At 43.0% G+C, this 144,179-nt stretch overlaps 1 protein-coding gene and 1 long non-coding RNA gene across 3 annotated transcripts; both read right to left on the bottom strand.

Moving 5' to 3' along the window:
- Positions 1 to 75,781: 75,781 nt before the first annotated feature.
- TOMM20 (translocase of outer mitochondrial membrane 20) lies at positions 75,782 to 132,021 on the bottom strand. Of its 2 annotated transcripts, none has more exons than XM_089668532.1 (5): positions 131,792 to 132,017; positions 108,596 to 108,642; positions 105,130 to 105,211; positions 91,798 to 91,940; positions 75,782 to 75,985 (listed from the first exon to the last, which is right to left on the bottom strand). In XM_089668532.1, the coding sequence occupies exons 1-5, from the start codon at positions 131,916 to 131,918 to the stop codon at positions 75,941 to 75,943; spliced, it is 444 nt and encodes a 147-aa protein (XP_089524658.1). In that variant the 5' UTR covers positions 131,919 to 132,017; the 3' UTR covers positions 75,782 to 75,940. The 2 variants fall into 2 exon arrangements, with proteins under 2 accessions (XP_089524658.1, XP_089524657.1); XM_089668531.1 differs by lacking the exon at positions 75,782 to 75,985 and adding an exon at positions 76,080 to 76,194 and having other exon boundaries at positions 131,792 to 132,021.
- LOC149469767 (uncharacterized) lies at positions 118,739 to 120,937 on the bottom strand. The gene is made up of 2 exons (XR_016311498.1): positions 120,838 to 120,937; positions 118,739 to 120,210 (listed from the first exon to the last, which is right to left on the bottom strand). It is a non-coding gene; the product is annotated as an uncharacterized LOC149469767 (long non-coding RNA).
- Positions 132,022 to 144,179: the final 12,158 nt, after the last annotated feature.

Below are 144,179 nucleotides of genomic sequence, written 5' to 3'. Positions count from 1 at the left end.
AGAAAGAGAGGGGGCAGGGGGAGAGAGAGGCAGGGCAGGGAGAGCGAGAGCTGGAGGGCAGGGGGAGAGCGAGAGGGCAGGAAGGGAGAGAGAGAGGGCAGAGAGAGAGGGAAGGAGGGAGAGAGAGGGCAGGGAGAGAGAGAGGGCAGAGAGAGAGGGAAGGGGGGAGAGAGAGGACAGGGAGAGAGAGAGGTCAGGGAGGGAGGGAGAGAGAGGGAGAGAGGGGGAGAGAGGGATGGGCGGAAGAGAGAGAGGGCAGGGAGAGAGGGAGCAAGGGCAGGGAGAGAGAGAGGGAGGGGGGGGAGATAGAGGGCAGGGGTGGAGAGAGAGGACAGGGAGGGAGAAAAAGAGAGAGAGGACAGGGAGGGAGAAAAAGAGAGAGAGAGGGGGAAGAGAGAAAGAGATAGAGAGGGCAGAGGGAGAAAGAGAGAGGGCAGAGAGAGAGAGAAAGAGAGGGAGGGCAGGGAGAGAGAAAGAGGGCAGGGAGAGAAAGGGAGGGCAGGGAGAAAGAGGGCAGGAAGAGAGAGGGAGGGCAGGTCTCCGGCACTAAGTCAATGGGGACCACAACTGGAAGCAAAACATTTGACAAAAACTTCTCCCTCACCTCGATCGTTGGAGGATCTTCAGTGCAAAGTTCAGGAACTTGAGTGCAGGCTTCTCCCTCATGAGAGCCGCCGCTCAGACTTGCTCGATCCAGCACCGGTACAACAGGAAGCCGTGGGATTTACTTGCAGTGATGGACACTGCTTAAGGACAGCAGGAGGCAATGCAGCCTGTGGGCTATAGGCTGTACCGCCCCAATGCCTCCTCAGCTAATGGGTTGCTAAGTCCCGCCCAACATCACTGACAATTATCCAAGTCCTGGCAGCATGTTTTCTTCACAAGGTGTAGGAGACTAATTGTGGAGAAAAGCTGTGTGACTCCTGCAGCAGTTAGTCCCACCTAGCTGCTGCTGTATTAACACATGCTCTGGGGGGGTTGCCCCCCCCCCCTTATCTACGCCTCTATCTGTAACCGGCAGTTCTCAGTGACCAAAAATGCAGGGAGCATTTTTTCCACTGACTCAGGGATTTAATAATTTAAAACTGGTGATCCCTGTAATCAGTAAGTTATTTCAAGGGTTCCTTCTTGTTTAAAAGTTCAGAATGGTGACTGTAGACTCTAAGGGGTTTATTTACTAAAGCTGGAGAGTGCAAAACCAGACTCACTTCTGCATAGAAACCAATCAGCTTCCAGGTTTCATTGCCAAAGCTTCATTGAACAAGCTGAGGTTAGAAGCTGATTGGTTTCTATGCAGAAGGGAGTCTGAGTTTGGACTCTCCAGCTTTAGTAAATAAACCCCTAAGAGACTGGAGTTTCAGTCAGGGACTGTTAGTTTCAGTTAGGGACTGCCTGCATATTTGATCTCTAGTCCAGACACCAAGATGCCAAGGGGAAGAGTAAGGAAGACTGAAGGTCAACAAGAGAAAGAGAGGCAATGTAAAGGCCAACCCCTCAGTACCCCACAAGTCCCTATATGGGAAGGAGAACAAAGTGCTGAGACTATTATGGAAAAATCCACTAACCCAGAGGGTTCAGAGTGCTTCAGCAAGGATTTACAAAAGTTAGGCTCAGAGGATCTGAAAATACATACTGCTAAGGCACATAATATGTAGGGGCAGGTTTCATGTGGCCCTTCTACAAATCTCCTGCACTTTTGGCCACCCAAGGTGATGCTAATGACAAGTCTATGGGCATGGCATTCATCGAAAAGAAGATGAATAAGTTGTTCCTTAGATGTCTCGTCTGTGTCCCACGCAGGTAGCCAGAGTGCCCTATGCATTTGTATATACATAAGACGTGTGTGGGAAAAAAGGTCAGGGGCTTGTAATGAACCTGTCACAGGTAAAGGCACAGGACTCCAGACATATGCTTCAACCTCTCCATAACAAGGGAACTACAACAAAGATTCTAAGGAGTTTAATCCATTCTGACATGGTTTGACAAATCAGAATTACCACCAACATAGGACAGAGAGCAAAACTATTTAAATCAAAGTAAGGAATTCAACTTCCTATCAGTGAAGTCCTAAATTGTAAATTTACTGTATACATAACCCTTCTAGTAGTATCTCTGTTAACGTGGGTCACAGGAGCATCTGCAATGGGCATGAACCATCTATTAGAGAAAAACTCTGCTATAGACTAAAAAGAGGCCCAGGACCCTACTGAATGTTTCCAGGCTTCATAGGAGTCCTTAAACAGCTTGTGTAACGGGAATGTGTTAACAGCCATAGGAGCTCCAAAAGACCCAAGGCCTATAACAGCAAGCTGATCCACCAAATGCAGGCTGATATGCACTGCATCAATAAGGTTTACAACAACCCTTTGTTCATGCACGTCAACTGCAGGAGACTGCAGTGTTTCAAAAACAGCCTCTTCCACCTGATAACAGTAACTGCAGCCTCTGCAGACCTGGTTGGACTCACAGTATCAGAAAAGCAGAGACTGACTCCACCAGGGATGGTACCAGACTGTTCTTACAACCCCTATGGACAGAATGGTCCAGTAGCTGGGCACAAACCACTAGGAAGTCTTCACTGAACACAGGAGTCCACATGGACATGTCAGAGGTCTTGGCCTCATCCAACAGATCCATAATAGATTCTGCAGATGAAGACCAAATAATGATAGAGGTCCCAGGTTCCAGAATACAGGTGTATATTCCATCTGGGGACACTGGGTAAATAGCAGCTGAACCAATACAGGCGTATTTGCTTGAGATCATCAGTAGCAGCGGGATTGTCCCCTTTATGTCAGACATGTTGTTCCACAAGGTGGCAGACAACTAGGTAAAATGTGAGGAGAGGCCCTTAAATGCTCACAAACCCCTGCAGCTGGTGCTGAAGAAAGCACCAGATGACTGATCACTGTAAGAGGAAAGGAGGAACTTCCACTTGCTTGTTAAGGAGTAGTAGAAGGATGGTGCTTTCTCCAGGCTGAATGATGGGAAAAAGAGCATGGAGTACGAAAATGAATCACTCCACCTAGTGGATGGCATCAGTGTTTAATCCTTCAGCCTTAACCTTTAGCATGGCGAAAATGTCATGAATTTTAATATGGCTCCCAACGGTACCAGCTGTGAGGTACTGTAGCTCTTAGTGCTTCAGCTGTTTGCCTCACTCACTAAGTGAGCTTTCAGACACAGTTGTGCCACAGTTCCAGCCTTGGACAGCGCTCTGTGGCTACCACAGTACAAAAAGTTCTGGAAAGTGCCACAATGTCCAGTGCCCCAAGGTAACATTCCAGGCTGGCTCTGCCATCCCCCAGTCCAGCAGAGTCTAGGTATGGCCCCCACAGCTTTTGCTGAGGATACACTGATCTGTATAGGTGCTATGAAGAAACTAGCTCAAATAGCATTTATTTCTAATATCTTCAATGAAAACAAAAGATAAGAATAGAAATATAGAAGCTACAGTAGTTAGACTTTTTCTCAGTAGAGCTGAGGAAACAGCATCTAACGTGGCCTTCAAAATTTTTCGTCTTTTCCAGTTTCCAAACCTTCTGTAGGTGGTAGTATAATCCAGATGTGTCAGGATTTCTGAACTCCTGTGTCCCTCAATGTACAACAAAGAAAAGCTGTTTTTTTGATAGATAGATCTATAGATGGATAGGTACAAAATGATCAATGCTTAAATGTAGATAAAATAAAAAACAGAATAATCAGCACCAGGGACATAAGTTACAGTCAGTAGGATGTGCCCCTTGTGCTGATATCTCTTCTGTTAGTAGAAATCCATGAACCCCACCCCTGCCACCATAACCTTCCAGTGCAGTGGGGGTTAATGGTACTAAGGGGATCTCACCGGTTCTCATCAAGAAAACTGGACTATACCTATTCTTTCTAACCAACTGCTCCATTTATAGAAGCCATTACTACAGATGAATAAAACATGATCTGTGAATAGAGGGGGCAGACCTATTAATAATCTACCAGTCTTCTATTCTTAGATACTGTTTAAATCATAGAAGGTGTACTATGAATTCTATGATTGGAGCAGCTGGGTGAAAAGAATAGTTGGGCTTCCTCAACAACAGCCTGTGACAGCAACTTAGTTGTATTAACCCCCACCACACAAGAAGATTGCAGGGGCTAGGGTAGAGGGTGCATGGACAGAGAAAGATTTCTACTAACAGAAGATGAATCGGCACAATGAACATATCCTACTGACTGTAACTTATGTCCTTTGTTCAGATTTTTCCGTTTTTTTAATTTTAGCTACATTTAGGCTTTAAGGTTGTTATTTCTTTCTGAGGTGAGGCCCCCATCCCCTCAAGTTTTGAATGGCAGTGTTGAAAGAAAGTGAGATGAAATTTCCAACAGGAACAAGGTCTGCCATAGAAACTATAGATCATTCTAGAATTTAACATTCTGCTAGAAGGATAGTCTTTTTTTACAGCTGTTGTGTTTACATTGGATATTTCCCTTCGCTTCCTGTATTAGTGATGTTGTAATCAAGACAAAAGGTAAAAGAAAATCTGTCCAGTAAAACCTCAGATAAGAATAAAACATTGCTAGAGCTTCTTGCCTTACTTCACTCATACTCATACAGTATATAATAGTTCTAGATGCACCAACTTGTGAAACCTACAAATATAAAACAGACAATCATCTTTAGTGCACCCACATGAACTGAAACTAATCCACAAAATTTATAAACCATCATTTTACACTAAACAGTGTATGTAGGGCTACATGTTAACCAATTCATCTTGTATAACTTCTGCATGCTCCCTTGCTTGTGCTCTTCTGGTTATGGCATAGCTTGGATTCCATGGATCTCAAAGGATAAGTTTACCTTTGGAACATGTTAAATGTTCCACTCGTTTTTTATGGTGGAACATGTAACATGTTCCCATAGCTGCAGCTGCGCTGCCGCCTCCCCCCCTCCCTCTGACAGATAATATGGGTAGAAGTTTCCCTGTACTATCTGGAAGATTGGAAAACAGTGCAGCCGTGTCACGGATTTTCATGAATGAATGAATTGCAAGTCCCAACAGCGTTAGCGGCCGTGGGCTTGTAGCTTTCAATTAACTACCATGGTGCTGTGGAGCACCGTGATAGTTCATTGAAGCTTCCTGTCAGTATATCTGTTTGCTCATACATTGCTGTATGGCAAGGAGTTATTCTGACAGGTCTTCAGGAGACCTGCATGGCATCAACGATCTACTGACCGCTGGTGTAATGCTTTCCACGCTCCTTTGGACAAAAATAATAAATGCATATTTTTTTTAACTGCAAAAAAAGTGCATTTATTATTTTTTTCCAAAAGGAAACCTTATCCTTTAAACCTCTAGTTGTTATCTCAATGAGTTGATAAATTACACCACTATATATGACATTGAAACCATTGCTCCCTCTCTGTCCCTCTCCTCATTTGAAGTTCACTGTATTCGTCTGTTCTCTCCAGTTTCTTGAAGAATTGCTGTGATCTATCGTTCTCCTGGACTGGTATCTAGCTTCCTTGATGACTTCTCTGTCTGGCTGCCTTACTTTCTCTCTTCTGAAATTCCCACTATCATTCTGGGTGACTTCAACATCCCTGTTAATCTTAACACTCCTGCTACCTCTAAACTTTTGAGCCTAACCACTTTGTTTGACCTATGGACACATGCTTCTACTCACTCGAATGGTAACTGCCTCGACCTTGTATTTTCCTACCTATGCACCCCTTGCAACCTCACCAACTTTCCTCTTCCTCTCTCTGATCACTCCCTTATTAGCTTCACTGTCTCCTTGGCTTCCTTCTCCTTGTCTTCCAACTACCAAACAGTTACCCATAGAAACCTTCGTTATGTTAACCCTTCTCTTCTTTTTTCGGCAACAGATTGTCTCTATGACAAAAACACAGTCCTGTCCTGCCCCAACCTGGCCACTTCTGTCTACAATAGTTCACTGTCATCCACCCTGGACACATTGGCCCCCTCACTACACACAGAATTAGGCCCGACTGCTACAGCCCTGGCAGACAATACCAGATGCCTCAAAACACATAGCTGTGCTCTTGAGCGTTTGTGGCATAAGACTAAGACCCAGCAAGACTTCGACCAATATACAGTCAGGTCCATAAATATTGGAACATCGACACAATTCTAACATTTTTGGCTCTATACACCATCTCAATGGATTTGAAATGAAACAAACAAGATGTGCTTTAACTGCAGACTGTCAGCTTTAATTTGAGGGTATTTACATCCAAATCAGGTGAACGGTGTAGGAATTACAACAGTTTGCATATGTGCCTCCCACTTGTTAAGGGACCAAAAGTAATGGGACAGAATAATAATCATAAATCAAACTTTCACTTTTTAATACTTGGTTGCAAATCCTTTGCAGTGAATTACAGCCTGAAGTCTGGAACCCATAGACATCACCAGACGCTGGGTTTCATACCTGGCGATGCTCTGCCAGGCCTCTACTGCAACTGTCTTCAGTTCCTGCTTGTTTTTGGGGCATTTTCCCTTCAGTTTTGTCTTCAGCAAGTGAAATGCATGCTCAATCGGATTCAGGTCAGGTGATTGACTTGGCCATTGCATAACATTCCACTTCTTTCCCTTAAAAAACTCTTTGGTTGCTTTTGCAGTATGCTTTGGGTCATCGTCCATCTGCACTGTGAAGCGGCATCCAATGAGTTCTGAAGCATTTGGCTGAATATGAGCAGATAATATTGCCCGAAACACTTCAGAATTCATCCTGCTGCTTTTGCAGCAGTCACATCATCAATAAATACAAGAGAACCAGTTCGATTGGCAGCCATACATGCCCACGCCATGACACTACCACCACCATGCTTCACTGATGAGGTAGTATGCTTAGGATCATGAGCAGTTCCTTTCCTTCTCCATACTCTTCTCTTCCCATCACTCTGGTACAAGTTGATCTTGGTCTCATCTGTCCATAGGATGTTGTTCCAGAACTGTGAAGGCTTTTTTAGATGTCGTTTGGCAAACTCTAATCTGGCCTTCCTGTTTTTGAGGCTCACCAATGGTTTACATCTTGTGGTGAACCCTCTGTATTCACTCTGGTGAAGTCTTCTCTTGATTGTTGACTTTGACACACATACACCTACCTCCTGGACAGTGTTCATGATCTGGCCAACTGTTGTGAAGGCTGTTTTCTTCACCAGGGAAAGAATTCTTCGGTCATCCACCACAGTTGTTTTTCGTGGTCTTCCGGGGCTTTTGGTGTTGCTGAGCTCACCGATGCGTTCCTTCTTTTTAAGAATGTTCCAAACAGTTGTTTTGGCCATGCCTAATGTTTTTGCTATCTCTCTGATGGGTTTGTTTGTTTTTTTCAGCCTAATGATGGCTTGCTTTACTGATAGTGACAGCTCTTTGGATCTCATCTTGAGAATTGACAACAACAGATTCCAAATGCAAATAGCACACTTGAAATGAACTCTGGACCTTTTATCTGCTCATTGTAATTGGGATAATGAGGGAATAACACACACCTGGCCATGGAACAGCTGAGAAGCCAATTGTCCCATTACTTTTGGTCCCTTAACAAGTGGGAGGCACATATGCAAACTGTTGTAATTCCTACACCGTTCACCTGATTTGGATGTAAATATCCTCAAATTAAAGCTGACAGTCTGCAGTTAAAGCACATCTTGTTTGTTTCATTTCAAATCCATTGTGGTGATGTATAGAGCCAAAAATGTTAGAATTGTGTCGATGTTCCACTATTTATGGACCTGACTGTAATTCTGCCCTTCAAAAATACAATTCCTTTCTCCACACTGCCAAACAGACCTATTTTATCACTCTCATTAACACCCTCTCACGCAATCCCCATCAACTCTTTTCTACCTTTAACTCTCTACTTCATCCTTCTCTACCTCCACCCACTAACTCACTGCCCAGGAGATTGCTAATCTCTTCAAAAATAAGATTGGTACAATTCGTGACGAGATCGCCACTGTACAGATATCTCCTTCACCCTACACTCCTTGTTCACCTACACAATCTATACTTCCCTTGTTTAACCCAGCTACTATAGAGGAGGTTGGTAAACTGTTTTCTAAAGCCCACCTAACCATCTGCCCCCTGGGCCCTGTTCCCTCGCAAATACTACAGTCACTCTCTGGCTCTATCCTTCATTCTTTAACTCATATCTTCAAACTCTCCCTTTCTACTGGCATCTTCCCCAACTCTCTAAAACATGCTCTAGTCACTCCCATAGTTAAAAAAAAAAAAAGCTTTACTGGTCTTGGCAACCTAAGACCCATCTTCTTACTCTCTTTTGCCTCCAAACTCCTTGAATGTCTAGTTCAACCGGCTGAGCTGCCACCTTATTGAAAATAACCTTCTCGATCCCGTTCAGTCTGGATTTCACCCACAACACTCTACAGAAACTGCTCTCCTAAAACTCACAAATGACTTACTAACCGGTAAAACCAATGGTCATTATTCCCTCCCTTGCTCTTGGACCTCTTGACACAGTGCCTTTGACACAGTTGACCACCCCCTCCTCCTCAAAAAACTCTATTTACTTGGTCTCCGTGACTATACTCTCCGTTGGTTTGAATCTTACCTATCTCACCGAACCTTCAGCGTCACTTACAACTCTACTTCCTCCTCTTCTACTCCTCTTACTGTCGGGGTCCCCCAAGGTTCTGTCCTTGGACCTCTCCTATTCTCGATCTACACTTCTTCCTTGGGTCAGCTGATAGATTCCCATGGTTTCCAATACCATTTCTATGCTGATGACACACAAATCCATCTCTCTACTCCTCAGCTCACCCCATCAGTTTCCACACGTATCACCAATTTACTAACAGACATATCAGACTGGATGTCATTCCACTTCCTAAAACTCAATCTATCCAAATATTTCCTCCCCCATGCGCCTCTTCCCCTGATTTCTCAGTCAGGATCAATAGCACCACTATCAACCCATCCCTGCATGCCAAGGTGCTAGGTGTAACCCTGGATTCTGAACTATCCTTTCAGGCCCACATCCAATTCCTGTCCAAATCATGCCGCCTCAACCTCCGCAACATCTTCAGAATACGCCCCTTTTTAACCAATGATACCACAAAGCTCCTAATTCACTCCCTGGTAATCCCTCGACTTGACTACTGAACTCCCTCCTCATTGGCTTACCTTTACATAGGCTATCCCCCCTCCAGTCCATCATGAATACTGCTGCCAGGCTTATCCACCTTACCAACCATTCAGTGTCTGCTACCCCTCTCTGTTAATCCCTCCACTGGCTTCCACTCGCTCAACGAATAAAATTCAAAATACTAACAACTTACAAAGCCATCCACAACTCTGCCCCCAGCTACATCACCAACCTGGTCTCAAAATATCAACCAAACCGCTCTCTTCGATCCTCCCAAGACCTTCTCCTCTCTAGTTCCCGTGTTACCTCCTCCCATGCTCGCCTCCAGGACTTCTCCCGAGCTTCTCCCATCCTATGGGATTCTCTACCCCAATCTTTCCGGCTGTCTCCTAGTTTATCCACCTTTAGACGATTCCTGAAAACCTTTCTCTTTAAAGAAGTCTATCCTGCTTCTGCCTAGTAAACCGCCATTTATTTCCTCCATCAGCTCATCCCCCCACAGCTATTACCTTTTGTATCACTCAACCCTTTCTACTAGATTGTAAGCTCTAACGAGCAGGGCCCTCTGTTGCCTCTTGTACCAAATTGTATTGTAACTGTAATGTCTACCTTCATTTTGTAAAGCGCTGCACAAACTGCTGGCACTTTTGCACTTTTATGTACAGCAGCCTTACTCAATCTAAGCTTTTTGACCTTGAAAAATGTTAAGGTCTTGGAGAACCACTGAAATAATTTTACTACTACTTTCATTCTATTTTATTCTCAGTTATACCAACCCTAGCTACTTCAATACACATTAAGACTTCTAAATATACTGTAATTTTACTTATTGGTGAACAGGAGAGTTTATTTAGCTGCTTGGTAAAGCGCGTTCCAGCCGTTTCAGTGTTTATTAAAAGTCAGCAGCTACAAAAACTGTAGCTGTTGACTTTTAATAAACATACACTTACCTGTCCCAGAGTCCAGCGATGTTCTCACCTGCGCCATCCCTTCTCCCCTCCATGGCGCTGGCATCTCAACTGTGGGCACCAGGCTCTGACAGCTTGTGGCTTCACAGTCTGGTGCTCACTGCGCATGCGTGAGTCTCACTGCGCCTCCTAATTGGTCCGGCAGTCTCCTGGGACCTTTGAAAGTTCCCAGGAGATTGCGGGAGGGAGGAGGGGGCCAAATTTCTGGATCACTTTGTTGCAGCGAACTGAGCTGGAAGTGGGAGCGGGTACCTGTCAAAAACAGATATCTGCTCCTCCCCAAAAGGTGCCAAATATGGCAGTGGGCAAATAAGTGGAGCTTCCGCGTTTGAATGAAACTCTGCTTTACGCTGTACACATGCCACAGATTAACATGTAGGCAGACAATAGAAAGCAAAGCTATACCTTGTACCAGTTTAAAGTTGGCCATCTTAATTCTATTGTTCCACTTTCAGGGACAAAACCATTTCTATGAAGGGGAATAAATTAGGGGGATACATTCTATTAAGTGGTATAAAGTATCTTTCAGAGAGTAGAAAGATACAGGATGGATTTTTTCTTTCTTCTGTCTTTAACTTTTAACAAACAAAAACATATCTAATCCCAAGAACAAAAATTAAATCTTTTGCAGCCCTTAGATGTGGAGAATTAGTTTTTTCTATTTTAATTTTTTTTTTATTTTTACCTGATCATCCTGGACTGTCAGTCCCAGGGTGACACTCACTCTCTGTACTGTATACATAGAGGAGCAGCTTTGTCGCCTTAAAGTGTGTCAAGTTCCACAGAACACCCCCTCAACTTATCTTCATAATTTAAAGGTTCATGCTGGTTAACTGAGTAGAGCTGAAAACATTGTTTGAGATTTTAGTGCAGCAATGTGCGTTCACTGGATATCTGACAGGATCAACAGGTATGTTTCATTTATCAGACTGAATACAGGTACCAAAGTCACAATATGAGTATGCTCTTTTAAATATTCAGTGGCACCAAAACTATCACTGCCTTTGGATGCTGTCACCACCTTTCACTGGCAGCAATCACAGACACCACTTGCTGCTGCAGTTAACCACTTCCCGACCGGCCGTTGTATATAAACGGCCAGACGGTGGCACTGCAGGGTCGGGTGCCCGTCTATAAACGGCCTCCCCACACCCTGCTTGTGCGCGCTCCCTGGGAGCGCGCAGCACCGCGATCCGGTGCCCGCTGTGTCCTCCGGACACAGTGAAACACCGATCGTTGGACGGGACCTCTGTACGAGGTCCCGATCATGTGATCACTGATTGGCCAATCAGTGATCACATGCAAAGTAGTAAGCAAGATGTCACTTCTGACATCATTGCTTACTATGTGTGAAATCTGTGAATGATCACAGAGGTCACATGGTACAAGGCTATTCACAAAAGCCTTGTACCATGTGACAAGCTGTGACCAATCACAGCTCACTCAGTTCTTCTCAATGAGTGCAAGAATGCACACAGAGAGAAAGAGAAATGATTGCTTTTACATCCTATATGGGTGTAAAAGCAATCAGTGTAAAAAAAAAAAAAATCTTCATCACCCCTCACAAGAAGTACAGTGTCACCATGGTGACACTGTACTGCTAGGGTGACAGTATGTAAAAAATAAATAAATAAATAAAAAATAATAATATAAAAAAATAAAAATGTAAAAAAAATGTTTAAAAATTATAATTTTTGCTTATAAACTAATTTGGATTTTTTTTTTTTTACTAAAAAGATAACGGAATAAATTTTGGCTAAGATTTATGATGAAATATTATTTATTTGCAAAATTGTATAAAAAAAACACTTTTTTTCAAATTTTTTGGACATTTCATTTACATAGCAAAAAAAATACAAATCCCAGTGGTGAATAAATACCACCAAAATAAAGCTTTATCTATCTCAAAAAAATGGTAAAAAATTCATTTGGGTACAGTGTTGCATGACCGCGCAATTGTCATTCAAAGTGTGATAGCGCTAAAAGCTGAAAATTGCCCTGGTCAGGAAGGGGGTAAAAGTGTCCGGTCTGGAAGTGGTTAAAGCAAAAGAAGAGGCTGCACTGGTGTGCTGTGCATATGAAGTATTTTTGTAAGCAACCGTTAAAGTTATTTCTAATATAAGTCTGAAAATTGGTAACGGTGTGAGCAAAAAGAAAAAGAAGATTGTTCAAGTGTTTGTGTAGATATATACACTACAGTATACAGCAAAAGTGCACCGTACAGAAAATATTATATAAGTGACATTGCTGGTTTGTAAAATCAACATAGATGATGTCATTGGAACACTTTGATGAGAAAGTAGAAAAACAAGTCTCTGTGTATTAATCCTGTTTGCAACCCCAAAGGCAATAGAAGGCAGCCAAAACTATGAATTCTGGGTAACCATGTAAGATGTCAAACAAGCTTTGCCGCCAACATTAGGGACTGACATCTTTGTTCTCTGAAACTTGGATGCCTGCCAAAGGCCTCAATTCAGCTCTGCAGAATGATTACAGTGGACATTTGCCAGTTGAGCTCTCTAAGTTCCTTTTCTTCTTTCAGAGCATTTCACTAAACATACAATGGTTTCTATGGTAGCAGAAAAGAATAAAAAAAAAGTTAAAAAAAAGCCCACCCTTCCCCAGATGCACAACATCTGCTGACAAAATATCTCATATTATACAACATTAGGTATTAAAAAGTACAAGGTAAACAAAGCCTACATCATAAAATGTAATACTTCCAATTAACATGAACACCTTCATTGAATTGCATTTAAGCATATAGATTTAGTCAGGTAAGTGTATACATATGGTTGATTTAAAAGGTTCTTTGCTATTAAACATTTGTTTTTAATCAAATATACACAAAAAATGGAAACTGATTTTTGGGTGTGCTAGAAATAATTAGATATTTTTTTCTCGGTGTGATTTTGTTAAAATGTTTACAATGTTTACAATGTAGGAAATAGAGTAAGAGAAGGTAACACCTCAGGGAGCAAGGAGGTGAATGCGTGTAGTTGAGCATAGCTCCCAACTTTATGACATAAAAAAGAGAGAACTGAGTGTGGGGATGACATACGGCTCTTGTAGTGTGCTGTGATAAAAAAATATAGATGTGGCTATGTTGCCTGCAGTATACACTGTCAACCTATGGCACAGGCTCTATACCTCCACAATACTTTGCCACAAGCAAAAGATTTACAAACATGCATAATGCGCAACATAAAAAATAATTTTGTTAAAAACAAAAATTCTTCTACTATAAGTGCTTAGAGCTAATAATTTGTCTTAGTCTACCTTAACCAGTTCCCACCCAGCCAATAGCAAAATGATGGCTGAGCTGGACTTTTGTCAATCTAAGTGGATTTTAGCTGACATCCTCCCGGATCGCCACTACGCAAGATCTGTCACCAGCTGTGTCCCTCAGATACAGCCGATGACAGATCTGTGTACCGCTCCGTTGCCAGTACCATGTGACCACTACGACCAATCACAGTAGGTCACATGACATTTGTGAACAATGGATGGCTTCCTTTCATGCCATCCATTGTATACAATTGTGTTGCTAACTGTGATTGGCCCAGTCTGTACCATGTGACCATGGTGACCAATCACAGCTAATTAAAAAAAAAACAATTAATCGATTTCATTCAGTTAAATGCTTGCCTATAGCAGTGAAATTCACTGCTATAGACAATTATAATCTAAAATACTGATCATAAATCATATATAAAACTATTGATCACTTCCCCAGAGTAGTACAATGTTGCTAGGGTAACATTATATTACTCTGGTCACAGTGTTTTATAAAAACATTTGTTAAAAAATAGAAAAAAAAATAATAAATTGAAAAAAATTGGAAAACAAAAAACATTTTTTTTCATACTAAACAAAACTAAATTAAACTCCTGCACCACCTAGTGAATAAATAAATATGTGACTAATAGTGAAATGGAGAAGCTGCTGCTAGCATTAAATTGTGTTCCCACAACTAAACCATAACATAATCAATGCTGCGCTGCACATACATAAAACAAATAAACAAAATGAATAAACAAAATGTGAATAAGAGTGTTGTGATACAAATCAATATGATAAATAAATGTCCATGAACCAAGTCCATAGTATGTGAAATAATCAGTGTATAACAGACAATCCAACTCTTCACAGTTCATTTGCTTTTTCATGTGCTCAAACCCACACCATCAGATCAGTGCTATAAACATGCTATAAACATGCAGATGGGGTCACCTCAGTGCTCACAGAACTCTCACCTCCGAGCAATCAAATTGCGCTTTGTAATGCCAAATGAGTAAGGATTCCTTCACTCTCCCGATCATTAACCATGTAGAAGTGATACAGAATCTTTTAACACAACATCAAGCCAGATATGGGATCCGGTCCCTTTAAGAGGGGATTCCCTGTGAAGAAATCACGTGGGCATGATGTAAGGCGTAAGGGCGTGGCCGTGGGCAGACATAATTGAGTTCAACAGGACTTGGAAGTGCAGCCTTGATCCATTGTTGATCTGGTGATGTTTAACTGCATTTTTATTCATTTGTACATGTGAGTGCAATACCTTTTAACATAATAAATATACAATTGTTAGTACATACTGCACCAGGCGTCTCCTTTTGTCTCCACCATTAACCCCCCAGGTGGTATTCCCGAGTGTAGCTCGGGGTTACGTTTCAGTACCAGAAGCGGTAACCCCAAGCTACACTCGGGATTACCCTGCAGTGTTGCTCAGGGATTCCCTCCAGAACTTACCTTGTCCTGTGCTCCAGCGATGTCCCCATTGCAGCGTCCCCAGACATGTCCTCCGGCTGATGCTGGCATCCATCTTCCGGGTTCCATTCCCTGCGAGTGTCGGGATGTATGGGGGACGGAACCGGCGGGAAATTAAAACATTTTTAAAGTGTGACATTCACTAAGTACACTAAAATCTCATAGTATAACATTACAGTATCAAACCATTTCACATACATTTTATCTCTAGTGCTTTGTCCTGTGCCCTGCCTGCATTTTTACTGTTCTTTCTGTCTGGAAACTGAGAAATGTCCATGGCATCCAAAAAGCGTCCCTTTAGGTCAAAAGCAGTTTTAGACCCGCTAGAGAACAGCGATAGTAAATCAGAACCACTTGCATAATTGATTGATAATGATTCGTGGGGAAATTCGTCATCAGACACTGAAAAAGATTTTGCGACTAAGATCAGTGATGTACGAATTTGGCGCTCTATTTCAAATTTCAGTGTTTTTGGTTTGATTACATTATTGAATTAAATTTATTATTTTTATATTATTATTGTTTATGACTATTTATTATATTATAATTTATGATTTATGTTTAAAATTTTATCATACATGGAATGTTTACTAGATTCTTGTTCGGACAGATTTCAGTGACTTATTCCTAAGAATTACAGGCCTACAATTAAAAAAACAACATATTTCCATGCAAAAACATTTACCATTTTGAGCACAGAAATAATGACATAATCAGACCACTAGGGAGTTAAGGGTGATTATCTCAGACCTCAAATCCCCCCCCCCCTCTTTAAGGGCTTGATGGTGCTTTAAAAGTTAAAAGATGCTATATCATTTCTACATGGTTACTGATCGGGAGAGTGAAGGAATCCTTACCGATTTGGCATTACAAAGGACAATTTGATTGCTCGGAGGTGAGAGTTCTGTGAGCACTGAGGTGACACCGTCTGCATGTTTATAGCACTGATCTGATGGTGTGGGTTTGGGGACATGAAGTAGCAAATGAGCTGTGAAGACTTGGATTGTGCGTAATACACTGATTATTTCACATACTATGGACTTGGTTCATGGACATATTCATTTTGTTTATTTGTTTTACATATGTGCATTGATTCTATTTATGTTTTTATTTTATACTGTCATCAGTCAGTGTCTCTAATCACCACCACATCACTTATATGATGATGCTGTACTGCACTGGTGACAGTATGTAAAAAAAACAAAAATATTGAAAATTTTTTCTTTACTTCCAAAAACTTCTGACAAAAAACTTACAACTTCAAAAAACTTGCCATGCCTCTTACCGCAGGTGGTCTACTTTCCAAAAAGGTATAATTTGCGGGGTATTTGTGCTGTCCTGACAGTTTTGGTCCTCAAGAAATGAGATAGGCATCAGTACATCAGGAATAAACGATTTTCAGATATATACTATAGTATGTGGACGCTATAACTTTCCTACAGAGAAAATAATATACACTAATTCGGGTTATTTTCTCCAAAGAGATGTAGCAGTATGCATTTTGGTCTAAATTTTTGAAGAACAATTATTTATTCGCAAAATTTTATAACAGAAATAAAGAAACATTTGTTTTTGGGGTTTTTTTTGGTCTTTTTTCAGTTATTTAAGAAAAAATAAGAAACCCAGTGGTGATTAAATATCACCAAAGGAAAGCTCTAGTTGTGTGAACAAAATGATACAAATTTAGTTTGGGTGTAGTATTGCACGACCGTGCAATTGCCATTCAAACTGTGAGAGCGTTGAAAGCTGAAAATTAGCCTAGGCTGGAAGGGGATAAAAGTGCCCGGTATTGAAGTGGTTAAATACAAACTTAATGTAAACAGTTGTTGAATAGAATCCAGCAACTATTGAGCTAATAACCACCTAGGTAAGGGGTATGTAATGTATGGCATAACATAGAGAGTACAACAAGACATGAGGGCAGAACGCAGCTTACAAAGTCAAATAGAAAAAGGATTCGGAGCTTGCTTAATTCAAAACAAATATACCTGTATATCCTGTAATCATGACAAATAAATGTATATACAGTGCCTTGAAAAAGTATTCATACCCTTGAAATGTTCCACATTTTGTCATGTTACAACCAAAAAGATAAATGTATTTTATTGGTATTTTATGTGATAGATCAACACAAAGTGGTATATAACTGTGAAGTAGAAGGAAAATAATTATGGTTTTCAACATTTCTTACAAATAAATATGTGAAAAGTGTGGTGTGTATTTGTATTCAGCCCCCCTGAGTCAATACTTTGTAGAACCACCTTTAGCTGCAATTACAGCTGTCTTTTTGAGGATTTCTCTACCAGCTTTGCACATCTAGATAGTGACATTTTTGCCCATTCTTCTTCTTGCAAAATAGCTCAAGCTCTGTCAGATTGGATGCAGAGCATCTTTGAACAGCAAGTCTTTCCACAGATTCTCAGTTGGATTTAGGTCTGGACTTTGACTGGGCCATCCTAACACATGAATATACAAAATGTGAAAACTTTTAAGAGGTATGAATCTTTTTCAAGGCTATATATATATATATATATATATAAATACATACATACAGTATCTCACAGAAGTGAGTACACCCCTCACATTTTTGTAAATATTTTATTATATCTTTTCATGTGACAACACTGAAGAAATGACACTTTGCTACAATGTAAAGTAGTGAGTGTACAGCTTGTATAACAGTGTAAATTTGCTGTGTCCTCAAAATAACTCAACGCACAGCCATTAATGTCTAAGCCGCTGGCAACAAAAGTGAGTACACCCCTAAGTGAAAGTGTCCAAACTGGGCCCAAAGTGTCAATATTTTTTTTTTATAACTATTGTTTTTTATTGGTTATTTGATTGTTTACAATTAACAGTATTCATCGCAATAATGTATTACAGATTTGTAAAGGATATAGATAACAGAGTATGAGCATATTCAACATCTTACAAAATTCAGCTCATAAACAATGTGACTTTGTAGTCATTACTGTCATCAATACATTTCTTTTTTTATGAGTATGCATTGTTTGTTTGAAATATTCAGTAAATTAGTTTAGATAAGAAAGGAAGGTTGTGAGAAGTGGAGATTTGAGATGTTGAAGAAGGATATTATACATGAATGAGATACCTCGTTTGTGAGAATCTATTCTTTCGTAAAAGTTGGTCAAAGATCTGAGGAGAGAATCCTCTTGGTATTTTAGGTTGCGTAATGCATGACGAATTCTTAGATATTTGAAAAAGTCCTTATGCGTAATTTTGTATGTTTCAGAAAGTTGTTGAAATGTTTGTAGGGTACCATTGGCATATAGTTGGGCAAGATTTTGAAGGCCTGCTTTTGACCAGAATTTAAGTTCTAGATCAGGTCATCGATGATATGGAGAGTAGAGAAATGAAGTCATTAATTGTAGGGCAATTTCCCTTTGAGGTTCGTAGAATAGACACCCAGGTGCGGAGAGTCACATTGATTGTGTCTTGGCAATATCTTGGGGCTCTATGGGTGAGAGTAAGAGCTCCCAATATGGCTTGAGTGTCACTATGGATAAGGGACTGTTCTATCTGTACCCATCGTTTGTCTATTTGAGGTGACCACCAATGCTGTGCCTGATCCAACACTATTGCTTTATGCTATAATTGTAGATTGGGGGCTCCCATACCTAAATTTGATCGAGAAGTGTATAGTGTCAATTTGTTGACCTGTGCCTTTTTGTGTTCCCAGATGTAAGTGTTTAATAGTGATTGTAGTTTTTGTATGGATGAAGATAGTAATGGTATTGGGATGGCTCGAAAGAAATATAAAATGTGTGGTAAGATAAACATTTTTACAATAGCAATTCGCCCAACCCATGAAATAGTGGTGTTGGAGAACTCTTTACATAGTTCTGTTATTTTAATGAGTAGATTGGAAAAGTTGATCTTAAATGTGTTTGAGTGGGGAGATGTTAATTTTATTGCTAGGTATGTAATTTGTGATGATGTGGCCCATGAGAAGGGGGAGATTGATGAAATTGGTTTATGTAGTTTAGGTTGGATTGCTATCGGCAACATGGAGGATTTGGCTTCATTTACTTTGTACATGGATAATAAGCTAAATTGCGAGATAACCTTTTGCAATGCTATTATTGAGATGATGGGGTCGGTCATAGCAATTATGATGTCGTCAGCGTATAGTCCTATTTTATGTGTTTCGTGACCTATTTTGATACCTCCAATGTCAGGTTGTATACGTATCACTTCTGCCAATGGTTCTATGCATAAAGCAAAGATTAAAGATGATAAGGGACACCCTTGCCTTGTACCATTCGATATCTGGAATGGGTCAGGGAGTATACCAGATGACCATACTCTAGTACTAGGGCATGTATATAAAGCCATAATTGCTTTCTTGAACGAACCTGTTATTCCAACTTTTTCTAGTGCCAGTTGTAGGTATGGTCAGTAGATTCTGTCAAACGCCTTTTCTGCATCTAATGAGATGAGCAGAGATGGTGTTTGTGTGTAATTTTCCCATTGAGCTAAATTTATGAATCTACGTGTGCCGTCTGGTGCTTGACATCCGTTGATGAATTAGTTTTGGTAATAATGATTGAAGTCGATTGGCTAGTAGTTTGGCATAAATCTTCATATCTGTATTTAAAAGTGATATAGGTCTAAAGTTGACTGGTGATGTGGGAGGTTTGCCTGGTTTTGGCAGTGTGTTAATAAGGGCTTCTAATTTTTCTTTTGGGATATTTTCAGAAGTTGTGAATTTATTAACAAATTTATGTAGATATTGGATAAGGGTTGGAGCAAAGGTTTTGTAATATTCATTGGTATAACCGTCAGGTCCTGGTGATTTATGAGAAGGGAGATCATGAATTATTTTATTAATTTCAGAGGTGGTGAAGGGTTGTGATAAGGAGTCTAGTTGTTCTGTGGAGATCCTAGGAATTTGGAGTGATTCCAGAAATGTATTGATTTGGTTATCAGTAGGAGGTGTAATTTCTTGAGAGTTTTTTTTATATTATATAGTGTTGCATAGTATCTACTAAAAGCATTGGCTATATCTAGTGGATTTATAAGTTTTCCCTTAGATGGGTCTTTTAGATATGCAATTTTCGATTTGGATTGATATCGCTTAAATTATTTTGCTAAATGTGGTCCTGCTTTATTTGCCTGCGTGTATGATATAAATTAAATTTTTTTTTATCATAAAGTCATATTGCTCCATGAGTTGAAGTCTTAGTTTCTCTTGTAGAGAGCGTAGCTGAGATAAAATCATTTGGTCTGGGGTTTTTTTGTGTTGTGATTAGAGATGAGCGAAGTATTCAAAAATTTGATTCGACTGATTCGGCAAATTCGCGGAAAAATTTCGATTCGAGTCGAATATATTCGCTGCGAATTTAACTTATAAAAGGGTGTTTCTAGGCTTCAGAGAGCCTTTATATTAGTGCAGAACACTGTACCTTTAATTTAAATGCCCTTGGAGTCTGCTGGGGAAGAGAAATAATATTGACAGTCAGTATGACATGCAGATGAGTGCCGTCGATCTTAGAATCACCGCACACTTCACTCATTTGGGCAGTCACGGGGCCAAAACCAGAGTGTGGAGCCACAGTGTGGCGGTGGAGGCAGCAGCAATGGGAGGCCATACAGCACCCTATGACAAAAATGGAAACCACCAGCAGTGTGAGGAGACCTGAAAGTGGCACATGGCAGAGTGTGGCGATGGAGACAGCAGCAATGGGAAACCGTACAGGGACCCATGACACACTCTGGACCTGGCAGCAGCATGAGGAGGCGGTACAGGGGCCCATGACAGATTACGGGCCTGGCAGCAGCATGAGGAGTCGGTACGGGGGCCCATGACACACTCTGGACCTGGCAGCAGCATGAGGAGGCGGTACAGGGGCGCATGACAGATTACGAGCCTGGCAGCAGCAACTTGGACAGGAGGACGTTCAGCTTCTGCACCGTCGGGTGCGTGCTCGCAAACTGTTGTCTCTTGGAAACGGATTCCAAGAAAGACTGCTGACGGAATCCGTGAAGAGGAGTAGCAGGAGAAGGAGCATCTGAACGAGCGGAATATGCCAACAAGCGACAACAGGGGCCCATGACAGATTACGGGCCTGGCAGCAGCATGAGGAGTCGGTACGGGGGCCCATGGCAGATTAGGGGCCTGGCAGCAGCTATCTGCCTCCATCTCCACAGCATACTGCCACAGTGCGTCTGGGTCCTCTGTCTCCTCCTCCTCCTCCTCTACCAGATGCTCCTGCTCCTCCACTCCTGTCCGCTGAGTGGAAAAACCACCCATTTCACTCAATATTTCCTGAGCACCAATGTCCTCCTCTACCTCCTCCTCTTCTTCCTGTCCTGCCCCCACAGGGGTCATGTGGCGTTGAGATCTGTGCGCCACGTCTACCGCACCCTGACCAGCCATTGTTAACAGCATTTGTTCCAGGACGTGCAACAGAGGAATGACGTCGTTCATCCCATAGTCCTGCCGACTCACGAATAGCGTGGCCTCCTCAAAAGGCCTGAGCAAGCGCAGGTGTCACGCATGAGCTGCCAATGGCTGACATCTAAGTTACACAGGGAGTACCTTTATCCGCTTTTAACATCAGGAAATCTGTGATGGCCTTTCGCTGTTCGTAAAGGCGGTCTAACATATGTAGGGATGAATTCCACCTTGTTGCAACGTCACAGCATGAGGAGTCGGTACGGGGGCCCATGGCAGATTAGGGGCCTGGCAGCAGCAATGGGAGGCCCGTAATCTGCCAGCACCCTATGACAAAAAATGTAACACACCAGCAGTGTGAGGAGATCTGAAAGTGGCACATGGCAGAGTGTGGCGATGGAGACAGCAACAATGGGAGGCCGTACAGGGACCCATGAGAGACTCTGGACCTGGCAGCAGCATGAGGAGGCGGTATAGGGGCCCATGGCAGATTAGGGGCCTGGCAGCAGCTATGGGAGGCCCGTAATCTGCCAGCACCCTATGACAAAAAATGGAACACACCAGCAGTGTGAGGAGACATGAAAGTGGCACATGGCAGAGTGTAACGATGGAGACAGCAGCAATGGGAGGACTTACAGGGACCCATGAGAGACTCTGGACTTGGCAGCAGCATGAGGAGGCGGTATAGGGGCCCATGGCAGATTAGGGGCCTGGCAGCAGCTATAGGAGGCCCGTAATCTGCCAGCACCCTATGACAAAAAATGGAACACACCAGCAGTGTGAGGAGACCTGAAAGTGGCACATGGCATGAGACACTGTGGACCTGGCAGCAGCATGAGGAGGCGGTACAGGGGCCCATGGCAGATTAGGGGCCTGGCAGCAGCTATGGGAGGCCCGTAATCTGCCAGCACCCTATGACAAAAAATGGAACACACCAGCAGTGTGAGGAGACCTGAAAGTGGCACATGGCAGAGTGTGGCGATGGAGACAGCAGCAATGGGAGGCCGTACAGGGACCCATGAGAGACTCTGGACCTGGCAGCAGCATGAGGAGGCGGTATAGGGGCCCATGGCAGATTAGGGGCCTGGCAGCAGCTATAGGAGGCCCGTAATCTGCCAGCACTCTATGACAAAAAATGGAACACACCAGCAGTGTGAGGAGACCTGAAAGTGGCACATGGCATGAGACACTGTGGAACTGGCAGCAGCATGAGGAGGCGGTACAGGGGCCCATGGCAGATTAGGGGCCTGGCAGCAGCTATGGGAGGCCCGTAATCTGCCAGCACCCTATGTCAAAAAATTGAACACACCAGCAGTGTGTGAGGAGACCTGAAAGTGGCACATGGCAGAGTGTGGCGATGGAGACAGCAGCAATGGGAGGCCGTACAGGGACCCATGAGAGACTCTGGACCTGGCAGCAGCATGAGGAGGCGGTACAGGGGCCCATGGCAGATTAGGGGCCTGGCAGCAGCTATGGGAGGCCCGTAATCTGCCAGCACCCTATGTCAAAAAATTGAACACACCAGCAGTGTGTGAGGAGACCTGAAAGTGGCACATGGCAGAGTGTGGCGATGGAGACAGCAGCAATGGGACGCCGTACAGGGACCCATGAGAGACTCTGGACTTGGCAGCAGCATGAGGAGGCGGTATAGGGGCCCATGGCAGATTAGGGGCCTGGCATCAGCTATGGGAGGCCCGTAATCTGCCAGCACCCTATGTCAAAAAATTGAACACACCAGCAGTGTGAGGAGACCTGAAAGTGGCACATGGCATGAGACACTGTGGACCTGGCAGCAGCATGAGGAGGCGGTACAGGGGCCCATGGCAGATTAGGGGCCTGGCAGCAGCTATGGGAGGCCCGTAATCTGCCAGCACCCTATGTCAAAAAATTGAACACACCAGCAGTGTGTGAGGAGACCTGAAAGTGGCACATGGCAGAGTGTGGCGATGGAGACAGCAGCAATGGGAGGCCGTACAGGGACCCATGAGAGACTCTGGACCTGGCAGCAGCATGAGGAGGCGGTATAGGGGCCCATGGCAGATTAGGGGCCTGGCAGCAGCTATGGGAGGCCCGTAATCTGCCAGCACCCTATGTCAAAAAATTGAACACACCAGCAGTGTGTGAGGATACCTGAAAGTGGCACATGGCAGAGTGTGGCGATGGAGACAGCAGCAATGGGACGCCGTACAGGGACCCATGAGAGACTCTGGACTTGGCAGCAGCATGAGGAGGCGGTATAGGGGCCCATGGCAGATTAGGGGCCTGGCAGCAGCTATGGGAGGCCCGTAATCTGCCAGCACCCTATGTCAAAAAATTGAACACACCAGCAGTGTGAGGAGATCTGAAAGTGGCACATGGCATGAGACACTGTGGACCTGGCAGCAGCATGAGGAGGCGGTACAGGGGCCCATGGCAGATTAGGGGCCTGGCAGCAGCTATGGGAGGCCCGTAATCTGCCAGCACCCTATGTCAAAAAATTGAACACACCAGCAGTGTGTGAGGAGACCTGAAAGTGGCACATGGCAGAGTGTGGCGATGGAGACAGCAGCAATGGGAGGCCGTACAGGGACCCATGAGAGACTCTGGACCTGGCAGCAGCATGAGGAGGCGGTATAGGGGCCCATGGCAGATTAGGGGCCTGGCAGCAGCTATGGGAGGCCCGTAATCTGCCAGCACCCTATGACAAAAAATTGAACACACCAGCAGTGTGAGGAGACATGAAAGTGGCACATGGCAGAGTGTGGCGATGGAGACAGCAGCAATGGGAGGCCGTACAGGGGCCCATGAGAGACTCTGGACTTGGCAGCAGCATGAGGAGGCGGTATAGGGGCCCATGGAATATTAGGGGCCTGGCAGCAGCTATAGGAGGCCCGTAATCTGCCAGCACCCTATGACAAAAAATGGAACACACCAGCAGTGTGAGGAGACCTGAAAGTGGCACATGGCATGAGACACTGTGGACCTGGCAGCAGCATGAGGAGGCGGTACAGGGGCCCATGGCAGATTAGGGGCCTGGCAGCAGCTATGGGAGGCCCGTAATCTGCCAGCACCCTATGACAAAAAATGGAACACACCAGCAGTGTGAGGAGACCTGAAAGTGGCACATGGCAGAGTGTGGCGATGGAGACAGCAGCAATGGGAGGCCGTACAGGGACCCATGAGAGACTCTGGACCTGGCAGCAGCATGAGGAGGCGGTATAGGGGCCCATGGCAGATTAGGGGCCTGGCAGCAGCTATAGGAGGCCCGTAATCTGCCAGCACCCTATGACAAAAAATGGAACACACCAGCAGTGTGAGGAGACCTGAAAGTGGCACATGGCATGAGACACTGTGGACCTGGCAGCAGCATGAGGAGGCGGTACAAGGGCCCATGGCAGATTAGGGGCCTGGCAGCAGCTATGGGAGGCCCGTAATCTGCCAGCACCCTATGACAGTGATGGCGAACCTTTTTGAGCCCGAGTGCCCAAACTGCAACCCAAAACCAACTTATTTCTTTCAAAGTGCCAACACTGCAATAAAACCTGAATATCGAGCTTTTGGTTTAGAAAAAACAACTCGTACAGTAGTGCAAACTAATTAACAGTACAGGGATGACCAGAGACTGCGGACACAGTACAGGGATGACCAGAGACTGCGGACACAGTACAGGGATGACCAGAGACTGCGGACACAGTACAGGGATGACCAGAGACTGCGGACACAGTACAGGGATGACCAGAGACTGCGGACACAGTACAGGGATGACCAGAACTGCGGACAGTACAGGGATGACCAGAGACTGCGGACACAGTACAGGGATGACCAGAGACTGCGGACACAGTACAGGGATGACCAGAGACTGCGGACACAGTACAGGGATGACCAGAGACTGCGGACACAGTACAGGGATGACCAGAGACTGCGGACACAGCACAGGGATGACCAGAGACTGCGGACACAGCACAGGGATGACCAGAGACTGCGGACACAGCACAGGGATGACCAGAGACTGGGGACACAGCACAGGAGATGACCAGAGACTGGGGACACAGCACAGGGATGACCAGAGACTGGGGACACAGCACAGGGATGACCAGAGACTGGGGACACAGCACAGGGATGACCAGAGACTGGGGACACAGCACAGGGATGACTGCTGACCTTTGGGGAGGGAGGGGGAGCGGGTACCTGAATTTGACAGGTACCCGCTCTTACTTCCGCAGAGTTTTTTTTTTTTATCTTACCTGTTCCTCGATCCAGCCGCACGCTGTCTTCCCGGCTTCTGTAGTGTGGGCGCTCGTCGGACAGCCGGATGCCCAGTGCGCATGCGCGAGAAGCGCTGCGCTTTGTGATTGGTCCGGCGGCTTCTGGGATCTGTCATGTGTCCCAGGTACCGCCTTACCATTCACAAGGAGCACTGCTTCTTGTGCATGCGCACTTGGGACCCGGCTGTCACGCACACTACAGCCGGGAAGACAGCGCGCCGCTGGATTCTCCTGGCGTGCCCACAGATAAGGCTCGGCGTGCCGGCTGTGGCACGCGTGCCACGGGTTCGCCACCACTGCCCTATGACAAAAAATTGAACACACCAGCAGTGTGTGAGGAGATCTGAAAGTGGCACATGGCAGAGTGTGGCGATGGAGACAGCAGCAATGGGAGGCCGTACAGGGACCCATGAGAGACTCTGGACTTGGCAGCAGCATGAGGAGGCGGTATAGGGGCCCATGGCAGATTAGGGGCCTGGCAGCAGCTATGGGAGGTCCGTAATCTGCCAGCACCCTATGTCAAAAAATTGAACACACCAGCAGTGTGAGGAGACCTGAAAGTGGCACATGGCATGAGACACTGTGGACCTGGCAGCAGCATGAGGAGGCGGTACAAGGGCCCATGGCAGATTAGGGTCCTGGCAGCAGCTATGGGAGGCCCGTAATCTGCCAGCACCCTATGACAAAAAATTGAACACACCAGCAGTGTGTGAGGAGACCTGAAAGTGGCACATGGCAGAGTGTGGCGATGGAGACAGCAGCAATGGGAGGCCGTACAGGGACCCATGAGAGACTCTGGACCTGGCAGCAGCATGAGGAGGCGGTATAGGGGCCCATGGCAGATTAGGGGCCTGGCAGCAGCTATGGGAGGTCCGTAATCTGCCAGCACCCTATGTCAAAAAATTGAACACACCAGCAGTGTGAGGAGACCTGAAAGTGGCACATGGCAGAGTGTGGCGATGGAGACAGCAGCAATGGGACGCCGTACAGGGACCCATGAGAGACTCTGGACTTGGCAGCAGCATGAGGAGGCGGTATAGGGGCCCATGGCAGATTAGGGGCCTGGCAGCAGCTATGGGAGGTCCGTAATCTGCCAGCACCCTATGTCAAAAAATTGAACACACCAGCAGTGTGAGGAGACCTGAAAGTGGCACATGGCATGAGACACTGTGGACCTGGCAGCAGCATGAGGAGGCGGTACAGGGGCCCATGGCAGATTAGGGGCCTGGCAGCAGCTATGGGAGGTCCGTAATCTGCCAGCACCCTATGTCAAAAAATTGAACACACCAGCAGTGTGAGGAGACCTGAAAGTGGCACATGGCATGAGACACTGTGGACCTGGCAGCAGCATGAGGAGGCGGTACAGGGGCCCATGGCAGATTAGGGGCCTGGCAGCAGCTATGGGAGGCCCGTAATCTGCCAGCACCCTATGACAAAAAATTGAACACACCAGCAGTGTGTGAGGAGACCTGAAAGTGGCACATGGCAGAGTGTGGCGATGGAGACAGCAGCAATGGGAGGCCGTACAGGGACCCATGAGAGACTCTGGACTTGGCAGCAGCATGAGGAGGCGGTATAGGGGCCCATGGCAGATTAGGGGCCTGGCAGCAGCTATGGGAGGCCCGTAATCTGCCAGCACCCTATGACAAAAAATGGAACACACCAGCAGTGTGAGGAGACGTGAAAGTGGCACATGGCAGGGGCATGATTCATGGCGGATTTAGTCAGTTGTGTCAGGAACTGGTGGTTTGAAATCCAGACTAATCCACGCCTGATTCATTTTCACAAACGTGAGTCTCTCCACACTTTGGGTGGACAGTCGTGTCCTCCGCGGAGTTACAATACCTCCTGCCGCACTAAACACGCGCTCCGATGCCACGCTACTGGCCGGGCATGACAGCCTTTCACGGGCAAATTCAGCTAGTTGGGGCCAAAGGTCAAGTTTCGTTGCCCAGTAGTCAAGGGGATTGTCTACCTCGGTTGGCAGGGTGCTGTCCAAGTAGGCCCAAGCCTGTTGTTTGAGGTACTGCTCCAGGTCCACCTGATGCTGCTGCTGCTGCGGCTGGTTAGTAGTTTCCTCACTGCGCTGGTGAAGAAAGCTACTCATCATCGACTGCAGACTGAGGCAGCCGCTGCTGGTGGAGCTACCACTGCTCCTACCACCCCACCCCTCCCCTGCTGCCATGGTAGCGGAACGCGAGCGCACAGGGTCCACAGTGTCTGAGGATGGACGTTGGCGCAGAAAGGCAGAGACCAACTGACTACATAGGTGGTTTTTATAGTACGTTATTTTGGCCTCCCTCTCAGCAGGTGTGAAAAAGGCCACCATTTTTGAACGGTAGCGAGGGTCCAACAAGGTGGACAGCCAAAAGTCATCCCTCTGTCTGATGGTTATTATTCGGCTGTCGCTACGCAAGCAAGCGAGCATGCTATGGGCCATTTGTGCCAAGGAATGCGAGGGACTCCCTGCCTCCATCTCCACAGCATACTGCCACGGTGCGTCTGGGTCCTCTGTCTCCTCCTCCTCCTCCTCTACCAGATGCTCCTGCTCCTCCACTCCTGTCCGCTGAGTGGAAAAACCACCCATTTCACTCAATAATTCCTGAGCACAAATGTCCTCCTCTACCTCCTCCTCTTCTTCCTGTCCTGCCCCCACAGGGGTCATGTGGCGTTGAGATCTGTGCGCCACGTCTACCGCACCCTGACCAGCCATTGTTAACAGCATTTGTTCCAGGACGTGCAACAGAGGAATGACGTCGTTCATCCCATAGTCCTGCCGATTCACGAATAGCGTGGCCTCCTCAAAGGGCCTGAGCAAGCGGCAGGTGTCACGCATGAGCTGCCAATGGCTGACATCGAAGTTACACAGGGGAGTACCTTTATCCGCTTGTAACATCAGGAAATCGGTGATGGCCTTTCGCTGTTCGTAAAGGCGGTCTAACATGTGTAGGGTTGAATTCCACCTTGTTGCAACGTCACAGATCAGGCGATGCTGTGGAATTCCGTTCTGCCGCTGCAGCTCAAGGAGGGTGTGCTTTGCGGTGTAGGAATGGCTGAAATGCATGCAAAGTTTACGTGACATTTTAAGGATGTCTTGCAGTGGGATGGTGGATTTTAGGAACCGCTTGACAACCAGATTGAACACGTGAGCCATGCATGGCGCATGGCACAACCTTCCTTGATGCAGAGCAGACACCATGTTCTTTCCGTTGTCGGTCAACATGGTTCCGATTTTCAGTTTGCGCGGAGACAGCCATCTGTCGATTTCTCTGTTCATTACACTGAGAAGTTCCTCCCCTGTGTGACTACGTTCGCCAAGGCATACCAGGTGCAGCACAGCGTGACACCGTTGCGCCCTGCACATGTGATATGCCGGTCGGGTAATGGGACTTGGCACGGGGGTGGCGGCTGAGGACACGAAGGAAGAAGAGGTGGTAGAGGCGGACATCTTTTGTGGACCAAGGACGTGCAAACGTGGAGGCAAAAGTGGCGTGACCTGTCCAAGTTGCTGGTGCGGCTGTGCCGGCACCACGTTCACCCAGGGGGCCGTAAATGACATGTACTGTCCCTGACCGTAGTTACAGCTCCACACGTCGGCGCTGCCGTGAACTTTGGCAGAGACCGACATGCTCAAAGACTGGCCCACCATCTCTTCTACATGTGAATGCAGGGCTGGCACTGCCTTTTTGGCGAAGAAATGACGGCTTGGCACTCTCCACCGCGGCGCGGCACAAGCCATTTCTCGGAAAGGTGCTGAGTCCACCACTTGGAAAGGGAGGGACTGCAGCACCAGCAACTTGGACAGGAGGACGTTCAGTTTTTGCACCGTCGGGTGCGTGCTCGCAAACTGTTGTCTCTTGGAAACGGATTCCAAGAAAGACTGCTGACGGAATCCGTGAAGAGGAGTAGCAGGAGAAGGAGCATCTGAATGAGCGGAAGATGGCAACGAGCGACAACTCCCCTCAGCAGAGGTGTTGGAGCCTTGACTGGCTGATAGAGGGCGATTGACGTCGGGTGACGGAGCAAGTAACGGAGCGGGTGATGGAGCGGGGGCTGGGGCGGGCAGAACCGCCGTATCTTTATCACGGTTTTCCCAGGCCACCAAATGGCGACGCTGCATATGCTGCTGCAACGCTGTAGTCCCAACATGGGTCCCCTGGCCACGCTTGACTTTCTGGCCACATAGTCGACATACGGCTACGTTTACTTCCTCGGGCGGCTTGACAAAAAATTGCCACACCGCCGAGTAGGAAACTTTGCCCCCGATACTCCTCACTGGCTGACTGCTGCTTCCTCCGTGCACACCGGCACCACTACTGGCCGTGGTGGTAGGCTGCAGTGGAGCTGGTGCTGTACTCCGTGGCTGTTTGCCTCCACTGACACTGCTGCGACCCTGCTGCCTCCTGGGCAACCCACCGACTGTTTTGCTCGCTGCCAAGCTGCCACCCTCTTCTCCTGATGATGCGGAAGCAATAGCCTGATGACGACGAGGCTGCCAAGTGCGATCAGCCTCATCATCATCAATTAGGGTCTCCGCCTCACTACTAGCCCCCTCGGCTGCGTGTGGGTCAGGAGACAGACCTGTCTCTAGACCGGCTACCGAGCCACTCTCCTCGCCACTACTTCTTCGCCTGGCTGCTGAAGAGGCGGATGTCTCCCCCCGTTCCTGACCGCCCTCTGTTAGCTCTTCCTCACTGTACAGTGGGGCTGAGCCCACAGCATGCGATACTTCGCTTGGTGAGGGAACACCAAAGGACAAGGGCAGGTAGAGGACACGTGATTTCAGTGGGCTTGCTCCCGGGCCATGCCAACTAACGGTTGTGTCTGACGTACCCACCGACCGTTGGCTGTAGGTGTCAGAGGTGACCTGGGAAGAGGAAGACGACCAAGCCAACCAATCGATGACGGCAGGGTTGTTGGTGGAGACACGACCGCTGGATGACACCGGGAGCACTGGCCTCTGGCTGCGAATAGTGCTGCCTCGACCCCTTCCTCTGCTGCCACGCCTGCTCGCTCCTAAAACATTGCCTCCTCTGCCACTCCTCTGCATGTTGTCTGACATACTCTTTAATTAAACGATTCTGTGTCCCTGAGTAACAATTCTGTGTCTGTCCCTGAGTAACAATTCTGTGTCCCTGAGTAACGTTTCTGTGGCCCTAAGTAACAGTTCTGTGGCCTTCAGTAACAATTCTGTGGCCCTCAGTAACAATTCTGTGTCCCTCAGTAACAATTCTGTGTCCCTGAGTAACAATTCTGTGTCCCTGAGTAACAATTCTGTGTCCCTCAGTAACAATTCTGTGTCCCTCAGTAACAATTCTGTGTCCCTCAGTAACAATTCTGTGTCCCTGAGTAACAATTCTGTGTCTGTCCCTGAGTAACAATTCTGTGTCCCTAAGTAACGTTTCTGTGGCCCTAAGTAACGTTTCTGTGGCCCCAAGTAACGATTCTGTGGCCCTAAGTAACGTTTCTGTGGCCCTAAGTAACGTTTCTGTGGCCCTAAGTAACGTTTCTGTGGCCCTAAGTAACAGTTCTGTGGCCCTCAGTAACAGTTCTGTGGCCCTCAGTAACAATTCTGTGTCCCTCAGTAACAATTCTGTGTCTGTCCCTGAGTAACAATTCTGTGTCCCTAAGTAACGTTTCTGTGTCCCTAAGTAACGTTTCTGTGGCCCTAAGTAACGATTCTGTGGCCCTAAGTAACGATTCTGTGGCCCTAAGTAACGTTTCTGTGGCCCTAAGTAACGTTTCTGTGGCCCTAAGTAACGTTTCTGTAGCCCTAAGTAACGTTTCTGTGGCCCTAAGTAAAGTTTCTGTGGCCCTAAGTAACGGTTCTGTGTCCCTCAGTAACAATTCTGTATCCCTCAGTAACAATTCTGTGTCTGTCCCTGAGTAACAATTCTGTGTCCCTAAGTAACGGTTCTGTGTCCCTAAGTAACGGTTCTGTGGCCCTCAGTAACAATTCTGTGTCCCTCAGTAACAATTCTGTGTCTGTCCCTAAGTAACAATTCTGTGGCCCTAAGTAACGTTTCTGTGGCCCTAAGTAACGTTTCTGTGTCCCTCAGTAACAATTCTGTATCCCTCAGTAACAATTCTGTGTCTGTCCCTGAGTAACAATTCTGTGTCCCTAAGTAACAATTCTGTGGCCCTAAGTAAAGTTTCTGTGGCCCTAAGTAACGTTTCTGTGGCCCTAAGTAACGGTTCTGTGGCCCTAAGTAACGGTTCTGTGGCCCTAAGTAACGGTTCTGTGGCCCTCAGTAACAATTCTGTGTCCCTCAGTAACAATTCTGTGTCTGTCCCTAAGTAACAATTCTGTGGCCCTAAGTAACGTTTCTGTGGCCCTAAGTAACGTTTCTGTGTCCCTCAGTAACAATTCTGTATCCCTCAGTAACAATTCTGTGTCTGTCCCTGAGTAACAATTCTGTGTCCCTAAGTAACGTTTCTGTGGCCCTAAGTAACGGTTCTGTGGCCCTCAGTAACAATTCTGTGTCCCTCAGTAACAATTCTGTGTCTGTCCCTAAGTAACAATTCTGTGGCCCTAAGTAAAGTTTCTGTGGCCCTAAGTAACATTTCTGTGGCCCTAAGTAACGATTCTGTGGCCCTAAGTAACGTTTCTGTGGCCCTAAGTAATGTTTCTGTGGCCCTCAGTAACAAATCTGTGTCCCTCAGTAACAATTCTGTGTCTGTCCCTAAGTAACAATTCTGTGGTCCTAAGTAACGTTTCTGTGGCCCTAAGTAACGGTTCTGTGTCCCTCAGTAACAATTCTGTATCCCTCAGTAACAATTCTGTGTCTGTCCCTGAGTAACAATTCTGTGTCCCTAAGTAACGTTTCTGTGGCCCTAAGTAACGGTTCTGTGGCCCTCAGTAACAATTCTGTGTCCCTCAGTAACAATTCTGTGTCTGTCCCTAAGTAACAATTCTGTGGCCCTAAGTAACGTTTCTGTGGCCCTAAGTAACGATTCTGTGGCCCTAAGTAACGTTTATGTGGCCCTAAGTAACGTTTCTGTGGCCCTCAGTAACAAATCTGTGTCCCTCAGTAACAATTCTGTGTCTGTCCCTAAGTAACAATTCTGTGGCCCTAAGTAACGTTTCTGTGGCCCTAAGTAACGGTTCTGTGGCCCTCAGTAACAATTCTGTGTCCCTCAATAACAATTCTGTGTCTGTCCCTAAGTAACAATTCTGTGGCCCTAAGTAACGTTTCTGTGGCCCTAAGTAACATTTCTGTGGCCCTAAGTAACGATTCTGTGGCCCTCAGTAACAAATCTGTGTCCCTCAGTAACAATTCTGTGTCTGTCCCTAAGTAACAATTCTGTGGCCCTCAGTAACGATTCTGTGGCCCTCAGTAACAAATCTGTGTCCCTCAGTAACAATTCTGTGTCTGTCCCTAAGTAACAATTCTGTGTCTGTCCCTAAGTAACGTTTCTGTGGCCCTAAGTAACGATTCTGTGGCCCTCAGTAACAATTCTGTATCCCTCAGTAACAATTCTGTCTGTCCCTGAGTAACAATTCTGTGTCCCTAAGTAACGTTTCTGTGGCCCTAACGATTCTGTGGCCCTAAGTAACGTTTCTGTGGCCCTAAGTAACGTTTCTGTGGCCCTAAGTAACGATTCTGTGGCCCTAACTAACGTTTCTGTGTCCCTAAGTAACGTTTCTCTGTCCCTAACTCTCTCCCTGAATACAGCCAGGTCTGCCTCTGTTGAATGACTGGAGGCAAATGGAGAATTCTAAAATGGCCGCCATTTATAGCTCGACCATTACACTGTGCTGGCTGGCTGGCTGCTGATTGGCTAATGCGATCACATGTCATGAATGAATGCATTATGGGTCAGCGCGCCTTGTCTGCGCGCCTTCCCAGACATCCCCGCTCCGTCGCCGCACATGTCGCCGCCATTTTAGGAAAAATTTCGATTCGATTTCGATTCGATTAGGAAAAATTTTCCTAATATTCGAAACGAATTCCACTTCGCCTACTTCGATTCGTTCATCTCTAGTTGTGATTCTGGGAGTTTAATTTGCGATAATATGTCTGTAATTTTTTTAGCTTTCCTTTTTTTTCATAAGCCCCTAATTTGATGAGTATTCCTCTCATGTATGCCTTGTGTGCATACCACAGAACAAAATCATTGACCTCTGTATTGTTATTGATATGGAAATAGGAGAGTAATTCCTTCTCTATTTGAGATTTGTAATGTTGGTTTGTAATTAGGGCTGAGTTTAGTCTCCATACAGAGAGGTTGTTTGGGTATGGGGTTCTAAAAATGTCTGATGTGAGCGGGGCATGGTCTGACCATGTGATGGAGCCAATTTCGGTTCTAGATATTTGCTGTAAAGATCTTTTATCAGTTAAAAATAAATTAATCCGTGAGTATGAATTTTGGGAATGAGAAAAGTATGTATAGTCTTTTTCATCACCATGGAGACATCTCCATGTATCATATAGATCTTCTGATTCAACAAATGATGTTAGAGTATGTGATTGTCTGCGTAGTTTGTTAGTGGAGTCTAGGTTTGTAGATATTACCTCATTAAATTCTCCACAAATGATTAAAGCTCCTTGTCTTAGTAGTTTAATTTTGTTTGATAAGCTTTGGAAGAAGGTTTTATGTCCTTTGTGTGGTTCATATACATTTATGTCATTAAGAAATTGTCGATATGTGCAACTAAGATAATATATCTACCTTGTGGGTCTGAGAATATTGATTGAATTTGTATAGCTATTGTGTCTTTTATTGCAATCATTACTCCTTTGTTTTTTTTTATTAGCATTTGCAAAAAAGTTTTGTGTGAATTTCCTATGTTTGCATGTAGGTGGGTTAGTCTTGTTAAAATGTGTTTCTTGTACACACAGTATATCACATCTGGTTTTTAAAGATTCTCTCCATAGAGATGTGCATTTGTAAGGGCTATTAAGTCCTTTAACATTAAAGAATGTTATGATGACCATTTTTGGGTTTTATATAATTGCTCTAAAGTAGCTAGTATTGTAGTTATAAGTTGTAGGTACCAAGCACAGCACTGATCACCCCCCCCCCCATGCTCTGAAGGGTAACTGGTTTTTGAGATGTATCCATCAATAGAAATGTTAGCTGAATATGAAGATAAGGAGAATGTAATAAGCATAGTAAGAATATAAAAGAGTAAGAAAAGTATAAGAAAACATCAACAAAACAAAAACTTGTATGAGTGTGCATAGCAGACTCATTATCTGGTGGAGTATGTAGTATACCTGAGAAGTATAGGGGCTAACTCTTCCCTGCTAATGCGGAAGTAGGCACCGAGACATCCCAATCGGGAAAAGATAAAAGAGACCAAAAGTCCCAGTGTTCAGGTTGTCGGGATTGTAACCCAGTCTGCGGATATTTTGGTGTGCATTTCTTTACGCATATATTGTGGCTCTGGTGGTATAGCGATATTCCATAATGCCAGAATTTTTATCCCATCATTAGGGGTCAGAATTGGGATCAATTTCCCTTGAAAGTTGGCTAAGATGTTTGTGGGATATCCCCACTGATATCTTATTTTATGGGTTATACAGAGCTGATGTGATGCGTTTGAATTCTTTGTGTTTTTGTACGGTATAGGCTGATATGTCTGAAAATATAGCAAATTTTTCATATGGAGCTGGAAGTGTTTTAAGTTTTCTCATAGCTATCATGAGTGCTTCCTTAGCATGAAAAAAAATTATTCTGGCAATAATGTCTCTAGGGACAGTATCTGGCAGATGTTTAAGTTTCCTCAGTCTATGGGCTCTATCAATAATGAGCTCAGATTGTGACATGTTTGGTAGAAGTGTTTTCAGTAGTCTCCCCGGGTAGATGGATAACTTTGGCAGAGTGACTGATTCAGGGATCCCTCTGATTTTAACGTTATTCCTCCTTGGCGGTCTTCCATGTCAGCCATTTTTTCTTTAATTTTTATGATTTCTTGTGATTGTGTCTCATAAGCATCTATCAAGGAATTGTGTGCTACAACACATTCCTGAATTTTCCTTTCTGCTGCATCTGTACGTTCTTCAATTTGGGTGACTTGTTTTTGAATAAAATGTACAGATTTTTGAAGATCAGATTGTATGTCTTTATGAAGGGACAATAGCATCTGTTTCATTGTAATGGCTGTGACAGGAGAGTCTGAAGCTGGCAGCTCTGCCATTAAATGTATTGCTTCAGTCAGATCTGTTGTTTCAGCAGAAGTGTGAATTGTTTTCTTTTTACTTACAGGAACCTTTGTACAGGGTGATAGAGGAGATGAAGCTGGTCTCTTGCTCTTTTCTTTCACTAGTGACAGAAAATCAGCTATGTCTGTGTCAGAGGCTGATGAGTGTAGTGATGTTGCAGTTCCTGTGTGTTAGAGCTGGCGCCATCTTGGATGTCTGCTGTGTGAGGCTGTGAGAAGAACTCTGTGGGTTTCTTCGGTCCCTTGGTGATTTTCTTCCCCTTTGTCATCGCGGGTGGTAAGCGTTACTGGTCTGAGGTCTGTTGCTGTTTATGTCACGGCTATCTCTGATGCCTGACGTCGTTTCAAGTTGCCATTACAGCAGGGTGTGTGAGGAGCTTCTCTCTCAGGCAGCCATATTCCTGTGTGGCTCGGACACGCCCCCCCAAGTGTCAATATTTTGTGCAGCCAACATTATTTTCCAGCACTGCCTTAACCCTCTTGGGCATGGAGTTCACCAGAGCTTCACAGGTTGCCAATGGAGTCCTCTCCATGACAACATCACAGAGCTGGTGGATGTTAGAGACCTTGCGCTCCTCCACTTTCCATCTGAGGTTGCCCCACAGATGCTCAATAGGATTTAGGTCTGGAGACATGCTTGGCCAATCCATCACCTTTACCCTCAGCTTCTTTAGCAAGGCAGTGGTCGTCTTGGAGGTATGTTTGGGATTGTTATGTTGGAATACTGCCCTGCGGCCCAGTCCCGAAGGGAGGGTATCATACTCTGCTTCAGTATGTCACAGTACATGTTGGCATTCATGGTTCCCTCAATGAACTGTAGATCCCCAGTGCCGGCAGCACTCATGCAGCCCCAGACAATGACACTCCCACCATGCTTGACTGTAGGCAAGACACACTTGTCTTTGTACTCCTCACCTGGTTGCCGCCACACACGTTTGACACCATCTGAACCAAATACGTTTATCTTGGTCTCATCAGACCACAGGTCATGGTTCCAGTAATCCATGCACTTAGTCTGCTTGTCTTCAGTAAACTGTTTGTGGGCTTTCTTGTGCATCATCTTTGGAAGAGTCTTCCTTCTGGGACGACAGCCATGCAGACCAATTTTATGCAGTGTGCGACATATGGTCTGAGCACTGACAGGCTAACCCCCTAACCCTTTCAACCTCTGCAGCAATGCTGGCAACACTCATACATCCATTTTCCAAAAGACAACCTCTGGATATGTCGCTGAGCACGTGCACTCAACTTCTTTAGTCGACCATGGCGAGGCCTGTTCTGAGTGGAACCTGTCCTGTTAAACCGCTGTATGGTCTTGGCCACTGTGCTGCAGCTCAGTTTCAGGGTCTTGGAAATCTTCTTATAGCCTAGGCCATCTTTATGTAGAGCAACAATTCTTTTTTTCAGATCCTCAGAGAGTTCTTTGCCATGAGGTGCCACATTGAACTTCCAGTGACCACTATGAGAGAGTGAGAGCAATAACATCAAATTTAACACACCTGTTCCCCATTCACACCTGAGACCTTGTAACACTAACGAGCCACATGACACCGGGGAGGGAAAATGGCTAATCGGGTCCAATTTGGACATTTTCACTTAGAGGTGTACTCACTTTTTGCCAGCAGTTTAGACATTAATGGCTGTGTGTTGAGCTATTTTGAGGGGACAGCAAATTTACACTGTTATACAAGCTGTACACTCACTACTTTACATTGTAGCAAAGTGTCATTTCTTCAGTGTTGTCAAAAGATATAATAAAATATTTACAAAAATGTGAGAGGGATGTACTCACTTCTGTGAGATACTGTATGTGTGTATATATATATATATATATATATATATATATATATATATATATACAGTTACAAGAAAAAGTATGTAAACCCCTTGGGATTACGTGGAGTTTTGCATGAATTGGCCATAAAATGTGCTCTGATCGTCATCTAAGTCACAACAATAGAAGAACACAGTCTGCTACACAAACATTAGATGTTGCCATGGTTTAATTGCACATAACATGTAAACATTCACAGTGCAGGGAGGAAAAAGTGTGTGAACCTTTGGACTTAATAACTGGTTGACCCTCCTTTGGCAGCAATAACCTCAACCAAACGTTTCCTGTAGTTGCAGATCAGGCCTGCACAACGATCTGGAGTAATTTTGGACCACTCCTCTTCACAAAACTGTTTCAGTGTAGCAATATTCTTGGGATGTCTGGTGTGAATCGCTCTCTTAAGGTCATGCCACAGCATTTCAATCGGGTTGAGGACTCTGAATGGGCCACTCCAGAAGGCGTATTCTGTGTTGTTGCAGCCGTTATTTTGTTGAATTACTTGTATGCTTTGGGTCATTGTCCTGTTGCATCACCCATCCTCTGCGGAGCTTCAGTTGGCGGACAGATGGTCGTACGTTTTCCTGCAAAATGTCTTGATAAACTCTGGAATTCATTTTCCCATCAATGACAACAATCCGTCCAGGCCCTGAGGCAGCAAAGCAGCCCCAAACCATGATGCTCCCTCCGCCATGTTTTACAGTGGGGATGAGGTTTTGATGTTGGTGTGCTGTGCCTTTTTTTCTCCACACATAGTGTTGTGTGTTCTTCTCAAACAACTCAATCTTGGTTTCATCTGTCCACAGTATATTTTGCCAGTAGTGCTGTGGAACATCCAGGTGCTCTTTTGCAAACTTCAAACGTGCTGAAATATTCTTTTTGGACAGCAATGGCTTCCTCCGTGGTGTCCTCCCATGTACTCCATTCTTGTTTAATGTTTTCCTTATTGTAGATGTGTCAACAAAAATGTTAGCATGTGCCAGAGATTTCTGTAGGTCTTTAGCTGACACTCTGGGATTCTTCTTTACCTCATGCAGCATTCTGCGCGGTGCTCTTGCAGTCATTTTTACAGGACGACCACGCATAGGGAGAGTAGCAACAGTGCTAAACTTTCTCCATTTGTAGACAGTCTGTCTTACCATGGACACATGAACATCAAGGCTTTTGGAGATACTTTTGTAACCCTTTCCAGCTTCATGCAAGTCAACAATTCTTGATCGTAGGTCTTCTGAGAGCTCTTTTCTGCGAGGCATGGTTCACATCAGACAGTGCTTCTTGAAACCAGTAAACCCAAAACAGGTGTGTATTTTTTAAGGGCAGGACATCTGTCAGTAACACATCCAATATCATCACACTGATTGGAGTCAAGGTTGGCTCACTCCTGGCTCCAATTAGCTCTGGGAGAAGTCATTAAGCTAGGGCCTCACATACTTTTTCCTCCCTGCACTGTGAATGTTTACATGTTATGTGCAATTAAACCATGGCAACATCTAATGTTTGTGTAGTATTTTGTTCAGCAGACTGTGTTCTTCTTTTGTTGTGACTTAGATGACGTTCAGAGCACATTTTATGCCCAATTCCTGCAAAACTCCACGTAATCCCAAGGGGTTCACATACTTTTTCTTGCAACTGTAGATCTGGCTATCCTACGAGTGGCCCCTGCCAAAACAAAAAGTGGTATCTGGTCTTTTTTAGTGAAGAATTAAGTAGGGATGGGAACTGGAGCATTTCTGAAGATACATAAAAAGTTGGGAAGTTCATTTTGATAAGATTAATTCTGCCCACTGGAGACAGGGAAAATGTTTTCCAGATCAGACACTTATGGGTTAGCTGCCATAGGACAGGATACAATTTATCAACCAAATATTGGGACAAGTCCCCCTGAATCTCTATCCCCAAGTTTAGGCACCCAAGTCAAAACCATCAATTGATGAGGGGCAGGAGCCTGCAGAGACAGAGGGGACAGGACTGACTTGTGCCAATTAATCCTGATGCCAGAGAATCCTCCAAAGCGGTCAGTGGACTCTAGGGCTACCCTAAGGGAGTCCATGGCATCAGGTAAATACAACAATGATTCGCGCACATAGAGTGAAATCTGTTCAATTAAAAAGAACCCACTGGGAGCCCTCTAAGCAAGAGGGAAGATAATAGCTAAAGGCTCTTTCACTAGGGCAAAGAGCCTCGGGGAAAGAGGACATCTCTGTCTGGTTCCTCTTTTTAACTGAAATGGCGGTGACAAAATACCATTAGTTCTTACCTGGTCCGTAGGTGCCCTATAGAGGAGCTGAATCCAACATATAAATTTAGGGTCAAAGGCACATTGCCGAAGTACCTGAAACAAAAACTCCCATTCCACAGAGTCAAAAGCTTTTTCCTTGTCGAGGGAGGCCACAACTCCTGCAGTTCCACCACACTGAAGATAAGCTATGTTGGTATACTGTATAGTCGGCGAATGTTTATGTCCGGGACCTTGCTTGGCGAGAACCCCGATTGATCTCAGTCAACCAAAGACAGTATCACCGAATTAAGGTGGTTTGCCAGAATTTTTGTCAAGATTTTAGCATCTACACTAAGAAGCAAAATGTGGCGATAAGAGGCACACAGTTCGGGATCCTTCCCCTGCTTGAGCACAACAACCTCCTCTGACACAGAGGGGGGAAGACAGCCATTGTCTAAAGCAATGTGGAACAACTCAAGTATGGGGGCCACCAAGTCAAGATTGGATTTGTAAAAATTCCGCTGGAAGACCGTCCGGGCCTGGGGTCTTTCCAGCTTGGTGAGAAGTGACAGCAATTTTTATCTCCTTGATCATAATAGGAGCATCTAAGAGTCCACCTGTTTATTCTCCCAGCTCAAAGATCCGCTGGGATTGGGAAAGAATGATCTTCCTACAAGAGGCAACCCTCAGCAACATCAGCTCTCTATATGCCGCCCTCATGTCTCTATCTGTCCCATCAGACCTGTCAGTAACATATGGAGCCTCCAAGGCCTGTGCCCTGCCCTCTGCCTCTTCCAGCTGCAAACAAGATTTCTTACGAATTTTACCTTGTAGGCCATGGAGCAGAATTGGACTCAATGTCGTTGGGCGTAGGGCAGGGGGGAGCCATAAAAGTGTCAATGTCGCAATGGGGGCACAGTTAGGTAGTTCCAAAAGGAGCCAGAGAGGAACATCAGAGGAAGCATGCAACATAGACAGTGGGGCAATCTGGCTTGCCTGGTAATACTTAGCTACATTAGGCATCCCAAGACCTCCCTGCAGTCTATGGACAAAAAGCATATTTCTGGCATTTGGGGCATCTGTCAGCTCAGATAAATCGCATAATCCTCACCTGAATCAACCAGAGGAAATGAGGAGGAACCCGCACTGGTAGGGTGCAAAAATAATACAACAATTTAGGCAGGATAGTCATTTTCACCGCATTAACCCATCCTATCCAGGACAGGTGCAGGAATTGCCAAGAGTGCACAAGAGAGGACACAAAGCGAAGCAATGGATAATAATTTGCAGCAAACAAAGAGCCATAGGTGGGGGTCAGGTGGATGCCCAAGTATTCAAGCGAAGAGGAAGCCCACCTGTAAGGCAAGTGTGACTGTAGACGCAAAACCAAATCTGAGGCCAAAGTAATACTGAGAGCGATAGTCTTATCCAAATTAACACGAAGACCCGAAATCAAGGAGAAACTCACAAGAACCTGTTGCAAGTTTTGGGAGCGTCATCAATGGATTAGTGAGAGTCAAGAGGGCATCATCTGCAAAGAGGTTCAACTCAAATTCCTGTCACGCGTAAGCAACACGCGATACATTACAATTAGCCCGGAGCGCCAAAGCCAGCAGCTAAAGCGCCAGGACAAAGAGCACCGGGGACAGGGGACATCCCTGTCTCGTCTCTCACCAAATAGGAAATGGATCTGAGAAATACCTTGCATACTTAACTGAAGTCAAAGAGGAAAAATACAAGGCCTAAATCCAAGAAAGGATAGAATCCCCAAAGCCCCAGTGGGACACCACGAACCGCAGGTATTCCCAGGATAGGGAATCAAAAGCTTTGTATATACCTAAAGACAGTAAGAATCCTGGAATTTTTCACTGTTGCAGAAGATGTATAAGGTGGACTACTTTACGAACATTATCACTTGCCTGCCTCCCAGGGACGAAACCTTCTTGGTTCCTGTGGACCAGACTATGCAAGTATTTATTGATATGAAGACTGAGAATATTGCCCAATATCTTCAAATCCTCATTAAGACAAGAAATGGGCCAAAAGGCTTGCAGTTCCTGCATGTCTTCCATTGTCTTAGGAATCATTGAGATATGAGCACTAAGACTGCCCATAGAGGGCAGAGAACCCTTTCACAATTCATTGAAGTAATCAGCCAAAAAGGCACCAACAAAGTTGCATATTTCTTGTAATAGAGACCTGAAAAGCCGCCAGGACTCGGGGCCACGGTGGACCATAAAGATTTGATAGCTCCCACCTCACCGACAACAACCTTCTTGACCCTTTACAGTCTGGCTTTTGCTCACTCCACTCCACTGAAACTGCCCTACTAAAACTCACTAATGATCTACTAGCAGCTAAAACCAATGGCCACTACTCCGTACTCTTACTACTTGACCTCTCTGCGACTTTTGATACGGTTGACCATCCCCTCCTCCTCAAAAAACTCCACTCTCTTGGTCTCAGAGACTCTGCTCTCTCCTGGTTCTCCTACCTATCGCAGCGCTCCTTCAGCGTTACCTATAACGCTGCCTCCTCCTCTTCACTCCCTCTTTCTGTAGGAGTCCCTCAAGGTTCTGTCCTTGGACCCCTTCTCTTCTCCATCTACACCTCCTCCCTTGGTCACTTGATAAACTCCCATGGCTTTAAGTACCATCTCTATGCTGATGACACACAAATCTATCTTTCTACCCCTCACCTCACCCCTTCAGTCTCCTCTCCCATTACTAACCTACTAAGCAACATGTCGGCATGGATGTCACTCCACTTCCTCAAACTCAATCTTTCCAAAACTGAGCTCTTAGTATTCCCCCCAGCCCGTACCCCCTCCCCTGACTTCTCCATCAAGATCAATAACACAATCATCATTCTCTCCCCTCATGCAAGGGTGCTAGGTGTAATCCTAGACTTCAATCTGTCCTTTCACCCCCAAATCCAATCACTGTCCAAATCTTGTAGACTTCACCTCTGCAACATCTCCAAGATACGCCCGTTCCTAACCTCGGAAACCACTAAGCAACTTATTCACTCCCTTGTTTTATCTCGCCTTGACTATTGTAACTCCCTCCTCATTGGCCTACCGAATCGCAGGCTATCCCTTCTTCAGTCTATCATGAATGCTGCTGCCAGACTTATCTACCTTACTAACCATTCTGTATCTGCCACCAATGGTTGTTGCAGGAGCTTTCAGGCACTCCTGTACTCATTCTTGAAAATGCACCACCAGCTGGAACAGAGAAGAGTTGCCTGAAAGGTAAGTTAAATGCTTACCACCTAGATTTGTGTCACCCATTTCCAGACAACAGCATTCCTATCTCACCAGTATTAGTGTTCACTTCAGCTAACATATCCCTAAAAATAGCCAGATGTCCTTTGTTAGTTTTATGCTAATGTCAATGTTCTCACTCTGAGCATTCCACTGTTTCCTAGCAAAAACAATGTAGTAATGTGTTGCTTCAAATACAACCCCTGCTGCCTTATTACTGTTCTCAGTGGCTTTTTTTTTAGAATTTTCATATAATCTCCTGGCTATTTGACAATGTAGTTAGACCAGACATGACACACATTTCCCAACAGTAATACAGATCTCAAAACAGTAAATTGGTAAAAGCTGAAGGCCCAAACCCCTATCAGATTGTTCGTTCTGCTTTTTGGACCCACATCATGCATGCTTGTGACAGTTTCTGAAGCCTAGGAAGTGACAGGTTATCTAGCTAACAGATCACCATAGCAGCAAGAAGTACATCAGATTTACAATTTTTTCATGCTCCTCTGCAAACCAAAAATACAACTAACTTGACATTTTCATGAAAGTATAATTAAATACTACTTTTGTTGGTTGGGTAGATTGTTGAAGAATTAGAACCCGATTTAATTGCTGCCTGTGTCACCATTAGTGACCACTGTTTGTCCTGGTGACCATTCTCACCGAAAGTGAAAATGCAAGAAAATGACAAAATTTAGAGTTGGCACCACAACACAAATAGAGGCGATATCTTTCAATGGGGATGCTAGTTCTTATGACCCTTCTGAGAACCTTCGATTTCCATCCTTTGGAGGGAGTTTATCATGTCTCCTGTTGGACACAGATGTCCAAAAAGACACAGACAAGTGACAGGGTTTGTAACCAACCCTTACTCTATTCAAAATGCCTAAAAAAAAAACAGATCAAGCATAATCTAATACTGCCAATGGTTCACAAATTGATAAGCAGGTCAAAACACTCATAACAACTTTATATGATTGGTTTTATATGATTGAGTTTACATTAGTGCTTTACTAGATAATCTCTCCTTTTGTAACATGTTACATGTTACACCCATATCCAGGGTGTAATATGTTACGAAAGGACCGCTCCCCACTCCCCCATTGTGACCGCTAGCAGGGGATGTGGCTGTGAGGGGCTCCACCCACCCAGCCTTTGTGGCTGTCAGCTTGTAGTTCACAATGAACCACCACCGAGTTTTGAGCAGATACACTGACAGTTCTGCAAGTCTAGTTGCAATGCTTTACAGGCTCCCATAACAAAAAATAGCAAATGCACATTTTGTTACCTGCAAAAAAACGTCATTTAATTCTACTGCAAGGTAAAGCAATGCTAAACAGGAGCAGTGAGATGCATTGTGAGACAGAATTTTAACAAGGTTACAGCCTGAGGGACGCATTTCTCTAGAAAATTAGTGACATTATTAGTCAAAAATCAGGCTGACTCTCTTTCAGCAAAGTGTCTGTTACACATGTGTATACCTGTGCATCTGTATTCCTGGGAAGCCAAGCATGACAGCTTGTAAAGCTTAAAGACAGCTTTCTTACTGAAGCTAAGATACTTTATGTTTCCACTACAAATAGATGCATAACTGAGAAGTGATCAGGGTCTAAATCTAACTCAGTTATAAATACTGCTTTGGAGCAGCAAAAGGAGGAATTTGGGACTCTGTAACTATGTGTTATGTAGCATCTCACTGCTCCTACATAGCATTAGCTTGCCTTGCGACAGCATTGATAAGTGTCTTCCTCTGTTATAAATTCTTCCTTTGGTGCCTCTACAGCAGGGATGCTCAACCTGTGACTCGAGAGCCCTCTGATGTGGCCCGCAACCTCTAATCAGGAAGCACATGCCCAAAATCTTTGATGGCGAGTTGGCAAGCCCAGATCACGATCAACCTGTTGTTGACCCGACATCCCAGAGAATCCCAGTGCATGGAACTGGAGCCAGCAGCTGAGGAAGCAAGTGGCTGCAGAGGGAGCAGGAGCTGCATAAGCCAGTGCTTCCTCTGTAGCGTTGGCTCCTGTCTCAGGTGAAGTGATACCATGTGCACTTCACCTGGGACCTCACATACACCGCACTTTTGCAATGGGCATATTATTACTTGTGTTCTACAGTTAAGGGACATTGTCTTAGAAACTTTGAGCATAATGGATTGGTAAATCGAAGATATTTGACCCTTTCTTGTGGTTGAAGCTATAGTTTGATTAAGTATTACTGGTTCAGTAAATGTCCATGGAGAGGCTTTAGATTGTGCAGTAATGGCATGTCTAAGCTGTAGGTACTGGAAAAAGAATTGCTTAGGCAAATCATATTCAAGCTGCAAAGTACAGAAATCCTTCAGTAATTGACCATCAAATAATTGTGGTATATATCTAACTTCCATCATCATCCACCCAGAAAAGCCCTGCAGTTTCTGCAACTCAGAATAATTAACATTATGAAAAATACGAATGAATGAAGTATAACCCAAATAATGGAAGAGACATTTAGCTTTGGACCAAACTCTATCAATCAACACCAAAGTGGGATACTGTGACATAGAAGTTAAAAAATTGAATAAAAAATTATTTGTTTTAAAAAAATACTGTCACCAGTCAGTGTCCCTGATTGCCACTACATCAGTCATATGATGACGGTTGTACTGCACAGTATATAAAAAAAAAAATATTACATTTCTTCATTTTCAAAAAAATTGTGACAAAAAAATTACAACTTAAAAAACTTGCCTTACTAAATATCTAAGACTGTCTACTTTCCAAAGAGGTGTCATTTGGGGGAATTTGTACTGTCCTAGAATTTAAAGACCTCAAGAAATGAGATCTTCAGTACATCAGAACTGATTAATTTTCAAATATATATAACTAAAACAAAAATGTGTAGCACCACTGTGTGTAATTACATAATAATAAATCAAACAGTCTATGTGCAGAAAACAAAACAGTTCATAAAAATAATAAAATGTCCCAATAAAACGTTTTCACAATATAAGAAAAAATGGAGGGAGCATCCGCCACCTTCCAAAAGTTAATTCACTCTTCTTTCAAGTGCTCAAAGACCAACCACCATCTCCCTGTGAAATAAACACTCACCAAAAGGGATGGCTGCCCTTACAACAGCATATATGACCATGACTACTGTCAAAAATCATCAGTGTGTTCACTTGACTTCCCAATACTCTGCATCCAATGGAACAGAGCTAACCAGGAGCCAGAGATAATCCCCAATAGTGTAGTATTTATGGTATATTTAAAAACTGTATCCATAAAAACCGGAGTTACTCAAATAGAAAGCCGTTGCTGACCCAGGATCCTGCAGTGGCGTGATGTCAGCACTAGAAACTCCACCCTGGCACGTTTCATCCAATAGGACATTATCGAGGGGTCCTCCATTGTCAACATCCACCAAAATTTACGTCCTTTTTTTCACACAAATAGAGCTTTCTTTTGGTGGTATTTGATCACCTGTGCGCTTTTTATTTTTTGCGCTATAAACAAAAAAACCACGAAAATTTTGAAAAAAAACAATATTTTCTACTTTCAGCTATAAAAAATATATCGTAAACTCAAAGTTAGTCATAAATTTAAGCCAAAATGTATTCTGCTACATGTTTTTGGTAAAAAAAATCCCAATAAGTGTATATTGATTGCTTTGTGTGAAAGTTATAGCGTCTACAAACTATGGTATAGATACTGTAATTTATGCCTTTCTTTGCTATACAGCGCTGCACTAACTCAAATGATAATTGCGCGGCCATGCAATGCTGCATCCAAACGAAAATTACGTCCTTTTTTTCACACAAATAGAGCTTTCTTTTGGTGGTATTTGATCACCTGTGTGCTTTTTATTTTTTGCGCTATAAACAAAAAAACCACAAAAATTTTGAAAAAAAACAATATTTTCTACTTTCAGCTATAAAAAATATATTGTAACTCAAATGATAATTGCGCGGTCATGCAATGCTGCATCCAAATGAAAATTACGTCCTTTTTTTCACACAAATAGAGCTTTCTTTTGGTGGTATTTGATCACCTGTGCGCTTTTTATTTTTTGCGCTATAAACAAAAAAACCACAAAAATTTTGAAAAAAAACAATATTTTCTACTTTCAGCTATAAAAAATATATCGTAAACTCAAAGTTAGTCATAAATTTAAGCCAAAATGTATTCTGCTACATGTTTTTGGTAAAAAAAATCCCGTGCATTAGCGGGCAAACTGGCGCTATCTAGGAGGGGCACTAACACTATCGGAAGTCACCAGTGACACTAATACAGTGATCAGTAAAAATCTGTTCACTGTAATCAATGACACTGGTGACAGGGCAGTGAAGGGGTTAACTGGGGGGGGGGCGATCAAGGGGTTAAATGGGATTTCTGGTGCACTAGCGGGCAAACTGGCACTATCTGGGAGGGGCGCTAACACTATCGGAAGTCGCCAGCGACACTGATACAGTGATCAGTAAATATTGGTTCACTGATCAGTGACACTGGTGACAGGGCAGTGAAGGGGTTAACTGGAGGGGGGGGGGGTGATCAAGGGGTTAAACGGGATTACTGGTGTACTGGCGGGCAATCTGGCGCTATCTGGGAGGGGCGCTAACACTATCGGAAGTCGCCAGCGACACTGATACAGTGATCAGTAAAAATCGGTTCACTGATCAGTGACACTGGTGACAGGGCAGTGAATGGGTTAACTGGGGGGGGGGGAGATTAAGGGGTTAGATGGGATTACTGGTGTACTAGCGGGCAATCTGGCGCTATCTGGGAGGGGCGCTAACACTATCGGAAGTCGCCAGCGACACTGATACAGTGATCAGTAAAAATTGGTTCACTGATCAGTGACACTGGTGACAGGGCAGTGAAGGGGTTAACTGGGGGGGGGTGATCAAGGGGTTAAACGGGATTACTGGTGTACTGGCAGGCAAACTGGCCCTATCTGGGAGGGGCGCTAACACTATCGGAAGTCGCCAGCGACACTGATACAGTGATCAGTAAAAATTGGTTCACTGATCAGTGACACTGGTGACAGGGCAGTGAAGGGGTTAACTGGGGGGGCGATCAAGGGGTTAAACGGGATTACTGGTGTACTGGCGGGCAAGCTGGCGCTATCTGGGAGGGGCGCTAACTCTATCGGAAGTCACCAGCGACACTGATACAGTGATCAGTAAAAATTGGTTCACTGATCAGTGACACTGGTGACAGGGCAGTGAAGGGGTTAACTGGGGGGGGGGGGCGATCAAGGGGTTAAACGGGATTACTGGTGTACTGGCGGGCAAACTGGCGCTATCTGGGAGGGGTGCTAACTCTATCGGAAGTCGCCAGCGACACTGATACAGAGATCAGTAAAAATTGGTTCACTGATCAGTGACACTGGGTGACAGGGCAGTGAAGGGGGTTAACTGGAGGGGGGGGCGATCAAGGGGTTAAACGGGATTACTGGTGTACTGGCGGGCAATCTGGTGCTATCTGGGAGGGGCGCTAACTCTATCGGAAGTTGCCAGCGACACTGATCAGTAAAAATCGCTTCACTGATCAGTAACACTGGTGACAGGGCAGTGAAGGGTTAACTGGAGGGGGGGGGCGATCAGGGGGTTAAATGTGTCCTAGAGTGTTCTAACTGTAGTGTAGTGCTTGTGTACTCACTTTTTGGATGTCTTCTTCTCTGTCTGGAACGGAATGTGTCCAGGCAGAGAAGAATGACATCATATCCTGCCCTGTGTATGTCAACACAGGACAGGATAGGACAGGGACCGATCATGTGATTTCAGCCAGAAATCACTGGCTGAAATCTAATGATTGATCCCTCCTGGATCAAATAGTGTCACCCGCGGGTCGGCGGGAGCGCGCACGCGCGCCCCCTGCCGGCGAAAGTGTCGGGAGCGCGGAACCCGTTTTAAAACGTGGTTTTGCGCTCCACTGCCGCCCTGCACACGTATATACACAGTGGCAGGGCGGCAAGCGGTTAAACTATATTATCCAATAAGTCTGGCTGAAAAAAGACAAGTCCATCCAGTTCAGCCATAAAAAAAAAAAAAAGTTATAATCCTATACCCACAGTTGATCCAGAGGAAGGCAAAAAAAAAACCCAGCAAAGCATGGTCCAATTTACTCCTACAGGGGAAAAAATTCCTTCCTGATCCCCCGAGAAGCAATATATATAAACTTCCATATATATAAAAAAATTAATATTACAAATAATTATATTTTTTATATAAAACCACCGCTGAGAGAAAACAGTTAAGATCAGGTACTTACAAATACAACATATCCATAAGCAACCAATAAATCTCTAGTTTAAAAACAGTTCATATAGAATTCTACTACTTAATCCAAAAGTACCTATAACCTTTATTGTCCTAACCATTAATAGTAATGCCTAGATACAGTGGATATAAAAAGTCTACACATTCCTGTTAACATGCCAGATTTCTGTGATGTAAAAAAATGAGACAAAGATAAATAATTTCAGAACTTTTTCCACCTTTAATGTGACCTATAAACTGTACAAATCAATTGAAAAACAAACCAAAATCTTTTAGGGGGTAAGGGGCGGGGGGGAGTAAACATGAAAAACATATGTGTGCACACCCTTCAGAATTAAGCAATCACATTCAAAATCATGTTAAATAGGAGTCAGTACACATCAGCCATCATTTAAAGTGCCTCTGATTAACCTCAAATAAAGTTCAGCTGTTCTAGTAGGTCTTTCCTGATATTTTTTTAGTTGCATCCTACAGCAAAAGCCATGGTTTCACAGAGAGCTTCCAAAGCATCGGAGGGATCTCATTGCTAAAAGGTATCAGCCAGGAGAAAAAAAATTCCAAAGCATTAGATATACCATGGAACACAGTGAAGACAGTCATCATCAAGTGGAGAAAATATGGTGCAACAGTGACATTACCAAGAACTGGATGTCCCTCCAAAATTGATGAAAATACAAGAAAAAAACTGGTCTGGGAGGCTGCCAAGAGGCCTACAGCAACATTAACGGAGCTGCAGGAATATCTGGCAAGTACTGGCTGTGTGGTATCTGTCTGGGCTATGGGGTAGAGTGGCAAGACGAAGCCTTTTCTTACAAAGAAAAACATCCAAGCCTGGGTAAATTTGGCAAAAACACATCTGAAGTCTTCCAAAAGCATGTGGGAAAATGTGTTATCGTCTGATGAAACCAAGGCTAAACTTTTGGCCATATTTCAAAAAGATATGTTTGGCGCAAAAACAACACTGCACATCACCAAAAGAACACCATACCCACAGTGAAACATGGTGGTGGCAGCATCATGCTTTGGGGCTGTTTTTCTTCAGCTGGAACTGGTGCCTTAGTCAAGGTAGAGGGAATTATAAACAGTTCCAAACACCAGTCAATATTGGCACAAAACCTTCAGGGTTCTACTAGAAAGCTGAACATGAAGAGGAACTTTAAATCTATCAGCATGACAATGCCCCAAAGCATACATCCAAGTCAACAAAGGAATGGCTTGACCAGAAGAAGATTAAAGTTTTGGAATGGCCCAGCCAGAGCCCAGACCTGAATCCAATCGCAGATCTGTGGGGTGATCTGAAGAGGGCTGTGGACAGGAGATGCCCTCACAGTCTGACAGATTTGGAGTGCTTTTTGCAAGGAAGAGTGGGCAAGTATTGCCAAGTCAAGATGTGCCATGCTGAAAGACTCATACCCAAAAAGACTGAGTCCTGTAATCAAATCAAAAGGTGCTTCAACAAAGTATTAGTTTAAGGGTGAGCACACTTATGCAACCATATTATTTTAGTTTTTTATTTTTACTTCCCTCCACCTAAAAGATTTCAGTTTGTTGTTCAATTGAGTTGTAAAGTTTATAAGTTACATTAAAGGTGGAAAACGTTCTGAAATGATTTATCTTTATCTCATTTTTGTACATCACAGAAACCTGACATTTTAACAGGGGTGTGTAGACTTTTTATATCCACTGTATTTTACATCCCTGATCCTTTTAAAGGAGACCTCCATCTAAAAAAAAACAACTCTAAAAAGCTCTATATGAATTCTCAAATATTAAAAGAAGAGGGAAAGTAACTAAGATAAACATATCTATCCACATTAGCTTAAAACCTATCTCATATTTCAGAGAATTATATCCCATAAAAATTACTATTAAAACCAAGTAAAAGAAAAAAAAAAAGAAAAAGTGTTCTTAACCAGTTGTCGCCCGGTCTATGGCCAGATGACGGCCGGGCAAACACTTCATCCCTCCGGGAGAACGCCATATGCCGTCCTTCCCGGAACGCACATTGCGCATGCCCACGGGGCCGAGCTGTGGCGTGATCTGTTACCAGCCGTGTACCTCGGACACGGCCGATGACAGATCTGTGTACAGGCTCTGTTGCCAATACCACGTGACCTGCTGTGACCAATCACAGCAGGTCACATGACAGCTGTATACAATGGTTGGCTTCCTTTCATGCCATCCATTGTATACAAGTGTGTCTAGCTGTGAATGGTCACAGCGATCACATGCACAGGCTGGGTCAATCACAGCCCATCTGTGTCATGTGATTAACCATGGTCAATCACAGCTAATCACAACAAAAAAAACTGAATTAATCGATTTCATTTAGTTAAATGATTGCTTATAGCAAAAAATTATTTACTATAATCAAATTGTGTAAAAAAAAAAAAAAAAAACCACTGATCACTTCCCCAAAGTTACTACTTTTGGGGAAGTGATCAGTGTTTTGTTTTTTTTTACACAATTTGATTACTATGGTAACATTATACCACTACTACATTATACTACTTTGGAAAAACAAATATGAAAAACAAATCTTACAAAAAGAGAAAACAATGTAATAGAAAAAATTAAAAAATTAAAAAAAAATTTTAATTTTTTTTTGTACTGTCACCAGTCAGTGTCCCTGATCACTGTCACACCAGTTATATGCTGCTGCTGTACTGCACTGGTGACAGTATGTAAAAAAAAAATAAATAGTGAAAACACTTTTTATAATTTCTTCATTTTCCGAAAAATTACAAAAAAATTACAACTTCAAAAAACTCGCCATGCCTCTTATGAAATACGTCAGCCTATCTACTTTGCAAAAAGGGGTCATTTGGGGGATTTCTGTACTGTTCTGACATATTTGGGCCTCAAGAAATTAGATTGGCTGTCAGTACTTCAGGATTGATCAATTTTCAGATATATACCATGGTTTGTGAACTCTATAACTTTCCTACAGACTAAATATTAAACACTGATTTGGCTTATTTTCACCAAAGAAATGTAGCAGAATACATCTTGGCCTAAATTTATGAAGAACAATTATTTATTTGCAAACTTTTATAACAGAAACAAAGAAAAACATGTTTTGTTTTCAAAATTTTCGGTCTTTTTTTGTTAATTTAGCAAAAAGAAAAAAAAAAACCCCAGTGGTGATTAAATACCCCCAAAAGAAAGCTCTAGTTGTGTGAACAAAATGATAAAAATTCAGTTTGGGTACAGTGTTGCATTACCGCGCAATTTTCATTCAAAGTGTGAGAGTGCTGAAACCTGAAAATTGGCCTGGGCAGGAAGGGGGTAAAAGCGCCAGGTGTTGAAGTGGGTAAAGGGAGCCTCATCACAAAAAGTTAGAACCCATAACCATTATTACATGAGGGGACCAGAATATATGTACACATCTGTTTGGTATTTATAAAGCAATTATTATCCCACTCGACATTAAGGCCAAATGGGGCATAGGTTTTAAGCTCAAAAATCCACTTCATTTCTAATTTTGAGATTTCCCAAGTAAGTTTTACAGCCTCTCCAATGCAGTTTAAACTTGTCGATACCTACAAACCTAATTTCACTCGGGTCCCTCCTATAGAACCGCCTAAAATCAACTGAAAGACTGTAATTCTTAAAGCCTCTTTTAATGTTGAAGATGTGTTCTCTTAAGCGATCAAACACTCAGCTTTAAGACAGTTAATTTTTTGAGAGCTGCTCTTCAAGCCTTAGACTGGGAGGAAATATTGGCATTGATGAACACAACACAGAAATGGGAGTTCTTCAAAAATACTGTATGTGAACTCATTGCAAAATATAGTCCCATGGGCAATACGTTTAAATGGCTAAAAATAAAACCTATGTGGCTTACAGCCGAAGTTAAAAAAGCTATAAATAATAAGAAAAGTGCTTTTTATAAAACATAAAAATGAAGGAACGCTATCATAGTTTAAACATTACAAGGAATATAACAGTATGTAAAAAGGAAATCAAGGCCGCAAAAATTGAAAACGAATGACAGATTGTAAAAGATAGAAGGACAAACCCCCCACATTTTTTCAAATATATTATTAATAAAAAGGTCAGGTCCAAGCATGTAGGCCCTTTACAAAATAATCTAGAGCGAGTGACCGGGGACAAAGAGAAGGCAAATTTATTAAATATCTTCTTCAGCTCTGTGTATACAAAGGAGAATGGGGGAGCTCTTGTTCATAATGAGCATGGTATTGACACAGCCCCAGATGAGCCATATTGGCTCACAACCGATATGATCCAGAAATATCTAGACAGAATAAAGGTAAACAAAATAAATAAAAGCACCTGGACCAGATGGCATACACCCAAGGGTCCTTAAAGAATTGAGCTCTGTAATTTCAAAGCCATTGTTTCTAATTATAAGGAACTCTTTAATGACTGGCATAGTACCACTGGGTTGGCATAAGGCCAATGTAGTGCCTATATTTAATAAGGGGTCAAAATCTTTACCAATTATAGACCTGTTAGTTTAACTTCTATAGTTGGAAAGATACTGGAGAGTTTAATAAAAGACCACATAGATGAGTTCTTGATTGAAAAAAATATCTTGCCCTGATGATCGGTGCCCAGCAGTGCTACCCACCAATTCCACTCACCTGTGCCCAGCAGTTCTGCCCAGCAGTGCCACCCACCTGTGTCATCCAATTCTGCCCATCAGTGCCACCCACCTGTGCCCATCAGTGCCACCCACCTCTGCCCATCAGTGCCACCCACCAGTGCCCATCAGTGCCACTAACCAGGGCAGCCCAGCAGTGCTGCCAATCAGTGCCCAGCAGTTGCATCAGTCAGTGCCCAGCAGTGCCGCCAGTCAGTGCTGCCTATCAGTGCCCATCATCAGTGCCGCCTATCCATGCCACCTCATTAGTGCTGCCTATCAGTGCTGCCTATCAGTGCCCATCAGTGCTGCCTATCAGTGCAGCCTCATCAACGCACATCAGTAAAGGAGAAAAATTACCTGTTTGCAAAATTTTATAATAGAAACAAAGGAACCTTTTTTTTTCCAATTTTTTGCTCTTTTTTTGTTTATAGCACAAAAAATAAAACTCCCAGCGGCAAGTAAATACCACCAAAAGAAAGCTCTATTTGTGAGAAAAAAATGATAAAAATTTCATATGGGTACAATGTTGCATGACCACGCAATTGTCATAGTGCGGCAGCCCTGAAAGCTGAAAATTGGCCTGGTAAGGAAGGGGGTATAAGTGCCCAATAGGCAAGTGGTTAATGACCAGGCCTCTTTTTGCTACTCGGCTCTGCACTAATTCAACTGATAATTGCGCGGTCATGCAATGCTGTGCCCAAAGGGAATTGAAGTACTTTTTTCACACAAATAGAGCTTTTTTTTGTTGGTATTTGGTCACGTGTGCGCTTTTTATTTTTCGCGCTATAAACCAAAAAGTTTGAAGAAAAACAATATTTTTTTACTTTCGGCTATAAAAAATATACAGTCATGGCCGAAATTGTTGGCACCCTTGATATTTTTCCTGAAAATCAAGTATTTCACACAAAAAAGGTATTGCATTAACACATGTTTTGCTATACACATGTTTATTCCCTTTGTATGTATTGGAACAAATATAAAACAGAGGCAGAAAAGCAAATATGACATAATGTCACACAAAACCCCAAAAATGGGCTGGACAAAAGTATTGGCACCCTTAACTTAATATTTGGTTGCACACCCTTTGGAAAACATAACTGAAATCAGTCGCTTCCTATAACCATCAATAAGCTTCTGACACCTCTCACCCGGAATTTTGGACCACTCTTCCTTTGCAAACAGCTCCAGGTCTCTCTTATTGGAAGGACACCTTTTCCCAACAGCAATTTTAAGATCTCTCCACAGGTGTTCAATGGGATTTAGATCTGGGCTCATTGCTGGCCACTTCAGAACTCTCCAGCGCTTCTTTGCCATCCATTTCTGAGTGCTTTTTGACGTATGTTTGGGGTCATTGTCCTGCTGGAAGACCCAGGATCTTGGACGCAAACCCAGCTTTCTGACACTGGGCCCTACAGTGCGACCCAAAATCCTTTGGTAATCCTCAGATTTCATGATGCCTTGCACACAGTCAAGGCACCCAGTGCCAGAGGCAGCAAAACAACCCCAAAACATCATTGAACCTCCACCATATTTTACCGTAGGTACTGTGTTTTGTTCTTTGTAGGCCTCATTCCGTTTTCGGTAAACAGTAGAATGATGTGCTTTACCGAAAAGCTCTATCTTGGTCTCATCTGTCCACAAGACGTTTTCCCAGAAGGCTTTTGGCTTACTCAAGTACATTTTGGCAAACTGTAGTCTTGCTTTTTTATGTCTCTGTGTCAGCAGTGGGGTCCTCCTGGGTCTCCTGCCATAGCGTTTCATTTCATTTAAATGTCGACGGATAGTTCGCGCTGACACTGATGCTCCCTGAGCCTGCAGGACAGCTTGAATGTCTTTGGAACATGTTTGGGGCTGCTTATCCACCATCCGGACTATTCTGCGTTGCAATCTTTCATCAATTTTCCTCATCCGTCCACGACCAGGGAGATTAGCTACAGTGCCATGGGTTGCAAACTTCTTGATAATGTTGCGCACTGTGGACAAAGGCAAATCTAGTTCTCTGGAGATGGACTTGTAACCTTGAGATTGTTGATATTTTGCCACAATTTTGGTTCTCAGGTCCTCAGACAGTTCTCGTCTCCTCTTTCTGTTGTCCATGCTTAGTGTGGCACAGACAGACACACAATGCAAAGGTTAAGTGAACGTCTCTCCTTTTTATCTGCTTTCAGGTGTGATTTCTATATTGCCCACACCTGTTACTTGCCCCAGGTGAGTTTACAGGAGCATCACATGCTTGTAACATTCTTATTTATCCGCAGTTGTGAAAGGGTGCCAATACTTTTGTCCAGCCCATTTTTGGAGGTTTGTGTGACATTATGTCGAATTTGCTTTCTTTCCTCCCTTTTTTTGTTTTGTCCCAATACACACAAAGGGAATAAACATGTGTATAGCAAAACATGTGTTAATGCAATACGTTTCGTGAGAAATACATGATTTCCTGGAGAAATATCAAGGGTGCCAACAATTTCGGCCATGACTGTATAGTAATCTCAAAGTTAGTTATAAATTTCGACCAAAATTTATTCTGCTACATGTTTTTGGTAATAAAAATCTGAATAAGTGTATATTGATTACTTTTTGTGAAAGTTATAGCGTCTACAAACTATGGTATAGATACTGCAATTTACGTCATTTTTTTGCTATACAGCGCTGCACTAGTTTAACGGACAATTGCGCAATCATGCAATATGGTACATAAATGAAATTGATGTCCTTTTTTTTCACAAATAAAGCTTTCTTTTGGTGGTATTTGATCACCTGTGCGCTTTTTATTTTTGGCGCTATAAACAAAAACATTTTGAAAAACAATTTTTTTTTTTTAAAAAAAACAGTATTTTCTCATTTCTGTCATAAAAAAGATCCAAAAAAACTAAAATTTTGTCATAAATTTAGGACAAAATGTATTCTGCTACATGTTTTTGGTTTAAAAAATCCCAATAACTGTATATTTATTGCTTTGTGTGAAAGTTATAGCATCTACAAACTATGGTATAGATAATGGAATTTACACAGCTTTAACTTTCTGACTGCTCATCACATTTCTTGAGGTGCTAAAATACCAGGACAGTACAAACACCCCCAAATGACCCCTTTTCGGAAAGTAGACACCCTAAGCTATCTGCTGAGAGGCATATTGAGTCCATGTAAGATTTGTGGAAAATGACAAAAACTTTTTTTTTTTTTACACAAAGTTGTCATTTAAATTATATATTTCTCGCACAAGCCATGGGCATATGTGGAATTACACCCTAAAATACATTCTGCTACTTCTATTGAGTATGGGGATACCACATGTGAGACTTTTTGGAAGCCTAGCCACATACAGGAGCCTGGAATCCAATGACCACTTTGAAAGCCTGAAGGTGTGTCACTTCCTCATTTCACTTCCACACTACCTATCACAGTTTTGAAGGCCCTGAAATGCCAGGATAGCACTACCCCCCCCCCCCCCAAATGACCCCATTTTAGAAAATAGACACCCCAAGGAATTTAAAAAGAGGCATGGTGAGTGTTTTGCAGATCTCATTTTTTCTCACAAGGTTTTGAAATATAAAAAAAGAAAAGATATGTTTTTGTTTTTTTTCTTCATTTTCCAAAAACTTGTGGGAACAAACGAGATATGCAAAATACTCACCATGCTTCTTATCAAATTCCTTGGGATGCTTACTTTCCAAAAAGTGGTCATTTGGGGGGGGTTTGGTGCTATCCTGGCATTTCAGGACCTCCGAAACTGTGATAGGTAGTCAGGAAGTGTAATGAGGAAATAAAGCCCTTTAAAAGCCTGAAGGTGCTTATTGGATTTTGGGGTCCTGTACTTGGCTGGACTGCCAAAACGTCTCTCACATGTGGTAACCCCATACTCGGGAGAAGTAGCAAAATGTATTTTGGGGAGTCATTCCACATATACCCATGGCATGTGTGAGCAATTTAAGTGACAATTTTGTGTAAAAAAAAAATGTTTTGTTTGTCATTTTCCAAAAGCTTGTGGTAAAAAAATAAATTCTTCTATTAATTCAACATGCCTCTCAGCAAATAGTTTAGGGTGTCTACTTTCCAAAAAGGGGTCGTTTTGGGGGGTGGGGGCATTTTATGCCCAGCATTAGACGTTTATGCCACACATCATTCACTCTTCTAACCACCTGAAGACCAAGCCTTTTCTGTCACTTTTTGTTCACATGAAAAAAATCTGTATTTTTTGCTATATTGTTTTAAAGCAAACACCCTAGTGAATAAAATGGTGGGTGCTGCAATTTTTTATGTCACATAGTACTCGCACAGCGATTTTTCAAACGCAATTTTAAAAAAAATACACTTTTTTTACTTTTAATGCACAAAAACACAATATATTGGCCAATTATTTGGTAAAATATAAAAGATGATAGTATGCTGAGTAAATAGATACCAAAAATTACATGCTTTAAAACTGTGCATGCCGCGCGCAATGGCGACAAAGTGCATACATTTTTAATATCCATAGGCAATGTTTTAAAAGCCTTTACAAGCTACCATTTTAGATTTACAGAAGAGGTCAAGTGTTAGAATTACTGCCCTTGATCTGACGTTCGTGGCGATACCTCACATGGATGGTGCAACTGCTGTTTCCATACTGGCACAGGGTCATGGCTCATGAACGCAGGTGCGTGGGGTTTTTTTTTTTTTTTTTTTTTAAAGTTCTTTTGATTTTTTTTTATTATTTTTATACTGTCCCTTTATTTTATTTTATTTTTTTTGATCACTTTTAATGCTATCACAGGGAATGCAAATATCCCCTATAACTTCAATGGGAATTGTCATATATTCTTTTTTCAGAAATCTGGGTTCTTTTAGACTCTAGATATCTCCTCTGCCCTTATATTATCTAATCAAACCACGATCGGTGTGATAGGATGCTTTCCCAATTTACAAATGGCGCTGTTTATATCCTGCGAAACTGAAGTAATGAAATGCTCCTAGCTTCTGATTTCTTAGGCTATAGAGATGATTGGCACCATTCTGGTCTCCAATCAGCTCTATGGTCAGCTGGCAGAAACACCAACTGCATTCTCAGGTTCCCCCGATGGCACAGGACTGCCCGAGAAGGCCGCGGAAGGCAGCGGGGGAGGGGGGGCAATGTCCCCTGCTGCTTGTAAAAGCAATCCTGCAGCTAAATAGCCACTAGGATTGCTTTTACATGAAAGCCGATCGCCAGCTGAAAAAAATGACACCATGATGATGCCTGCAGCTGTAGGCATCATCCTGGTATAACCATTCAAAGTCCAGCGATGTACCAGTACATCACTGGTCCTTGTTGGGTATATATGCTATGTTCAATTTTTTTTTTGTATGCAGTCTTTGGACTGAATGAAAAAAAGAGAAGAGATCTCTGCCAAAAAAAAAAAAATGTGTGGTATGCCCACCATTAAAATATTCCTCCCTGCATCCACCCACTTCTAATGGTGGGCACACATTAGGTCACACTTTGCCACATGCGTCAGTTCCAAGACTATACAAATGTCTAAATAGTGGCACGCTTGAATAAAAATTGTCCACGTATAAGTGGTACCCCATATGGAAAAAGGATGACACCAAGTCCCAAACTATCTTGCCACTGCTCCCCATGTATTCTGGGCATCCGGGGGGCTCCACGTTACTATCTTTTCCCTCGTAAATCCGAAACGGTTGTCCTCTCACAGGTCTTCTACATCTTGAGCCCATATCTGGCACGCTTGCTGGGGAGAAATTGTTTGAATGCAAGGCAGCCAGAAAAACTAATGAGGGACTCATCAACGCAGATTTTTTGCTGGGGTGTATAGACATCTGCAAATTTTTGGTTAAGGTGATTTGCAAGGGGCTGAATTTTGTGGAGCCAGTCAAATTCAGGGTCACCTTGAGGACGGCAGAGCGTATTGTTGTTGAAATGCATAAAACACATTATAAAACCAGAATAGGAGAACATATAGGAAATATAAAAAAGGGTTTTGGGAAACATAATGTTTCCAGACACTTTAAGTTGGCATATATTTGTGATCCCAGGGTGTTAACCTTTTATGGGATAGATATGGTAAAGCCCCACTGGAGAGGGACTGACTTGGTTAAGGAGATTTCAAGAAAAGAAACATATTGGATTTATGAATTAAACTCTTTGAAACCATATGGGTTATTGATTTAATATTGATATAAACTTGAATTGTTTTCTCACAAATGTTTAAGCTTTTTTAACTTTGCTTTGTATTGTCATATTGTATTGTTATCATGGGGCTGGAACATACTTGATATATATATATATATTATGAATTGTCTAATTAATATTTAGATATATATATATGGAGCTTTTGTTGATAGATTTTATATATATATATTTTTTGTTCTTTTGAGCGGAGCCCTCCTTTATTGGTGGTGCATGGCCCTTTAATTGGACTAATGTTGATTGACATGTCCTATGGATTAATATATACTATTGAGCGTTTTATCATTGATACGTTTATATATATTTAGTATTATCCTTGCCTCCATGATATGTTTTTTGAATGTCGGGCGCGGCAATCTGTCATTGGCGTGTCATGTTTTCTTACATGATCTCAAATCACTGACAGCTGTACGACTTGATTGCAGTGCCTATATAATGAGGGTAGGATATCTCACACTCATCCGCTCCGTGAGGACGTCGAATGAAGAAACTAGTAGGGCAGGGCTTTGAGTGGTGAGACGTCGGCATGTTCTCAGCGATTGTTACAGCGCAGGTATGATGAGGCTGGGTCTGCTTTCTTGCATTTGGATATGCTGATTGTGCTGGTGTCGGCTGGGACACCGTGTTTTGTAAGTGTGATAAGTTTTTTAATAAAGCAATGATTTTAAGAGGTACTGCACCATGAGCTTCTGTTCTTTATATTTTCCGAGTGGCTATTCCAATACCCGATGACAAGGATGGTGTTTGAATGAAGTGGATCTACAGAGTCTCCTGCAGAGTATTGCTCCAGGGGTAGTGGAGATTGTTTTTTCCAAGACAAGCTTCTGTCTCAACTGTCTACAGATCATTGCTTAGAAGAGTGATCTACAGAGTCTCCTGCAGAGTATTGCTCCAGGGGTAGCGGAGATCGTTTTTCCAAGCCAAGCTTCTGTCTCAACTGTCTAGAGATCATTGCTCCCAGAGCAGAAAAGTGTTTATGCTGGCTTATAATATGAGCATATTGCTCTGGTGAGTTTATTCATTTTATTCGGTGGTGGACACACTTGGCGGATTTCGTTTGAATTTTTTTCATTACTATTATATATTTTTGGGACTTCATATGTTTGATATGATTTTGTTTTGATATTTTTGTTTTTTGGGAGTTTTACATGATTTATTATATTTTAATATATTTTTGTCATGGTTATTTATTTTAATGTTTTTTTACTGGCGCAGTCTATGTATTTTTGTACCCAAAAAAAATATAAATTCGAAAACCATAATGGGTTTCAATTTATAGTAGTGTGTACTTGTGAGCTACTATAGTGATATTTAAGAAATACTTATAAGTAACTAACTCCTAAAACTGTGATGGTGCATCAACACGAACACACATACTCATAATACTGTGTGAAAATAAACTAATAAAATACTAAATGTGCCGCGCTCCATCTACTAAGCACTAGGGGGAGGGGCTCTGACATCACGACGCCACTTTCAGCAGAACGGCGAGTACTGTCATTGTGCATGAGCACACATTGAGAAAAACGCTCTGTATTACTTTGTGGAATGTGAGTGCGCATTTTACTGGAGATAAATAAAATTCTTTGTAAAGGATAAAGCACTATGTGGGAATCTCTCTTTTTCATGGTCTGAACTGGAGGAGCAAAAGGGAAGAAGAGGAAATAGGAGATAGATCCCCACAGGACAAGGGGAGATATCCGTATTCATCTATCCAGTCCTCACAGCTCAGAAGAATTTGGGAGGCCCCCCAGTGGAAGGAGAGCAGTATTACAGTCCACTCCAACAGCAGTATTTTTACATATAAAGATCAAATTGGGACATTTATATTTAGTCCAGTTAAGGGCAATTAGTATATAGCCCTATTTAGAACTTTGGGCTGTATAAGTGAGGTGAGCACACATTTTCACTTGCACAGCAAGATTAAAAAGAGGTATTTTTTATTTTGTGTATTTTGAATTTTGCACATATACATTTTGTATTGCATATATATATCACCTTAAATGGTGGTTTCTTGTTTATCTATTTTTAATAATTTTTATAATAATAATATCACGCTTATGGAATTTGAATATATTTAATAGAGTTTTTTTCACATTATTGATTTTATTAATTTATAAAATATTTAGCACTATTGCTTAATAATTAACTACAGCACAGGGGTGTTAATTTTTTACATCATTATGGATTAATATTTATTTACATTATTATTATTTAGCACAGATGTGCATAATGGGTTTCCATGCGAATGGTCTGGCAAGGTTTGAATTTTGGTTGGCGGCGATACATTGTTGTGCATATAAAATGCTTTGATCCACAATCAAAGCATACAGATCTTCTGTGAAAAACAGCTCTAAAAAATCAAGGGGAGTAGTTAAATTTGCTATTTCCACCTGAATTCTGGGTTGGGCAGTGAATGGGGGAAGTACAAGTGCTGCAGAATTTGTGGGCTTCCAATTGGGATTTGCAAGCACATCCAGGATACTAGGGGCTCTATGGGTCTGTGTGCGAATTCTTGGTGGTTGTGGGACAATACTTGTGCTCGCCACCGCAGCAGTTTGTACTGCACTTATGGGACTCACCACCTCTTCAAGTCATACTGCAGTGCTAGTATTATTATTATTATAATACAGGATTTATACAGAGCCAACAGTTTGCTCAGCACTTTACAATATACTGGAAGAAAATACAGCAACAATACAGTTCAATACAAGAGGGTTAGGAGAGCCTGATCCTGGGAACTTACAATCTAAGAGGTATGTGAAAGACCAGGCTGTACTAGACCACTGGTGCTTGCCAGTTCACCAAAAGGTAGCGTGGCACTAGTACTGGCATTCTGCTGCATATGAGAGTCATCAAAATTTACCAGCAAGTGCTAATGGAGATCAGGCCTGATTCTGCGAACACTGCGGTTTTGTGTGCAATAGATCAAGTGACCGTGACTAACTAGCACTGCACTTGCTGGGGGAGAAGGGGGGGGTAAGAGTAGGGGCTAAACGCAGGTGTCGGGGCTGATCCCGCTAACGCTGCATATTTGGGGACGCTATACTAATGTGAATGCTGGTATAGTGCTGATCTGATCAAACATATTGATCCATGCAGACACTATACTAGCAATGGAGGTTTATTGTGTATGAGCGTCTTCCTGGCAATCGAGGGGTTAAATGTGATTACTGGTGTACTGATGGGCAATCTGATGCCATCTGGGAGGGGTGTGAAAACCACAGGAGCGCGAATCACACATATATATATATATATATATATATATATGTGTGTGTGTGATTTTGTGCACCTGTGCTGCCCTGTAGCAGTATTTCTGTCAGGAAGCGGTTACAGAAGCGGTTTGTGTTATGGCGCTGCGTCACTTTAACTGACAATTGCATGGTCATGCAACACTGCACCAAAATTAACTTTACATCCTTTTTCCCCCCACAAATTGGGCTTTCTTTTGGTGGTATTTGATCACCTGTGTGGTTTTTATTTTTTTGCGCTATAAAAAAAAAAAGACCGACAATTTTGAGAAAATAAACAATATTTTGGACTTTTTGCTATAAAACATGTCCAGTAAAAAAAATTTAAACATCAAATTTCATCATGAATTTCGGCCAAAATGTATTCTGTGACGTCTTTGCTAAAAAAATACGTGTAAATTAATTGGTTTACGTGAACGTTATAGCGTTTACAAATGGCGGTATAGATACTGGATTTTTCATTTTTTTTTTTTATACTAATAATAGTGGCGATCAGTGACTTATGGCGGCAATCAGTGACTTATGGCGGGACTACGGCGGACATTCTGACACTGGGGGGGAACTGACTTGGTCACTGACATCCCCAGTGACGCCAATACAGTGTTCAGTGCAAAAAAAAAAAACCACCGACACTGTAATAATGGCACTGGGGCAAGGAGTTAACTTCTGGAGACAAAGGGTTAACTATGTGAGGAGAGTGTTTTACTAGGGGGCAGGGGTGTGTACTTCACTGTTACACACTGTTCCCGGAGGCTGTGTCCAGCGATCCCAGATCAGTGAGCTGAAAGCTGACAGGGAGGAAAGCTCCATTGAAAACAATGCAGCCTTCCTCTCTGTCTGTGATTGCCGGCAATCGCCGGGCTCAGGAGGGTAATCACTGGCTAGGACCCGGTGATTGACACCCGCGGTCGCGATCGGTGCCGTGTACGGCAGTCACGCGCTTTGCTCGCGCCCCCTACCCCGGAAAGCAGGATCACGTTTATATACGTGATCCTGCACACAGGGGCCGCTTTGTAGCAGTATATGTACTGCAGGAAGTCCCCTAGTGGTTAATTGGGCAACTATGTGGCAAATGAGGTTTAATGTTGATAAATGTAAAGTGATGCACTTGAGGGCTAAGAATATGCATGCATTATACATACTAGGAGGAATACAACTGGGGGAGTCAATGATGAAGGATCTGGGGGTTCTGGTAGATCATAGGCTTAATAATGGCATGCAATGCTAAGCTGTGGTTTCTAAAGCTAGCAAAATCCTCTCTTGTATTAAAAGAGGTATAGATGAGAGAAAGAGAGAGATCATTTTACCCCTGTACAAATCAGTAAGACCTCATCTGGAATATGCAGTTCAACTTTGGGCACCAATTCACAAAAAGAACATTTGGGAACTGGAGAAAGTACAGAGAAGGCAACCAAACTGATAAGAGGCATGGAGGAGCCTATGAGGAAAGATTAAAATAATTGAATTTATTCTCTCGAGAAGAGGAGATTAAGGGGGATATGATCAACATGTATAAATACATCAGTGGTTCATATAGTGAACTTGGTGTAGAGGTTTTCACCCTGAGGTCATCACGGAGGACAAGGAGGCACACTTTACGTCTGGAGGAAAAGAGATTTAATCTCCAAATACGGAAAGGTTTCTTCAGAGTAAGAGCTGTGAAAATGTGGAATAGACTCCCTCAAGAGTTGGCTCTGGCCAGCTCAGTAGACAGCTTTAAAAAGGCCTGGTTTATTTTCTAGATACACATAATATAACTGGATACTAACATCTATAAGTAAAGTCGATCCAGGACATATCCAATTGCCTCTTGGGGAATCAGGAAGGAATTTTTTCCCCATGCAGGAGCAAATTGGGTCATGCTTTCGCTGGTTTTTTTGCCTTCCTTTGGATCAGCTGTGGGTATAGGATAACTGTTTTTTTTTTTTTTTTTTTTTTTATGGTTGAACTAGATGGACTTTTGTCTTTTTTCAACCAAACTATGTAAATGTCTCATGTTTCTCCCAACGTATTGTTTACACAAGAACGCTGAAGACAGTAAATGACATAGGTGGAATTAAAAGAAATAAAAGGAGTCTATCTCATACTCTTTACCAGTGCTTTGTGAGGTGAATTGAGTCACCTTTCTACATTTTTGGCCTTTTTTGGTGCTCTTCTGAATACAACCCGTGGGGTATCAGGAAGGATCTTATAAAGAACAGCATCTTGCCTTAAAATACCCCAATGGCACTGTATAATTCATCTAACTTGCAGATGTTGGGTGGAAAAGTTAGTGATAAATGGACGAGATATCACTAAATCTCCTCTGTCTTTATTGGCCTAGTGGTGATCAAACACCACCAAAAGAATTGAGAAAAAAAATATAAAAATTTAATTTGCATACAACATGACCATGCAATTGCCAGTTAAAGTAAGGCAGTGCTGAATAGCAAAAAATGCCCTAGTCATGAAGGATGTAAAATCTTCCGGAGCTCAAGTGGTTAAAAAAAGTAGTCCATGTTGGAATGAGATTTGTCTGGATACGAGTAAAAGGTAAATTGCTTATCAAACAGATGAGCCAAGCATAAATCATATTTTCTGGTGACAAACGATAAACAAAAGAGTGCTGGGAGAGAACCACACATGAAGAGTCTAGATAGGTTAGTGACAAATGACGGATACAGTGGAAGAAATACAAATACGGGATTAAGCATACAATAGTAATGAGTTCAAAATGGGGTGGCGATGAAGCGACAAATGGAGACGGGGAAGTCCATAGTCAAAGGGTCCTAGCTGGCGGATGGATGGTGAAGGCAGCTCCCCATACAGCGAAGCAAAACTCTGTAGAAAATAAATCAGACACAAGGGGGAGCCAATCTCAGTGTAAAGGGTTAAAGATTTATTGATAACAAGAGGTTTAAAAACTACTGACAAACGTAAGAAGTATAATAGCATGGTAAAGGAATGCCTTTGGTAAGCCAGTCTGCCAATGATGTGAAGATGGATCCTGGTTATGCAGGATGAGCAGAGTTGCAGCCGTCAGTGTTCAGCAATGCAGAGTTTTTGAAAATGGCACCAATACCAGCGTGGACAGCAAGGAAGACAGGACCTCGGCGGGCGACCAATGGCAGGGCAGGAACAGGGTCAGGTGATGCGTTTTAAAGCACTTGCTTCTTCTTCAGACCTGATTGGCTGTCGGGTTATCCAGTGTTTTATAGGCAGAAGACAGGAATGAGCGGGATGATATCACTCTGACTGGCAGCTGGGAGAAGATGTCAGCAGCTAGGATAGGTGGATAGGGATCGGAGCAGGCATATACAATAAAAAAAACAGTAACTGGCATAATGTTCTAGTGTGGTTTTTCACATAATGGTGGCAGTGTCTTTGGTGAACATGATTCATAATAATATAGAGTTACATGCAAATAAATAAATGGGGGGGGGATATATTTTCTGGTGAGCTGATGGAAAAATGGGGATTGCCATTACAGAGTGCAGGAAGATTTTCATTTCTCAGGGCATGTTTATTGCGCAAGATAGAATAGGGTGTAAAGGTGGTTGACTCTAAACAGACATTTTTGAACGATCACTAAAAAGGTTGATTGGTTTACATTGGCTACATGAATATTACCAAGGGTGTTATCCCTCCAGGTGCCCCTAATAATAAGATAGGGGCGAGTGGGTTTGCATATTGAGAACGCAAGTAAAATGGAGCAATAAAACAACTACTAGAGTGGAGCTCATCTGTATAATCTAGTGGCATTTTTGTTTTTGAGGGTGTTTGGTAGTGGCTGTCTTCTGTCTGTGCGGTGTGTGTCCACTGGAGTGTCCGAGTCTCTCCTGGCCTGTCTCAGCATCTGCTTAGTGAGGTTGCCAACTCTCCTCCCTACTCGAACTTGGCTTAACGACCCCTTCTGCTGCAATTCAGCATGGAACACAATGGGCAATCAGGAAGGGACATCAGCATACCGCTTATTTCCAGTCTTGTGGCACTTCCAGATGAGTTCTGGACTGGCGTGCACTGGTACTTGCAGACCATTGCACTGGATGTGGTGCAGGGTCCTACCGCTCACTGGTTGCGAATTGATGCACATTTTGACAGCATGTTGTCCCCCAACAGTGTGGGAGTGGACCTAAGGAGGCCATGGGTGGAATTAAAGGGAATGCATTGCAAATAGGCTTGTTACCACTATCTTGAGATGACAGGCAAACTACAGTCAGGTCCGTAAATATTGGGACATCGACACAATTCTAACATTTTTGGCTCTATATGCTACCACAATGGATTTGAAATGAAACGAACACGATGTGCTTTAACTGCAGACTGTCAGCTTTAATTTGAGGGTATTTACATCCAAATCAGGTAAACGGTGTAGAAATTACAACAGTTTGCATATGTGCCTCCCACCTGTTAAGGGACCAAAAGGAATGGGACAGAATAATAATCATAAATCAAACTTTCACTTTTTAATACTTGGTTGCAAATCCTTTGCAGTCAATTACAGCCTGAAGTCTGGAACGCATAGACATCACCAGACGCTGGGTTTCATCCCTGGTGATGCTCTGCCAGGCCTCTACTGCAACTGTCTTCAGTTCCTGCTTGTTCTTGGGGCATTTTCCCTTGAGTTTTGTCTTCAGCAAGTGAAATGCATGCTCAATCGGATTCAGGTCAGGTGATTGACTTGGCCATTGCATAACATTCCACTTCTTTCCCTTAAACTCTTTGGTTGCTTTTGCAGTATGCTTTGGGTCATCGTCCATCTGCACTGTGAAGCGGCATCCAATGAGTTCTGAAGCATTTGGCTGAATATGAGCAGATAATATTGCCCGAAACACTTCAGAATTCATCCTGCTGCTTTTGTCAGCAGTCACATCATCAATAAATACAAGAGAACCAGTTCCATTGGCAGCCATACATGCCCACGCCATGACACTACCACCACCATGCTTCACTGATGAGGTGGTATGCTTAGAATCGTGAGCAGTTCCTTTCCTTCTCCATACTCTTCTCTTCCCATCACTCTGGTACAAGTTGATCTTGGTCTCATCTGTCCATAGGATGTTGTTCCAGAACTGTGAAGGCTTTTTTAGATGTCGTTTGGCAAACTCTAATCTGGCCTTCCTGTTTTTGAGGCTCACCAATGGTTTACATCTTGTGGTGAACCCTCTGTATTCACTCTGGTGAAGTCTTCTCTTGATTGTTGACTTTGGCACACATACACCTACCTCCTGGAGAGTGTTCTTGATCTGGCCAACTGTTGTGAAGGGTGTTTTCTTCACCAGGGAAAGAATTCTTCTGTCATCCACCACAGTTGTTTTCCGTGGTCTTCCGGGTCTTTTGGTGTTGCTGAGCTCACCGATGCGTTCCTTCTTTTTAAGAATGTTCCAGACAGTTGTTTTGGCCACGCCTAATGTTTTTGCTATCTCTCTGATGGGTTTGTTTTGTTTTTTCAGCCTAATGATGGCTTGCTTCACTGATAGTGACAGCTCTTTGGATCTCATCTTGAGAGTTGACAGCAATAGATTCCAAATGCAAATAGCACACTTGAAATGAACTCTGGACCTTTTATCTGCTTATTGTAATTGGGATAATGAGAGAATAACACACACCTGGCCATGGAACAGCTGAGAAGCCAATTGTCCCATTACTTTTGGTCTCTTAACAAGTGGGAGGCACATATGCAAACTGTTGTAATTCCTACACCGTTCACCTGATTTGGATGTAAATACCCTCAAATTAAAGCTGACAGTCTGCAGTTAAAGCGCATCTTGTTCGTTTCATTTCAAATCCATTGTGGTGGTGTATAGAGCCAAAAATGTTAGAATTGTGTCGATGTCCCAATATTTATGGACCTGACTGTATATGCACTTGCAATTCTTTGAGCAGATTGGAATTTTTGGTGAATTTTTTTTTCATACAGGTTCCTTGATCCTTATCTTTTCTGGGGTCAACCCTTATTATTTTGTATTACTTCCTTTCCCTTTCTAGGATATAGATATTGTGCCATATGTGAACAGTGGTTATTTGTATTCATACATTACTCTTGGATCACACTTTTGTTCTTATATATTATTGATCGCTATTGTGTTGCTATGGATATTTGGTTTTCACAGCTTAGATATTTGTTAAATTGTTTGATTTTAAGACCATGTGCTGTTTTAGAAGCTAAGCCTCCCCTATTGATATTCAAATGACCCAGTCAAACTGGTTTATGAGCTTAGCAGAGGATATGATGGAACAGGAAAGAGAAAGGGGCTTATCTGGGATTTGCGCTAAAGCTCAACTGCAGCAGAACCATTTGCTATTGCTTGTGCTAAGTAGAGATGCTGCATGCACGGTTTAGTAAAAGCAAGGTTGCAGAAGTTTCTGGTGTCCAGGAGGAGGCGTGCACCCTTCCTACCTGGGCCAGACCCTGGCAGTGGATGTCTGTTGCAAAAGAGCTTGCTAGGTATGCTTCTCCTTTGAACAGCACTTGGGGTGATGGAGTCTCTGATTTCTCCTCAGATTTTAGTCTTAAAATTTTAGGCTCAGCAAAAGGGAGAGATGAGAGCAGTAGCTCAGTTTGAATTGAACTTCCAGCATGCTCTACATATTGAATTTGAAAAGAGGAAAAAGGCAGAGGTAGAAAGAGACTTATTGAAAGAGCAGTTTGGAGTGGCGACCGTGTGTTTGGAAAACACTGAAAGCAAGGCAAGGGATTTAGAAAATCGGGAACTCAAAATCAAACCCACAGTGGCTTTGAAGTGTGTTCAAACCACTGTAGGCAGAACTAAAGATTTGAATGAGTGGTGTGCAGCCCTCATGAACAAGTCTAATGATGCCGTAACAAAGGACAAAAGCCCTAAACCTGTAAGCAGAAGTAGGGCATGTGCCAGTTCCTATAAGTGGGAAGCTGGGATTCTGATCAGTTCAAATAGAGATAAATGAGCTGGATCAGATAAAAGGAAGGGGAGGCTTATGGTTTCCAGAGACAAATGTGGACTGATTTACTGAAGGTGGGGGTCCCTAGAGAGGAAATAGATGGGATTCTTATGCCAGCCTTGTTTTAGAGGTGGAAGCGAGTGTCAGGGGTAGGTATTTAGCCCTTTCCTGGACAAAGGTTAAAACGTTGTTGAGAAATGCTGAGTTTCAAAATTTTTCACATATCATGCTATAAAAACCAAGAGGTGGGATGTGCCGTTTTAGAAGCTAAGCCTCCCCTATTGATATTTAAATGAACCAGTCAGACAGGTTTATGAGCTCATCAGAGGATATGATGTAACAGGAAAGAGGGAGGAGGGGAAAGGACCTTGAACAACCATGTGGTGAGAGGCTAAGACAGAGTTGCTCAGACAAAGCAGCAACAGCTGTTCTGGAGACTTGGAAGAAGAAACAGTGAGTTGGAGGACTTTAAGTGTTTTAGTGTTGGACTCTAAAGGAAGATCAAGGAACCATGTGAAGACTCCAATACCAGAAAGAATTAAGTTACGTAACTTTTAATGTATGCCTATCACATAGTTAGATTGTGCATGTTGCAGGCCTATTTTGCTATGCTTTTCCTATCTTGAAGTTGTATGTGCATATTTTCTGTTTAGAACAGGCATTAATACACTACAGCGATCTAAGCTTCCTTGGCTTTTATTGCAAGAATCTTTAACCTCCCTATCGGTATGATTATGTCCATATTTCTGTCTTGAAAGCGGTACTTTTTTTGCATGGAAATATGTTGTTTTTTATTGTAGGCCTGTAATTTTTAGGAATAAATCACTGAAATCTGTCTGAACAAGAGTCTATTAAACATCCCAAGTATAATTAAACTTGAAACACAAAATCATAAATTATAATAAAAAAAAAAAATAATAATAAATTTAATTCAATATTATAATAAAACCAAAAACACTGAAATTTGAAATATAGCACTAAGTTCGCACATTGCTGAGCTCAGTCGAAGAATCGTTTTCAGTGTCTGATGACGAATTTCCCCACAAATCATTATCACTCAATTCTGCAAGTGGTTCTGATTTACTATCGCTGTATTCTAGCTGGTCTAAAACCTATTTTGCCCTAAAGGGACGCTTTTTGGACGCCATGGACTTTTCTAAGTTTCCAGGCAGAAAGAACAGTACAAATGCAGGCAGGTCACAGGACAATGCAGTAGGGACAAAATGTATGTGAAAACAGTAATGTTTTACTATGTTATTTTAGTGTATTTTGTGAATGTCAGTTTTTAAAATTTTCACATCTCCCGCCGGTTCTGGCCCCCGTACGTCCCGACGCTCACAGGGACCGGAAGATGGATGCCGGCATCGGCCAGAGGAGATGGTCAGGAATGCTGCAGGGGACACAATGCGGGAGCGCAGGACAAGGTAAGTGCTGCAGAGAATCCCTGAGCAACGCTACATGGTATTCCCGAGTGTAGCTCGGGGTTACAACTTTTGGTACTGACATTTTACCCTGAGCTACACTCAGGAATACCGCCAGGGAGGTTAATAGATGCAAAGCAAAAAACAGCTACATTCATACTGGATGTTTGTTCCTCCTTTGCACCTCTAGGGCTTCTCCACAGGCTGGGGGGCTTGCTGTGCCCCTTCTTTTGGGTTAGGTACACACATTTTACTATTTATTACAGGTGTTCAACCCACACATGTGAGGTATCGCCATGAATGTCGGAGCAAGAGCAATAATTCTAGCACTAGACCACCTCTGTAATTTTACACTGCTAACCTGTACAAATTTTTAAAACATCACGCATGGAGATTTTTCAGTATCGTAATTTGACGCCATTCCACAAGCGTGCGCAATTTTAAAGCGCGACATGTTGGGTATCGATTTACTTGCCATATCATCCTCTTTCATATTTTACAAAAAAACTGAGGTAGTTATTGTTTATTTTTTTTTAATCAAAGTTTATTTTTTTCCAAAAAATATATATATTAATTTTTTTAGAACAGCCCATTTCAGCTTTGGTTTTCGGGCCACGTGCATCCTGAATTTTCAGTTTCAGCACCAGAATTTTCATTTCAGTGCACTATTTTGGTCCCTTGTAAAAGGGGGAATGGCTACTTTTAGGAGCTGTAATTCCTAAACCCTTCCTCCAATTTGCATGTACATACCCTCAAACTAAACCTGAGTGTGTGCACTTTCAGCCGATATACATTATATAACTATAGCTTGAATACGTTTTGGTCAATACCTGAAAAAAACTAAAATTGTGCCTGTGTCCAAATATATATAGACCTAACTGTAGCACTGTCAATGTACATATATACTGTACACATTCACATCAGTCCCTACACTCATAGGGACCTTAGATTGTAAGCTCTAATTCACATTCATACATACACAAGGGCCAATTCAGACAAAACCAGTTAGCCTACAAGCATGTTTTGGAGTGTGGGAGGAAACCCACACAAGCACAGGGAGCACAATCAAACTCTGTGCAGGTAGTGTCATGGTTGGTATTTGAACCAACAACCCTAGTGATGCCAGGCGGAAGTGCTAACCACTGTGCTATGCACATATGGGGAGTTTGTCTGAGGTAAGGCTGTGGATGTTTGTGTGGGTATTTAATTTTTTTTGTATTCCAGTTATTTTACCCTAATATATTCAGTGCTCCTACTCGACCTCTCTGCGGCCTTCGACACAGTTGACCACCCCCTGCTCCTCAAAATACTACACTCCCTCGGCCTCAGAGATTCTGCTCTCTCCTGGCTCTCATCCTACCTGTCACAACGCTCTTTCAGCGTTACCTATAATCCTACCACCTCCCCCTCACTCCCACTCTCTTTTGGGGTCCCTCAAGGCTCTGTCCTTGGGCCCCTTCTCTTCTCCATCTACACCTCCCCCCTTGGCCAACTCATACACTCTCACGGCTTCAACTACCACCTCTATGCCGACGACACACAAATCTCTCAACCCCCCACCTCACCCCCTCGGTCTCTGCCCGAATCACACACCTACTGAGCGACATATCCGATTGGATGTCGCTCCACTTCCTTAAACTGAATCTCTCCAAAACCGAGTTTCTTGTCTTCCCCCCCCCCAGCCCGAACCCCACCCCCCATAGACTTCTCCATCACATCCAACAACGCCAATATCAAACCCGCCCTGCAGGCCAGAGTACTTGGTGTCATTCTGGACTCCAACCTATCCTTCCAGCCCCAAGTCCAATCTTTAACAAACTCGTGCAGACTCCACCTCCGCAACATCGCCAAAATCCGCACGTTCCTAACCCCAGAAACCACTAAACAGCTCATCCACTCCCTCATCATATCACGACTCGACTACTGCAACTCCCTCCTCACTGGCCTGCCTCGCCGCTGGCTATCCCCGTTTCAGTCGATCCTGAATACGGCTGCCAGACTCATTCACCTTTCCAACCGCTCTGTCTCCGCCACCCTCGTCTGCCAATCCCTCCACTGGCTTCCGATTGCGCAACAGATCAAATTCAAAATCCTAACGCTGACGTACAAAGCTGTCCACCATACTGCCCCGAACTACATCCCTGACCTAATATCCAAGTACCGCCCAGCACGCACACTCCGCTCCTCACAAGACCTCCTTCTCTCTAGTTCCCTGGTCTCCTCCTCGCATGCCTGCCTCCAGGACGTCACCCATCCTCTGGAACTCCCTGCCCCAACCCATCAGATTATCACCTACTTTTCTCTCCTTTAGGCGCACCCTGAAAACCCATCTCTTCAGGGAAGCCTACCCCCTGCTAACTTGACCGACCTCTTCCACTCTTCCTACCACTCCATCCTCCACAGCTATCTCCTCCTGTACCACTATCCCGTCCCTTCTAGATTGTAAGCTCGAAAGAGCAGGGCCCTCGATCCACTCATGTTTTGCATTGTATTGGTATTGTTCTGTCACATGTTCTGTCCCCCTTTGTAATAGTTTTATTCTTCAACCCTTCCGTGTCTTCATTTTTCTTATCTCCTCTTGTGTGCTTCCCCCCCAAAGAAAGTAACACACATATAGTGTGATACCTTCAATATTGTTTAATCTATAGTATTTATATTATTGTGCTCACAAATGCATGTATTCAACATGTGTGTAAAACCACCAGTCATTCATGACTTATTCTCCATTTTGCCTATGTTCTTACCAGAAAACAAACTTTATAGCGCATCCAATTTCAAATCAATTCTTCCTCCAAGTCATCAAGTCCTGAATCCTATTGGCAAGGTTTCTCAAGAAAAGAAAAACTCAATAGTGCAGTATATACAAAACAGATACAAATATTCTTAAATTGTGCTTACATTAACCAGTGCCAAACAAGTGACTTAATTCAACTGAAGTGCACCTTCCCCTATGCACCAAACACCTTACCCAAATAACCCCTATGACATAGGGTCCTTTGACAATGTCATCTCGACCAAACACATCAGAAAGTGACGTCAAGTGAAAGCAAAGGAAGGAGTTTGTGCTGTGCTCTCTGCCTCCCCCTAGAGTGCAGTACCTGGCTCTGAGTGAACAACGAAGTACTGCAACTTTTTATAGGGGTGTGTGTCTCTGTGTATGCATGTACATGTGTCTGCGTGTATGTACATGTATGTGTACACATGTGTGTACATGTGTATGTACGCACGTGTGTATATGTACATGTGTGTGTACATTTCTGTGTATGTACATGTATCTGTGTGTATATATACACACACGTCTCTGTGTGTGTTTGTTTGTGTGTGTGTGTACACAGGTGTCTGTTTGTGTGTGTTTGTTGGTGGCAAGTAGCTCTTAAGGCCTGGTTAGTAGCTCAGGACTTGAAATTTTAAGGCCAACATTACACTACCTGTCTATGTGAGCATTTTGACTTTAATAAATGTGATCTGGATGGGATTTTCATTTCTTCTTTACATGTCCTGTTTGTTTTCTAATTGTTTATGGGGAACTGAGCACTTTAATCGCCAGGGAAGCAAGTTCAGTAACAATGAAGTTTTAAGCAAGATCGCCCAACCCAAGTTTCAACAGCCCTGACATGTAGCTTCATTTTTGCCACAAAGCGATGCAAATTCTGAAAGGTTTTCAAATGGGAACAGCTCTGTCAGCTATCCATATTATCCTTTGCAGTTTTTCTCCTTGAATGCCTAGTAAGGCATTCAAGGAGAGAAACTTGCCTAAAACACCTGTTTCTAAAGCCAGTGTGAACAGGGCCTTAGAGTGTAGTCCAACCATTTAACACTGACAGGGGTGCTTACAATGATCATAATATTATGAAGTGTTAGCTGGAGTTCAGCTTCAAATTCTTAGTCAAGTCCATCTAAATCTGCTGGTCTAATGCTACCTTTCCCCCAGACTGACAAATGCTGATGTCCAAAGTGTCTTTCTCCAGATCCTAAGACAGGAAGTGTGCTATTGGTAAGAACACCTGATTACAAAAGCCCTAAAATGAAAAAAAAATAAAAAAAGGATGATGTGGTGGCTGCATTTTCTAAGGATTGCTGAGCTGCAATATATTACATTTATGCTTTTGGGTTTATTACTACTTTAAAAAAAATATTATTAAGTATTAAAAAGTGTTAAATACTTCACCTTTACTCGCAACAGTGTTTGGATGGCATGTTTATTTCTTTTACATTAAATTACCAGTAACAAAGATGTATTAACAGGAAAAACGCTTGCATTTAACAGCAGCATATTCAATAACATTTGAATTTCACAGTTCAAGTAACTACTGTGCTGACGCAACATGACTTGGTTCCATTTTATTCAACATCATCTTCAGTTAGATTCTGAGCACTTCCAATTCTCTGAAAAACAAAAATTATGGTAAACTGATCATACACAGTTTCAGAGGAATGTTACAAAAGGTATGCTAGGATAACTGTACTTTCCTGAGAAAGCTTAAGGCTGGGCAGTATTGACATTTTGCAAGAGGCACAGGGACTGCTGCTGCATGTTAGGAAATCTCTTGCCACCACCATAAGGAACAATGGCAGTGCTCAGACCACGTGTCAAACTGTAGGTAGACATAGCTATTATTCAGTATTAAGATACTCAACTATTGCTATGAATACACAAAATCCTTCTATTACTTACTACACAAAAAAACCCCCATAAAACACAACCAATAGCGATCACCTTATCAAGATGTTTAATCACACAAATAAATATAAACACAAATTAATTTTAAAGCCTTATGAAACAGTTCATCTTATTCGGGGACAACAGACAGTAGGTTTTCAGACCAGAGCATTTATTGAAACCGGCCTAAGCAACTTCCACCTGTGATAGGTGTTAATATGACTGCAGTTCCCCCTGTGGTCAGCATTTCTGTTCACACAATGTTCTGCCTAAATAGAAATTCAATCCCTGTTATGGATCTATAGGGGGAATTTATCAAAACTGGAGCAGACAAAATATGGAACAGTTTTGCATGGCAACAAACCATTTTATCTCTTTAATTTTTAAAGCTTAAAAGTGTTGTAAACCCCCAAAAAATACGAATTTAAATGACCTGTCTACCGCACACAGCATAAATCATTTGTCTGTAGTCTGGTTTTTTTTTTTTGCTGTAGGAAAGCAGAGAGAATTTCAGATGACTGGCTGCTCCTTTCTTGGCCAGACACATGAAAAAAATTGTGTTGCCACACCACCCCTCCTGGGACTGGCACACTAATTAGGAGTCTCATGCATGAGGGAAAGGGGCGTGTGCCCCGCAGCCATCCAGACAGATCACTCCCAAAATAGCCTAGCTTGGGAATTACTCAGTGGACCATGCCGACACTTTGCGCTCATCTGTAACAGAGGTGGTAGGGTGATACATGATTTTACAAGTCATCATTATCAACTAACGGGGGATGGGGCGCAAACAGCCTCTCACAGATTTAACCCCACAGCTGCCAGGGAGAAAGCCAAGCAGGAGGATCACAATTAACCCCTCAATGACTGGCCACTATTACTGTGTAACTATCGGGCGTTACTTGAAAGAAGGGCATGTGACGATTGTGCGCAATAGAGACATGGACGCTGTACGTGATAGTCATCTGGTTAGGCCTCAGCCATTTTGTCTCTCCTCCCTCATGGTATGGAATTTACAGCTGTAAGCTGAATGGACATCAAAAGGGACTCTTCTCTTAAATAAAAACACAGATAGATGAAGCTCCAGGGCTGTAAATCGCTAATTAGTCTAGTGCAGGAGGTCTGCTTTGAAAGCCACTTTCCTCTGCCCAAACATAAAACAATAACTCAGTCAGTCATGACCTGTTAGGCCACTAGGGCTAGAGTGTGCCATAAAACATACATTCTACATGTAGACATTTTTCATACAAATCATAAAGTTCAGCAGGAACTGGGCACATTAAGATATATATTTGGATAGATCATTTTAATAGGAGTCACACAAGGCCTTACATGACTATATTAGCACCTAGGATGGGGAAGACAGCAGTCTCTTCCCTCCTGGGTGACAAGGGTATGCTGTGTTTGGTATCCCTGGGTTTGAAATAGAATTCTGAATATTAATCTGCCAGTTGCTAGGATTCTACCCATACTTATTGGAGGTTATTAATCTTAGTATGAAATTGCAAGGCGACTTGGACATAACCTTGGTTACCCGCTACCACCCGTCCCCAAACTGGATGTTTGGTCATTTCTTCTCAGGCGACACCCCTTTAATATGATAGAAAAAGACTGACAGGCTGGAGAAAAGACAGCTCTCGTTTAACATCAACCAGGAAACATCTAATAGACTTGAGAGCCAAGGCAATCTTTTTGCTCAGACAATCGGACTCTGCTTAAACTAGCGACATTGCAAGTATTCTGCCTTCTGAACTCCTTTCTTTTATTTCTATGTTTTATTGTTCTCTTTATATCTTAGTAACATATTTTTCCGTAAATATTTCAATTGCACCATTTTGACCTTTTTAGTAATAAATCCTATTTTGAAAAGTGTTGAAACTGTCTCTAAAGCTTTTAATGCAAACTAAAGAATCCCTGTCTCTTGAAGAGTGCTACTGTATGTAATAACCCTCTAAATATATGTCTGTGGTGACAGTGTGTATTACAGACGCTTATGCTAATATCAGTGTTATTGCTAGGATTTGTGAGTTTCCTCCTCCTCTGTAAAAAAAAGTGGTGGTGGCAGTGTGAAGGGTTAATTGTGTATAGCACAGATTGTAGTCCCGCGAGCTGGACACATATCTTTGTGCAGGGGCAGCAGAGAGTGGCATTGTTACGCAAGTGACAGCACGGTGCGAGATCGGCTGGTCCTTCGGTCACGAGTTGGTGAGAAGGGCAGGGGTCAGACGCCATGTTCCATCACAAGGCACTACAGTAAAAGTGCCCAACCATTGAGGGGTTAATTGTGATCCTTCTGCTCAGCTCCTTCCCTGGGAGCTGTGGGGTTAAATCGGTGTGAGGTTGTTTGGCTCCCATTAGTTGATCACGATGACCTGTGAAAGTATGTACCCCGCCTACTCCTCCTCCCTTCACAGAGATAAGCACATAGTGTCGGCAGGGTCCCTGAGTAATTCCTCACAGTTGCTCAGCTTTTTCCAGCCTATGAAAGTCTGCAGTCTCCAGTGCCTCAAATTCTGCCCAATGTTTATGGGGATAACTGTTTTCTCAATCTCTAAAGTTACATTTTTTTTTTAACCTGGTTAAAGGGTGGCACCATTTGTTCTGCATGGTCGCTTTCTTGCTTGCTCCCGAGATGGACTAGGGACTATGAGAGTGCTTAAAGCAGTGCACATGATGGCAGCTAACGTGCACTGCTTGTTGCAAACAAAACGGACGAGGGGGTAAATAGCAAAACAAACAAACAAAAAAAAAAAAACACTACAACTAGTATTAAACCCTTAGCAATTTTAGTTTAACACAAGCTGCTTCTGGGGTCCCCTGTGGGCGCTCTCCGCTTCTTCTCTGTGCCTGCCCCCATTGCCAGCCACTTGCTGTGGGGGCATATGTGTCGGTTCGCTCCTGAGCTGGGCTGTTTGTGTCCACAGACACACACTGCATGGCTTGGCCCCCTGCTCCTTCCTCACTAACTTTGATTGACAGCAGCAAGAGCCAATGGCTCCCACTGCTATTGATCAGTCCTGTGAGAGAGAGAGACAGACTGACTGCTGCAGTTGGACACAGAGCTAGATCTACACAGGACTCAGCTAAGTATTAGGGAGGAGGGGGAAGCAGGTAATGAAAAGCTTTTTTTTTTCTTTATTGCAGGTAATGCATTAAGGTACAAAAACCTTGTGACTATAGAACCCCTTTAATAATTTCTCGGTTGCATTTCTGCAAATGTAGATGTAGTAGTTCAAAACTGATGGACCCCTAATGGATAAAAAGTTTAGGCAAATTATTAACCATTCTGCAACAGCATTAAGGAGGCAGCTGACCAGTACCACATTAATTCTGCAATGCAACAGGGACCTCAAAATAGACTGAAATCATAGACAACTATGTTCAGCAAAAAGAATAACAAGGCCTCATGCGGTAGAATGCACCCCCCCCCCCCAGGATCTCTCATCTCTACATCATCAAGCAAGTCTTTGAATACTTTCAAAGACAGTAGGCAGAAAAACAGCCAAGGTTTATGGTGGAACTATTGCTGTTGTAAAAGGTGGTAACACTAAATCATTTCACAGGTTTGTTTCAGTCACCTACTATGAATTTTCTTTAAGAATAAAAGCTGAAGATATTCATGCCATTTTTAAATAATTCCTGTTTTACAGCATTCATGCTAGTATAAACAGGTCCTGAAAGCGAATTAGGGCATGTGTCAACAGGAAACTGTTGTTCCGAATACTAAGGGATTTAATCATTCAGGCTCCAAGCACATTAGTGTTTTTTTTAAGCTCCTAGAAGAAGCAGTTATCAGCATTTTTTTCTGCTCCTAGAAGGTAAATAGTGTTATCATATGTGTCCATGCATACCATTTTAGGCTAGTAGCGTTTTTCAAGCTTCAGCGTTTAGGACCAGAAAAAAAAAAGTCCCTGCTGCAGAGAACTACCCCCATAACAGGACATTATCACCTCCAATCTTTACTATAGGATTTCCACCAGACATATCAGTGTTGAAGCCAATTAAATGTGTCTCATCTGACCAGAACACTTTTTTCCATGTGGCCTCACAATCTTTAAGGTGCGTATTGGCAAAGCTAAGTCATGACTGCATGTGGTCTTTCTTGAGAAGTGGCTTTTTTTTCTTGCAACCCTCATACAAGCCTCATTTGTGGAGAATTTGTATTGTCACATGCACATAATGACCACTCTTAGTCAAACATTCCTGCAACTGCTTCAGAGTTTTTGTAGGCCTCTTGGTAGCCAGTTTCCTCTTGGCTCTTTTCTTCAGTTTGGAGTGACACCCTGATCCTGGGAGAGAGTGTGTTGTATCAGATACCTTCCACTTCTTAATAACAGACTTCACTGTGCATCTAGGCATTGATAAAGCCTTTGAATTTTTATCCATCTCCTGCCTTGTGCCTGTCCATAACTTTATCCCGGAGATCTTTTGGTGGTGCCTTGCCACTCATAGTTGATGTAAAAGATGCAGTGCTTAAAATAACATAAAAGTCACTGGCATGAGTGCTTGATTGCGTTAAAAGTGATAAACAGGTATAAAGTGAACCGTCATATAATGACGTTTAGGTAAGTGAATAGATAAATAAATACAAGGTGACTTTAGTGTTTGGTAAATATTTGACATAAATCAACAGGATAAATAAAAGTCCAAAATTCATGTGATCCATGTTGGTGAAATCCGTGATTGGAACTGGTAATATTATTATTATTATTATTATACAGTATTTATAAAGCGCCAATAGTTCACTCAGCGCTGTACATTACAAAGGGGGACAGAACATGTGACAGAACAATACCAATACAATGCAAAACATGAGGGGATCGAGGGCCCTGCTCTTTCGAGCTTACAATCTAGAAGGGATGGGATAGTGGTACAGGAGGAGATAGCTGTGGGGGATGGAGTGGTAGGAAGAGTGGAGGAGGTCAGCAAGTTAGCAGGGGGTGAGGTAGGCTTCCCTGAAGAGATGGGTTTTCAGGGTGCGCCTAAAGGAGAGGAGAGTAGGTGATAATCTGATGGGTTGGGGCAGGGAGTTCCAGAGGATGGGTGACACCCTGGAGAAGTCCTGGAGGCGGGCATGGGAGGAGGAGACCAGGGAGCTAGAGAGAAGGAGGTCTTGTGAGGAGCGGAGTGTGCGTGCTGGGTGGTACTTGGATATTAGGTCAGTGATGTAGTTCGGGGCAGTATGGTGGACAGCTTTGTACGTCAGTGTTAGGATTTTAAATTTGATCCGTTGCGCAATCGGAAGCCAGTAGAGGGATTGGCAGAGGGGGGTGGCGGAAACGGAGCGTTTGGAAAGGTGAATGAGTCTGGCAGCCGTATTCAGGATCGACTGAAGCGGGGATAGCCAGCGGCGAGGCAGGCCAGTGAGGAGGGAGTTGCAGTAGTCGAGTCGTGATATGATGAGGGAGTGGATGAGCTGTTTAGTGGTTTCTGGGGTTAGGAACGTGCGGATTTTGGCGATGTTGCGGAGGTGGAGTCTGCACGAGTTTGTTAAAGATTGGACTTGGGGCTGGAAGGATAGGTTGGAGTCCAGAATGACACCAAGTACTCTGGCCTGCAGAGCGGGTTTGATATTGGCGTTGTTGGATGTGATGTAGAAGTCAATGGGGGGTGGGGTTCGGGCTGGGGGGAAGACAAGGAGCTCTGTTTTGGAGAGATTCAGTTTAAGGAAGTGGAGCGACATCCATTCTGATATGTCGCTCAGTAGGTGTGTGATTTGGGCAGAGACCGAGGGGGTGAGGTGGGGGGTTGAGAGATAGATTTGTGTGTCGTCGGCATAGAGGTGGTAGTTGAAGCCGTGAGAGTGTATGAGTTGGCCAAGGGAGGAGGTGTAGATGGAGAAGAGAAGGGGCCCAAGGACAGAGCCTTGAGGGACCCCAACAGAGAGGGGGAGTGAGGGGGAGGTGGTAGCATTATAGGTAACGCTGAAAGAGCGTTGTGACAGGTAGGATGAGAGCCAGGAGAGAGCAGAATCTCTGAGGCCGAGGGAGTGTAGTATTTTGAGGAGGAGGGGGTGGTCAACTGTGTCGAAGGCCGCAGAGAGGTCAAGGAGTAGGAGCACTGAATAGTGGCCATTAGCTTTGGCGGTTAGAAGGTCGTTGGAGAGTTTGAGTAAGGCGGTTTCGGTGGAGTGTAGGGGGCGGAAGCCAGACTGTAGGGGATCGAGGAGGTTGTTGTCGTTGAGGTGAGAGCATAGGCGGGTGTAGACGAGGCGCTCGAGGAGTTTAGATGTAAGTGGGAGCAGGGAGATGGGTCTGAGGTTGTTCGGGTCATTGGGGTCCAGGGAGGGCTTTTTAAGTATGGGGGTGATGTGTGCATGCTTCAGTGGGGAGGGGAAAGTGCCGGAGGAGAGGGAGAGATTAAAGATGTGGGTGAGGGAGCGTAGGATGGAGGGGGAGGGAGGTCGTAGGAATTGTGAGGGGATAGGGTCGAGGGGGCAGGTGGTGAGGCGGGCATCAGAGAGGATCTTGGAGACTTCCTCGATGGTAGTAAGGTCAAAGGTGCGGAGTGTTGGGGGAGCTTCAGTATGAGGAATGTAGGGTGGGGTGGGAGAGGAGGTCAGAGCAGTGGTGAGGCCGTGGGAGAGGGGTGAAGAGGGGGTAGCTAAGTGAGGGGGAAGGGGGTTGGAGGGAGTTTGAGCAGCGACGAAGTCCCTGCGGGTAATGTCGAGGGGGAGGGGGGATGATGGGGTAGCTGTGTGAGAGGGGACGGGTTGAGAGGGCGTGTGAGTTGCGGCAATGTCCTTGCGAATTGTGTCAATCTTGTTTTTGAAGTGATTGGCAATATCAAGGGCGGTGAGTGAGGTGCTGGGTGGAGGTGGGGGTGGAGAGAGTAGAGAGTTGAAGATGGAGAAGAGTCGGCGAGGATTGGAGGAGAGGGCCTTGATGAGGGTCAGGAAGTAGGCTTGTTTGGCTGCGTGGAGGGAGGAGGTGTAGGTGCGGAAGGCAGATTTGTAGCAGGTGAAAGCTTGTTGGGATTTTGTTTTGCGCCATAGTCGCTCCAGGGCACGACTGCGTCGTTTGAGGGTTTTGGTGTGATCAGTCTGCCAGGGCTGGAGTGGTCGGAGTCTGATGTTGCATGTGGTTAAAGGCGCTAGTGAGTCAAGGGCTGCTGACAGCGCGTTGTTGTAGGCAATCATAGCCAAGTCGGGGTAGGACAGGGGGAGGATGCGGTCGTGGAGTTGATCAGCTGCAGAGTGGAGGGGGGCAGGGTTAAGGTTGCGGAGGTTACGGCTGGTAGTAGTGTGACATTTGGAGGGGTAGGTGTTGGAGGACGAGGAGATAGAGAAGGTGATCAGGTTGTGGTCAGAGAGAGGGAAGGGGGTGTTAGTGAGGTTGTGGGGAGCGCAGCGGTTGGAGAAGACAAGATCAAGGATATTACCGTCGGAGTGGGTGGTGGATTGTATGCACTGTGCAAGTGCAAAGGAGGAGGTTAAGTGGAGGAGACGGGCTGTGTCCGGGTTGTCAAGGTTGACAGGGATGTTGAAATCCCCAAGAATGATGGTGGGTAGCTCAGAGGAGAGGAAGAAGGGTAGCCAGGAGGAGAAGTCTTCCAGGAAGCGGGGTATGGATCCAGGAGGCCGGTATATCACAGCAATCTTCAGGGGGGTTGGGGAGAATAGTCGGACGCAGTGGGCCTCGAAGGAGGAGAAGGATAGGGAGGGGGGGTTTGGGAGGACTCGGAAGGTGCTCTGCGGTGACAGGAGCAGACCAACCCCACCACCTTTACGACCGTTAGGTCTGGGTGAGTGGGTCCAGGTGAGACCTCCATAGGAGAGTGCAGCAGGGGAGGTAGAGTCAGTGGGCTGGATCCAGGTTTCCGTGATCGCCAGGAGGTTGAGGGAGCGGGAAACAAAGAGGTCGTGGATGGCGGTAAGCTTGTTGCACACCGATCGGGCGTTCAGGAGTGCACATGAAAACGGGGGGGAGATTTTAGGGAGCAGGGGGACAGATACTAGGTTGCGGTAGGACATGGAGGCGGGAGGGTGTTGTGCGGGTGAGGGAGGTGGTGGAGGGCCAGGATTCGGGGAGATGTCTCCCGCGGTTAGGAGGAGGAGAAGGGTGAGAAAGGTGGCATGGGAGCGGGATGTGCAGGAGCGTGAGAAACTCCTAGTGGAGGTGTTCGGGTCAGTGGGAGAGTGGAATAATAGGAGGAGGTGGTGGATGCCATAGAGGGGCGAAGGAAGCAGTGAGGACACAATATACAAATGTTTAGGAGGAGCAGAGGGATATAGTGAATGGATTTTGGGAATGGAGGAGAGGAAAATGAGGAGTAGAAGAGGCATTTTGGGGGTGATGAGGGCAGTAGTAGGGAGATGAAAGCAATGAGGGGGAGATGTGCAAGTTTTGGGGTGGAGCAGAGGGGTAAAGAAGTGAGATCTTGGGAACAGAGGATAGTCGTATGAAGAGGAGTGTATTATATAAAAAGGTACACAGAGTGGGACTCAGGCATGTAAGAGATGTTTCCCAGGGTGTTTGCTTGCAGTCTGTCCAGCATGCAGTAGAGTTTCTTGCTGTTGTTGTGTCTTTCTCCTGCTTTAGTTCAACTGCTGTGTTTAACTGCTTCGCACTCTTTCGAAGCCGCACTCCGTCAGAAGCAGCACCCCCATCACAGTCAGCATACAAGGCAACTCCAGACCTCTCTCACAGGACCCTCTCAGCATCCAGGAACAGCTCCATGGAACTCTCAAACCACCGGATAAAACTGCTCAGAAAAACAGGAATCTCTCCACCTTGGAGGCTCGTTAATAACAAGCCAGAAACAATAAGGTGCTAATAGTGTAATATTTTATTGAAAAAACGGGAACATAGTATATAGCAGAGCAAAAATAGCTGTCAGCGCTCACTCTAGGAATAGTCAAAATGGCCGCCGGTCTTCCATGCGGCCTCTGCGGCAGGACGTCAATGCGGCAAGGCTCCTCTCTGACGCTTTTTGTACTCATGCACGTTTTCAAAGGGATCTGCCTGCCGCTGACGTCCGCACCTTATATAGTCCCGTGCGCATGCGGGCGCCATATTAGCACTGCGAACGGGACGAACAGTAAAGGAGACTAGCGTACACACCTCACTATTACGAAGAGGAAATTACACAATCATATTATGCTAATAGCCAATTTTAAGAAGAAACAATATATGGAAAAAACACTTGATATAAATAAAGGGATCTAAGAAATAACGACTTAGAAAGAAAACGGCCGCCATTTTATCATAGTCCACCATAAGGCAAATGGCCGCCATTTTATCATAGTCCACCATAAGGCAACAGCAAATAAACAGCCGCCGATTAGTCTTAAGAACCTGGAGAGACTACAAATAGCAGCCAGGAATAATTGGCAAAATTAAACAATAGAAAAAGGGTATATAAAACACTCGATGGAGTGAACCAAATCTGAAATGATTCAGTATAACAGAACAATTATTTTCTCTCCCAAATGAGTAGAGAAAAAAAATCTCCATAACAATATATAATGTTACTTAATAAATAGAATCAAAAACTGAAAATCATAAAATATATTAAGGTTATTATTAGGATTCGCAATATTGGGTGCTCAGCTATAAACAATATTGATAAAATACAGTAAAATCAAATATAAACGCATGAACAGTCTAAAAATAATGAATGAAAGTCAAGAAATGTAAGCCTATAAAAAATATATGCCCATAAATCATTATGGCCATATAAAAAACACTAAAAACCGGTATCATAAAAAAGGGGACACGTAGAAAATCCATAAAATTATATAAGTCTACATGAAGACAAGATTCAAGACAACAGAATATGAACTTATGCATATAATAAATTCAATAGACCTATAAAACCTAAATGAAGGGGCACTAAAAAAATAATCATAAACGCATGTAAATGTCTGAGCATCATATAAACGCATAAAAAGACACATATAATAGAAAACACATAAAAAAAGAGAGCCTGTGGTCACATATGGCCTCAAAATTAGAAATAATCGTATCTAGTTCAACTGTTATCTATAAAACAATTAATATCCAAGTTAATAGTCAGACCATCTGGATATAGGGACCGCAATTCTACAATCCACTTAGTCTCCATCATAGACACTGCCCTACGTTTATGTCCTCCCCTCCAATGAGGTTTAATGAGATCAATGCCAGTGAATTTTAAATGTGTAGGGTCTCTATGATGACAATCTTTGAAATGCTTGGAGAGAGAATGCTCCTTGAAGCCCTTCTTTATATTATAAATGTGATCCCTGAGCCTGTCTTAGTCTCCTGGTGGTTCTGCCAACATATTGTTTTTTACATGGGCATTCCAATACGTAAACCACATGTGTGCTGTTACACGTAATTGTGGATTCAATATTATATACTTTTCCTGATATATTAGATTTAAAATCACTGGTCATTTTTTTTTCCGGATGCCATTATATTGACAAAGCATGCATCTGTTGCAAGGATAAAATCCTTTCATACCAAAGGAGAAAGATACATTTTTAGGCAGATCAACAATGTTAGGTGCCAAAGTATGTCTTAGAGAAGGAACGTTCCGGAAAGTTATATCTGGATGTTCTGGTAAACTAATATTCAAGACGGGGTCATTCTTCAAAATTGCCCAGTTCTTTTTAAGGATTTTTGCAACTTCCTTGTATTGCACTGAAAAATTGGTAATGAATGGGCAAAAAATGTGCAGGTTAATTATATTACCAGAAGCGAGATCAAATATATTCAAATCTCCTACCTCCTTGATATTGTTCAGCGTTGTGGCATCATAGCCTTTCTCTAGGAATCTGTTTTTTAGAATCTCCGCTTGAGAGTGAAAATCTTCCAGACTATCACAATTTCTGCGAATACCCAGAAATTGTCCTTTAGGGATGTTTTTCATCCATGAAGGATGGTGACAGTTGTCAGTAGCTATGTAAATGTTCCTATCTGTGCTTTTAAAAAAAGTTTTGGTGGTAATTTCAGTGCCATTGTTTATTATAGTAAGATCTAAAAAGTTAATTTCTGCATAGTCATATTGATATGTTAATTTAATATTTAGGTCGTTAAAATTCAACGTGTTAAAAAATTGGTTAAAGAAAATTCATCACCTTGCCATCACAAAAAAATATAGTTATGTAGCGACAGTAAAAAAAAAAAAAAAAAAAAAAAAAAAAAAAAAAAAAAAATCAGGCCATTCTTTTGAGTAAATAAGATCTTCCTCCCACCTAGACATGAATAAATTAGCTAAACTGGGAGCAAATTTTGCTCCCATTGCAATGTTCGTCAGATCTAAAATAAAGTCCTTCTGACGTGAGGGGATATCTATAGCTGTGTTCACAGCGGGTGTCAACGCATTATATAGTAACATTAAACATGCAGATGGCATGGCGGCAGTTGAATTTTATTTAATGTTACTATATAATGCGGTGACACCCGCTGTTACTAAATAGGTGGGGGCTTCAATCTTTATATCTCTTTTATCCGTAGTATCTTTCAGGAAAGCAGGAGTAGCAGTAACCAGTGGCTGCAGGAAGGAAGAAATCAATATATTCCCCAATGCGGGAGCTGAGTGAACCTATCCCACTTACTATGGGTCTTCCTAAGGGATGTATAGGATCCTTATGTATCTTGGGTAGACAGTAAGGAATGGGTAGTCTCGGGGCTACTGGACGTGGAAAATATTTATTTTTTATTCATCAAACCTTCCTCATATCCTTTTTTGGTTATCTTTTTAAGATCTTTCTTAAAGGGAATAAGAGGGTTCTTCAGTATTGGTTTAGAAGTATCCTTGTCATCAAGGATTTTATAAACTTGTGCCATGTAATCCTCTTTATCCAGGACTACCACTCCACCCCCTTTATCAGCTGGACACATAACAAGGTCTTTGTTTTCGAAAAGCGTTTTTATACCTTCATTGATATGCTGCTGGTTATTCCAATTCTTAACTTTAAGGTTATCCAAATCTTTTAAAACCATATTTCTGAATATATTGATGTGAGAATGAGAGGGAGGATTAAATAAAGAAGCATTTTTTAAATGTGAGACTTAGATGTCACTATGCATATTGTTATGTTCTCGTGAGAGACAATTTTCTTGTGAACTTATGGATATCAATGTAAGTTTTGAATTTATTTAATCTGGCTTTTGGAGCAAATTTTAATCCTTTATTCAAAAGAATTCATTATGCTCTGCTCAGGTTAAAAATACCGTTACTGTCTACATTCTTTTTTTGGGGCTCATTGACCCTCTTTCCCCCTCGGTTTCCTCTATTCTAAAGCTTCGTTTCCTTGTAGGGCCTCCCCCTAAAAAAATATATTGTGCTGTTGACCTGGCATTTCTGAGAAAAGGTTAGGCTGTCTATGGTTATTCCTTGAATCATTATGGAAATGAGTATATTCATTGCCTGAAACTCTTCTATTATGGGCATAACCATTTTGTTGATACTGTTGGTAGGCACCCTGGTTACCTCTTACTGGTGGGTAATAAGAACTATTACCTCTGTATCTAAAAGGGGACTGAGTGTAGGCTTGTTGGGACCCATTATTGCCCCTATTTGAATGGTTTTGCTCAAATGTTGGTTGGGGTATTGATTATAGTTACCCCTAGGGTTCCTCCATGATCCATGCCTACGTCTAAATTGATCTGATCTTCCATTGTAATTGGGATTGAATGTATTAGGCCTCTCATGTGGACTTCTGCCATAATTTGGTCTCTGTCCATAATCTATTGGGTGGGTTCTCATGTCTCTAATCCCTATATTAGATTCATTTTTTTCATATAAAGCTTCAAATCTATTATAGGTAGGGACACCATATCCATAATTCCCACTTCTTGATGTTGTGGGGATGTGTTTGTACTGGGGATGTGGAGATGCCTTCTATGCTCACTGTGTTCCAGATTATTCCACCATCCTTACCTGTACCCAGATGACCACAATGGGATAATATATATGCATGCGCTTTATTTTTGCGCTTCTGGTGAGTGCAATCATATTACCCGTTCCAATCACGGATATCACCAACACGGATCACATGAATTTTGGACTTTTATTTATCCTGCTGATTTATGTCAATTATTTACCAAACACTAAAGTCACCTTGTATTTATTTATCTATTTAATCACTTACCTAAAACGTCATTATAGGACCATTCACGTTATACCTGTTTATCACTTTTAGCACAATCAAGCACTCAAGCCAGTCACTTTTGTTATTTTAAGCGCTGCATTTTATATATATATATATATTCGTTTAGAGGGTAAACGGTTTTACCTTAATGCAAGCAGCTATACAACCAAGTGCTTAACCTTACTCCTTTATTTACTCATAGTTGATGGTTTGCTTCAGTTGTACTAACAGGAACCAAAATACTCCAGGAAAACGCTTTTCATGCTGAGCTAATCAAAATGACCACAACTGATCACAGTTAAAGGCTTTGTGTGCCTTTGAGAAGGTGATAAGCTACACCTGACTAACTTTACAAGTCATTTTTAGGAGTGTGATGCTTTTCCAATTCAGCAATTCTGTTTTTTATTTTTTTCTGACATGTTGGCTTTTTTAGATCTTTCACTTGCATGTTATAAGTTCCACTGAGTAAATACGGCCGGATAAACAAACTATGTGTCTTAATTTAGAGTGCAAGCAACAAAATAAGATTATTTTAAAGGGGGGTGATTTCTATACCCACTGTAATGTTTAAAAAAAAACAAAAAAAAAAAAAACAAAACACACTTTACAATTTTTTTTTCCATCCAACAGATTGCCCTTCTGACTACATGGTGTTCCAGTATCACAGAAAGTGTAGGTTTGTTTAACCACTTTTACCCCTTTCCTGCCCAGGCCAATTTTCAGGTGTCAGCACTCTCACACTTTGAATGACAAATGGTCATGCAACACTGTACCCAAACTAAAATGTTATCATTTTGTTCACACAAATAGAGCTTTCTTTTGGTGGTATTTAATTACCACTGGGGTTTGTATTGTTTGCTAAATTAACAAAAAAAAAAAAAAAAATACAACACGTTTGTTTCTGTTATAAAAGTTTGCACTGTAAAGGCTTTTAAAGTGTTGCCTAGGGAGAATGTTGTGATTTCTTTCTGTAGTCTCATTCCTCTGCTATTTGCAGGAGTCATTTCTGACAAGCTATGTAACGTTCAAGGGATAAAAGGGGGCCTACAGCCTGTGATTGACAGCCTCAGCTGTGCATGTTTCCCTTTGAGATTGTGCAGAAGGGAGCGTGTCCCTTCCCCCCACTCAGGTCTCAGATTACACTCCGCTCTCCTCTGATCTTGGACTTGATGTAGAGAAAAGAGTTTGCAGAAAAACAGGTACAACTTATGCAGGAGAATTTGTTTAATCTTTGTGTATAATTTTAGGTTAGTCACTTAACTGGGAATACATGAGGGTTTAGAACCGCTTTAAAATATGTAATGGATTGTATATTAGGTATACAATCCAAGAGTTTTTTTTTTTTTTTTTTTGTATAAATGAAACTGGACAAATGTCAAAAGGAACTGTAATGGCTTGCTGCTGCACAAATCAGTACAAAAAGAACTGGAAATATGCCAAAACATTCTAAGGCCCCCTTCACATGGGCAAACAGACTCAAAAGCAGAGACAGCAACAAGAATAAGCAGATTTTTGCTGACAGAGGACACGGTCTGCTGATTCTTTCCGCTGTCTGTGCCTATTTGGCATTTGAAGGAGGCCTTACACTTAGACATTTTGTAAAGGAATTTTATTTTTTGTTTTTTTAAGGTGCATATTAAAAAAAGAAAAAACAACTGTTTACAAACTTGTAGTCAACCATTTAAAAATTTAGCCAACTACAAAAAAAAAATAAAAATATGGCAACTGTCCCAACCTATAACCAGACCAGCAAGGTGCACATGGAAGGGCAATGCACATCGCAAAACAAAGGATTTCCCAGCAACACTACCAGCCAGCTTGCAAAACAAACAATTTGGCCCTGTCTAAACAGTATGCGTTAAAAACAGAGGGTTTTGTTTTCACAAATTTGCAAATACATGCATAAGCCACAGTCCCAGGTCAAGGGTACTCTATATGTGGGAGCACATGTATAAATGGATAGGTTTTTTTGTAGTTGGCTAAATTGCATGCAGGGATGCACTGGATGCCTTTGCTGTCATTTTGGTATAGCTGGGTATCACGTGCGTCCCTGTACCTTTAAGGAGGAATGGGCTCCTCCAGGCACACCTGCCCTTAACCTATCCATTTATACATGTGCTCCCATCATGGAGGCTTTGGAAATTTTAGTTATGTCCACAGTATATAGAGGTCCCTTGACATGGGACTGTGGCTTACACATGCTGGGAAATCTTTTGTTTGTTTTGCGATATCTAAAAATCTCACATTTTTTGGCTACACAGTAAACTGCAACAATTTGCATAACTTAACAACTGTATTTTTCAATGCAAACATGCTTTTTGGTAGCTACTATATCAACATCATCTTTCCGAGCCATCTCTTCAAATTGATTTTCTAGAATGCTGCTAAATTAGATTTGTCATGTGAAGTCTCTCAAAAAGGACATATTGGTCATTCACAGTGGAATGTAAAGAGTATTACCTGGCTGATAGTTGGTAATTTAGTCAAAAGCATCTGGAAGACTTGTGGTGGAAGAGTCTGTTGTAAAACCTGAAGAAGCTGTTGTGGTTGTCCGCAAACTGCAATAGCATTTGTCAAATGATCCACACCCTTTTCAAAATCACCTGGTTACAGAAAAATACAATTTAGTTCCAAACAGAAAAACATAAAACTGTAATGCTCTTCTGATGATGAGCAAGACCAGTTGCACATGAACATAATTTACCAATATTTATGCTCAGGATCTTGTTGACAGAAAGATGTAAAGAAATAAAATGTTCTGAATGTTCTAAAAATCTTCTTTATCCTCCAATTGCCAGTGTTTCAGCGTATGCAGGTAAATTACAGAACTCAAACGTAAAATTTTCTATTTTTATTTTACAGCTCTGTACTCAACTATGTATTACTGATCTTTACAGAGCTGTGTGCACTGTTCAATGGTGCATCTGTTTTCAGATCAGTGGCGTTTTTTCACTCCATGTGGCATTATATTTTTTTTCAGCCCGCTGAACTGCTGAAGGCGACAGTAAATACTAACAATTTAGAAAATAATATTTTAAACTACAGTCAGCATGGATTCACAAAATATCAATTTCCAAACAAAATGCAAAAACTTAAGACAGAAGGACTGGCTGTGGACATAGTATACTTTAATTTTGCCAAAGCATTTGACACAGTTCCCTACACCTGCCTAATGTGTAACTTAAAAGTCCAGTCTGAGAAAATTCAGCTTGAATACAGTTTTAGCCAGTTTTCTATCCATTTACAGAGAGTAGAGATGAATGCCTCCTACTCTGGTCTCAGGTTTTTAGTGGTGTACCCCAAGATTCAGTGTTGGGACCCTTCCTTAATATATTTATAAACGATAACAGGTCTGGGATTAAAATAACATTTCAGTGTTTGCAGATGACACAAAGCTATGGAGTGGAATTAAGTCCTTACAGAAAGTCATCAATTTAGAAGCAATTAAACAGACAACTGAGGTCGGCTTGTAAATTGAAGGGCACCCAAACTGATAAGAGGCATGGAGGAGCTCAGCTATGAGGGAAGATTAGAGGGACTGATCCTATTTTCTCTTTAGAAGAAGCGATTAAGGGGGAATATGATGAACATGTAAAAAAAAAACAAACAAAAAAAAAAAACACCATACGTGGACCATATGGAAAAAACTTGGTGTAGAGTTATTCCGTTTAACCACTTGCACTCCAGAGGATTTACCCCCCTTAATGACCAGGCCTCTTTTTGCTACTCGCGCTTCACTAATTCAACTGATAATTATGTCCTTTTTTCACACAAATAGAGCTTTCTTTCAGTGGTATTTGATCACTTGTGTGCTTTTTATTTTTCACGCTATAAACAAAAAAAGAACTAAAATTTTGAAGAAAATCGATATTTTTTACTTTCAGCTATAAAAAATATATAGTAAACTCAAAGTTAGTTATAAATTTAGGTCAAAATGCATTCTGCTACATGTTTTTGGTAAAAAAAAAATCCCAATAAGTGTATATTGATTGCTTTGTGTGAAAGCAATAGTGTCTACAAACTATGGTATAGATACTGCAATTTCCGCCATTTTTTTTGCTATACAGCGCTGCCCTAGTTTAACGGACAACTGCGCGGTCATGCAATAGGGTACATAAATTAAATTTATGGCCTTTTTTCAAACAAATAGAGCTTTCGTTTGGTGGTATTTGATCACCTGTGCACTTTTTATTTTTGGCGCTATAAACAAAAAATATTTTTGAAGAAAAAATTATTATTTTTTTTTTTTTTTTTTTTTTTTAAACAATATTTTCTCATTTCGGTCATACAAAATATCCAAAAAAACTAAAATTTCATCATAAATTTAGGCCAGAATGTATTCTGCTACATGTTTTTGGTTAAAAAAATCCCAGTAAGTGTATATTTATTGCTTTGTGTGAAAGTTATAGCATCTACAAACTATGGTATAGATAATGGAATTTACACAGCTTTTACTTTCTGACTGCTCATCACATTACTTGCGGTGCTAAAATACCAGGATAGTACAAACACCCCCAAATGACCCCTTTTTGAAAAGTAGACACCCTAAGCTATTTGCTGAGAGGCATATTGAGTCCATGTAAGATTTATTTTTTTTTTCAGAAGTTTCTGGAAAATGACAGACAAACATTTTTTTTTTTTTTTTTTTTTTTTACACAAAGTTGTCATCTAAATGATTTATTTCTCGCACAAGCCATGGGTATATTATTATACAGGATTTATATAGCACCAACAGTTTGCTCAGCGCTTTACAGTATAACGGGAGACAATATAGCAACAATACAGTTCAATACAAGAGGGATTTGAGTTTACAATCTAGGGTATATGTGGAATTACAACCCAAAATACATTCTGCTACTTCTACAGAGTATGGGGATACCACATGTGAGACGTTTTGGGAGCCTAGCCATATACAGGAGCCTGAAATCCTAATGACCACTTTAAAAGCCTGAAGGTGCGTAACTTCCTCATTTCACTTCCTCAAAACCTATCACAGTTCCGAAGGCCCTGACATGCCAGGATAGCACCCCCCCCCCCCCCCCAATTGACCGCTTTCTGGAAAGTAGACACCCCAAGGGATTTAAAAAGAGGCATGGTGAGTATTTTGCAGATCTAATTTTTTTCTCACAAGGTTTTGAAATATAAAAAAAAAAGAAAAAACAAACATTATTTCTCTTCTTTTACAAAAACTTGTGGCAACAAATGAGATCTGCAAAATACTTGCAATTCTTCTTATCAAATTCCTTGGGTGTCTACTTTCCAAAAAGGGGTCATTTGGGGGGGTTAGGTGCTATCCTGGCATTTCAGGGCCTCCGAAACTGTGATAGGTAGCCTGGAAGTATAATGAGGAAATAAAGTCCTTTAACCGCTTGCCGCCCTGCCACTGTATATATATGTGTGCAGGGCGGTACTCAGGCGCAAAACCACGTTTTAAAACGGGTTCCGCACTCCCGCCGTTTTCGCCGGCAGGTGGGTGACACCATTCGATCCCGGAGAGATCAATCATTAGATTTCAGCAAGTGATGTCTGGCTGAAATCGGATGATCGGTCCCTGTCCTATGTTGACATTTACACAGGACAGGATATGATGTCATTCTTCTCTGCCTGGACACATTCCGTTCCAGACAGAGAAGAAGACATACAAAAAGTGAGTACAAAGCACTACACTAACAGTTAGAACACACCTAGGACACATTTAACCCCCTGATCGCCTCCCCCCCCCCCAGTTAACCCCTTCACTGCCCTGTCACCAGTGTCACTGATCAGTGAAGCGATTTTTACTGATCACTGTATCAGTGTCGCTGGCGACTTCCGATAGTGTTAGTGCCCTACCCAGATAGCGCCAGTTTGCCCGCCAGTACACCAGTAATCCCGTTTAACCCCTTGATCGCCCCCCCAGTTAACCCCTTCACTACCCTGTCACCAGTGTCATTGATTACAGTGAACAGATTTTTACTGATCACTGTATTAGTGTCACTGGTGACTTCCGATAGTGTTAGCGCCCCTCCCAGATAGCGCCAGTTTTCCGCTAGTACACAAGTAATCACATTTGACCCCTTCATTGCCAGGAACACGCTTACTTGCACGCTAAACCTCCATTGCTAGTATAGTGTCTGATTTGATCAATATCTTTGATCAGATCAGCACTATACCAGCGTTGACATTACTATAATATCCCCAAAAACGCAGGGTTAGCGGGATCAGCCCCGACACCTGCCAGCACCTGTGTTTGGCCCCTACGCCCCCCCCCCTTCTCCCCCAGCAAGTGCAGTGTCAGTAGATAACTGTCACTTGATACATATTACACACAAAACCGCAGTGTTCACAGAATCAGGCCTGATCTCTGTTAGCACTTGTCGGTAAATTTTTTGTAGCGGTTCAAGCAGTCCCCGACAGCCAGGCGCTCTTTTTCCCGTGAGTCGCACTAGGTACCTGTAAATTTAGTGGCTAAAATGTCCAAGCAAAGGTACTCTAGTGAAGAGGTCTATAGGATTCTGAGCATGTCAAGTGAGAGCGAAGGGGAAGACTCACTGGCAGAATCAGGCTCAGAATACGAACCTATAGACAGCAGCGGCACCCTGACAGATAGCTCAGACGACGAGGAAGAGGTCCCTGCTAAGATCAGGTGTACCCGATCCCATTCCCAGGTTGCTGAGGTGGTACAAATGCATGAGGACTCTCATATGCAGCAGAGTGCCAGTGCTAGTGCCACACTACCTTTTGGTGAACTGGCGAGCACCAGCGGCCTAGTACATCCTGGTCGTATACATACCAGCACTGCAGTATCACTTGGTGACGTGGCGAGTCCCATAATTGCAGTACAAGCTGGTGCGGTGGCGAGCACAAGTAGTGTCCCGCGGCCACCAAGAATTCGCACACAGGCCCGTAGAGCCCCTAGTGTCCTTCCGGATGTGCTTGCAAATCCCGATTGGCAGCCCACTTACTTCCCCCATTCACTGCCCAACCCGGAATTCAGGTGGAAACAGCAAATTTAAATACTCCCCTTGATTTTTTGAGCTGTTTTTCACAGAAGATCTTTATGCATTGATTGTGGATCAAAGCAATTTATATGCACAACAATATATCGCCGCCAACCCAAATTAATACCTTGCCAGACCATTCGCATGGAAACCTATTACAATTTCCGAATTTAACGTTTTTTTGGGCCTAACCCTCAACATGGGCATTAATAATAAAAATCAATTGCGGTTGTATTGGTCCACAGACCCGCTTGTTCACATGTCCGTGTTCTCTGCTGCCATGGCCAGGCATAGATATGAGAAGATAATGCGTTTTATGCACTTCTACGACAACACACTCAGTAGTCCTCAGGGTGACCCTGAATTTGACCGGCTCCACAAAATTCGGCCCCTTGTAAATCACTTTAACCAAAAATTTGCAGATGTGTATACTCCCCATAAAACACCTGCATCGATGAGTCCCTCATTCAATATTCTGGCCGTCTTCTAATCAAACAATATCTCCCCAGCAAGCGTGCCAGATATGGGATCAAGATGTATAAGACCTGTGAGAGGGCAACAGGCTATACATGTAAATTTCGGATTTACGAGGGAAAAGATAGTCACTTGGAGCCCCCCAGATGCCCAGACTACATGGGGAGTAGTGGCAAGATAGTTTGGGACTTGGCGTCATCCTTTTTCCATATGGGGTACCACTTATACGTGGACAATTTTTATTCAAGCGTGCCACTATTTAGACATTTGTTCAATCTGGGAATTTGCACATGTGGCACTGTGCGATCTAATCGCCGGGGCTTCCCCCAACGGCTTGTAAATACTCGTCTTAAAAAGGGGGAAAAAGCCTGCTTGAGAAACGAAGAATTGCTTGCAGTGAAGTGGAAGGACAAACGGGATGTTTACCTCCTGTCTTCCATTCACGCAGATACGACCGTCCAAATTACCTCGGCAGCTGGTGTTGTTGAGAAGCCCCTCTGTGTCCACGATTATAACCTTAACATGGGAGGGGTGGACTTCAACGACCAGATGATGAAGCCGTACTTAGTTTCCCGAAAAGCCAAACGCTGGTACATAAATGTGTCGGTTTATTTCAATTGGCTGTATATAACGCTTTTGTTCTCTATAAAGCAACTGGACATAGTGGATCATACCTAAATTTCCAGTTGGAGATCAACAGGGCCCTTTTGTATCCAGAAGGTGCTGCGCCCCAAACCCCTATCCCAGATGCAGTTAGCCGTCTGCATGAGAGACATTTTCCCGATACCATTCCTGGTACCCCAACCCAAAAAAGACCCCAAAAAAGATGTCGTGTCTGCAGCAAACGTGGAATTAGGCGTGACAGCCAATATTGTTGTCCCTCCTGTCCTGGCCAACCTGGCCTCTGCGTCAAGCCCTGCTTCCGCCTCTACCATACACTAGTGAACTATTAGTATAGGGTACAGTACGGCACATTTACACAGGGTCTCGAAAGATGTTAGGTAGTCAGGAAACTGGCTGTCGCATTTGGAGAGACCCTACCAGCTGTTTTAGAAATGTTTAAGGTTTGAAAAAAAAAAAGTTAAAAAAAAAAAAATTAAAAATACAAATCCCCCCCAAAAAATAAAAAAATTTAAAAACCAAAAATAGTTATAGTTTTTTTTGTTGTCATTTCTGTGATTGTTCTACTTTTACGGTTTTATTGTTACTGTTTTATTGTTAACCATTTCTGTTTGCAGGAATGCTTTCAGCTGCAGCACTGACCTGTTTATTCTGACAGCAACAGGAACTTGCTCTCAGAATAGACATAAGTCAGCATGGGCAGCGCTGTTGGATGAGATTTTTCATCTGCAGTTAAAAAAAAGAGCATATATGCCAAAGCATGGGGGCCTGGGGTAGCCAGTGGGTGGATGGCCCCTATGCTTCGGCATATATATTTTATATTTGTTGGCAAATTTCATGTGTGCCCGCCATTAGAAGTGGGTGGATGCAGGGAGGTTTCTAATGGTGGGCATACCACCACACACTTTTCCTTGCAGAGATATTTCAATTATAAAGTTGTTTTATTGAGTTTATGTTTTATTGTTAACCATTGTTTATTTCTTTGCAGGAATGTCAAACTACAGCACTGACCTGTCTATTCTGACAGCAACAGGGTCTTGCTTTCAGAATAGACATAAGTAGGTGTGTGCAGTGCTGACGGACGAGATTTTTCATCCGCAGTTAAAAAAAAAAAAAAAAAAAAAAAGAGAATATATGCCAGAGCATGGGGGCCTGGGATGGCCAATGGGTGGATGGCCCCCATGCTTCGGCATATATATTTTATATTTGTTGGCACATTTCATGTGTGCCCACCATTAGAAGTGGGTGGATGCAGGGAGGTTTCTAATGGTGGGCATACCACACACTTTTTCTGGCAGAGATTTCTCCTCTTTTTTTTCCCCATTCAGCCCACAGGCTGCATAAAGAAAAAAAGAACATAGCATATACACCCAACAAGGACCAGCGACGTACTGGTACATCACTGGACTTTGAATGGTTATACCAGGGTGATGCCTGCAGCTGCAGGCATCATCCTGGTATCATTTTTTTCAGCCGACAATGGGCTTTCATGTAAAAGCATTCCTAGTGGTTAATTAGCTGCAGGATTGCCTTTACAAGCAGCGGGAGAAAATGCCCCCCCCTCCCTGAGATAGCATTAAAAGTGATTAAAACAAAAATTAAAAAAGGGACAGTGTAAAAATAATTAAATAAATCAGAAAAAAAAAAAAAAAAAAAAAAAAAAAAGACCCTCGCCTATCCGCGCACACCTGCGGTCGTGAGCGTTGACCCTGTGCCAGTATGGAAACAGCGATTGCACCATGCATGTGAGGTATCGCCATAGCTCTAGACCTCCTCTGTAAATCTAAAATGGTAGCTTGTGAAGGCTTTTAAAGCGTTGCCTATAGATATTAAAAATGTATGCAGTTTGTCGCCATTGCTCAGGGTATGCGTAATTTTAAAGCATGTCATGTTTGGTATCCATTTACTCAGCATAGCATCATCTTTTATATCATACCAAATAATTGGCCAATATATTGTGTTTTTGTGCATTAAAATGAAAAAAGTGTATATTTTTCAAAAAAATTGCGTTTGAAAAATCGCTGTGTAAGTAATATGTGAGATAAAAAATTGCACCACCCACCATTTTATTTACTAGGGTGTCTGCTCTAAAAAAATATATAATGTTTGGGGGTTCACTTTAATTTCCTAGCAAAAATACAGATTTTTTTAATGTGAACAAAAAGTGTCAGAAAAGGCTTGGTCTTCAGGTGGTTAGAAGAGTGAGTGATGTGTGGCATAAACTTCTAATGCTGGGCATAAAATGCCCCCTCCCCTCAAAATGACCCCTTTTTGGAAAGTAGACACCCCAAACTATTTGCATTACACTTCCTGACTACCTATCACAGTTTCGGAGGCCCTGGAATGCCAGAATAGCACCAAACCCCCCAAAATGACCCCTTTTTGGAAAGTAGACACCCAAAGGAATTTGATAAGAAGCATGGTAAGTATTTTGAAGATCTCATTTGTTGCCACAAGTTTTTGGAAAATGAAGAAAGAAAATAAAAACATATTTTTTCTCAGAAGGTTTTGAAATATAGAAAAGAAAAAATGAGATCTGCAAAATACTTACCATGCCTCTTTTTAAATTCCTTGGAGTGTCTACTTTCCAAAAAGGGGTCATTTGGGGGGGGGGGGGGGGCTTGGTGCTATCCTGGCATTTCAGGGCCTCCGAAACTGTGATAGGTAGTGGGGAAGTGAAATGAAGTTACGCACCCTTCAGGCTTTCAAAGTGGTCATTGGATTTCAGGCTCCTGTATGTGGCTAGGCTCCCAAACAGTGTCACACGTGTGGTATCCTCATACTCGGCAGAAGTAGCAGAATGTATTTTGGCATTCCAGGGCCTCCGAAACTGTGATAGGTAGTCAGGAAGTGTAATGAGGAAATAAAGCCTTTTAAAAGCCTGAAGGTGCTTATTGGATTTTGGGGTCCTGTACTTGGCTAGACTGCCAAAACGTCTCTCATGTGGTACCCCTATACTCAGGAGAAGTATCAGAATGTATTTTGGGGAGTAATTCCACATATACCCATGGCATGTGTGAGCAATATATCATTTAAGTGACATTTTTTTTTTGTTTTGTTTTTTTTACACAAAACACATTTTGTCATTTTCCAAAAACTTGTGGTAAAAAAATTAATTCTTCTATTGATTCAATATGCCTCTCAGCAAATAGTTTGGGGTGTCCACTTTCCAAAAAGGGGTCGTTTTGGGGGGCGGAATCGTTTTATGCGCAGAATTAGAAGTTTATGCCACACATTACTCACTCTTCTAACCACCTGAAGATCAAGCCTTTTCTGACACTTTTTGTTCATATGAAAATTTTTGGCTAGGAAATTAATTTAAACCCCCAAACATTATATATTTTTGTACAGCAGACACCCTAGTGAATAAAATGGCGGGTACTACAATTTTTTATGGCACATAGTACTCGCGCAGCGATTTTTCAAAAGCAAATTAAAAAAAAAAAAAAAAAAAAATACACTTTTTTTACTTTTAATGCACAAAAACACAATATATTGGCCAATTATTTGGTAGGATATAAAAGATGATGGTATGCTGAGTAAATAGATACCAAACATGACATGCTTTAAAAACTGTACTTGCCCCGTGCAATGGCGACAAACTGCATACATTTTTAATATCCATAGGCAACGCTTTAAAAGCTACCATTTTAGATTTACAGAGGAGGTCTAGTGTTAGAATTACTGCCCTTGATCTGATGTTCACGGTAATACCTCACATGTATGGTTCAACCGCTGTTTTAGATACTGACACAGGGTCCACGCTTGTGCACACAGGTGTGCATGCATGGGAGGGGTGAGATTTTTTAAGTTATTTTGATTTTTTTAATTCTTTTTACACATTACCATTCTTTTTTTTTTATCACTTTTAATGCTATCACAGGGAATGCATATATCCCCTATAACATCAATGGGCATTGTCATATATTCTTTTTTCAGAAATCTGGGGTCTATCAGGCTCTAGATATCTCCTCTGCCCTTACATTATCTAATCAAACCAAAATCGGTGTGATCAGATGCTTTCCCAATTTACAAATGGCGCTGTTTATATCCTGTGAAACTGAAGTGATGAAATGCTCGTAGCTTCCGAATTTTTAGACTATAGAGATGATTGGCACCACTCTGGTCTCCAATCAGCTCTATGGTCAGCTGGCAGAAACACCAGCTGCATTCTCAGGTTCCCACGATGGCACGGGACTGCCAGTGAAGGCCGTGGAAGGCAGCGGGGGAGGGGCATCATATCCCGCTGCTTGTAAAAGCAATTCTGCAGCTAATTAGCCACTAAGATTGCTTTTACGTGAAAGCTGATCGCCGGCTGAAAAAAACAATACCAGGATGATGCCTGCAGCTGTAGGCATCATCCTGGTATAAGCAAAGTCCAGTGATGTACCAATACATCGCTAATCCTTGTTGGTTATATATGCTATGTTCTTTTTCTTTTGTATGCAGCCTGTGGACTGAATGAAAAAAAAGAGAAGAAATCTCTGGCAGAAAAAGTGTGTGGCATGCCCACCATTAAAATATTCCTCCCTGCATCCACCCACTTCTAATAGTGGGCACACATTAGGTCACACTTTGTCACATGCGCCAGTTCCAAGATTGTACAAATGTCTAAATAGCGGCACGCTTGAATAACAATTGTCCACGTATAAGTGGTACCGCATATGGAAAAAGGATGACACCAAGTCCCAAACTATCTTGCCACTGCTCCCCATGTATTCTGGGCATCCGGGGGGCTCCACGTAACTATCTTTTCCCTCGTAAATCCTAAACTTATAAGTATAGCCTGTTGTCCTCTCACAGGTCTTCTACAGCTTGAGCCCATGTCTGGCACGCTTGCTGGGGAGAAATTGTTTGAATGCAAGGCAGCCAGAAAAATTAATGAGGGACTCATCAATGCAGATGTTTTGCTGGGCAGTATAGACATCTGCAAATTTTTGCTTAAGGTGACTTGCGAGGGGCTGAATTTTGTGGAGCCAATCAAATTCAGGGTTACCCCGAGGACAACAGAGTGTATTTTTGTTGAAATGCATAAAACACATTATACTCTCATATCTATGCCTGGCCATGGCAGAAGAGAACACGGGCATATGATGAATCGGGTCTGTGGACCAATACAACCGTAATTCATTTCTTTTAGTAATGCCCACGTTGAGGGCTAGGCCCAAAAAAAATGTAAATTCGGAAACCGTAATGAGTTTCCATGCGACTGGTGCGGCAAAGTTTGAATTTGGGTTGGCGGCGATAAATTGTTGTGCATATAAATTGCTTTGATCCACAATAAACGCATACAGATATTCCGTGAAAAACAGCTCCAAAAATCAAGGGGAATAGTTAAATTTGCTATTCGCACCTGAATTCCGGGTTGGGCAGTGAATGGGGGAAGTACGGGTGCTGCAGAATTTGTGGGCTGTCAATCGGAATTTGCAAGCACATCCGGAAGGATACTAGGAGCTCTATGGGCCTGTGTGCAAATTCTTGGTGGCTGCAGGACAATACTTGTGTTTGCTACCGCACCGTACATATCCAGCAAAAAAATTTAAAAATCAAATTTCGTCATAAATTTTGTCCAAAATGTATTCTGCGACATGTCTTTGCTAAAAAAAAATTCCAATACTTGTAAATTAATTGGTTTACGTTTAAGTTATAGCGTCTACCAATGGCGGGAAAGATACTGGGATTTTTTTTTTTATACTAATGGCGGTGATCAGCGACTTATGACAGTGATCAGCGACTTATGACAGTGATCAGCGACTTATGACAGTGATCAGCGACTTATGACAGTGATCAGCGACTTATGACAGTGATCAGCGACTTATGACAGTGATCAGCGACTTATGGCGGGACTGCGGTGGACATTTTGACACTGGGGGGAACTGACCTGGGGTGACTGACATCCCCAGTGATCAGTGCAAAAAAAAAAAACACTGACACATTAATGGCACTGGGGAGGAAGGGGTTAACTTTTTTAGGCAATGAAAGGGTTAACTGTGTGAGGGGAGTGTGTTACTAGGGGGCGGGGGGTGTGCGCTTCACAGGAACATGCTGATCCCGAGAGACAAACTCCTCTCAGGATCGGTATGTTAGGAGCTGACAGGGAGCAGAGCTGCATCGTAAACAATGCAGCTGTGCACTGTGGGGCACTGGTTGCTGGCAATCGTCGGGACCCGGCAGGTAATGACCGGCCGGGACCCGGTGATTGACACGCGATCGGCGGGATGGGTAGGGCGAGCGCGTGCTCCCTACCCGTTTTGCAAAATGACTTTTTAAAACGTGATTTTGCCCAGCGGTGCCACCTTGTAGCCATTTTTCTACAGTGGCTGGACGGCAAGCAGTTAAAGGTCAGTACAGAGGACTCTCTTTACATCTGGTGAAAGAGAGATCTACTTCACATACAAAAAGGCTTCCTAACAGTAAGAGGGGATTAGATTCCCTCAAGAACTAGTTTTTGGCCAGTTCAGTAGGTTGTTTTAAAAACAGTATCCAGTTCATTTAGGAATGCATCCAGCTCTATTTTTTAGAGGTAACAATGCCTGAGTAGTTAAACCAGAGAATATCCAATTGCCTCCTGTGGGATCAGGAACAAATTTTCTTGTTCCATTGGAGCGAATTGGACCATGCTTTATTGGGGTTTTTTGGCCTTCCTCTGGATATAGGATGAGTATATGATAGTGTATATTCTATTTGTGTGGGGTTTTTTTTTTTTTCAAACTGATTAACTATGTAACCATGAAAACTTTATTTCAAATCACTAGAACTGGTCCCCCAATGTCTGCGGGGAGTATCGATCTCTGTAGTCCCAAATTCTCACTTTTTTTTCTTCCTTCTGACCTCACATCACCACTCGCTCCTGGAGTGACATCAGGGAGGACCAGTTCCACTGATCAGATATAAAGTTTAGCAGCATAGGCACAGCTAAAAGGGGAGAATTTACTGTTTTCCTTTACAGGTAAGAGGGCTTTAAGGCTACTTTCACAATGATTGGTAGCAAAAACGCATACATATTTTTGCCTCGTTTTTACCATGCTTGCGGTGCGTTTTTTTTTTCACAAGACATGTGACTCAAAAACTCAATACTGGTGCGTTTTTGCCATGTTTTCCATTCATTTTAATGTGGACGTGTGTTTTTTGGTTTCTGCAACTTGGGCTTTGAAGCAAACCTGTTGCTATGTCCTGCATAGACAAAGCACAGGTTTGCTGTTACTTATTGCTTTATACATCTATTCCTGATCAAAGTTGTACCCCTTTTCCTGGTCAGGTTAACTCAAAGGACCATTCAAAGCTATGTTAGATCTCTATAGTTAACTTTTGTTATTTTTTTTAACTTTTAAATATAGTTGCACATACTGTATAAAGCAATCTATGACCAAACCTCTGCAAAAATGTATAGGGCAGCAGAAATGTAGAACACCACACTTGGTAACTGTGACTATGCAGACAACTAGACAAGAGCATCATCATTAAGATGATTAATTTTTGAAACCAAAGAAAAAAAAACAAAAATGCAATGTATGGTATTTTACATGCAAAAAACTGTAGCAATGTTGGGGTGTTAAGAAGCGCTATAAATATGCACCACCAATTTTTCCTATGCATTCATAATGCATATAAATCACATTACAATGGAGTGAACAAAACTCCCTGATTTTAATATATAATGAAGACTAACAAATTCTTGTTTTCAGAAAAACACAACAAAAAACTGGGTTATGACAACCTTGTGCTAGTAGTTCTTCTCCAAGTTGAATTTCTTCAAGGAAAAACTTCTGAACAGCCTCTGCATCTTTAAGGTCAGGTAACTGTAAGAAGATTCAAAATTTTACTTCATTAACCATTTGAATACCGGGCAATTTTACACCTTCCTGCCCAGGCCATTTTTCAGGTTTCAGCGCTCTCACACTTTGAATGACAATTGCGCGGTCATACAAAACTGTACCCAAACTAAAATTTTATCATTTTCTTCACACAACTAGAGCTTTCTTTTGGTGGTATTTAATCACCACTGGGGTTTTTATTTTTTGCTAAATTATCAAAAAAAGACCGAAAATATTGAAAAAAATACACGTTTTTCTTTGTTTCTGTTATAAAAGTTTGCAAATAAATAATTGTTCATAAATTTAGGCCATGATGTATTCTGCTACAGGTCTTTGGTGAAAATAACCCAAATTAGGATGTATTTTTTAGTTTGTAGGAAAGTTATAGAGTTCACAAACTATGGTATAGATCTGAATATTGATCAATCCCGAAGTACTGACGGCCAATCTAATTTCTTGAGGTCCAAGAATGTCAGAACAGTACAGATACCCCACAAATGACCACTTTTTGCAGAGTAGACAGTCCGACATACTTCATAAGAAGTTGCATTTTTTTTGTCATAATTTTTCGGAAAATGAAAAAAAATGCAAAAAATTATTTTTAATTTTTTTTTTTAACATACTGTCACTAGTGCAGTACAGCATCTTCATATAACTGGCATGGCGGTGATCAGGGACACTGACTGGTGTCAGTATGAAAAAAAAAAAATATATATATATTTTATTATTTTTAATACTTTTTTTTCTTTTTTTTAAAGATTTTGTTTTCATATTTCACTATGTCCAAAGTAGTACAATGTTACCATAGTACTACTTAGGAAAAGTGATCAGTATTTTTTTTTTTTTTTTTTTTTTTTTTTTTTTTACACAATTTGCTTATAGCAAAGAATTACTTTGCTATAAGCAAGCATTTACCTGAATGACATAGATTCATTCAGGGTTTTTTTTTTTGTGCTTAGCTGTGATTTGGCCACAGCTAATCACATGACATGTGCATGTGGTTAACTGTGACCAATCGCAGCTAGACAGTAGTATACAATGGATGGCATGAATGAAGCCATCCATTGTATACAACTGTCATGTGACCTGCTGTGATTGGTCACAGCCGGTCACATGGTACCAGCAACGGAGCTGATACTCAGATCTGTCATCGGCCATGTCCGAGGTACACGGCCGGTGACAGATTGCGCCGCTGCGTGGCTCTGCAGGAGCACAAACTGTGCATGTGCGGGAGGACTCCATTTGGCGTCCAACCCGGAAATGCAGTACATTTTGCCAGCCGCCTTTTGGCTATTGGCCGGGCGTGTACTGGTTAAAGCGATATTAAAAGGCAACTCATAAAAAAAAAAAAAAAAAAAAAAAAAAAGCAAAAATGCAGAAACATGTCATACTTACCTTCTCTGTGCTGCTCTGCTTACCTGTTCCCAAGCCGCTTACCTGTCCATTCACACAGAGCCATATTTCAGCCCCGCCCCCACTGCTCATTTTATTGTATTGTGTATTGTATTACAGTGTCTCCACTCAGGGTGAAAGGGGCATAAAAGCACCTTTGGACAGCTGCACAGTTAACCTGGGTGGAGGGGAGTATTAGACATACAAGCAGATTTTGATACACTAAAAACCGAAGCTAAACTCAAGCTACTTTATAAGCAGTTACATTTTCTTTCCTTTTTGGATAAAAGTTTTATATAAAAGCTGATCATTGTATGCACTCCTGTCAGTAGTAAATGGTTTGTATAAATCCAATAATTGCTACATCTGCAGGAGAGCTTGCTCCGTTGAAAAAACAACAGACGCGCGGCCCAGATCACCAGGTGAAAATAAAAGGAATAAAACCTATAAAAAGAAAACTAATACAGCCATTACATCTAAGAATTTATGAGCCGCAATATAATAAAGGTTTCCTTTTGGGTTTAAAGGACAAGTTCACCTTTGGGAGCATGTTACATGTTCCACCCGTTTTTCCTGTTTTTAGGGTGGAACATGTAACATGTTCCTATAACTGCAGCTGCACTCACTGTCTGTAGACAAAACAGGAAGCGAGAGGAAATCCCTCCAAAGTATGGGAATCTCGTCAACAGAACTAGCATCCATGCTGGAAAATTTCCTCTGTATTTGTCTTCAGTAATGCTTTAAAGTACTGTATATGTACAAAAAATATTTTTTTCAATAAATATCATGCCCCTAATTATTATCAATTGTTACCAATATAATAACGCAATCAAAATATATGATTTAAAACAAAAATATGAAAAAATAAAATAAAAATATATAGGTAAATACAATACAAAAAACAAAAAGTCACTAATAACCACTTATTGCTGATAGTCCCAAAATATGATGTGATCCAAAAACAATTGTGAAAGTCAATGAATCATATTCCCCTGATGAAGCCGCGTGACCTGCGGAGTAACGCGTAGGGGTAAGGCTACGACGTCACTACACACCCGTGTATACTATGTGTGCGAAGCACACAGCAATCTGCAGTTGTTTTTAAACATAGCGGTTTCTTATCTTACTGAACGTGAGTGTAATTGGGCACGCAATAAAGCCTTTTAACCTTAAAAAAGATAAGACACTATGTCTGCATTTTTTCTCACCGAGGGATACCTAAGGAGGAGATAAATAGCAGGAGTGAAAGATCCCTGTGGGGATAGTGGCAAGAAGGATAAGAGCATTGGGAAGCAATTAAGGGATACCCACCACTCTTCACACGGTGCAACAGAATATCTAAAGTTCCATATGTGAACAAAAAGCGGAGTAAGCCTGTCCACAGGCTGAAAAGGAGGTGAGCGCATAACCTAATCACAATAAGGAGTCATTGGGAAACACAATCCCTTATATTTTGATCACGTTTATTGGGATTTATCACTTTTGTATCAATAGAATCAATTTCATTGACTTTCACAATTGTTTTTGGAACACATGATATTTTGGGACTATCAGCAATAAGTGGTTATTAGTGACTATGTTTTTTGTTCTGTATTTACCTATATAATTTATTTTTTCATATTTTTGTTTTTAATCATATATTTTGATTGCGTTATCATATTGGTAACAATTGATAATAACTAGGGGCGCGACATTTATTGAAAAATATTTTTTTTGTTATGCACACGATATGAGGATGTGTTTCGTGTCAGCGAACCTTATCCGATTACATTAAGTGGCTCACAAGTAATATTTAAATCTAACTGTATATGTACAGCCATGTTTTGAATATAGTAGGGAAGGTTGAGAAACACTTAAGAATTTATTGCTGTAAATTCCCCCTCTAGATAGATTCTCTCTTGGTGGGCATCGGCAGAAAGGAACCTAAGGTGAAGGGAAATATTTCAATGAGACACCCATCCCAGTGTGAATACTTACCTTTGACTGACCAGCTCTCGCTTTAGCAATTTTCTGTTTTCTCCTCCCTGCAGAAAAAAAAAAAAAAAGTGAAATACAGTTAAGATGAAGACAAAATTAAAATAATGTACACCTTAAACCACTTGACCCACGCAGAAGGTTTTAGCTTCCCCTTCATGACCAGGGCATCTTTTGCTATTCAATACTAGTTTTGTCTGTATTTGGACATCTTCAGGAAGCTTCCAATTATAGACAAAAGTAGATGAGGCAGTGTTCCTCAGCTGATACATCACATCCTATCCCTGGAGCACAAGCCAGCTTCTGGCCCCTGCGGGGTGGCAGCCATTCTAACCACAAGTACTCTATGTACCTGGTGTACATGTAAGTGTGGTGCAATTGTAAGGTTTTGTATGGTTTAATAATGTCGGCTGCTTTGCGCAATTAACATTTTCCTTGATACTGTTTGAGTGATGGTGTGTTGCATTGGAAGAAATTGCATCCTGGTACATATGAATGGTCAAGTTGGTGACGAGATACACAGTGGGTCTAACCAAAAAAGTGCAGCGAGACCCATCTAGTAATAGAAGATCCATCCATTGTGGTGGGTGTAAATCCATGTGGGGTCAGCTGGAAGTGATCACCTGTTTAATCGGTTACTAATGGCACAGGCACCTGTTCACCTATCTTTTGGTTTTTAAGCAACAATTGTTTGAATGGGACTTACTGACACATTGGCCATTAGTTGTATTTTCTGGTGTTTACATATTTTTTGCACCTTTACATGTGGCAAACCGTTTAGTAACTATGATTAACATTTTTGGCAGTACGGTCTATATACACATTTAAAGAGTACACAAATGTGGAAGTTAGACACATCTTGAAGATTGCAGAAGCCATAATCACATTCATCTGTGTTTCCTTATTTTTGGTTTTGCCTGTGGCTCAGAGTTTTCATTGTTATTTGCTGTTAAAAGTAAACATGTACTCTCACAACATTTTTGTCTGAATGAGGACAATTAAAGACGTCTGCTACTACTGCTATTAGTCTACTCCTTTCCACCACTTAGATCTACTTTGTTACTGGAGGCCAGTTTAATTTGGTTTCATGGTTAAGCCCTGTCGAACTGCAATTTCAAGGCCCGATTATGGCAATTTTTATCAATATTCAATACTGTTGATCTCGATTTTTAAAACATGACTTTTTTTATGTGCTTAAACTGATAACACACAAACAATTCTCATTTTTTGGAACCAATATAAATAAAAAAATGGTAGGGTGCTTGCTTAAGCCATTATGTTATCCATAATGACAAACAATCAAGTGGTGTATAAATCAACTTAAAAATCCAATAATGTGCAGTTTCCCCATGCCACACTGTGACATGTGAATCATTTAGGTGAATACTTAATATCAAAGCAAACTCCCAGCTTCTTTACCACTTGTGCGAGTAGAAGGAATGCACGCTCACCAGAGGATTTTAACCACTTTTTACAGGTAGGTCAAACAACGCTACGTCTCCCAAGAATTCTCTCTCTTTAACCACTTTCCCTCCGCCCTATAGCAAAAGTATTGCTACAGGGTGGACAGGCTGCGCAAAATCACATGTATATATACATGATTTGCTTTTAAGGTAGGAGCCGCTACTGGTGGCTAGGAATGTCAATCACCGGGTCCCAGCCGGCAATTCCCGGCCAGCACTTGGTGATCGTCGGGTAAACCTGACAGGGGAGACTACACAGGTTTCTCTCCTGTCAGCATGGACATGCTGTTTTACCGCAGTCCCGCTATAAGTCGCTGATCGACGCCATTACTAGTATATTAAAAAAAAAAAAAGAAGAAGAAGAATTCCAGTACATATACCGCCATTTGTAGATGCTAGAACTTTCACATAAACCAATTAAATTTAGACGTACTGGGATTCTTTTTATTTATCTAGCAAAGGCATTTAGCAGAATACATTTTGGCCTAAATTTATGAAGAAATTTGATATTTCAAATTTTTTTATTGGATAGGCTTTATAGCAAAAAGTCAAAAATATTTTTTGTTCAAAAATGGTCAGTCTTTTTGTTTATAGCTCAAAAAAAAAAAAATGCAGAGGTGATCAAATACCACCAAAAGAAAGCTCTATTAGTAGGAAAAAAATATAAATATAATTTAACGCAGCACCGTTTCACAAAACAAATGGCCTGGTCAGGAAGGGGGGGGGGGGGGGTAGTAGATCCTCTGGAGGGCAAGTGTTTAAGGTGATCACCAGATCTTCCTTCATAACGTTGGCTCACTCAGACTCCGTGATAAAGTAGGAGATATCCATTTAAAAGAATCTTAGTAAGTGCGCATGCGCGGTCACCGGGATCAGTTGTCCCAGCGATAGCTCCGCACACCTCCGGCGCCGATAACAGCCCATATAAGGGCATAGTGCACACTAGCTCCCGGGCACCCCCCCCAGACCTGGAACGAACCTCGGGCACCCGCAATATGCCGGGAAAACCAGCGGTGCAGAACCGTGTAGGCTCCCAGATGTTGCTCCCTGCGGGGACTGGGAGTCCAAGATGGCGCTCGGATCGGCGCCCGCGGCTCCTAGTGCCTCCTCTGCCTCTCTCACGGCAGCACCTCTCCCCCAGAGGGAGAAAACGAGCACCTCATCCCACACTGGACTGAGGACTGCAACAGCGTCACCAGCTGGGGTGAGGGACTCCCTGTGGCCCCCCCGGTCACCTTCCAGCCCTGTACCACCAGAGTCCCAGGCTTCGGCCTGATCCTTGGGCCGCGACTCCCATGCCTCCTCGCCATTGAGCGAGATCGCTGCCATTTTTTCCAGCCAGCATAGCGGTCCAGAACCCGCAGATGACAGCCCGGCCTCCTCGCCAACAATTCCTCCTGACCTACTACTATATTCAAGTGACGCGACCTTGATTGCTCGGTTCGCGGATCTTCTGCAACGCGAACTGGATAGAGCTACCTCAAAATTGGCGGCTGACCTTAAGCAGGATTTTCAGGCCTTGGGCCAATGGCTGGACAGTATCGAGGCTAAAGTTGATGCGACAGCTCATAGTGTCTCCCAAAATTCCAACATGATCACCGACTTGCAAGATCGCCTGGAGGAAGCATACTCTAAAATTGATGATTTGGAGAATCGGGCCAGGCCAGACTCCCCGAGTCTGTTAAGGAGCTCACTAGCTGCGCACACACCCTCATGCGGTCTGCTTTGCCCGACATTGATGACCTTCATCTTGAGATAGATCGTATTCACAGGGCATTGATTCCCCCCCCCCCCCGGCAAGGGGGGCCCCCTAGAGATATCATCGTCAAGCCTCATTTTTTTCAGGTCAAGGAAGCGATTATGCGATATGGCAGGGAGAATCTGGACCTGGAGCTTACGGCGCACAAGATACAAATCTTTGCTGATGTCTCTCTGGCCACTATCCAGAATCGGCAATCCCTCAAGCCACTACTCTATCTCTTAGTTCAGAAGGGCATTAGAGATCATTGGGCCTACCCTTTTCGCCTGCAGTTCACTCTTAATGGAAAATCCTATGGGTTTGCTACGTTCCAGGATGGCGAGGAGTTGCTGCTTCAGCTGGGTGTTATCTCTCGCAGTCCGGCATCCCATTCCCCTACGGGATCGGCTTCTCTACCTCCGCTGCTCCAGCCATTGTGGGCTACACCAAACTCTAAGAAGAAGAAGAAGAGGTCACGGAATCCACCTGGGAAGATCTCGAACTCCCGTGTCCTTTTGGGGACTTTTCACTGTGCTGCTTTGATTGGTGGTGGCCTCCCTGTGGCTCCTGCGAGCATTGGCTGCTGCTGCTCTGCTGGTGTGGGGGCATTGTCTGGGGGGGGGGGGGGGGGTGACCTGGGGATTACTTTACATCTGTTTGCTGAATGCCATTTTAGGTGATTCAATTGTTTTGTTCAATTGTTTTATTTTTCTGCACTAAACTTTCAATTTATTGCTGATGGGTTTCTGCTACTGTCGGTGCCGGAGAGTGTCTTTGCGCTCTCACTGACTGGAAGACTCTTCCCCGAGATCGCTTCTCTGGGCAGATCCATTCCACTACAGGGCTATTGCTCTGTATTTCCTGGTGCATAGTCTGAACTATTTATATAGTAATGCTTTGTGTAACATGGTTACTTGACATGCGGACTTTTGTGTTCCGAATGTCTTATCCTCTCTTTCTCCAATTTTTCTTTGTCTTTTTTTGTTTTCCTCCAGGGTCAGCTGGCAACATTTAGGGACTCTTAGGAACATTTTTCTCTCTTCAGGAACGTAGGGTCTCCATCCTACTTAGCTCCTTAATTATTTATAATGTCTTCCCTACGGTCAACTAGAAGGGGTATTCGTCTAATTTCTCACAATGTTAAGGGGCTTAATTCCCCCTCTAAACGCATACAGGCTTTTAGTTCGTGCCACTATCTTGGGGCAGATATAGTTGCCTTACAGGAGACGCATTTTCCCCCCTCCTCTCCACGCTATATCCATAAAAAATTACCATGTCTGCTTTTTTGCTAATGCTACAGAGAAAAAAAAAAACGGGGGTGGCCCTTTGCTTTTCTCGCCAACTGTCCTTTACCGAATCCAAAATTATCCGGGACAGGGAGGGGCGATATCTCCTGGTGAAAGGCCACTTGGGAGGACACCTAATCACTTTTGTAAATTATTATACTCCAAATACCAATCAGGTGGAATTTTTTTAATCCCTGCTCAGCACCCAGGTCGGGGAATTCGAGGGTGATGTTATTGTGGCTGGTGACTCCAATCTAGCACTAGACCAGACTCTGAATCGTTCCCAAACCGTCACGCTGCAGCCTCCTTCTAGACGGAGCCGTAAGTTGGCCCAACTATTATATCATTGTGACTTTATTGATGCATGGAGAAAGGCTAATCCCACTTCTCGAGACTACTCCCACTACTCCAGGGCTCATAACAGTTATTCCCGTACTGATCATATATATTTCTTCAGACACATTCACTCCCCAGACTTCTTACTGCTAAAATTTTCTCCACGCCCTGGTCTGACCATGACCCAGTTTCTATAACCTTGTCGTCCGGGACACCTGGTAGGACGGCTTTTCACCGGCGTCTTAATGACTATTTTGGGTAACCTCTCTCATTGTCATGATATCTCACATTTGCAAGCATTCTTTGACTTCAATAAAGCAGAGGACACGGACCCGGCGATTAATTGGGCAGCTCATAAGGCCTCAGTCAGGGGGTGTATTATTCAACTTTCTTCTTGTCTTAAAAAAAAGCCCGAAATTACCTACTTACCGTTAAACTCAGTTATACACTGACCTGGTTGCTCAACATAAGCAAAATCCCAGTCCTGATTTGTTACTTAAACTTGACCAGGCCCGACTGGAACTCAATTTGTGTCTTACTACCATTGCTGACAAACAACTTTGTTGGTCTAATCATAAATTCTTTATTTGGAGGGACAGACCTGGCACTTTGTTAGCACACAAGCTGACTCCCAGACATTCCCAGACGGCTTTCCCCAAACTCAGATTGGATAACGGTTCGTTATCCCAGGACCCTAGTAACATCCTCCACAAATTTCATTCTTTCTACTCTAAACTTTATAGCTCGCCCAAAGGGGGTTCTTCTTCGTCTCTTGACACCTTTTTGGGGTCCGTTTCGCTTCCCCCCCTCCAGGAGACCCATAGCGAGATGATGGAACGGCCTATTTTATGTGAAGAAATCGGGAACGCGGTGAAATCTCTTGCCTCTCATAAGGCCCCAGGACCGGATGGTCTTCCCAATAATTAATATAAAGCTTTCCATGATATTTTGATGCCCCATATGGCCCTCTACTTTAACTATTTGCGGGACAGGGGAATGGTACTCCCAGATGAAAAAGCATTCATCAGTGTCATCCCCAAGCCTCTCACGGACGCCGCTATGGTTTCCAATTACCGGCCTATTTCCTTAATTAATTGAGATTTAAAGATTCTTACTAAGATACTGGCCCTACGTCTCCATAAATTTTTGGCCCCATATATTCACGATGACCAGTCAGGATTCATAAGCGGTCGACAAACATCGGACCAAATTCGACGGACTATAGCTTTGCTGTCAGCGGTGCAGTCCAATTGGGACGGGTCTTCACAGAGGGAAATTTTACTACTGTCACTGGATATTCAGAAAGCATTTGACAGTCTGTCTTGGGACTGACAAAAAACCTCCTACCCTATAACCGTAAGCTGCCGACACTAAACTTATACCCAAAATAAGTGAACAGTGAAATAATATATAAAAGTGCAGCGCTAAATTAATATAAATTTCTAATATATGTGATACAATATAAACTCAATATACCCCTCCACATAAATCCAAAATACTCAATACATAAAGTGTCATGCATGTATTCCCTCATAGGGAAGATCTAGCGAAAAAAGTGACAAATATCGTAAATAATACTACTACAGTGATAACACACACATATAGTGCACAAAAAAGATGAACGAAGGTTCAAATATGAAAAAAAGTCCAAAGTAGTAATAATACTGATGATGCAGTGCTCAATAATGAGCTAACACTCCACTCTTCATGCAAAAATCACGTGCAGTGTGCGTGATTCACACGTGACAATCCTTAACGGCCAAAATGCCTCCACACCTCCTTCCTTAGACCCCAAGGGGCCAGAACGCTTTCAGGATCACACGATCCTATCAATATGGCTCACTCTGTAGGTAACACCTTCCACCTCCAGCGTCCACCAGTTTAGCAGCCAGCTCCTCCCAGGGTCATAGTAAGACACAAGCAGAGACCCTCCATAGCGCAACCAGTAATTTATTTGTTTGGTAATAGGTTCAAAAAATGAATTTCCACTCACATAAGGACAAATGTTCCAGCCTCCTACCACATGCTGTGGGTGTACTGCATGGGTAATACACAGGGTGATCCAATATAGCCCCCACACCGGAAATGATGTCACCGCGTTTGCTGGAAGCTCCTCCCAACGTACCGACGCGCTGCGTCATGTCCAACACGTGACTTCATCAGGTATATTAGAAATGTATATTAATTTAGCGCTGTCTTGGGACTGTTTCAGACGTTAGACAAATTTGGGTTTGGCCCTCATTTTACAAAGCTGTTACGGGCCCTATATTCTACTCCGTTCGCTCAAGTTTTGTCAGGGCAGGAACACTGGAATGGGCAGGCAGGCCTATGGTACGGTCACGCTGCGACTGACGACAGCCACTACCCACAGACCAGAGTCCCTCAGGGCGCGGAGTCTAAGCCCCAGGCTACCCTTCACCAGGGCCCCTGATGGTGGGGATGGACTTGACGCAGCCTGAGACCAGGTCGCGGCCCCCAAGTGACCCCAGCTGTGATAACGACTGCCGCCAATGGCGTACAGCTGGTGGGAGCTAGATGGGAACACGAGTAGAGTAGTCAGACAAGCCGGGTCAATAACAACGGAGCAGACAGTACTAGACGGTAGGCAAAGAATACTCATGTCACGGGCCGGGTTCAGCAATGGAAGGTCAGATAAAGGGTTAACGCAGAGAGTAGTCTTGTCCAAGCCGAGTCGGTTACCAGGAGAGCAATGGGAACAACACAAGAGCTTGCAACAGGGCAACATACAGGACACAAGTGCAGCGCACACTTGCGGACAGGAGGTTTAAATGTGCTCAACCACACCCTTCTGAGGAGGAGCCGCAGAAGCCTGAAGGCATAAAGGTTCCCACCATGCTTTGCAGAAAACCAAGATGGATGCCAGCTCATGGAGATGCACAAGCTCTGAAGAAAGGTAGGACCTTGACAAGTTTCCATTCGTGGATATAAATCAGCCCCTTTCTCGATAGAACGAGGGACTAGACAGGGATGTCCTTTTTCTACATTGCTCTTTGCTTTGGCAATGGAACCACTTGCGATTGCTATTCGTGCTGATCCCACTATCTCGGGCGTCTACTGTGGTCAACGGGATCATAAATGCGCCTTATTTGCCGATTATGTTCTCATGTATGTTTCTAATCCTCGAACGTCTATGCCTGGTTTCTTCCACTTGTTTCATCGGTTTTCTGAGGCCTCTGGTCTTACTCTTAACGCTTTGATTTTCAGTGGGCCCCTGGCTCTCTTCCCTATCTAGGGATTCACCTCACAAAATCTATATCGACGTTATACAAGACCAACTATCTTCCGCTTTTCAAACAACTTAAAAATGACTTGCTAGACTGGCAGGATCTTTCACTTTCCTGGTTCGGTAGAATTAATTCTATTAAAATGACCTTTTTACCGAGACTATTGTACTATTTCAGGACGCTGCCAATCATGGTCCACAAACAGGAACTGTTATTACTATAATCAGCGGTCTCTAGATTTATATGGAGGGGAAAACGCCCTAGGATTAACAAGTCGACATTCTCCCTAAAGAGGCATGGTGGTTTGGGACGCCCTAATCTCCTGGCATATTTTCAGGTGGCCCAAATATCACAGTTATCGTGTACTACGCCCAGTGGGTCGGGATTGAGGCTCTTTCGTGCCATCCATACGCTGTGGGTACTTACATGTGGCTTCCCGATGGAGTGCTTCCTCCTATTTTGTGTCCTACTCTATCCTATTTGTTATCGGTGTGGGATAGATGGCGAGCTCGCAAACCTTTCTCCTCTCCACATACCTCATTAGCCCCAGTGTTTGGTAATCCCGAGTTTGCCCGAGTCTATCTCCATCGGTGTTCCAGTGGTGGATTAATAAGGGTCTGTTACGTATCGGAGACTCATTAGATGGGTTTAGTCCTCGGTCACTTGAACATTTATCGACATATCAGATGCCTCCCAGAGAAATATTTTGTTATCACCAACTTCGCTCTTTTATCATTAGCAAACTTAGATTACTCAGAGAGCCGTGTGCTTACTTCCCTCGAGGTCTCCTGTGGAGCAGGTGGGATGATGCGAGGTCATTTATCCTTTATTTATGCTTCCATTGTTGATCCTCTCACTAAATTGTCCTACATGACCCAATGGGAGGGGGATTTAAATAGTTCATTAGATTTAGATACATGGCGGAATGCGGCTCATACTTTATCGAAGATCTCGATTAATACTGATCTTGTTGAATCCAATTCTAAAAACGCTACTTTGCTGGTATTTGGTTCCTACTCGCTTGGCCAAAATGTATCCCTCAGTATCATCTAGCTCAGTGGTTCTCAACCTGTGGGTCGCGACCCCTTTGGGGGTCGAACGACCCTTTCACAGGGGTCCCCTAAGACCATCAGAAAACACATATTTCCGATGTGTAAAGAGCAGCTGCTGTGCTGAAAGCAGCTACTGTGCTGAAAGCAGCTACTGTGCTGAAAGCAGCTACTGTGCTGAAAGCAGCATTATTGGAGGTAAAATGACACTCATGAATTATAATTACTGGGTAAATAATGTTATGGTTGGGGGTCACCACAGCATGAGGAACTGTATTAAAGGGTCACGGCATTAGGAAGGCTGAGAACCACTGATCTAGCTGTTTCCGACGCTGTGGTCAAGAAGGTACTATGTTCCACGTTTGGTGGAAATGTCCAGTTGTGAGTAGGTTCTGGATCCGCATATTTAATTTTATATTCCGTAACAGGAGTTAATATCCGTAGATCACTGGAAGTGGCCTTGTTTCATATACTTCCCGTTGACGTTCCCCAAAAAAAAAAATAGACTAAACTAATTTTATACCTCTTACTGGCGGCTCGCATTACCATAGCTAGAAGTTGGAAACAATCTGTGATCCCGTTGGACAGGGTGAAACATAAACTTAATTAGATAATGGTAAACGATAAACGTACAAGTATTTTCAATGATGATGTGTCCAGATTTGAGGGGACTTGGGAGCCTTGGATTAGTTACATTCTGTATTGTGAGAGTCTTACAGCTGACCCCCCCCATTTTTTTTCTTAGGAGCTGTTTCCTCCTTTTCTCCTCTCTTTTTCTACTTTATCCGCTGCATTGTTTTTGTTACATTTGGTTTATTCCTACAGTTTAGTCTCGGTTTATTGATTGATGAAACCTGTACGTCTTGATGGAAATGGCACTCTGTGTGTATCCTTATTGCCATTGTTAGTCAAATTTTTTTGCGTGCCTATCAGTTTTGTGATTCTATGTAATGTCCCACCATGTAGGTGGACCCCTTTTTTTTGCTATTATATGCCTGTTTCTCAATAAAACATATTGAAATATAAAAAGAATCTTAGGGTAGTGTTTATTGAAAATGGATGAATCAGATAAAAAAAATAAATATAGGAATAACACTCACATATTAGTGTCTAGAATACTGGCATCAGTGTATACAGCCTGTATGTGAACTGCCCTACCGCACTGTCCCCATAGGCCAACCTGCGTGCCAAGCCTCAGTCTCCTAGGCCGGACATGACGTCATACAGGACCCCGGAAGTAAAGTCCTTGTGTTTCAACATACGTTTCACCAGAAAAGCGTCTTTAGAAAGTCCTTCCTAAAGACACAGCTCTGGCGAAACATACGTTCAATACATTTCAAATAAATTTTTTTAGTTTTCACTTTATAGTGAATAGGGAGACACCACTATATTGGCTGTACTTCTGAATTCTCATTTTTTGTTTCTTTATTGAGCACACCCATTAAACATTGACAATGCTGAATGAAAAAGTTAGCACCCTTGGAGTTAATATATGGTCGAACATCCTTTGGCAGCAATGACTTCAAGCAAGGAGGAATATTGACCATTCCGCTTCACAAAACTGCTTCAGCTCAGATATATTTGTAAAATGTCTGGTGTGAATGGCTCTTTTGAGGTCATTCCACAACATTTCTATGCAGTCATGGTTTAGGCCCTGATTGGGCTACTCCACAAGGTGCATTTTCTTTTTCTGGAGCCATTCTGTTGTGGATTTACTTCAAGGTTTAGTGTCATTGTCCTGCTGCATCAGTCAACTTCTACTAAGCTTCAGCTGGAGGAAAGCTGCCCTGATATTGTCCTGTAGGATATGTTGGTAAACTTGGGAGATTTCCCCTCGATGACAGCAAATGGTTCAGGCCCTGAGGCAGTGAAGCAAGCCCAAATCATGATGTTCCCTCCACCATACTTCGCTTTTACAATGATGTTTCGATATTGGTAAACTGTGCCCTTTTGTGCCATACATAGTGCTGAGTGTTCTTCCTGAACAATTCAGCATTTATCTCAGTCCACAAAACATTTTCCTAGTAACATATGGTTCACTTACTTTTTCCGTGGGTGTGTTAAGAAATTCGAATTTCTAGTGTCTTTTTTTTTGTGTGTTAGCTTAAGCACATTGTGTTTGTCTATTGTTGTGACTTAGATATAGAATATTTTATTGTATGTACTCTCCAGCGCCTCAGGATATGCACAGCCAAAAGGGAAGCCAAGGGTACCAGGACAGCGACAACCAAAGGAAATGTTCCAGGGGTGCAGCCCTGCTCAGACGGGGAAATCAGCCACTGGATAGAGAGAAAACAGGTGGCGCACACACCTAGTGCATTATCCAAGGTTTATTGTAGGAATGAAATAATAAAAACATACTCACAGACGAAGCATGTATCTAAAAAGCATAGAAAAATGACAATGGCCACAACGGCGGGCAAGGTGTTCTCAACGGCCAGGTGGTCAAATCGCTGACGCGTTTCGGGGACGAATCCCTTTCCTCAGAGCTGATGACCAACCTGTATGGAGGTCAAGTAGTAAATAACCAGGGCTAGATGCCTTGGGAGCAAAGCTCCACCTCCTCTACTTGTTATAAGTTGAGGGGTTGGAGGGGGTTATTTAAAGTGCAATCTTTTGTAGTTTTTATAAACGCATATACATACATATATACATATACAAAGATATATACATGCACTAAGAAACAAAGCAAATAAAAAAATATTAAAAATACATGAATATAGCACCTGCAAATGTAGATAAATAAAAAACATTTTTTTAAAATAAAATATATAAAAAATATATATGAAAATAATCATAGTAACACTGGCAATGATGATAAAAATAATAATAATATTAGTAAACATCATAAAAATAAGAGTAATAAGACTAGTGGATAGTGGATGATTATCAGTTCAAAGTAATGAGTGTGGCTGTAGACCATATATATCTATTCAAACGTGAAGCGCTGAGCAAACTGTCAGCGCTGTGTGAGTGCTGTGTAGTGATATTGGACTGTTGTTGGAGAAAAAAAAAAAATGGGAACATTAGAAAACATGAAATAAAGAGTGTATGTATGGGTAAATGAATGACCTTTAGGAGGCAATGGTTAAGTGAATGGATGAGACATATGAATATGGTGTAGATACCTCTGATGCTGATGTATGGAAAGAAAGAGCCTCGCTGTTGATACCTGAGTGGGATGGTGTGGGAGTGTGCTTTTATGCCTGTGGGGAAATGGCTGCTGGAATGCAAACCACAAGACAGGAAGTAAACTGCGGATGACTCATGTCTGGTATCCCTGGAATGAAACATGAACAGGTGCAGTGACTGCAAGGCTCCTCCCAGGGGGAAATGCAACTGATACTAGTGACAGAGCTGGGGAGAGGGTGGGGGGGAGGAGGGGAAAGAGGAGGCAGATGTGATGAATGTTCTATAATGGAAATGAACCTATGAAAGTGGCAGACTTCAGGGGCAAGGAAAAGAGGGGGGGAAAGGGAAGCAATAGGGCAAATATGTTTGTAATGAATATTGAAAATGTAATGATCAACATGTCAGAACTGAGGGGGGGAGGAGGGAAGGGGGATACAGACATGTGGTGAGTATTGTATGATGTATGGAGTGTGGCAAAAATGGGGGGGGGGGGGGGGGGAATAAGAGATCATGAAACTAATGAATAATAAGTCTGAGAAGAGGGAAGAAGAGACAAAAAAAAAAAACCCACACACCCTCTGATGCGGGTGTATATTAAAAATATGTGATATACTGGTGTAATATCTGGTGTAATTTATCTATATCTATGTTTATCTATATTTATGTAATATCTGGTGTAATTTACTGGTGTAAAGTCATCCAAGTTCACACCGCACATGATGAAACTTAACATAATCAAACTATGGTGATGGAAAAATTATGATAATGAAGACTATTAATAAAACAATGAGAACAATCGTGCAATAAAACCATATAAACCCTTGTGGCCAGGGGCAGATGGACCACCCGAGGGTCCGGAGCCAGCAGGGGCCCCATGAGATGCCCCCGGAGCCTCCCCATGGGCCCTCCCGAGTGTGGGCAAGGACACAGGTGCTCAAAGACCCCCCACTGACCAGGGGTTCCACGAGCCAACAGTCTGCCCCTACTTTTGGCCATGATAGCAGGAGAATGACATCTCTAGGAACTAAAACGGTGATATGCCTAATGTATTAACCACAAAGCAAGTGACTGATCTTAAAAATATCCCATCACCCAGATGGGCATATATATATAAAAAAAAAAAAGGGGGGAGTGAGTCAAAGGAGATAAATATTTAAAAACTAGATGAGAGATTGGATGTCCAACCCCTCAATTAGCCCTCTGGGGGATAGTGTGCCCAAACAGTGGATCCAGAAGGTTTCCCTCTGGCATAGACAGCGGAAACGTCTGCCTGTGTCTATGTCCTTAGGTATGCTGTCCAAACCGAACACCCTAAGACCCATAGGGCTCTTGTCGTGTTTTTCTTTGAATTGGTTTGGGATGGAGTGTTTATCACAACCATGTTTGATGTTCCTTTTGTGTTCCCCAAATCTTGTACGCAAAGTGCGGATGGTACGACCCACATATAATAGACCGCAGGGGCAAATGAGACAGTACACCACATATTGTGTGCTACAGTTGATGAAATGCCTAATGCTGTATGCGTTGCCATCATGCCCTATGACCTCTTTTTTCTTGTGCCACATGTACTTACAACAGCCACAGTTGCTGCCACCACATTTGTAACTACCTTTTTGGTCAAAAAGTCTGTTCCAAGGGGACCCCACTGAATTTTGAATTTTTTTGACTCTGTTAGTGGCTATGTAACTCCTATAATCTTTTGGTTTTCTAAAGATAACCTCCGGATGTTCTGGGATGGTACTACTGAGAAAAGGGTCCTGTTGTAAAATGCCCCAATATTTTTTAAAAAATTCATTACTTTGAACTGATAATCATCCACTAGTCTTATTACTTTTATTTTTATGATGTTTACTAATATTATTATTTTTAGCATCATTGCCAGTGTTACTACTATGATTATTTTCATATATATTTTATTTTAAAAAATGTTTTTTATTTATCTACATTTGCAGGTACTATATTCATGTATTTTTAATAATTTTTTTATTTGCTTTGTTTCTTAGTGCATGTATATATATATATATATATATATATATATATATCTATATCTTTGTATATGTATGTATATGCATGTGTATATACGTATGTATATGCGTTTATAAAAACTACAAAAGATTGCACTTTAAATAACCCCCTCCAACCCCTCATCTTATAACAAGTAGAGGAGGTGGAGCTTTGCTCCCAAGGCATCTAGCCCTGGTTATTTACTACTTGACCTCCATACAGGTTGGTCATCAGCTCTGAGGAAAGGGATTCGTCCCCAAAACGCGTCAGCCATTTGACCGCACTGACAGTGAGAACACCTTGCCCGCCGTTGTGGCCATTGTCATTTTTCTATGCTTTTTAGATACATGCTTCGTGTGGGAGTATGTTTTTATTATTTCATTCCTACAATAAACCTTGGATAATGCACTAGGTGTGTGCGCCACCTGTTTTCTCTCTATAGAATATTTTATTGCCTTTTTTTATGTAGTCAAGGATAAGTTCACCTTTGGGAACATGCTTACACGTTCCACCCATTTTTAGGTGATCCGAGCCCTCGGTTTGACAGCAGTACAGGGAGAAGTTCCCTGTACCAGCTGTCACTTTTTGAAAAGAGCGTGGCTGTGCAGGGCTTCGCCCACACAGTCGCGTCATTCATTCAGAGTTCTGTGAATGAATCAGCTACAAGTACCAACATCCTCTGCAGATGTCAGCTTGTAGTTTTCAATGAACTACCACCATGCTGTTGAGTGCTCTAGTAGTTTATCGATTCTTCCGGTCAATGTGAAACTGCCTGCCTGTATGATGTCTGATGTATACATTGATAGTCTGCAGGAGTCCTGCATTACACCCACGATTTGCTCGTGCAATGCTTTCCAGGCTCAAAAAAAAAAAAAAAAGTAAAAATGTGTATTTAATTTTTTTAAGTTGAACTTATCCTTTAACGTAGTGGACACCGGAGATTGATTTAGCTGCTCAACATGCGCTTGTACTGAGCACCCAAGTGCTTTCATGTGCGAGGGCAACCTGAGGGAATAAAGTTTTTGTTTAATTTCCTCATTGGGGTCAGCTCCTCATTTACTTGCTCAGCAGACGTGCTTCTGCTGCCCTTGCTTAACAAGCACCCAATCGATACTCTTTACACTGCAAGGTCTCTCCCCACCCTGCTAGTCCCCGGGTACAGTGCTGGAGACAGGCAGGGCGAGGAGGAAATAAACAGTGCAATATTAAAATTTTAAATTAAAATTAATATTTTTTTCCTCAACATTCTACAAACAATACCCCATAATGACAATGTGAAAGAAGTTCGTTTTGAAATCTTTTCAATGTATTAAAAATAAAAAAAAAAAAAAAAAAAAAATCATCCGTCAATGGAAGAAGTTCGGAACCTCCAGGAATCTTCCTAGAGTGAGCCGCCCAGCCAAAATGAGCAATCGAGGGAGAAGGGCCTCAGCCAGGGAGGTAACCAAGCACCCGATGTTCGCTCTGAAAGAGCTCCAGCATTTTTGTAGAGAGAGGAGAACCTTCCAGCAGAACAACCGTCTCTGCAGTACTCCACCAATCAGGCCTGTATGGTAGTGTGGCCAGACGGAAGCCACTCCTCAGTAAAAGGCAAATGGCAGCCCACCTGGAGTTTGCCAAAAGGCACCTGAAGGACTTTCAGACCATAAGAAACAAAACACTCTGGTCTGATGAAACAAAGATTGAACTCTTTGGCCTGAATGCCAAGCGTCATGTCTGGAGGAAACCAGGCACCACCTGACCAATACCATCCCTACAATGAAGCATGGTGGTGGCAACATCATGCTGTGGGGATGTTTTTCAGCAGCAGGAACTGAGAAACTAGTCAGGATCGAAGGAAAGATGAATGCAGCAACGTACAGAGACATCCTTTATGAAAACCTGTTCCAGAGTGCTCTGGACTTTAGACTGCGGCGACGGTTCATCTTTCAACAGGACAACGACCCTAAGCACACAGCACACATAACAAAGGAGTGGCTACGGACCAACTCTGTGAATGTCCTGGAGTGGCCCAATCAGAGCCCAGACTTGAACCCAATTGAACATCGCTGGAGAGAACTGAAAACGGCTGTGCACCGATGCTCCCCATCCAACCTGATGGAGCTTGAGAGGTACTACAAAGGAAAATTGGGGGGAGAGGGGGGAAAAAAAAAAAAAAAAATCGCCCAGAAATAGGTGTGCCAAGCTTGTAGCATCATACTAAAAACGACTTGAGGCTGTAATTGGTGCTAAAAGGTGCTACAACAAAGTATTGAGCAAAGGCTGTGAATACTTACAGGTAAAACTAAAAAAATTTGAATATCGTGCAAAAGTTCATTTATTTCAGGAATGCAACTTAAAAGCTGAAACTAATATATGGAGATAGACTCATTACATGCAAAGCAAGATAGTTCAAGCCGCGATTTGTCATAATTGTGATGATTATGGCTTACAACTCATGAAAACCCCAAATCCACAATCTTAGAAATTTGAATATTGTGAAAAGGTGCAATATTCTAGGCTCAAAGTGTCCCACTCTAATCAGCTAATTAAGCCATAACACCTACAAAGGGTTCCTGAGCCTTTAAATGGTCTCTCAGTCTGGTTCAGTAGAAATCACAATCATGGGAAAGACTGCTGACCTGACAGTTGTGCAGAAAACCATCATTGACACCCTCCATAAGGAGGGAAAGCCTCAAAAGGTAATTGCAAAAAGAAGTTGGATGTTCCCAAAGTCCTGTATCAAACAACTTCGGAAGCGTCTTACCTGGGCTAAAGAAAAACAGACCTGGTCTGTTGCTCAGTGGTCCAAAGTCCTCTTTTCTGATGAGAGCAACTTTTGCATCTCATTTGGAAACCAAGGACCCAGAGTATGGAGGAAGAATGGAGAGGCACACACTGCAAGATGCTTGAAGTCCAGTGTGAAGTTTCCACAGTATGAGTTGATTAGGGGAGCCATGTCATCTGCTGGTGTTGGTCTACTATACTTCATTAAGTCCAGGGTTAACGCAGCCGTCTACCAGGAGATTTTGGAGCACCTTATGCTTCCTTCCGCAGACGAGTTTTATGGGGATGCGGACTTCATTTTCCAGCAGGACTTGGCACCCACACTACCAAAAGCACCAAAACCTGGTTCAATGACTATGGGATTACTGTTCTTGATTGGCCAGCAAACCCGCCTGACCTGAACCCCATAGAGAATCTATGGGGCATTGCCAAGAGAAAGATGAGAGACATGAGACCGAACAATGCAGAAGAGCTGAAGGCCGCTATTGAAGCATCTTGGTCTTCCATAAGACCTCAGCAGTGCCACAGGCTGATAGCTTCCATGCCACGCCGCATAGAGGCAGTAATTGCTGCAAAAGGGGCCCAAACCATGTACTGAGTACATATGCATGCTTACACTTTTCAGAGGTCCGATATGGTTCTATGTACAATCCTTGTTTTATTGATTGCATGTAATATTCTAATTTTCTGAGATTGTGGATTTGGGGTTTTATGACAAATCACGGCTTGAACTATCTTGCTTTGCATGTAATGAGTCTATCTCATATATTAGTTTCACCTTTTAAGTTGCATTCCTGAAATAAATGAACTTTTGCACGATATTCTAATTTTTCGAGTTTCACCTGTATGTACGTGGTTTTTTTTTAAATTTTTATTAAATTGAAAAGATTTCAAAACGAACTTCTTTCATGTTGTCATTATGGGGTATTGTTTGTAGGATGTTGAGGAAAAAATTTATTTAATCCATTTTGGAATAAGGCTGTAACATAACAAAATGTGGCAAAAGTTAAGTGCTATGGATACTTTCTGGATGCACTGTATTTGGAGCTTCCTCAGGGTCTGCAACAGAATCTTTACTACCTGTCCCATGTGTTTCAGAGCTGCTGTAATCTACCGCTGCTAAGTGAGTATCTTTCTCTGCAGGGTACTCAGAATGGATGCGGACTGAGGGTGACCAGCGTGTCAGGTATCAAGGAATTGCAATAACCCAGGCGCAGAGTTCCTGTGCCTCTGATGTATCAGGGAACAGGTGAGATGGCAAATGATCAGCTTGCTTCATTGAGAGGACATGGAACCATACTTGTTGCCCCTCTGCTGATAATTCCTCCCTAGATAAGATTTCCTAAATCACAAGATGTATATAATTTTTTTTTTTTTTACAAAAAAAAAAAAAAGTGTCTGCCCTTGGTACCAGTAAAGTCCGGCTTTGTCTTCCCAGAGGGGAGATTTATGCAATATAGATATTTGGGATGTGGTACCTACCTTAGCAGCAACACCTACTATTACCATTATTATTGACAATGAAAGTAAAAGAAAATCCTAAATTTTACATTGACAACAAAACAGTAATAGAGGGGAAATCTTTCCATGGGGACATTAGTTCTGGTGACACCCGGGATCCCCTCCCTCATATTTCATCAGTTTTAGAGCTCATGTACACAGAGCGTTTGGAAAACGCTTCTGAACGATGGAAACTGACTGCTGGAAAACATAGGTTAAAAAACGTCAGTTTTGCTATGTTTGTATAACGCATTTAGCAGCGTTTATGCACGTTTGCATTTAGAAGCTTTTTAAAAGATCACCTCAGGAGACCTTCCCAAATGCCCAGAATGCACTGAAAAATAGTAACATCACTAAAAAAGGCTATTAAGATACTATTAAAATTTAGTAGTGAAAAGCATGCATTAATGTTTCAGCTGTCAGCAGGATTCCCACTGACAGCTGAATGTAAAGAATTGCCGGAAATTAAAAAAAAATAATAAACGGCGTGGGGGCCCCCCTCCCATCCTTACCAGACCCTTATCCGAGCATACAGGCCCTCCTGAACCATACCAGGCCACATGCCCTCAACATATGGGGGGGGGGTGCTTTGGGGTAGGGGAAGCTCCCCCCTTCCCAAAGCACCTTGTCCCCATGATGGGGACAAGGGCCTCTTCCCCACAACCCTGGTGGTTGTGGGGGTCTGCGGGCAGAGGGGCAGGGCCACCCGGTGACATCACCCATGTGACCCCACCCCCTGTGACATTGACCAGTGCATGCTGGTCACTGACGTCACATGGGGGGGGGGGTCACATTTGATGTCCCCACCCCCTACATATTTAAGAACGGTCAACCAGTTTCTGAGAAGAGGCCAGGGGCCAGCGACAGTGGCGGAGCGTTTTTTTTTTTTTGTCTTCAAAGTAGCGGCGACGGACATCATGATTGACGTTGGATCTACTTCTGGGGACAACCTTTTATTAAAATTGAAAAGCCCCCTGCCATTATGGGGACAAGGTGCTTTGGGGGAGGGGGAGCTCCCCCTACCCCAAAGCACTCCCCCTAACCCAAAGCACTCCCCCCCCCCCCCCCATATTGAGGACATGTGGCCTGGTATGGTTCGGGGGGCGCCGCTCGGATAAGGGTCTGGATTTTGGGGGGAACCCCACAGCATTTTTTTTTGGCGTGGGGCTTCCCCTCAAATTCCATACCAGACCCAAAGGGCTTGGTATGGACGGGAGGGGGGACCCCACGCTGTTTTTTAAAATAATTTTTTAATTTCCGGCAATTCTTTCTTATATTCAGCTGTCAGTGGGAATACCGCTGACAGCTGAAACATGATACATGCTTTTCACTACTAAAATTCCACATGACTTAATAAAATCATGCGCTCTTTTAGTAGCTTTTTTTAGTGGATTCAAATTGGTTTAAAAAAAAATGCTATGAAGTATCCTACCGCATTTTCAGATGTGGTCGGATACCGCTTAGTGAATTGTGCCCTGGATATGGACCTGTCCAAAAATGCTTATAAACGCAAATGCTTATAAACGCGGTTAGCCACGTTTACAGACGTTTTGCATTTGAAATGCTGATAAAATCTACTGCTGAACGCAAGTTTTCTGTGTTCCAAAAAACAACGTGTACATGGACACATAGGAAAACATTAGGGTGAGTTAAGGGGCTGCTGAAAAAACCCGCTGAACAGCTCCTAAACGTGAGTTTATCAGCTGCATTGTACATGAGCCCTTATAGCAGGGGTTCTCAACCTGGGGGTCGCGACCCCTTTGGGGGTCGAACGACGCTTCCACAGGGGTCGCCTAAGACCATCGGAAAACACATATTTCCGATGGTCTTAGGAACCGAGACACCGCTCCTCGCCGCCGCCACCGCCGTCTCCAGGTGTGGGCGGGATGACATGCCGCCCCTGTCATCTGGACACACCTCGAGATCAATCCTCGCCGGCACTGTAGCTCAGGAGAGGCACACAGGCGGCCAATCACCGGCAAGGAGGTGGAGCTTGGAGAGGAGGAGCCGAGCGGCACCGCGAAGATCGAGCGAGTGAAGAGCAGGAGAGCGGCCGGAGAAGGAAGACATCTGACAGGTAAGTGTCGGTACCATGGGAGAGGAAGGGAGCGAACGAGCGAGCCCAGGCTGGAGCAGGGGTCTGCAAGGTAAGTATCATTGGTGTCAGTGGGAATAGTGCCCCATCATTGGTGTCACTAATACCAACGACGGGGCACTATTCCTCCCCCCACTGACACCAACGGCGGGGCACGATTCCTCCCCCCACTGACACCAACGGCGGGGCACGATTCCTCCCCCCACTGACACCAACGGCGGGGCACGATTCCTCCCCCCACTGACACCAACGGCGGGGCACGATTCCTCCCCCCACTGACACCAACGGCGGGGCACTATTCCTCCCCCCACTGACACCAACGGCGGGGCACTATTCCTCCCCCCACTGACACCAACGACGGGGCACTATTCCTCCCCCCACTGACACCAACGACGGGGCACTATTCCTCCCCCCACTGACACCAACGACGGGGCACTATTCCTCCCCCCACTGACACCAACGACGGGGCACTATTCCTCCCCCCACTGACACCAACGACGGGGCACTATTCCTCCCCCCACTGACACCAACGACGGGGCACTATTCCTCCCCCCACTGACACCAACGACGGGGCACTATTCCTCCCCCCACTGACACCAATGACGGGGCACTATTCCTCCCCCCACTGACACCACTGACGGGGCACTATTCCTCCCCCCACTGACGGGGCACTATTCCTCCCCCCACTGACACCAATGACGGGGCACTATTCCTCCCCCCACTGACACCAATGACGGGGCACTATTCCTCCCCCCACTGACACCAATGACGGGGCACTATTCCTCCCCCCACTGACACCAATGACGGGGCACTATTCCTCCCCCCACTGACACCACTGACGGGGCACTATTCCCCCCCACTGACGGGGCACTATTCCCCCCCACTGACGGGGCACTATTCCCCCCCACTGACGGGGCACTATTCCCCCCCACTGACGGGGCACTATTCCCCCCCACTGACGGGGCACTATTCCCCCCCACTGACGGGGCACTATTCCCCCCCACTGACACCAATGACGGGGCACTATTCCCCCCCACTGACACCAATGACGGGGCACTATTCCCCCCCACTGACACGGCACTATTCCTCCCACTGACACCAATGACGGGGCACTATTCCTCCCACTGACGGGGCACTATTCCTCCCACTGACGGGGCACTATTCCTCCCACTGACGGGGCACTATTCCTCCCACTGACGGGGCACTATTCCTCCCACTGACGGGGCACTATTCCTCCCACTGACGGGGCACTATTCCTCCCACTGACGGGGCACTATTCCTCCCACTGACGGGGCACTATTCCTCCCACTGACGGGGCACTATTCCTCCCACTGACGGGGCACTATTCCTCCCACTGACACCAATGAAGGGGGCACTATTCCTCCCACTGACACCAATGAAGGGGGCACTATTCCTCCCACTGACACCAATGAAGGGGGCACTATTCCTCCCACTGACACCAATGAAGGGGGCACTATTCCTCCCACTGACACCAATGAAGGGGGCACTATTCCTCCCACTGACACCAATGAAGGGGGCACTATTCCTCCTACTGCAAAATTACAGTTATGAAGTAGCAACGAAAATAATTTTATGGTTGGGGGTCACCACAACATGAGGAACTGTATTAAGGGGTCGCGGCGCTAGAAAGGTTGAGAACCACTGCCTTATAGGGTGATTCAGTCATCAGCTGCTGTTCAAATCAGAGTGGTCCACAGTAATAGCAATACATTTTTTAGATGATTTCACTACAACTCCGATTTTGATGTGTATTTTTCATGAAGAGTCCCCCCCGTATGATAAACTGTTAAACTGATCAGTCTTGCTCAGAACTACACTGAAAAAAAACACACTGTATTCTGATTACATATGGACACCTACGTGTTTCACATGTGCTTCCCATTGAAGTTTATAGCTTGCTAATTCGGATCGCACAGCTTCACATACAGAACCCTTTTTGAAAATCGTACTGCAATCCATATATGTGAACGCCCTCCATAGGAACACATTCTATTTCAGTTGTCATGCAAATCCTCCAGCTAAACACGCATCTGAAAATGCCCCCCCCCTTCTCCTGAACCATACCAGGCCACATGCCCTGTGTGAACCAGGGCTTAGGTTGACTGTCTACTTTGACAGCTTCCAGCCGGATAGGTCAGGTAGGTTCAGTCTTGTGCCCAAACATGCCTGAGCTAATCCACCGCTGAAAATGGAGTAACTGCATGGTCTCAGTGCGCCTCCGTAAAATCATTTACCTGAATCTGGTTCCCACAATGACATTTTCCATAGCATGGCAGGACAGAATTCTAACACGGCAATGACACACTTCTTTGGAGAACATATTCTCCAGAATAGGTTACATTTTACAGACACCAGCTCTTATGTGCATAGGATGCTGCTCTCCAGAATTTCTACAAAGCAATTTCCTTATTTCTACAGAACTAAAAGCCCCAGTGATAGTCGTCCACAGGGAAGGCTGATCGATACCTTACTGGAAAAAAGCCCCGGCTATTACCAATCTCGTGTCACATAAAACAACCTCATCTCAGGCAATCTAGTTGCTCAGCAATGAATTCCACACTTACTCTCCCTCAGGCGGTTCTTGAAGTTGGGGTCACTTCTTCGTTTCCTGTCGAAGTAAATGCAATAACCCAAAAACAAGGCCCCGCAAACGCCTGCCGCAATGGCGCTGGTCTTCCCCACGACCACCATCCTGCTCTCCGAACAACAAGGAAGAGGATAGATGAACTTCACTAGACGTAACCGCACTACCCTTCAGCAACCGCGAGGCTAAAAAGGGGAGGGGGGAAAAAAAAGTCCCACAATTATTACGTCACTTATCAGCGACCTCTAGCACATTTATTTCCTGCCTTGTTGAAATCACGCTAGGTCTGTTTTTCTAACCGTTCCAGTTTCCTGTTTTGTTTTTTGACTATGCAGTGCGCCGTTACTTTGCAGGACGTTTGTAAAACTAGATTCAGAATACTTAGGGGCTTTAGCCTTATATGCCCAATTCTGGCTGCTGGCCAATTTTCCTTCATCTCCACATATTGTTATTTCAGGTACTTCTATTGCGCCGTTAATTTACGCAGTGCTATATCTACATATATATGTTACACATTCACATCAGTCCCTAACCCTCAAGGAATGTACAATATAAGATCACTAACTTAAATTCATACATATACTAGGGCCAATTTAGACAGGAGCCAATTAACTTACTTGCATGTCTTTGGAGTGTGGGAGGAAAACGGAAATCCCAGAGGAAACCCACGCAGGCACAAGGAGAACATGCAAACTCCAGGGAGGTGGTGCCGTGGTTGGGATTCGAACCAATGACCTTAGTACTGCCAGGTGGAAGTGCTAACCATTTGGTCACTTTTTTTTAATTCTAGACTTACCTCCAGCCCCAAACTGTGTGTAGAATAAAAGGTGGTAGTTTCAGTTTTGTGTGTTGCTAAATATTTAGGCTCTGTTCACTCCAAAGCGCTTTTTAGTGCTTTTTGCAGAAACGCACTACAGACCATTTAACATGGTTTCCTATGGAACATGTTCACATCCATGAATTTTTGAGCTGCTGCGTTTTTGGAAAGGGTCAGGGACTTTTTTTTTTTTTTTTAAAGCAAAAAGCAGCATTGTTGCTACTCTAGAGTTCAATGGAGAAGCTGCTGAAATGCATGGTTGTTCAATTTTGCCACGTTTTGCATTTTTATTTAATTTCCCTTAAAAAAAAAAAAGCTAAACAAAACGTGGTAAAAGCACATCAAAAACACGTGTAGAAGAACACAGAGTGAACTGCGAAAAGCTCTGCAAAATAGGAAAAAAGTAAACAGCATAAGTGTGAACAGAGCCTTATGAATGATCATCAGTATAAAAAAAAACAAACAAAAAGGTGACATTATATAACCACTTGCCCTCCAGAAGATTTTACCCCCTTCATGACCAGGCCACTTTTTGCTATGCGGCATTGTGCCACTTTAATGGACATCGGTGCAGTTATGCAACACAAATGAAATTTTTATAATTTTTTTTCACACAAGTAGAGCTTCCTTTTGGTGATATTAAACTCTCTGCTACAAAACCTATCCAATAAAACATTAAAAAAAATGAAATGTAGGCCAAAATGTATTCTGGTACATGTCGCCGGTAAAAAAAAAAAATTAAAGGATGTACTAAACTACATGTTGGGATGATAGGATTATTGGCTGCAATGCTCAACAATCTCATTAGATATCAGCATATTTTTATACACTATATTGCCAAAAGTATTGGGACATCCCTCCAAATCATTGGATTCAGGTGTTCTAGTTACCTCCATGGCCACAAGTGTATAAAATCAAGCACTTAGGCTATGTTCACACTAGCATTGTGTGCAGGCGGCAGAGAGGCGTTTGGGAAGTGTTTTTACCGCTTCCCAAACGCCTCGGACAATGCTGCACATTGCAGCACATGGTGCTGTTCTAACGGGAGCGTTAGCGTCACGGCAAAACTGACGCCTCTGGTCCAGTCAGGAGGTGTTGAAGCCTCCTATTCTAGTCTAAGGTGCTGCTCTACAAACGCCCGACTGGCGTTTGCGGAGCGGTAACACCATTTAAACTTAATTATCGGCGTTTGTGGGGAGTTTTTAACGCTCGGCAAACGCCTAGCAACCGCCGCTAAAACCGCGCATGCGGTGTTTGCGGAGCGTTTGCAGAGCATTAAAAAACGCTCCGCAAACGCCGGACCAATGCTTGCCAAACGCTATAGTGGCATTTGGCAAGCGTTGGTGAAACAGTCAAGTGTGAATGAGCCCTTAGGCATGCAGACTGCTTCCACAAACATTTGGGGGGTCACTCTCAGGAGCTCAGTGAACTCAAGCATGGTACCGTGATAGGTTGCCACCTGTGCAATAAGTCCATCCGTGAAATTTCCTTGATACTAAATATTCCCCAGTCAACTGTTAGTGGTATTATGACAAAGTGGAAATAACTGGGAACAGCAGCAACTCAACCACATAAAACGACAGAGCATGGTCAGCGCATGATGAAGCGCACAGTGTGCCGAAGTTACCAACTGTCTGCAGAGTCAATAGCTAAAGATCTCCAAACTTCGTGTTGCCTTCAGATTGGCACACCAACAGTGCATAGAGAACTTCATGGAATGGGTTTCCATGGCTGAGCAGCTGCATCCAAGCCTTACATCACCAAGTACAATACAAAGCGTTGGATGCAGTGGTGTGCAGCACGCGCCACTGGACTCTAGAGCATGTTCTCTGAAGTGACAAATCATGCTTTTCTGTCTGGCAATGGATGTGTCCGGGTTTGGCGGTTGTCAGGGGAAGGTTACTTGGTTGACTGCATTGTGCCAGGCGTAATGTTTGGTGGAGGGGAGATTATGGTGTGGGGTTGTTTTTCAGGGGTTGGGCTTGGTCCCTTAGTTCCAGTGAAGGGAACTCTTAAAGCGTCAGCATACCAAGACATTTTAGACAATTTCATGCTCCCAACTTTGTGGGAACAGTTTGGGGATGGCCCCTTCCTGTTCCAACATGACTGCGTTCCAGTGCACAAAGCAAGGTCTATTAAGACATGGATGAGCGATTTTGGGGTGGAAGAACTTGACTGGCCTGCACAAAGCCCTGATAGAAAACCTTTGGGATGAATTAGAGCAGAGACTGGGAGCCAGGCCCTCTCGTACAACATCAGTGCCTGACCTCACAAATGTGCTTCTAGAAGAATGGTCAAACATTTCCATAGACACACTCCTAAACCTTGTGGACAGCCTTCCTAGAAGAGTTGAAGCTGTTATAGCTGCAAAGGGTGGGCCAACTCAGTATTGAACCCTACAGACCAAGACTGGGATGGCATTAACCGCCTCCCACCCCCCATATAGTAAAATAATGGATGCAAGGCGGTTCTCTCATTCTGGGAGGACGTCATATGACGTCCTCCCATTCTAACCGCGCATACGCGGCTCTGGGAGCGCGCGGCGATCGGTGGTGTACTGTGTCCCTCGGACACAGCGGATCAACGTAAAGAGCCGAAGATGTCGGCTCGGTCATGTGATCCGCTGTGTCCAATCACAGCTGATCACATGTAAATAGGGAAATGGCGGTTATCGGCATTTCTCTCCTCATGAGCTGTCATGCTGACAGCTCGAGAGGAGAGCCGGTAATCGGTATTCCTCAGAGGGGAAATTTACACTGATCAGCCCTGATGTGCCCTGATGATCTGTGTAGCCCCAGCAGTACCACCTGTCAGTGTCCATCAGTGCCAGCTGTCAGTGCTCATCCTTGCCACCTGCCAGTGCCACATCAATGCCACATTTCAGTGCCTACCAGTGCACATCTGAGCTGCCTTTCAGTGTCACCTATCAGTGGTGCCAGTCAGTGCTGCCTATCAATGCCATATATGAGTGCTGCCTTTCAGTGCCCATCAGTGATGCCTGTCAATGCCCATCAGTGTCACCTACCAGTGCCTCCTCATCAGTGCCACCTATCAGTGTCCACCAGTGCAGCCTCGTTAGCGCACATCAGTGAAGGAGAAAAATCACTTATTTACAAAATTTTATAACAAAAACTAAGAAAAAAACGTTTTTTTTCAAAATTTGCAGTGGTTTTTGGTTTGTTTAAAAAAAAACCCCAGAGGTGATTAAATACCACCAAAATAAAGCTCTATCTGTCACAAAAAAATGATACAAATTTCATATGGGTCCAGTGTTGCATGACCGCGCAATTGTCATTCAAATTGCAACAGCGCTGAAAGCTGGAAATTGGCCTGGGCAGGAAGGGGGTATAAGTGCCCTGTAGGCTAGTGGTTAAAGGATAATTTCACCTTTGGGAACATATTCCACCCATTCCCATAGCTGCCGGCTGACCCCCCGACAGATATTACATGGAGATTTCTCCTCGTACTATCTGTCAAATTTGAAAACAGCACGGCTGTGTGGGGCTCCGGCCACACAGCCACATCATTAAATTCACGGACTTATCAGAAACAGGTCAAATATGATCATTGGCATGTGTATCCACAATAATGCACTCATACAGTATGAGTGCATTATTGTGGATACACATGCCAATGATCATATTTGACCTGTTTCTGATAAGAATGTGGGTATAGTTATTTTTCTACATTGGGATTATAGGTGGAATATCATGGTGAAACATGCCTAGGAATCCAATTGAACCCTTTCTGATAAGAATATGAGAATAGTTATTTTTCTACATGGGGATTATGGGTTGAATATTGTGGTTAACCATGCCTAGGAACACATTTGACATGCTTAAAATAAGTATATAAGAATAGTTATTTTTCTACATGTGGATTATGGGTGGAATATTGTGGATACACATTCCAAGGACCATATTTGACCTTTTTCTGATAAGAATATGGGTATAGTTATTGTTCTCCATGGGGATTATGGGTGGAATATCATGGGTGAACATGCCTAGGGACACATTTAACTTGTTTCTGATAAAAATATGTAAATAGTTACTTTTTAACATGGGGATTATGGATGGATTATTGTAGTTAAACATGCCTACGAAGAAATTCAACTTTTTTCTGATTAAAACATGAGAATAATTATTTTTCTAAAAAGGGAATGGGGGGGGAGATATCATGTTTACACATTCCAAGGAACATATTTAACTTCTTTCTGAGAAGAACATGGGTATAATTATTTTTCTTCATGAGGATTATGGATGGAATATCATCGTTATACATCGCACGTAATGCATTTGACCTGTTTCTGATAAAAATATGGGTATAGTTATTTTTTTACATGGGAATTATGGGTGGAAAGTCATGGTTACATTTAATAAGGAACATGTTTAACCTATTTCTGACAAGAATATGCATATAAATATTTTGATACATTGGGATTATGGGTGGAATATCATGTTTACACTTAACAAGGAACATATTTAACATATTTCTGGGAAGAACATGGGTATAATTTTTTTCTTCATGAGGATTATGGACGGAATATCATGGTTACACATTCCAAGGAACATATTTAACCGGTTTCTGAAAAGAATATGATAATAGTTATTTTTCCACAAGGGGATTATGGGGGGAATATCAACAGTACACATCCTACATAATGTATTTGACTTGTTTCTGACAGGAATATGGTTATAATTATTTTTCTACATAGGGATTATGGATAAAATATCATGGTTACACATTCCAAGGAACATATTTAACTTGTTTTTGAGAAGAACATGGGTATAATTTTTCTTCATGGGGATTATGGATGGACTATCATTTTTACACATCCCACGTAATGCACATGACCTGTTTCTGATAAAAAATATAGTTATAGTTATTTTTGTAGATGGGGATTGTGGATGGATTATTGTGGATACACATGCCAAGGACCATATTTGACCTGTTTCTGATAAGAATATCGGTATAGTTATTTTTTTACAAGGCGATTATAGGGGAATATTGTCATTACACATCCTACGCAAGGTATTTTACCTGTTTCTGATAGAAATATTGGTATAAATATGAAACTCTATAGGGATTATGGAAGGATTATCATGGTTACACTTAACAAGGAACCTATTTATGATAAGATTATGTATATAATGATATTTCTACATGGGGATTATGGATGGAATATCATGGTTATACATTCCAAGGAACATATGTAACCTATTTCTGATATGAATTTGGGTATCATTATTTTTCTATACAGGTATTATGGGGGGAACATCATTGTTACACCTTACAAGTAAAATATTTTACTTGCTTCTGAAAATATTATGGGTTTAATTAGCTTTTTATTGGGGATTATGGGTGGAATTTTATGGCTAAACATGCCTAGGAACACATTTGACCTGTTTCTGATTAGAACATGGGTATCGTTATTTTTCTACATAGGGATTATTAGTGGAACATCATCAATAAGAATCCTATGTAATGCATTTGACCTGTTTCTGAAAGGAATATTGGTATAATTATTATTCTTCATAGGGATTATGGATGGAATATCATGGTTACACTTAACAAGTTAACATGCTGTATATTTAACCTATTTCCAAGGAACAATTTTAACCTTTTTCTGATAAGAATCCGAGTAAAATTATTTTTCTACAAGGGGATTATGGGGGAATAACGTAATTACACATTTACCCGTGACCTGTTTCTGATTGGTGGCAATATTTTACCTGTTTCTGATGGGAAAATGGTTAAAAAAAAATTACCAGTGGATTTTGAATGGAATATCATGGTTAGACTTAACAAGGAACATATTTAACTTGTTTTTGAAAAGCTCATGATTATAATTATATTTCTATATGGGGACTGTGGGTGGATTACCATAGTTACACAATGCGAGCATACTTGACCTGTTTCTGATTACCATGGTTACACGTGCCAAGGAACAGATTTGATTTGTTTCAGATAAGAATATGGGTAATAATGATTTTACATATGGGGATAATGGGTAGAATATGATGATTACTCATACCAAGGAACATCTTATCAGAAACCAATTAGATCTGTTCCTTTGATATCAAAGGCTCGTTTTTCTTAATTAACAAATATATAATACTTTTTTTGCACCGAGCACCCCAATCCTCCTCTTCCCAGGTGCCCGCCGGAGCTTCTGGCCCCTCCCTCCTGACCAGTGCACCCAATAGCAAGCTGCTTGCTATGGGGCACTGGTGAATGCTCGCACCTGAGCCCCTCTCTATGCATATGAGAATATGGTCCTATATGAATATGTCAAATGTGTTCCTAGGCATGTTTAACCACAATAATTCACCATAATCCCCATACAGAAAAATACATATTCTCATGTTCTTATCAGAAACATGTCAAATGTGTTCCTAGGCATGTTTACCTATAATATTCCACCCAAAATCCCCATGTATAAAAATAACTATACTCATATTCTTATTAGAAACAAGTCAAATATGGTCCATGACGAGTGTATCCACAATAATCTACCCATAATCCCCATGTAGAAAAATAGCTATTCCCATATTCTTATCAGAAACAAGTCAAATGTGTACCTAGGCATGTTTAACCATGATATTTCACCCATAATTCCCATGTAGAAAAATAACTATTCTCATATTCTTATCAGAAACAGGTCAAATATGGTCCTTGGCATGTGTATCCACAATGATCCACCCAAAATCCTCATGTAGAAAAATAACTATTTTCATATTCTTATTAGAAACACGTCAAATGGGTTGCGAGGCATGTTTAACCATGATATTCCACCCATAATCTGCATGTTAAAAAATAACTATACCCATATTCTTATCAGAAAAAGGTCAAATATAGTCTTTGGCATGTGTATCCACAATAATCCACCTATAATCCCCATGTAGAAAAATAACTATACCCATATTCTTATCAGAAACAGGTCAAGTATGCTGCTTTACATGTGTATCCACAATAATCCCCATGTAGAAAAATAACTATACCCATTATGTTTTCAGAAATAGGTCAAATATGGTCCTTGGCATGTGTATCTACAATAATCCACCCATAATCCCCATGTAGAAAAATGGCTATTCTCATATTCTTATCAGAAACAAGTCAAATGTGTTACTAGGCATGCTTAAGCATGATATTCCACCCATAATCCGGATGTAGAAAAATAACTATACCCATAATAATTTCAGAAATAGGACAAATATGATCCTTGGCATGTGTATCCACAATAATCCACCCATAATCCCCATGTAGAAAAATAACTATTCTCATATTCTTATCAGAAACATGTCAAATATGGTCCTTGCCATGTGTATCCACAATATTCCATCCATAATCCCCATTTGGAAAAATAATTATATGCATTTGCTTATCCAAAATAGGTAAAATATGTTCGTTGTTAAGTGTAACTATGATATTTTCTATAATCCCCACATATAAAAGTAATTTTCCCCATATTCTTATCTAAAAAGGTGAAGTGTATTACATGGGATGAGAACCCATTATATTTCATGTATAATACCCATGCAGACCAATAATAACCACAATGTTAAAATGCATCAATTTTTTTTCTTGGCATTTGTAATTTATAATCTACATTTTTGTATTTCAATAGTTTTTATTAGTTTTAATCAGTATAAAACAGAGGCAACAAAACATGCCCCCACAGGGGCTACCAATTGCACCCATAAGATAAAAAACATAATAATAAAAGAAAAACAGTGCTCTAACTTCAACAAGGCAGAAGGTACGCCCACGCAGGGGCTATCAATGGCACATAGGTTACAATGACGGTAATGAAATTCTAACTGCAATTAAAGGCAGCTGTCCACTATCACCCAAAAAACTAACAGAAATGGAGAGAAAGAAAGAGAAGAGAAATAAGAGGAGAGAAAAAAAAAAAAAAGGGAGAAGAGGGGGCAGAGATCCAAGAGTGCCACCATCAAACGCCAGTGCCTAACGCCATTACATCCCCATACTAGCCAAAGGAAGCGTGGGAAAGGCATATTGCAACCATGGTTCCCATATTTTCGAGAATTTACATTGGGAGTCGTTGCATATGCTTGACATCTGTTCATTAAGCATCATATTGGTCATACGATCCCGCACCCCCTGAAAAGGGACAAACGGACTCTTCCAGGCCTGAGCAATTGTTCTGGTGGCCGACAAAAACAAATAGGACGCCAGCTTCTGCTGATGAGCAAAGAGACCCGGTATGGGGCAATGAAGCAAGGCATACCGAGCATCCCGGCGTATGGATAGATGAAACAACGTGAAAAGGAGGCCAAATACACGAGACCAAAAACGGACCAGTCTCGGGCATGACCACCAGGTATGCAAGACATCACCACGATGGCCACAACCCCGGAAACATCGATCACTACAAGCGGGATTAGCCTGGGCCAAACGAGCCGGAACCCAATACCAACAAACCAATACCTTATAGGCTGCCTCCAGCGTGGTGGTATTGAATGAGCATTTAGCTATGAGTGACCAGGCCCTATTCCAGTCCTCCGGATCCACATCCACTCCCAGGTCACGCTCCCACTGAACAACATATGAAAGAGAAGTATGCGACGAGCGTCTGTTCAAGGCTGCATAAAGAAGGGAGATAAGGCCCGGGCGCTGCTGGCAAAGCTGTTCAAAGGCTGATTTCTGGTATGGAAAAGAAGAAGTGCCCCGCAGCGAGAGTAGCCAGTGCCGCAATTGAAGGTATCGAAAAAATTCCGTCGGGGGAACATCCCGGGACTCCCGAAGAAGATCCCAGGTAGGGAAGGACCGAGAAACCAAAAAGTGTCGCACCTGCGAAAACCCATGAGCCACCCACCAAGAGAACGCCCTTGGGTGATCTAAACCCGGTGGGAAAAGAGGGTTGTTAACAATTGGAAGCAAAGGCAGAAAGGGTGACATCAGGCCACTGGAATAACGTACCGAGTCCCAGACTTGTAAGCCATGGAGCAACATCGGGCTCAGCGACATAGGGCGCAGGGCAGGGGGAAACCATAGAAGTGCCGACGGTTGGATAGGGGCACAGTTAGGTAGCTCCAGCAAGACCCAGAGAGGGACGTCAGAGGAAGCGTGCAACATAGACAGCGGGGCAATCTGGCTCGCCTGGTAATACTTAGTTACATTGGGCACCCCAAGGCCACCCTGGAGTCTATGAGCAAAGAGCGTATTTCTAGATACTCTGGGGTGCTTATTGGCCCAGATGAAACGCATAAGCTTCGCCTGAAGCAACCGAAGGAAATGAGGGGGAACCCGCACCTGGAGAGTACGAAAATAATATAACAATTTTGGCAGGACGGTCATTTTCACCGAACGAACCCGCCCTATCCAAGACAGGTGCGTAAATTGCCAGGAATGCAGAAGAGAAGATAAAGAACTAAGCAATGGGTAATAATTCACAGCAAAGAGGGAGTCATAGGTGGGGGTCAAGCGGATGCCCAAATATTCAAGAGAGGAGGAAGCCCATTTATAAGGGAAGTAGGATTGAAGGCGTGAAACCAAATCGGAATCCAAAGTAATATTAAGAGCGACAGTCTTATCCAAGTTAATACGGAGACCCGAAATCAAAGAGAAGTGCTCAAGAACCCGTTGCAGATTAGGAAGCGTCGTCAGAGGCTTAGTAAGAGTCAAGAGGGCATCGTCCGCAAAAAGATTCAGCTTAAACTCCTGTCCCGCGTATGAAACCCCCGATATATTGCAATCGGTCCGGAGCGCTAAAGCCAGCGGCTCAAGCGCCAGTACAAAAAGCGCCGGGGACAAGGGGCAGCCCTGTCTCGTCCCTCGCCCAATAGGAAAGGGGTTCGAGAAATACCCAGCATATTTAACGGAGGCCGAAGGAGACGAATACAAGGCTTGAATCCAAGAAAGGATAGAATCCCCAAAACCCCAACGAGACAGCACAAACCGCAAATATTCCAAGGATAGAGAGTCAAAAGCTTTATATACGTCTAAGGACAGTAAGAATCCCGGGATTTTCCGCTGTTGCAGAAGATGTATAAGATGGACCACCTTACGAACGTTATCACCCGCCTGCCTTCCAGGGACAAACCCCACTTGGTCCCTGTGGATCAGGCTACACAAATAGTTATTGATGCGAGAGCTAAGAATCTTGCCCAATATCTTCAGGTCTTCATTAAGAAGAGAAATGGGCCGGAAGGCTTGCGGTTCCTGTACATCCTCGTTCGTCTTAGGAATCATGGCTATATGTGCTCTAAGCGCGTCCGGGGAGGGCAAGGAGCCCTGTCGTAACTCATTGAAACAGTCAGCCAAGAAGGGCGCCAACAGGACCGAGAATTTCTTATAATAGAGACCGGAGTAGCCATCAGGACCTGGGGACGCGGTGGACCTTAAAGATTTGATAGCTTGAAGCACTGAGGGCCACCTGTGCTGCCTCGGATATTCCCGAAAGACGAAGATCTTGAAAAAATGCCTCTGCCTGAGCCACAGGGAAGGGATCAGGTGTAGTGTAAAGGCGCGAAAGGAAGTCCGAAAATCGGGAAACAATCTGCTGGGGATTAGAAGTACATCCACCTGTGGGAAGTCGCAGTCGGATTGGTTTATGGGGTTTCCCCACGGAATTGAGCTTCCTAGCCAGCATCGGGCCCGGTTTATTAGCACAAGAATAAAATTTGTGTTTGGTCCAACGCAGGGCCCGTTCCGCTGTATAACATGACCCCGCACCGTGGCCTTATGCGCTTCCCATACAGGCACTGCCTAGGAGACCGATCCCGAGTTTTCCGTGAAGTATGTACGTAAGAAAAATTCTATTTGTTGGCAGGTAGCCTGAGTGGTCAATAAAGAATCGTTGATGTGCCAATGAAAAGGGCGCTGTTCTGACCCAGAGAGGGCAAGGAGAAGTACCAAGGGATCGTGATCCGACCAAGGTGAGGAGGGAATAGTTATCCGCCTGACCAAGAGAAGCTGCTGAACCGGCATAAATATATGATCAATTCTACAAAAACTATCATGAGGACTGGAATAAAATGTAAAGTCGCGTTCAGTCGGGTGAAGCTCCCTCCAGACGTCCGCTAGCCCCGCCGTCCGCAAGAGAGAGCGCATACGTTCCTCCAGCACCAAGTCATGGGAAGGGTCCGCCCCACGTGCGCAGCGCCTATCCAATGTGGAATCCAAAGTAACATTTGAATCCCCCAAAACAAGAATGAGACCCTTGGAGTGTCGGGAAACAATGGTGCAAAGATGCGAAAAGAATTTATCCTGAAAACGATTGGGTGCGTAGTAAGAGACAAAAGTAACCTCCTGGTCCCAGAGGGTGCCTTGCAAAAGCAAATACCTGCCCGTGGGGTCCGCTATATTCTGAGCACAGACAAAGGGAAGATTGCGTTTAAAAGCTATCAGTACACCCCGACGCTTCTCAGGAGCCGAGGCCGTGTAAAAGGTGGGATAGTGAGGTGAAAGATAACGCGGAGCGGAGGACTGCGAAAACCTGGTCTCTTGTAAACATACCACGTCAATTTGTTGCGATTTAAGGTGAGGAAAGACTTTAGCCCGCTTCTGAGGCGAATTGAAGCCTTGA

The sequence above is a fragment of the Staurois parvus genome, unplaced genomic scaffold, assembly GCF_062004578.1.
Source record: "Staurois parvus isolate SC_StPar_1 unplaced genomic scaffold, SC_StPar_1.0 ptg000059l, whole genome shotgun sequence".
Taxonomy (NCBI): Eukaryota; Metazoa; Chordata; class Amphibia; order Anura; family Ranidae; genus Staurois; species Staurois parvus.
This window is presented reverse-complemented; position numbering and strand designations above follow the sequence as displayed.

What these genes read in the sequence shown, in the direction of transcription:
- TOMM20 (XM_089668531.1), bottom strand. Translation starts at nt 131,918, where the DNA reads ATGGTGGTCGTGGGGAAGACCAGCGCCATTGCGGCAGGCGTTTGCGGG. An exon ending in CGAGAGCTGGTCAGTCAAAG is followed by an intron (nt 105,212 to 108,595) that starts GTAAGTATTCAC and finishes ATCTTCTTACAG; the next exon opens with TTACCTGACCTTAAAGATGC. An exon ending in AATTACCAACTATCAGCCAG is followed by an intron (nt 76,195 to 91,797) that starts GTAATACTCTTT and finishes GTCTACCTACAG; the next exon opens with TTTGACACGTGGTCTGAGCA.